At 49.5% G+C, this 141,739-nt stretch overlaps 2 protein-coding genes and 1 non-coding gene across 5 annotated transcripts; 2 read left to right on the top strand and 1 right to left on the bottom strand.

Moving 5' to 3' along the window:
- The first annotated feature begins 34,427 nt into the window (after positions 1 to 34,427).
- On the top strand, positions 34,428 to 115,769 carry ZNF710 (zinc finger protein 710). 2 transcript variants are annotated; one of them, XM_050797649.1, is made up of 5 exons: positions 34,428 to 35,181; positions 101,040 to 102,531; positions 107,315 to 107,506; positions 108,345 to 108,519; positions 113,233 to 115,769. In XM_050797649.1, the coding sequence occupies exons 2-5, from the start codon at positions 101,068 to 101,070 to the stop codon at positions 113,400 to 113,402; spliced, it is 2,001 nt and encodes a 666-aa protein (XP_050653606.1). In that variant the 5' UTR covers positions 34,428 to 35,181; positions 101,040 to 101,067; the 3' UTR covers positions 113,403 to 115,769. The 2 variants fall into 2 exon arrangements, with proteins under 2 accessions (XP_050653606.1, XP_050653608.1); XM_050797651.1 differs by lacking the exon at positions 34,428 to 35,181 and adding an exon at positions 35,996 to 36,254.
- Positions 110,659 to 110,721, top strand: LOC126960239 (U7 small nuclear RNA). Its single transcript, XR_007727808.1, has one exon. It is a non-coding gene; the product is annotated as a U7 small nuclear RNA (small nuclear RNA).
- Positions 115,770 to 117,473: 1,704 nt separating the features above from the next.
- IDH2 (isocitrate dehydrogenase (NADP(+)) 2) lies at positions 117,474 to 134,849 on the bottom strand. Of its 2 annotated transcripts, XM_050797667.1 has the most exons (11): positions 134,571 to 134,849; positions 124,923 to 125,014; positions 123,857 to 124,022; positions 121,994 to 122,154; positions 121,765 to 121,908; positions 120,895 to 121,031; positions 120,566 to 120,717; positions 118,739 to 118,851; positions 118,472 to 118,569; positions 118,286 to 118,378; positions 117,474 to 117,846 (listed from the first exon to the last, which is right to left on the bottom strand). In XM_050797667.1, the coding sequence occupies exons 1-11, from the start codon at positions 134,683 to 134,685 to the stop codon at positions 117,759 to 117,761; spliced, it is 1,359 nt and encodes a 452-aa protein (XP_050653624.1). In that variant the 5' UTR covers positions 134,686 to 134,849; the 3' UTR covers positions 117,474 to 117,758. The 2 variants fall into 2 exon arrangements, with proteins under 2 accessions (XP_050653624.1, XP_050653625.1); XM_050797668.1 differs by lacking the exons at positions 123,857 to 124,022; positions 124,923 to 125,014 and having other exon boundaries at positions 134,571 to 134,707.
- Positions 134,850 to 141,739: the final 6,890 nt, after the last annotated feature.

The following is a 141,739-nucleotide window of genomic DNA, read 5'->3' as shown; positions in this document are numbered from 1 at the left end:
ATTTTGTATTTTTCAGTAGAGACAGGGTTTCTGCACGTTGGTCAGGCTGGTCTTGAACTCCCAACCTCAGGTGATCCGCCCGCCTCGGCCTCCCAAAGTGCTGGGATTACAGGCATGAACCACTGCGCCCGGCCTTAATTTTTGTATTTTTAGTAGAGATGGGGTTTCACCATTATGGTCAGGCTGGTCTCAAACTCCTGACCTCAAGTGATCTGAGAATGACTCGGCCCCTCAAAGTGCTGGGATTGCAGCCATTAGCCACCACACCCAGCTGATGTCAATGTATTATCTTTTAATATATAGCATAATTTTTTAAAGGAAAAAAATAGAACAACCAGATGGAAGATCAATAAGGGAATAATTGATCAACACTGTAGAGCAATTCACCTTAACTGATTTGTAGAAAACTTCACCCAACAATGGCAGAAGGTACCTTCTTCCCAGGTGCACAGAACATTCTCCAGGATATGCCACATGTTAGGCCACAAAACAAGTCTTAATAAATTTTAAAAGATTGAAATCATAGAAAGCATCTGTTTTAATAACAATGGAACGAGGCTGGGCGCGGTGGCTCACGCCTGTAATCCCACACTTTGGGAGGTCGAGGCAGGCAGATCACAAGGTCAGGAATTTGAGACCAGTCTGGCCAATATGGTGGAACCCTGTCTCTACTAAAAATACAAAGAAATTAGCCAGGTGTGGTGGCGTATGCCTGTAATCCCAGCTACTCTGGAGGCTGAGGCAGGAGAATTGCTTGAACCTGGGATGGGGAGGTTGCAGTGAGCCGAGATCAAGCCACTGCACTCTAGCCTGGGCGACAGAGCAAGACTCCGTCTCAAAATAATGGAATGAAACTAGAAATCAAAGGCAGAAGAAAAATTGGAAAAATCCATCAATTAGTGGGAATAAAACAACACACTTTTAAATAACCAAAGGGTCAAATAAGAAATCACAAGGGAAATTAGAAAATATATTGAAACAAATGAAAACAAAACACAACATACCAAAACTTATGGGATAAGGGAAATTTATAGCTGTAAATGCTTACATTAAAAAAGAAGAGGCCAGGCGAGGTGACTCACGCCTGTAATCCCAGCACTTTGGGAGGCTGAGAGAGATGAATCACCTGAGGTCAGGATTTTGAGACCAGCCTGGACAACATGGCGAAACCCCGTCACTACTAAAAATACAAAAATTAGCTGGACATGGTAGCAGGAGCCTATAATCCCAGCTACTCAGGAGGCTGAGACAGAGAGAATTGCTTGAACCCGGGAGGAGGAGGTGGAGGTTACAATGAGCCAAGATCTCACCATTGCACCCCAGCCTGGGCGACAGAGCAAGACTCCATCTCAAAAAGAAGAAGAAGAAGAAGAGGGAGAAGGAGAAGGAGGAGGAGGAGAAGGAGGAGGAGGAGGAGGAGGAGGAGGAGGAGGAGGAGGAGGAAAGGAGAAGGAGAAGAAGAAGGAGAAGGAGAAGGAGAAGAAGAAGAAGAAGAAGAAGAAGAAGAAGAAGAAGAAGAGGAAGAGGAAGAGGAAGAGGAAGAAAGCGTTAGGTGTGGTGGCTCATGCCTGTAATCCTAGCACTTTGGGAAGCCAAGGCGGGTGGATCACTTGAAGCCAGGAGTTCGAGACCAGCCTGGCCAACATGGTAAAACTCCATTTCTACTAAAAATACAAGAATTAGCATGGTGGTGCACATCTGTAATCCCAGTTACTCGGGAGGCTGAGGCACAAAAATCGCCTGAACCCAGGAGGGAGAGGTTGCAATGAGCTGAGAGATTGTGTCATTGCACTCCAGCCTGGGCAATGGAGCGAGACTGTCGCAACAGAAAAAAAAAAGAAGAAGAAGATGATGATGATGATGAAGAAAGAAGAGGGAGAGGAAGAGAGAAGAAGGAGGAGGAGGAGGTAGTGGGGGGGGAGAAGGAGAAGGGAAAGGGGAAGGAGGGGGAGGGGGAGGAGAAGGAGGAGAGGAAGAGGAAGAAAGAAGAAGATGGGGGGAGGAGGAGGAGGGGAAGGTGTAGGAGGAGGAGGAGGAGGAGAAGGAGGAGGAGGAGAGGTCGTTCGAGGTGGCTCACACCTGTAATCCCAGCACTTTGGTAGGCTGAGGTGGGAGGATTGCTTGAGGCCAGGAGTTCAAGACCACCCTGGGCAATCACTCAACATAGTGAGACCTCATCGTCACTAAAAAAAAAAAAAAGGGGGTGGCATGGTGAAGCAGGCCTATAGTTCCAGCTACTTGGGAGGCTGAGGCAGGAGAATGACTTGGGCCTGGGAGGCTGAGGTTGCAGTGAGCCATGATTGCACCACTGCACTCAGACTGGGTGATAGAGTGAGACCCTGTCTTTAAATAAATAAATAATAGAAGAAGAAACAGCCAGGCATGGTGGCTTATGCCTTTAATTCCAGCACTTTGAGAGGACGAGGCAGAAGAATTACCTGAGCCCAGGAGTTTGAGACCAGAGCCTGGACAATATGGTAAAACCCTGTCTCTGTTTAAAAAAAAGAAAATGAAAGACATGTATATAAAAAATGTGTATATATTTTTTAAAAGAAGAAAAAAGATCACAAACCAACAACCTAACTCTACACCTCAAGGAACTAGAAAAAGAACAAAGTAAACACAAAGCTAGCAAAAGGAATGAAATAAAGTTCAGAACAGAGATAAATGGAATCGAGAATAGAAAAACAATAGAAAAAAATCAATGAAACTAAGAGTTGATTTGTTGAAAAGATCAACAAAATTGACAAACCCTTAGCTAGATTAACAAAGAAAAAAGAGAAGATTCAAGCAACTAAAATCAGAAATGGGTTAGGTGCAGTAGTTCACATCTACAATCTCAACAGTTTGGGTGGCGGAGGTGGGAGGATTGCTTGAGCCCAAGAGTTTGAGACCAGTCTGGGCAACATGGTGGGACCCTGTCTCTGTCTAATCTAATAGATAGAGTCTCATCTAATCAGAAGGCTGAGGCAGGAGGATCCCTTGAGCCCAGGAGGTTGAGGCTGCAGTGAGCCATGATTTCTTCATTGCACTCCAGCCTGAGCAACAGAGTGAGACCCTATCTCAAAAAATAAAACAAAATAAAATAAAATCAGAACTGAAGACAATAAATGGTGCTGGGGAAACTATTTTCACATGCAGAAGAACAAAATTGGACCCTTCATACACCATACATAGCAATCAATCGAAATGGATAAAAGACCTAAATGTAAAACTTGAAATCATAAATCTCCTAGATAAGAACACAGGGGAAAAGCTCCTTGACATTGGTCTTGGCAATTACTTTTTAATATAACAAGAGGTCAAGCTATAAAAGCAAAAATAAATAATGGGACTAGATTAAAGAAAAAAACCTTTTGCACAGCAAAGAAGACAAAATGGGAAGCAGTCTATGGACTGAGAAAAATATTTGCAAACCACATACCTGATATGGAATTAGTATCCAAAATGTATAAAGAACTGTTACAACTCGGCCTGGCACAGTGGCTCACTCCTGTAATCCCAGTACTTCAGGAGTTTGAGACCAGCCTGGCCAACAGGGTAAAACTGGGTCTCTACAAAAAATACAAAAATTAGCCAGGTGTGGTGGTGGGCGCCTGTAATCCCTACTTGGAAGGCTGAGGCAGGAGAATCCCTTGAAGCCAGCAGGTGGAGGTTGCAGTGAGCCAAGATCACACCACTGTACTCCAGCCTAGGCAAGAGAGCAAAAACTCCATCTCAAGAAAAAAGAAAAAAAAAGAAAAAAAGATGGCTGGGCACAGTGGCTCACGCCTGTAATCCCAGCACTTTGGGAGGTCGAGACAAGTGGATCGCCTGAGGTCAGGAGTTTGAGACCAGCCTGGCCAAACTTCATGAAACCCCATCTCTGCTAAACCTAGAATAATTATCCGGGTGTGGTGGCAGGCACTTGTAATCCCAGCTACTTGGAGGGCTGAGGCAGGAGAATCATTTGAACCCAGGAGGCAGAGGTTGCAGTGAGCCAAGATTGCACCACTGCACTCTAGGCTGGGTGACAGAGCGAGACTCTCTCAAAACAAAACAAAACAACAATAACAACAACAAACTCTTACAAGTCAGTGACAGAAAAACAAGTAACTCGATTTGCCAAAGCACTTGAACAGACATTTCCTCAAGGAAGACATAAAAATGGCCAACGGGTATATAAAAAAGTGCTTACATCACTAATCATCCAGCAAGTGAAAATCAAAACCACTATGAGAGGCCAGGCGCGGTGGCTCACACCTGTAATCCCAGCACTTTGGGAGGCCAAGGCGAATGTATCACCTGAGGTCAGGAGTTCGAGACCAGCCTGGCCAACATGGTGAAACCCTGTCTCTACTAAAAATACAAAATTAGCCAGGCATGATGGTGGGCACCTGTAATCCCAGCTACTCAGGAGGCTGAGACAGGAGAATTGCTTGAACCTGGGAGGTACAGGTTGCAGTGAGCCGACACCATGCCATTGCACTCCAGCCTGGGCGAGAAGAGCGAAACTCCGTCCGCGAAAAAAAAAAAAAAAAGTTGTTAGGATGGTAAATTTTACGTTAAAAATGGTTATGATGGTAAAAAAATAAAAAAATAAAAAATTGTTACCACCAAAAAAATGTTTAACCATGCAAAAAAAAAAAAAAAAAAAAAGGAAAGAAATGAAAAAGAAAAAAAAAAAAAAAAAACCCAGGTGATTCTGAAGTGCCCCAGGTTTGGAAACACAGTTACATGGTGATCCTGGATGACTTCCAAGAGGAAGAGGAGCTTTGAGTTGAGCTGTAAAGGGCAGAAACGTTTTGGTTGGGGGAAGGGAAGGGGGAAGTTACAAAGGAAGGAATGAGTTCAGTAGCAGCAGCGACATCACAAACATTTCACATACTCTAAGTGCCTATTATATACCAGGTGTGTGGTTCACATGTGTTCTCTTGTTTAAGCCACACGACGGTAACTCTAGGAGGTGGGCACAACTGGTGCCATTTTATGGAATAGAAACTGGGTGGCAGTTTGGGGCAGCCAAAGAGGGAGACCAGCCTGCCTATGTAGAGACTATGCAGATTGGAACAGAGCAGGCAATTTACCAAAGGCCTTGACACCAGTCAGAAAAGTCCACGTGATGCCATGGACATGGGGAGTCGTTACAGGTTCTTGAGCAAAAGAGTGGTGTGATTTGAGAGGTGTGTTCAGCAAGTGAATCTGGCAGCAGTGTGCAGGAAAGTTCTGGCTGAACCCATGTGCCCTGCACAAGAGTGCAAGCCCAATCCACGCAAAACGGGCAACAAACAGATGTGCAAGTTGAGAATCAAAGGAAATCCACTCCTGAAGCAGGTGCCCCATTCTCCCTCTCCCCTACCTGACCCCAACACGCCCAGGTCTCTCCTCTGAGTGGCTCACACCCTGAAGAAGCAGGTCTTCTGGTGCCTGCCCTGCTCTAGCTGAGAAAACCAGATGGGCAAGGGCTGTGTTCTGCAATGTGGAGGCTGGGACTGTGGGGGCATGGTTGACGTGTCCTGTCCCTCTGAGCGCTCTCTGCTGGAGGATCCCGGCCTGGCATGAGTCTGCATGCTCTGGGCACTGGGCCCAGATGGCTTTCATTTTTTATTAATGATGGGGAGTCTTTGAGACTCCTGGTGATATTCATTACAGCCTGTTGTATAACAAGCTATGGTTTCACAGAGGACAGAGCTCACTGTCTCAAAGGCCTCTGGCCCCTGAGTTATTGGACTTCAATATGAATTTCTCAAAAAAATTGACTTCTGGTTTTTTTGAGACAGGGTTTCCCTCTGTTGCCCAGGCTGGAGTGCAGTGGCATGATCTGAGCTCACTGCACCCTCTGTCTCCCGGGTTCAAGCAATTCTCATGCCTCAGGCTCCTGAGAGTACCTGGGATTACAGGCATGTGCCACCACACCTGGCTAAGTTGTGTATTTTTAGTAGAGATGGGGTTTCACCATGTTGGCTAGGCTGGTCTCGAATTCCTGGCCTTCAGTGATCCACCCACCTCGGCCTAAAAATGGATTATCAAGGATGCTGGGCTCCTTCCTTCTTCTGAGGCTCAGCAGGAGCTGTCAGTCCCCCAGCTTCCTCAGGAGGGCCCATGGGGCAGAACCCTGCAGTTCCTGTGGGTTATGCTGGAAGCTGTTCCTTAAGAATGAAGAATTCAGCCAAGTGCGGTGGCTCATGCCTGTAATCCCAACAATTTGGGAGGCTGTGGCAGGAGGAGTGCTTGAGCCCAGGAGTTTGAGACCAGCCTGGACAACATAGGAAGACCTCATTGCTACAAAAAAAAAAAAAAAAAAAGAAAGAAAGAAAGAAAAAAAGAAGTTAAAATTAAAAAAAAAAAAAAAAACATGGAGAATTCTAGAAATCAGGCCTAGAAGCTGGACACAGATGGCCATGACAGGGCAGTAGATTCCTCTTCCGATAAAGAAAGATAGTGATGTCTAATGTTACAGAATTGTTCAAAGAAGGGCCCCAGTCTCATACCAGGAACATCAGAATGGGTTTATGCATTGAGCTGTGGGGCTTACAAACTTCTTTCAGGAGCAAATCCCTGGAACTCTGCTCACTGGGCCTTCCTGGCACTGAGGCAGCTCTGCTGAGCCTAGGATTCCTGCGGCCACACTGCAAGCCCTGCCTAATGTCCTTTCCAACCAAGAGAGCCCGTACTCTGCCATTCTAAGTCAATTAAATATGATTAAATGAAGTAAGATAAGTTTGAAAATCAGACACTCCCTTAGTGGATCAAATGTTCATTTCTGAATGAACCCAGACTGTATTCAGGTATTCCTGAGTTTCGAATTTGTTTCTCCTATTTAATAATTCAGTAAAACTCATGGGGATTGAAAACATGTCCAGGACCATGCTAAGTGCTTTAAACATGTTTCTTTTTAATTCTCACAATAACATACTCATTCTCATTCTCAAGAGTTAAGGGAGGCTGGAGAGTTTCTAAGTGACCTGCCCAAGGTCTCCCAGCTGGAGGCCAGAATTCAGGTTCAGGTCATCTAGGCTGTCTGCCTTTCTGCCACCTCACTTCTGCCCCATTTAACAGCCCCACCCCAACCACCTCCTCCATCAGGGAGCCCAGCTCATGCCAAATTCTGTGTTGCTACCCTCCCTGCCCTGTCCCCACCCTGTCCATCCTTCAGGGCATAAAACAGACACAGGAAAAGTACATTGAAAATATGTCATGTGGCCAGGTGCAGTGGCTCATGCCTGTAATCCCAGCACTTTGGGAGGCTAAGGCGGGAGAATCAGTTGAGTCCAGGAGTTTGAGACCAGCCTGGGTAACACAGTGAGACCCAGTCTTAAATTAAAAATTATTTTAATTTTTGTAAATTTTATTTTTAAAAAGATATAAAATATTTTAAATGTTTAAAAAAGGAAGTATGTCATGTACATTGTAAAGTTGCAGGACCCAAACCATAGATCCTTAAGGCTATCTGGGGCCAGAAGAGGATTCTGGATAGTGTTTTGTTTTTTGTTTTTGTTTTTGTTTTTTTTCTGAGACTGAGTCTTGCTCTTGTTGCCCACGCTGGAGTACAATGGCGCAATCTCAGCTCACTGCAGCCTCTGCCTCCCGGGTTCAAGTGATTCTCCTGTCTCAGTCTCCTGAGTAGCTGGGGTTACAGGTATGCACCACCACATCCGGCTAATTTTTTTTTTTTTTTTGTATTTTTAGTAGAGACGGGGTTTCACCATGTTGGCCAGGCTGGTCTCGAACTCCTGACCTCGAGGTGATCCTCCCACCTCAGTCTCCCAAAGTGTTGGGATTACAGGCGTAAGCCACTGCACATGGCGATTCTAGACAGTTTTTAAAATGTTTCCACATTCCATGTTTCATTTAACCTCCACATCCATCCTGGAAAAATATAAGCGTTAATAGTTCCACTTTACAAATAGGACACAGGTTCAGAGAAACTGTCACAGGTCCGAGGTCACACAGGTAAGGAAAGCAGCTCAGCCAGAACTAAAGGGACATGAGTTTCTGGGTGGCTCAGAGGTACTGATGAGAACCCAGCTCTTCTTTTTACTTTTATTTGTATTTATTTATATATATATTTTGAGACAGAGTTTTGTTCTTGTTGCCAAGGCTGGAGTGCAATGGCACAATCTCGGCCCACTGCAACCTCTGCCTCCTGGGTTCAAACAATTCTCCTGCCTCAGCTTCCCAAGTAGCTGGGATTACAGGCGCTTGCCACCAGGCCTGGCTAATTTTTTGTATTTTTAGTAGAGACAGGGTTTCACCATGTTGGCCAGGCTGGTCTCAAACTCCTAACCCTAGGTAATCCACCTTCCTCAGCTTCCCAAAGTGCTGGGATTACAGGCATCAGCCACCGTGCCTGGCTTATTTTTATTTTTAATTTTTATTGGAGACAGGGTCTTGCTTTGTCACCCAGGCTGAAGTGCAGTGGCATGATCTTGGCTCACTGTAACCTCCACCTCCCAGGGAGAACCCAGCTCTTCTGACGCCACTGCCAATGCCCTGTCCTCATATTGCAAGGCTCCCAGAGTGGCAAACCATCTGTGCATAAAGATCTCAAGACAATGTCACTCCACATAGCTCTTCCTCAGTAGCACATGTTGTTTGCTCATTATTCTTCCTCTTTTTTCTTCCTCTTCCTCTTCTCTCACCATAAATTATATCCCTTGCCTAAGGAATACATTAATTCTGCTTAAATAAAGATAACAGCAGCCTCACCCCTGCACTCAGCTAACTGAGAGCCATCACTTGCACAGCCAGCCATGGACACGCCCAGGGCATACCCACCACTTACTGAGCTTTTTTTTAAATTTTTGAGACAGAGTCTTGCTCTGTCGCCCAGACTGGAGTGCAGTGGTGCAATCTTGGCTCACCGCAACCTCTGCCTCTCGGGTTCAAGTGACTCTCTTGCCTCAGCCTCCCAAGTAGCTGGGATTTCAGAAACCACCCATCACACCTGGCTAATTTTTCAGTAGAGAAAATACTTTCAGTAAAGATGGGGTTTCATCATGTTGGCCAGGCTGATCTTGAACTCCTGACCTCAGGTGATCCTCCCGCCTCAGCTTCCCAAACTGTTGGGATTACAGGGGTGAGCCACCGTGCCCTGCCCACTTACTGAGCTTTTAACAACATAACATTCTCACCACAAGTCTCTGAGGTCAGTTTTCATTTGCCTACTTTACAGATGGAGCAATAATGGCTCAGAAGGTCTCTCATGGCTTGTTCAAGGTCACACAACTTATAACTGACAGCCAGACTTGAACCTAAGTCTACCTGAAGCTAATGCCCATGTTCTTCATGCCATGGTTCCGACTGAGGGGTAACCAAGCCGTAGCTAGCTTTTGCCCTCTCCTTTTTAGGATCCTTCCAGTTAACAAGAAGCTTTACCATGCTTTTAAGTTAGGCCAGGCTTGGAGCTATTGAATGATAATAATATTGTTATTTTTTCTCATATTTTGAGCACTTACTGCAGGCATTGTCACCTCATTATGTCAGTCAGTCCTTGCAAATGCTTTATGAAGTGGATGCTGCTATCCCCATTTTACAGATGAGATAACTGAGGCCCAGGAGGCTCACTAACTTGCCACCAGGACCCAGCTTATGAGTGATGAGATGAGGATTTAGACCCATGTCTGGCTGATGCCTTTGCCCTTGTCTTTAACCAATTCTCTCCCCACCTTGCCTGCCAGGTTTACTGTTCTTTCAAACATGACATGAATTCTCTGTGCCTCTGGAGATCGGCCAGGAGAGGTTTGGTCAGTTTGGCCATCGGGAGACTCGGAACACCCTGAATTCCCTGTCACTTTGGTTCTACCTGGGGCTGGCTGCGTTTCCCCGCAGGAGAACTGCTCTGAGTTTCAGGATGGTGCCAGATGACAGCTAGAGTGTCTGCTAGAACTCTGGGAACATATGTGACTTGCCTATTTGGAGGTACAGAAAAGACTGGAGCTCAGACTGTTTAAAAACAGTTCCTTTTCTTTCAGCAGGACATGTGTGCAGTGCTCATTTTCCAAAGAGGAGGAGAAGAGCAGGGTATTTAGGTCAACAGCAGGGGATCCATGAGTCTGCCATGGGACTCACTAATGCAGGAGTAGAGAGAGAACCAGTGAGAGCTCTTTTGGTTGCAAGTGACGGAAAATCCAACCCAAACTTTTTTGGTTAAAGCAAAAAGTGGACTTATTCGCTCATAAAGCAGACAAGCCTAAGCGTAAAGTCAATCTTCAGGGGCGGCTTCATAAAGAAGCAAGTCTCTGCTTCCCCTTTCTGTTCTACTCCACACTGGTTTCACTTTCCTGTCACTGCAAGATGGTGGCCATAGCTCCAAACCTTACTACACTCTCTCAGGAAAAGGCAAAAGGTAAGTACAATAAGTCTAACAACTAATTGAGTTATACTGCCCCTAGCTGGCCTGACTTGGCTCAAAAGTGACATAAAGAAATGTGATGCATTGATGGGCTGGACCTGGGCCCATGCCACCCTTGTGACTGGATCAACACCACCCAACTGCGTGGACTTTGAGTAGGGAACGGATAGTGCCCTCAAACCAAATTTGGGATGCATTATAAGAAGCGAGATGAGACTGGGCACGGTGGCTCATGCCTGTGATCCCAGCACTTTGGGAGGCCGATCACCTGAGGTCAGGAGTTCGAAACCAGCCTGACCAACATGGTGAAACCCTGTCGCTATTAAAAATACAAAAAAATTAGCCAGGCATGGTGGCGTGCGCCTGTAATCCCAGCTACTCAGGAGGCTAAGGCAGGAGAATCGCTTGAACCTGGGAGGCAGAGGTTGCAGTAAGCCGAGATTGTGCCATTGTACCCCAGCCTGGGCAATAACTCCATCTCAAAAAAAAAAAAAAAAAAAAAAAGAAGAAGAAGAAGGAAGAAGCAAGATGAGCTAGGCGTGGTGGTTCACGCCTGTAATCTCAGCACTTTGGGAGGCCGAGGCAGGCAGATCACATGATGTCGGGAGTTCAAGACCAGCCTGACCAACATGGAGAAACCCCATCTCTACTAAAAATACAAAATTAGCCGAGTGTGGTGGCACATGCCTGTAATCCTAGCTACTCGGGAAGCTGAGGCAGGAAAGAATCGCTTGAACCCAGGAGGTGGAGGTTGCAGTGAGCCGAGATTGCACCATTGCACTCCAGCCTGGTCAACAAGAGTGAAACTCTATCTCAAAAATTAAAAAAAAAAAAAAAGCAAGATGAGCGGATGCTGAGGAAGGGAGGGAGGGAGGAAGAGAGGGAGGGAGGGAGGAAAGAGGAAGGATGGAAGGATGGAAGGAAAGAAAAAGAAAGAGAGGGAAAAACCCCACTTGGGGTAAGCAAATTCACATACAAATACGTGGTTACAGACAGATACGCCAAATAGCTTACAGACAGGTTAAGGTCCAAAAATTCATTTGTAAATCAGTTTAGAACTTAGCACATTTTTTTACCCATGTGGAGGAAAGGGTGGGGGAATTTTCAGTTGTCAAATTCCCAGGCTAATATATTTTTATTTTTATGTGTAATATAGTGGAAATGCTGAATTTTTGAAATGAAAAAAACAGAAAGTAAGACTTATAACCACGGATGATAAATAAGAAAGATTTGGGATCTGAAACCCTGTCATCATTTGTTATGAGTGCTGATGCTAGAGAAAAGCACGTTTAATTAATGAGAATGAACTGGCAGATGGAGGCTCCAGAGGGGATCTGAAAGGGGCTTCTGAGCATGTCCAAGGGCTCAGGGGGGTTGATGGCGGGGCTCTTTGTGATGCTTAATTTTCCTTCATGTGGTACAGTTTTCTTCTTTCATAATATAGGTGTATCCAGGAGAACACACCTCTCATATTTTCTTTTTACAGGTATACAAAGAAAACGTGAATCTTTGCAACCCCACCATGATTCCAGCCATTTTTGTTTTTACTCACAAATGGACTCCACAGGAGGGAGAGGAGAGTAGGAGGTTGTCTCACAGCACCTGGGCAAGAGGTGGCAAAAGGAAGGCAGGAGAGGGGCTGAGAAGGAGACCAGCATGAAGCTAACGTAAGGGGCTGGGTCTGCAGAGGAATGACCTGCACCTGCTGCAAGGTGTCCCCGCCTTCTTTATCACTGTGATGAGATGTATTCAAACTCATGTTTCCCAGCCGGGCGCAATGACTCATGCCTATAATGCCAGCACTTTGGGAGGCAAGGCGGGTGGATCACCTGAAGTCAGGAATTCAAGACCAGCCTGGTCAACATGGTGAAACTCCATTTCTATTAAAAATACAAAAACAAAAAAAACCCAAAAAAACAAAAAGGTCAGCACAGTGGCTCATGCCTGTAATCCCAGCACCTTGGGAGGCTGAGGCTGGTGGATCACCTGAGGTCAGCAGTTCGAGACCAGCCTGGCTAACATGGTGAAATCCCGCCTTTACTAAAAGTACAAAAAATTAGCCAGGCATGGTAGTGGGCACCTGTAATCCCAGCTACTCAGGAGGCTGAGGCAGGAGAATCGCTTGAACCCGGGAGGTGGAGGTTGCAGGGAGCCGAGATTGCGCCATTGCACTCCAGCTGGGCAACAAGAGCAAAACTTTGTCTCAAAATAAATAAATAAATAAATAAACTGGGCGTGGTGGCCCATGCCTGTAATCCTAGCTACTCTGGAGGCTGAGGCAGAAGAATTGCTTGAACCCAGGAGGTAGAGTTTGCTGTGGGCTGGGATCAAGCCACTGCACTCCAGACTGGGCAACAGAGCAAGACTCTGTCTCAAACAAAACAATAAAAAAAAAAAACTCATGCTTCCCAATACTCAGCATTTCCTCTCTCAGACTTTCTGGAAGTATGGGGGCAGCCACCAAGCAATCCCTAGGAATAGCTGTCCCCTCCGCCACATTGGTTGCTAAGGACAATTCTCTGACATACCTGTATGTAGTTTCCACTCCCATGAAGCAAGCAGATTTTTTTTTTTTTTTCTCAGATGGAGTCTCGCTCCGTGGTCCAGGCTGGAGTGGCAATCTCAGCTCATTGAAACCTCTGCCTCCCGGGTTCAAGCGATTCTCCTGCCTCAGCCTCCCAAGTAGCTAGCACCACCATGCCTGGCTAATTTTGGTAGTTTTAGTAGAGACGGGGTTTCAATGTGTTGGCCAGGCTGGTCTCAAACCCCTGACCTCAGGTGATCCACCCGCCTCAGCCTCCCAAATTGCTAGGATTACAGGTGTGAGCCACCGTGCTCAGCTGAAGCAAGCAGATTGTATATCTGCCTCCTTCTCATTTTCCTTGTGCTTCTTCTCCCACCCACAATAAGGCCACATTTCTTTGCCTAAATCACAAATCTTTCCTGTTGTTTTGTTTTGTTTTTTGAGACAGAGTGTCAATCTGTCGCCCAGGCTAGGGTGCGGTGGCATGATCTCAGCTCACTGCAACCTCTGCCTCCCAGGTTCAAGTGATTCTCCTGCCTCAGCCTCCCAAGTAGCTGGGACTATAGGCATGTGCCATCACGCCTGGCTAATTTTTGTATTTTTAGTAGAGACAGAGTTTCACCATGTTCAGGCTGGTCTTGAACTCCTGACCTCAAGTGATCCACCCACCTCAGCCTTCCAAAGTGCTGGGATTACAGGCAAGAGGCAACGCGTCTGGCCTACACTTTCATTTCTCTAGGTTTCTGTTTAGATTTTTCTTCCATCCTTCCCTTTTCCAGCAAATGAAACAGCTTTTCCCAGGAGCTCCATCCATATGGTTATTGCATTAATTTTATGGGTTTTTTTTTTTAATTTTCTTTTGTTTTATTTTTTTGTTTTGTTTTGTTTTGTTTTGAGACGGGATCTTGCTCTGTAGCCCAAGCTGGAGTACAGTGGCTCGATCTCGACTCACTGCAACCTCCGCCTCCCAGACTCAAGCAATTCTCTTGCCTCAGCCTCCTGAGTAGCTGGGATTACAGGTGCCCGCCACCATGTCCAGCTAACTTTTGTATTTTTAGTATAGATGGGTTTTCACCATTTATATGGTTAAACTTTGTGTCCCAACTCAAATCTCATCTTGAATTGTAGTTCCTATAATCCCCATGTGTCATGGGAGGGACCCAGTAAGAGATAATTCCATCATGGGGGCGGTTACCCTCATGCTTTTCTTGTGACAGTGAGTGAACTCTCATGAGATCTAATGGCTTTATAAGGGGCTTTTCTCCCTTTTGCTTGGCACTTCTCCTTGTTGCTGTCATGCGAAGAAGGATGTGTTGCTTCCCCTTCCGCCATAATTGCAATTTTTCTGAGGCCTCCCCAGCCATGCTGAACTGTGAGTCAATTAAACCTCTTTCCTTCATAAATTCCCCAGTCTCGGGTATGTCTTCATTAGCAGCGTGTGAACGGACTAATACAGCCATGTTGGCCAGGCTGGTCTCGAACTCCTGGCCTCAGGTGATTCACCTGCCTCAGCCTCCCAACATGCTGGGATTACAGGTGTGAGCCACCACAACTGGCCTATTGCATTAATTATAATGACAACATTTACCAAGCACTTACTACCTGCCACCGTCAGCTTTCTCCACTTAGGCAGCCTAGCCTTAGAGCGGGCGCAAGACACCAACAATGAATCTGGGGCTTGCTACACTCTGATACTCCCTTCCACTTGGCCCCCACAGCCTCTGTATCAATGAATCCCTGCTTCCTCCACATCTTCTTCCTGGCTTGGATGTCCAATCAAATCCCTGTCCCCACCCCCCACCAGTTCCTTCATTATTAGAAAACAACTTTGCAGTCTCTATTTGACTGGGTGATTGACACCTGCATGTCTGTTCATTCATTCATTTTACAAGTATTGATTGAGCACTGGGACTCGGAGGTTTGAAGGAAGATATGATCCCTATCCTCTTGGAACCACAAACCAGGATGAGAGGGGCAGGACACACAGTATTATAAACAATTAAATAGTTACTAGTGCACAAAATGCTGCCAGGAAGTTTGGGGAGCTACGGTAGGGGCTTACCAGTGAGAAAAAGAAAAATAGCTCAGAGCAGTCATTCTGAGCTATGTGAGGTATGCAAAATTTATCAGATCCAGAGAGACAGACTATGGGACTTTAGTCCTGCATCCATGCCCATGGGATGGGGTCACCCATGCCCAGGGGCAATTATTCAATGACATTTTGTTCTTTCTTTTCTCTCTTGTAATTTCCTGACTAGCCACCTCACCCATTATCTTCATGTTCCTGATATTTGTGATACAAAGAGCAATGTATAGCCAATTAATAGCTAAGTTCTTCTTTTTTCCTTTCTTTTCTTTTCTTTTCTTTTTTTTTTTTTTTTTTGAGACAGAGTCTCACTCTGTCGCCCAGGCTGGAGTACAGTGGCACCATCCTCGGCTCACTGCAACCTCCATCTCCCAGGTTCAAGCAGTTCTCCTGCCTCAGCCTCCGAGTAGCTGGGACCACAGATATCCACAGATATGTGCCACCACACCAGGCTAATTTTTGTATTTTTAGTAGACACAGGGTTTCACTTTGTTGCCAAGGCTGCTCTTGAACTCCTGGCCTCTTGTAATCCACCCTCCTCGGCCTCCCAAGGTGCTTGGGATTACAGGTGTGAGCTACCAGGGCTGCCATTATTTTCATGCAAATTCTTGGTAAACAATTTAGGAACTGTATCTTTATTTTTCATTTAAAAATCCACTCGTTGCTATAACCACTGAGTACTAAAACAAACAAACACACAACAACAACAATAACACCCACTTGTACCTTCTGCTAATCAGAGTGTATATTCAGGGCAACTTGAATCTACGCTCCCAGGTTGCAGTTCCCAAACTAGCCCCAAATAAGTTCTCTACTTGTATTAATTTGCCTCAGTTTCTTTCTGTAGGTTAACGTATCTGGCACAGATCCAGAGGATTCAGAGTGACCGCCACTGACTACCCAGTGTTCCCTCTGAGACTCAGCGCTGGGTGCCAGCCTCACTCTATTGTGTTCCTTTGACTCCAGTGGTTTCAAACCCTCTCTTTCATTTAAGAATCAGGGCTTTGGTCTCTGTCTCTACACAGAAGATTCAGGAAAAGAGCTCTGCTGAGGACTTCTGCCTTCTCCACCTCTGCCTCAGGGCAAAAGGATCCAGTTATGGGCTGTCAGGTGCTAGTGGTTTCACCTCTCTTGGCGGAAAATAATGTAGCATTGCTTTTAAAATTGCAGCTGCCTCCTGTTGATTGTAATTCAGACTTGTCTTTGCATTTTTGACTAACTCCCTTTCCAAACTGATAGGTGCATGAATGTAAGTTGTATTTGTGGGTTTATTTATTTATTTGAGACGGAGTCTCGCTCTGTCGCCCAGCTGGAGTGTGGTGGTGTGATCTCGACTCACTGCAACCTCTGCCTCCCCGGTTCCGGTGATCCTCCTACCTCAGCCTCCCGAGTAGCTGGGATTACAGGCGCCCGCCACCACACCAGCCTAATTTTTGTATTTTTGATAGAGGTGGGGTTTCACCATGTTGGCCAGGCTGGTCTGGAACTCCTGACCTCAGGTGATTGCCCACTTTGGCCTCCCATAGTGCTGGGATTACAGGTGTGAGCCACCACAACTGGCTTTGGCATCCATTTTTAATCTTCTTCTAACACACCCAAACTCCCTGAAAATGTTTAAATTCTCTCTGTGCTTTGAGATGCAAATTTGCTACTCTGTTTTCTCAAAAACTTGATAAGGGCTTGAACAAGCTTTAACTTATTCCATTTACCGAGGCACAATTTAATCCAACTGTCCTTTTAAACTAGTGAGTTTTACCAGTTTTATGGCTAAAATTTTTAAGTAAAAGCATTAACATCATTATTTTTGTGTCTGTGTAGGTTTTTTGTTTGTTTTTTGAGACAAAGTCTCACTGTGTCACCCAGGCTGAAGTGCCTTGACCTTCTGGGCTCAGGCAATCCTCCCACCCTAAGCCTCCCCAGTGGCTGGGATCATAGATGAGCACCACCCACACCCAGCTAATATTTTTAAAAATTATTTTTGTAGGGATGGGATCTCCCTATGTTGCCCAGGCTGGCCTCAAATTTTGGGCTCAAGTGATCCTCCAGCCCCAGCCTCCCAAAGTGCTGTGATTACAAGCATGAGACACCCACCTGGCCTGTCTGTATTTTTTATGTATACAGCATACATGTCTTTGTTTGTATCCTGTCTACGTGGTTTCAAGTTGACTTATAATAAATGAGTTCATAAATTAAATGAGTAAACCCAAATGCCTTTCTTTCTTTCTTTCCTCTTTCCTCTTTCTCTTTCTCTTTTCTCTTTCTTTCTTTCTTTCTTTTTTCTTTTCTTTCTTTCTTTCTTTCTTTCTTTCTTTCTTTCTTTCTTTCTTTCTTTCTTTCTTTCTTTCCTTCCTTCCTTCCTTCCTTCTTTCTTTTTTTTTCTTTCTTTCTTTCTTTCTTTCTTTCTTTCTTTCTTTCTTTCTTTCTTTCTTTCTTTCTTTCTCACTCTCCTTCCTTCCTTCTTTCCTTCTTTCTTTTGTTCTTTCTTTTTTTGACACAGGATCTCACTCTGTCATGCATGCTGGTATGCAGTGATGTGATCATAACTTGCTGCAACTTTGAACTTCTAGGCTCAAGTGATCCCCCTGTTTCAGCCTCCTGAGTAGCTAGGACTACAGGTGCATGCCACCATGCCTGGCTACCAAATGCTTTTTAAGTTCATGTGACTTTAGTCATCTTTTATAAATAAAACTAGTTTTAAAATCATTGGTAATATGAAATTAGAATGTTTTCAGAATTGTCGATATTAAATATAATTAAGACATTTTTACCTGGGTCTATGGGTTGGACAGGTTTTACTGTCTTTGCTAGATATATTTTAAGGTCATAAAGCTGTTGCTTCTGTAATTTTTTTATACTTTCTTGATTTATTTGTGAGCTAAAGCTGTGTGTCTGCTAGGCTTCCCTGAAGCATTGCACACATCTTACTGTGAGCTTATATCTTTGGTTTTGTGCCTTTAGATTCTGGATTCTACACAGGTGGCCATAGTAAGCCCTAAAGACATATGTATGTCTACAGCACCTAAGCCACCAGTAACAGGGCAGGGACAAACCCAGTATGTCCTCCCTGGCCCAGTTGTGTTTCCTACCCACGTGGGAAAGGGTCAGATCCTCCAGGCATTGTCTTCACAGCTCCATCCTAAGCTCTACACCTAGCATGTAAATTCAGGATCGAGATGGGCTCTGCCCTTCATCACCATCCTTGGTGCCACATGGGTACTTGGGACCCAAGATGACTGAGGAAGACAGTGGGGATGGTACTTGTATATTATAAATCATCTTATCTTAAATTAAGGAATACATAAGCATAAAATGTCTAAGTCATTTCTAAGTAAGTTAAAATACTGAAATATTAAACATAACCTTAAGTTTTCTAAGTCATTTCTAAGTAAGTTAAAATACTGAAATATTAAACATAACCTTAAGTTTATATACTGGAGCATCTTATTTCTTTCTTTTCTTTTCCTTTTTTTTAGATAGAGTCTTGCTGTGTCACCCAGGCTGGAGTGCAGTGGCACAATCTCAACTCACTGCATCCTCCACTTCCCTGACTGAAGCGATCCTCCTACCTCAGCCTTGCAAGTGACTGAGACTACAGGCATGCACCACCATGCCCAGCTAATTTTTTAAATTTTTTGTAGAGATGGGATTTCTCTATGTTGCCCAGGCTGGTCTTGAACTCCTGAGTTCAAGTGATCCTCTGCCTCGCCTCTCAAAGTGCTAGGATTACAGGCCTGAACCACCATGCCTGGCCAGCACCTCATTTTCATATGGCATAGAAAAGCTAAAATAGGCCGGGCGCGGTGGCTCAAGCCTGTAATCCTAGCACTTTGGGAGGCCGAGACGGGTGGATCACGAGGTCAGGAGATCGAGACCATCCTGGCTAACATGGTGAAACCCCGTCTCTACTAAAAAATACAAAAAACTAGCCGGGCGTGTTGGCGGGCGCCTGTAGTCCCAGCTACTCGGGAGGCTGAGGCAGGAGAATGGCATAAACCCGGAAGGTGGAGCTTGCAGTGAGCTGAGATCCGGCCACTGCACTCTAGCCTGGGTGACAGAGCGAGACTCCATCTCAAAAAAAAAAAAAAAAAAAAAAAAAAGAAAAGCTAAAATATATTTAGATCTGTTAGTAAACAAAAGAAAATGAAGAAACATCTTCCTAAAAAGTTATGAAATGGTTTTCATCTACAAATACTGATATAAAATAGTTCAAAATCACTTCTAGGTTTTTCACTAGAAACTAAGGTTACTGAGAGTTAAAATTGTAGTTAATATGTGGAACTAAAACTACTAGTTCTAAGATAAGCAATTATTTATACAGAGCATATCAGAAAATAGGATATTTTTTGGCAAAGAAGATTGTAAAGAAGGCATGACAGTGTGGTTTTTGTTCAAAGAAATGTAATTTCGTCTAAATTTTTTTTCTTTTTTTTTTTTTTAGGGACAGGATCTTGCTTTGTTACCCAGGCTGGAGTGCAGTGGCACTATCAATAGCTCACTACAGCCTCAAACTCCTGAGCTCAAATAATCCTTCTGTCTCAGCCTTCTGAGCAGTTACAACTACAGGCATGTGCCACTGCACCCAGCTAATTTTTTTCTTTTTTGTAGAGATAGGGTCTCACTACGTTGCCTAGGCTGGTCTCAAACTCCTGGCCTCAAGCAATCCTCCCATCTCAGCCTCCCAAAATGCTGGAATTAAATGTGGCAGGCACCACACCAACCTTGTCTAGAGGTTTTTAAAGGATGTTTTAAGTAGAAGAGATTTTTTTAAAAAGAACGACAGATAAAACTGATTGGATATAGAAACTTGGGGAAAGAGATAATGGGGGAAACTTGTGACACTATAAAAGGTTTGTGGAGCCGGGCGCGGTGGCTCAAGCCTGTAATCCCAGCACTTTGGGAGGCTGAGACGGGCGGATCACAAGGTCAGGAGATCGAGACCATCCTGGCTAACACGGTGAAACCCCGTCTCTACTAAAAAATACAAAAAACTAGCCAGGCGAGGTGGCGGGCGCCTGTGGTCCCAGCTACTCCGGAGGCTGAGGCAGGAGAATGGCGTAAACCCGGGAGGCGGAGCTTGCAGTGAGCTGAGATCCGGCCACTGCACTCCAGCCTGGGCGACAGAGCCAGACTCAGTCTCAAAAAAAAAAAAAAAAAAAAAAAAAAAAAAAAAAAGGTTTGTGGACATTCTTATCTTGTGTGGACAAAACTGATTAAGATTGGATGGATCAGCATTTCCATTGTGCATACCACCCCCAGTCTATTAGACTGGTGAAACACACATCATAAAAAATCAATTGGCAGGCTGGGCATGGTGGCTCATGCCTGTAATCCCAGCACTGTGGGAGGCAGAGGTAAGACATCACTTGACCCAGGAGTTTGAGACCAGCCTGGGCAACATGGTGAGACCCCATCTCTACCAAAAATTTTAAAAAAATTAACCGGGTATGGTGGTGCATGCCTATAGTCCCAGCTACTTGGGAGGCTGAGGAGGGAGAATCACTTGAGCCCGGAAGTTTGAGGCAGCAGTTAGCAGAGATTGCAGGGTGACAGAGCAAGACACTGTCTCAAAAAAAAAAAAAAAGACCAAAAAAAAAAAACCCACAACAATCCATTGGCAAAGCTTACAGAAACTTTTAACCTTCCCTGGCCTAAGGCTCCTCCATTTGCTTAACTTATATTCTACTCGGGAAAACATCAACTCTCTTCCTTTGAAATAAAAACAGGAAGGCCCATGCATCTGGATGAAGGAGTCTACTGACCAGCTCTCCTTAAAGATGATATTCTTCTTCATTGCCAAGGCCTTATAAGCTTCTCATTAAAAATTTTAAATTAATGAAGGATTCTTGTAACAGCAAGCTCCTGGGAGATGAAGACATCAAACATTACCATCTCCAACCTGGAGATTTTGTTTATTAGAAAACGACTTCGAATAAAGAACTTCCAACCACACTGGAAGGCACCGTATCAGGCAGCTGAACCTGCGTGGACATCTTTATCACTGGAGGTCTTTAATGCCTTGTTCTTCAGACCAGGACAAGAAGTAGATGAAATATTTATTTGGTTACCTTCAGGAATAAGAACATTACTCAAATCTGGATTTCAAATTGTTTTGTTAATAATTGTCCTTAGGCCGGGCGCAGTGGCTCAAGCCTGTAATCCCAGCACTTTGGGAGGCCGAGACGGGTGGATCACGAGGTCAGGAGATCGAGACTATCCTGGCTAACCCGGGGAAACCCCGTCTCTACTAAAAAAATACAAAAAAATTAGCCGGGCGAGGTGGCGGGCGCCTGTAGTCCCAGCTACTCGGGAGGCTGAGGCAGGAGAATGGCGTGAACCCGGGAGGCGGAGCTTGCAGTAAGCCGTCCAGCCTGGGCGACAGAGCGAGACTCCGTCTCAAAAAAAAAAAAAAAAAAAAAAAAAAAATTGTCCTCATTTCATCATATTTTTTACTCTTAAATTGACAATGCTTTGTATTTCTAGATATCTAAAGTCAACAATGGAAACAACTAGTCATGATATCGTGATAGCTAGACACTTAGAAATGATCCAGCTGTGCCACTTGCAGCACATGCCTGCAATCCCAGAACTTTGGAAGGCTGAGGTGGGAGATGGCTTGGGCCCAGGAGTCTGAGACCAGCCTGGGCAATACAGTGGGACCCCCATCTCTACAAAAAATTTAAAAATAAGCCAGGCATGGTGGTATGCCCCTGTAGTGCCAGCTACTTGGGAAGCTGAGACAGGGGGATCACTTGAGCCCAGGTCAAGGTGGCAGTGACCTATGATCTCACTCTGCACTCCAGCCTGGGTGACAGAGCAAGATCTTGTCTCAGGAAAAAAAAAAAAAAAAGAAAGAAAGAAAGAAAAAAGAAAAAAATGATCCAACCAACATGCCTTGGCTCCCTTGTAGGTGGATGGTGACTGGCCTGAGAGCCCATTGCTATGTCCCTTTGTGCTGCTAATCAGTTAGGCCTTGAGAATTCACTAAATTCTTCTTTTCTTTTCTTTTTTTTTTTTTTTGAGACAGAGTTTCGTTCTTGTTGCCCAGGCTGGTGCCATCTCGGCTCACTGCAACTTCCGCCTCCCTGGTTCAAGCGATTCTCCTTCCTCAGCCTCCCAAGTAGCTGGGATTACAGGTATGCACCACCACACCTGGCTAATTTTGTATTTTTAGTAGAGACGGGTTTTCTCCATGTTCGTCAGTCTGGTCTCGAACTCCCGATCTCAGGTGATCCGCCTGCCTCGGCCTCCCAAAGTATGGGGATTATAGGTGTGAGCCACCACGCCTGGAATTCACTAAATTCTTAAGCAATAGTATCTCTCCTTTTTCGCTCCTATGTGGGTCAATATCACCTGGGTGGCTCAAGCCTGTAATCCCAGCACTTTGGGAGGCCGAGGCGGGCGGATCACAAGGTCAGGAGATCGAGACCACAGTGAAACCCCGTCTCTACTAAAAATACAAAAAATTAGCCGGGCGCGGTGGCGGGCGCCTGTAGTCCCAGCTACTCAGGAGGCTGAGGCAGGAGAATGGCGTGAACCCAGGAGGCGGAGCTTGCAGTGAGCCGAGATCACGCCACTGCACTCCAGCCTGGGCAACAGCGTGAGACTCCGTCTCAAAAAAAAAAAAAAAAAAAAAAAAAAAAAAAAAAAAAAAAAAATATCACCTGGGAATGAGCCTTCCCAACGATGTGGGATGAACTTAAACCTACAATGTTGATTCTCAGTGCCTTCGGAAGAGAAAGATATCTGTCAAAAGGGAGAAATGAGAGAAGAAAAACAGCTTAGAGCAGTCTGGCATTTTGTTCTTTCTTTTCTTCTCTGTAGTTTCCTGAGTACCTGCCTTAACCATCATATCTATGTTGCTGGAATTTGTGATAAAAAAAAAAAGTACAGCCAATCAATAATGTTATTTTAATGTAAATTCTTGGTAAACAACTTAGGAACTGTCTCATATTTTCCTTTAAAAATCCACTTGTTGGTTGGGCACAGTGGCTCACGCCTGTAATCCCAGCACTTTGGGAGACTGAGGCGGGTGGATTACCTAAGGTCAGGAGTTCAAGACCAGCTTGGCCAACATGTTGAAACCCCATCTCTACTAAAAATAGAAAAATTAGCTGGGTGTGGTGGGTATGCCTGTAACCCCAGCTACTTGGGAGGCTGAGGCAGGAGAATCGATTGAACCTAGGAAGTGGAGGTTGCAGTGAGCTGAGATCATGCTATTGCACTCCAGCCTGGGTGCAATAACAAAACAAAACAAAACAAAACACTTGCTGGGCTACGTCTGTAATCCCAGCACTTTGGGAAGCCAAGGTGAGAGGCTTACTTGAGCTCAGGAGTTTGAGACCAATCTGGGCAACAGAGCGAGACCTTGTCTCTAAACAATAATTACTTACTTACTTACTTAATTAATTAATTAACTTGTTGGTGGTCCCAGGAAATTGGAAGTGATAGTATCTACCTAATAGGATAGTGAGGTAAAGCAGGTAAAGAGCTCGAGGCTGCAAGTGAGCTCCAATCTCATCACCGTCCTTCAGCCTGAGCCACAGAGCAAGACCTGTCTCTTAAAAAAAAAAAAGAACCAGCTGAAAGACGTATGTGTTAATTCTGTTTTTCCATTTTCTAATTTATTCACATCCTCCTTCCTCATTTTAGGATTTTGTTTTTTAATATTTTTAGATTTAATATTTTAGATTGTTACATCAATGATTATTTTGTTTATTTAACTTTTCTGGGTATAATAATAAAATTATTTTAAAATCTAAATACTTTTTTTTAAAATTGAGATGAAGTCCCACTCTGTTGCTTAGCCTAGAGTGCAGTGGCGCATCTCGGCTCACTGCAGTCTCTGCCTCCGGGGTTCAAGCGATTCTCCTGTCTCAACCTCCCGAGTAGCTGGGACTACAGGCACATGCCACCTCGCCTGGCCAATTTTTGTATTTTTAGTAGAAATGGGGTTTCACCATATTGGTCAGGCTGGTCTTGAACTCCTGGCCTCAAGTGATCCACTTGCCTCGTCCTCCCAAAGTGTTGGGATTACAGGTGTGAGCCACCGCACCCGGCTAAATACATTTTTGAGTAATGCATGTATACTTTTGGTTTTCATGGGTGCAATTCTTTTTTTTTTTTTTTTTTTTTTATCACTCAGGCTGGGGTGCAGTGGCTCAATCTTGGCTCACTGCAAGCTCCGCCTCCCAGGTTCACGCCATTCTCCTGCCTCAGCCTCCCGAGTAGCTGGGACTACAGGCGCCCACCACCATGTCTGGCAAATATTTTGTATTTTTAGTAGAGACGAGGTTTCACCATTTTAGCCAGGATGGTCTCGATCTCCTGACCTGGTGATCCACCTGCCTCGGCCTCCCAAAGTGTTGGGATTACAGGTGTGAGCCACCATGCCTGGCCAGGTGCAATTCTTTTTTTAAAAAATTATTTATTTTTAATTTATTTGAACATTCTTAACTGTATTTATACAATTTGCAACATTCCCAATAATCATTAAATAGGGTCATATTTTACTTTTTCTTGTTTTATTTTTCTGAGACAAAGTCTCACTCTGTTGTGCAGGCTGGAGGGCAATGGCTTAATCTTGGCTCATTGCAACCTGTTCTTGGGTTCAAGCAGTTCTTGTGCCTCGGCCTTCCAAGTAGCTGGGATTACAGGCATGCACCACCTGGCTAATTTTTGAAATTTTAGTAGAGACAGAGTTTTGCCATGTTGCCCAGTCTGTTCTAGAACTCCTGGGCTCAAGTGATCCTCCCGCCTTGACTTCCCAAAGTCTGGAATTACAGGCATGAGTCACTGCACCCAGGCCAGTCCTTCTTTTTATTGTCAACAATATTCCATTCACGGGTACAATTCTTGTTTGTGTTATTTTCTCTTTTTTGTTGTTGTTGAGATGGGGTCTTGCTAGGTTGACCAGGCTGTCTGGAACTCCTGACCTCACACAGTCTTCCCATCTTGGCCTCCCGAAGTGCTGGGATTACAGGCATGAGCCATTGTGCCCAGCCTGTGTTATTTTCTAAATTAACACTTTATTGGCTGGGCGTGGTGGCTCACACCTGTAATCCCAGCACTTTGGGAGGTGGAGGCGGGCGGATCACCAGATCAGGAGATCGAGACCATCCTGGCTAACACGGTGAAACCCCGTCTCTACTAGAAACACACACACACAAAATTAGCCAGGCGTGGTGGCGCCCGTAGTCCCAGCTACCCGGGAGGCTGATACAGGAGAATGGTGTGAACCTGGGAGGCGGAGCTTGCAGTGAGCAGAGATCCTGCCACTGCACTCCAGCCTGGGTGACAGAGCGAGACTCCGTCTCCAAAATAAAAGCAAAACAAAAACAAAAACAACAAAACAAACAAACAAACAAACAAACAAAACCACTTTATTCTTGAGTTCTTACTTTATCCAAAAGCAATTTTGGAGAATTTTTTTTTTTTTTTTTTTTTTTTTGAGACAGGGACTCTATCACCCAGGCTGAAGTGCAGTGGTACAATCTTAGCTCACTGTGCAACCTCTGCCTCCCAGGTTCAAGCCATGCTCCCACCTCAGCCTCCCAAGTAGCTGGGACTACAGGTGTGCACCACCACATCCAGCAAATTTTTATTTTTATTTATTTATTTATTTTTTTAGAGAGATGGGGTCTCACCATGTTGCCCAGGTTGGTCTCAAACTCCTGGACTCAAGCGATCCACTCGCTTTGGCTTCCCAAAATGTTGGGATTACAGGTGTGAGCCACCGTGCCTGGTCTAGAGAATGTTTAATAGCTGATTTCGAAAGTTAATTATTTTTATTTTTAAATTGTTTTCACTGCCACAAATTTCACAGTCACAAATTTCACACAGACTCTAACATTAATTTCTAATTTTAGCATATGTGAACAGGCAATGTGATCTATATGACACCCGTATTTTCAATTTTATTGGGAGTTTCGTTGTGATGGAAAATATGATAGGTGTTTTAAATTATTTTTCAGATCTTGGAAAATCATCTGAGTAACTTTAAGGGCCCAAGCCAACCATCAAGATATCTAGAGGAACTGGGGAAAAGAACAAAATGTGAATGGAAAGTAAACTTCAAAGAGGAACTGATTTTGATACTGAAGGAACAAAGAACTGACTTCTTCAGTATCTACTATCGGCCAGGCCCTGTGCTAGGTACCTTGCATATATTATCTCATTCAGTGGTGAGGTAGGATTCTTCAGAGCAGCAAATGGGGGCTCAGAGAGGTTACATGTTTCCAAAATCCATTCCCCCTGCCCCACATCTTGTCCTTATTGCTTTGCTGAGCAGCCTCCCACTTTTCTTTCAAGACTTGGTTTAAACATCACCTCTTTTTTTATTTTGTTTTGTTTTGAGATGGAGTGATGGAGTCTCACTCTGTCACACCTCGTGACAAGCTGGAGTGCAGCGGCGCAATCTCAGTTCACTGCAACCTCCACCTTCCAGGCTCAAGCAATTCTCCTGCCTCAGCCTCCCGAGTAACCGGGACTACAGGCACCCGCCACTACGCCTGGCTAATTGTTTGTATTTTTAGTGGAGACGGGATTCCACCGTGTTAGCCAGGATGGTCTTGATCTCCTGACCTCATGATCCGCCTGCCTCAGCCTCCCAAAGTGCTGGGATCACAGGTGTGAGCCACATTCATGTATTCTTATGGGTAATAAACATTTACTGAACTGTCATGAATGTAATGCCAGCTACCAGGCTGGCCCTGGACACCAAGACCCATGTGCAGTGTGGGGAGGACAACTTGGAGGGACCTTACAGCAGTCCTGAGGTTCACCCACAGGATAAGTGCTTCCAGGCCTCTCAGGGATCTGCCTGGCCCTGCCCCCTCCTTCCCCATCCTCCTCATTCCCACCCTATACCCTCTTTATCTCCCTTCACAAAAAGCTCTATTCTCTTTTTGCACAATACACTTTCACAACAGATAGTCTATTCAACCCAGAGCCCAGATCATCAGCAACCAAAACGCTGGTTCCTCTTTCCTCCTAGGTTTCAAACATTTCCAAGGGAGGAGAAATAATTGCATTCTGTCCATCACTTCTGTTTCCATGGCTGTTTCTCCTGAAGATTGGAAGCTCCTTGAAGGCCTGGCCTAGGTCTTCTCATCATTGACTATGAAGTGAACCAGAAGCCTAGACCTTGTTTTCTAAATATATATTTTGTTGTTCAAAATTAACGTAATCATTTTTACCACAGAAACAAACAAAACAAACAACAAAGGGGTTCAAGGAAACTTTTGGAGGTGATGGATATACTGACTGTAGTTATTGTCACAGGAATATATACATACGTCCAAACTCACAGATTGTATATATTAATTATGTGTATTTTTTGTATACCAATTATACCTTAATAATCCAGGAGAGGAGAAAAAGAAAAATAAATACAGCTTGCTCAAGGAAGAGAAAAAATATATAATCATTATAGAAATTTGGCAAATAGGGCCAGCGTGATGGCTCATGCCTATAATCCCAGCACTTTGGGAGGCCAAGGCAGGAGGACTGCTGGAGCCCAGGAGTTCAAGGCTGCAGTAAGCCAGAATTGTGTCACTGCACTATAGCCTGGGTGACAGAGCAATACCCTGTCTTTAAAAACAAAAGAAAGGAAGGAAGAAAGGAAGGAAGGAAGGAAAAAAGAAGGAAGGAAGGAAAAGAAACAAAAAAGAAGTTGGGCAAGTACACTAAGGGATAAAGAAGAAAATTAATTAAAATCACCTATAATTTCAACAAACAGAAATAACTTTTTTTTTTTTTTTTTTTTTAGATGGAGTCTCACTCTGTCACCTAGGCTGGAGTGTAATAGCGCGATCTCGGCTCACCGCAACCTCTGCCTCCCAGGTTCAAGTGATTCTCCTGCCTCAGCCTCCTGAGTAGCTGGGATTACAAGCATGCACCACCATACCTGGCTAATTTTTTATATTTTTAGTAGAGATGAGGTTTCACCATGTCGGCCAGGCTGGTTTCGAACTCCTGACCTGAAGTGATCTGCCCACCTTGGCATCCCGAAGTGCTGGGATTATAGGTGTAAGCCACTGCGCCCAACCAGAAATAACTTTTTAACTTGTATATTTTCTTCCAGGCATTTTACATGTATTTTTCTGGATAAGTATATGTGTATATACCAAATTTTAAAAACATATACTTCTGATGCATATGCAATTTTATATTTCACTCAGCATATTACAAACACTTCCCAAGTCATTAGTCTTCAAAAACATGATTTTTAATAGCTAATATAGTATTACATCAAATGTGCATGCCATAACTTCTTGAAACATTTCCATCATTTTTGGATATTTAGATTATTTTCTTCTTTCTTTCCTTCTTTTTTCCTATTTTTAACTTTTGCCAATATAAATAATACTTTCATAAACATGCTTAACACATCTTTGTTCACACTGCTGATTATTTCTCTCAAAAACAGATTTCTAGAATTCGAGTTACTGAATCAAAGGGTAGAAACTTTTAAGCTTCTCTTGATCTTTACTATCCAATTATTTTCCAGGCTTTGTACCAATTTGCCCTCCTGTAGCCATAAGTATCATCAATGTGGCTTTTAAATTTAATTTATTTTTAACTCTTCGGTGAAACTGGCAGTTGTGATGACCCATGTTTCTTTTGGCATATTTTTATTCTTAAATTTATGTGTATAGGATGAATTAACTAATTGGTTCAAGCCATGATGGGAATAAAGCCATGCAATTGTGCACCCTCAATCACAAGGGAAGGTCAGAGGAGCTGGATTATTTCATGCACCCTTTCATTACTCCTGGATTAATAATTTGTAAGTCACATGTTCATCCCATCTATCCACACAAACTTACGCTTTCCTTGGGTTTTCCCTGAAAACTCTGAGTATTCCTAAATTGTTACTATACTTCTGAGGATTTTGTTTTCTATCATTTATTTTTTAATTTTAATTTAAATTTAATTTTTTTGTTTTGTTTTGCTTTTTTGAGACGATCTTGCTTGGTCACCCAGGCTGGAGTGCAGTGGTGTGATCTTGGCTCACTTCAACCTCTGCCTCCCAGGCTCAAGCAATTCTCTTGCCTCAGCCTCCTGAGTAGCTGGGACTACAGGCACGTGCTACCATATCTGGCTAATTTTTATATCTTTAGTAGAGACAGGGTTTCATGTTGGCCCGGCTGGTCTCGAACTCCTGACCTGAAGTTATCCGCCCACCTCGCCCTCCCCAAGTGCTGGGATTACAGGCGTGAACCACTGCACCTGGTCCTTCTGAGGATTTTGAATTGCTACCCAGTACATCTTCTGTGGGCACTTAGAGCTTAGCTCTCAGTGACTCTCTACCAGTTCCCAACCCCCATGACATTTCTGCTAAGACCAGCCTTTTAGGAGCCCTAGGTCCACCTCTGCTTTTGGCAGCGCCTGTCTAGTTGAACCCTGGAGTCCTCGCCTTTCATTGGCTGGATTCCTGTTGGGAGTCTGGATATTAAAAGTCGAATATTAGATATTGCAAAGCCAATAATATCTTTTAAAATGTTTGGTTGGTTCTGGCAATGAAAGAAGCAGATATTAATAATCACCTGCTAATCTCCCAGCGAGTTACTCTAGTGAACACGTCGACTGAAACACTGAAGAGCTGTGTTTCATCCCTTTTCTCAGCTTACAAGATTCCTGGAATTTTCAGAGATGGCTAGAACATCCTGGAAAGGTCTGCAGCAGGAATGTATCCTCCATCAGGGAAATCAGGATTAATAAACCTTATAATTATAAACCTACCTTTGAATTTCAGCTCTAGGGAGGCAGCTTTGGGGCTTCTGAAATGCCCAGGGGAGGCCTCCATTTACTACTTCTGTATCAAAAAGCTGATTTCTTTCTCTCTGGTGTGAATCTGGAGGATTCCTTGCTGGGTTTGGGCAAGTCAGGAGATTTGGCTAAATGGTGATGTCTGCAAGCTTAGGGCCTCACTGGGACCTTCTAACATTCACACGGGCTTTGAAATTTACAAAATACTGTATCATATATTACACATCATTTATTATCAGCTTCCACCCCTCCCAACACTATTTAAGTTAAAAAGGTGTCACAGAAGGAAGTGGGTCACCTGTCCAGACAGGTTCTCACAGGGAGGCAATCTGGAAGAGAGGAAATTGGTGGGGAAAGTGGAGGGGACTCTAAAGAGGGGAAAACAGATGCTGAAAGAGAACTCCCAAAGGGAAACCCTAGCTACACATTCTGGCTCAGACTCTCCAAGGTAGTGACCTTAGGAAGTTTTTAAGCTTTTCTGTACCTCAGCCTCCTCATCTGTAAAATGATAATGACACCTACCTCAAATAAAGTGCTTAGCCCAGCCTAGCACTAAGGTGGCTGTACAGGTATGTTTATTAAAGCAGGTTCATAAAAGCGAAAAACCTGCAAACATCCCATGAGTCTAACAATTTGTTTAAACAAATTAAGATACATATACCATGGAATAATATCATTCACTAAGAATGATAATATAGGCTGGGTGAGGTGGTTCATGCTGGTAATCCCAACACCTTGGGAGGCTGAGGCAGGAGGATTGCTTGAACCTAGGAGTTCGAGACCAGCCTGGGCAACATAGCGAGACCCAGTCTGTATCAAAAAATAAAAGTAAAAGATACAGCCGAGCATGGTGGCACACAATGTAACCCTAGCTACTCGGGAGGCTGAGGTGGGAGGATGGCTTGAGCCCAGAAGCTCGAGGCTGCAATGAGGTATGATCATGCCACTGTAATCCAACCTGGGTGACAGAGCAAGACCCTGTATCCAAAGAATGTGGGTGTTTACAGACCAGGAGATAATTTGTGACATATACTGGGTGAAAGTCGTTGCAATTCAGTAGGTGTAGTGTTATGCCATTTTTGTTAATTTTGTAAAAGTAACATACTTATACATATAGTAATCATTTAATGATATTGACTTTGTACAGTTTTATTATTATGTGCACTTAAATGTAGCTACTGGGATATAAAATGTCCAAGGATATATACTGAAATATGTCTCTAGATAGGGTTCATTCTCATTTTCGCTTAGTTGATTTTCAAATTCTTTCACAATGAACTTGTGTTGTAAAGAAATAACAGAGGGCCGGGCGCGGTGGCTCACGCCTGTAATCCTAGCACTTTGGGAGGGCGAGGCAGGCAGATCCCCTGAGGTCAGGAGTTCAAGACCAGCCTGGTCAACAGGGCGAAACCCCGTCTCTACTAAAAATACAAAAAAAATTAGCTGGGTGTGGTGGCACATGCCTGTAATCCCAGCTACTTGAGAGGCCGAGGCAGGAGAATTGCTTGAACCCAGGAGGCGGAGGTTGCAATGAGCCAAGATCGTGCCACTGCACTCCAGCATGGGTGACAGAGCAAGACTCCCACTCACAAAAGAAATAATAGAAGTTAAATGTTTACAAAGCAGGAACTAGAGCTGTGGTATCTGCCTGGATCCTTGAGGGCATTTAACTGGTTCCAAGTTCATGTGCAGGTCACTTGGAGAACCAATAATCCAACCAAAGGACTAAGAGGTTTTGGGAGCTTTAAATAAGGTTGTGGAGAAGTCAGTAATCACCCCCTACCCCTCCCCTGCTCCTCCAGTGTGAACTTCTGTGATTACTTCTCTCTCCTAGCAAACATAGCCAGGGGCCTGCTCCCAGGGGCCTTCCTGGATTTCATGAGGCCCATCCTCTCCTGATTCCTATTTGTTCCTCAGGCAGGCTACAACTCTGCTGATCAGGCTGGGCCTTGGTAACCAGTCATCAAGCTCTGGTCATGTTCCTGAGAAGCCACCTGTCCATCTTGATCAGATGTGGGTGGTCACCAGTCCCAGCCACCCACTGGGACACTGGTCATCTTTGAAGGAATGCTTCCCCCTCAGCCAGCTCATTGTGTTTCTGGTGTGGTGAGTCACTCTGGTTTCAACCCTGAACATAATCTTATTTCCAGGTCGTCGGGGCACTACCCAGTCACCCTGATTTGTAGTAATAGTAAATAAAAGCTACCAAGGATTGGTGCTTATGTACTGAACACCATGCTAGGTGTGGTGTTTAAGCCTCACAACAAACTGTGAAGCAAGTATTTTTATCCCTATTTTACAGAAAAGTTAGAGAGGTTGACTTGCCCAGGAATATGCAGCAGGTAAGCCCGGGCCCTTAAACTAAGACACTGTCTCTGCAATCTACAGGTCTTCTTACCTGCATTTTCTTTTTTTTTTTTTTTTTTTTTTGAGACGGAGTCTTGCTCTGTCGCCCAGGCTGGAGTGCAGTGGAGCAATCTTGGCTCACTGCAACCTCCGCCTCCTGGGTTCACGCCATTCTCCTGCCTCAGCCTCCCAAGTAGCTGGGACTATAGGCGCTTGCTACTATGCCTGGCTAATTTTTTGTATTCTTTAGTAGAGACGGGGTTTCACTGAGTTAGCCAGAATGGTTTTGATCTCCTGACCTCGTAATCCGCCCGCCTCGGCCTCCTAAAGCGCTGGGATTACAGGTGTGAGCCACCGCACCCGGCCCTTACCTGCATTTTCTGTGTCCCGAAATTAAGTCTAACTTATTCACTGAAGTTATGTTATTCATTGACATTTATGAAGTTAGCAAGTGGGAGGGGCTAAAATCTGAACATTTCCCTGACACCCTCCCCTTTTTCCCACTTGTGCTCTATCCTTACTCTCCCCCCACCCACTTGTATTCTAAGCTGCAGTGAACACTTCAACTCTTGACAGTTCTAAGAACCTGTAATAATGTGCTGTCTTGCCCTGGGGCCTTTGGACAGACTGTTCTCTCCCATGCATTTGGCTAGCACAGCCTAATCTAGACACTACCTCCTCCAGGAAGCCACACCTGACCACCATAGTCTAAGCACCCTCTTAGGAGCTTCCTTGGTTCACTATTGCCTGTATTGCATGGTATTGCGGTTGCCTGTCTTCTTTTCTTGCTCCTTCGCCTGCCAAGCCAAAGGCCAAAGCAAGGACTGCGTCTTGCTGTTAGCAGCCAGCACCTTAGCTGGCACAGGGTAGGTACTCAGTAAGCATTTGTTAAATGAATGCTTGGCTCTAAGAGCTGCATTCTGCTTTTTTGGAGGATACAGCTTGAGTGTACTAAGTGGGAGGATGCAGGTGATGACGGAAATGTGGCTTCCTGCAGGACCTGGGCAAAGGCTCTGGGGTCATTGGGGGCTCAGGGTGCTGCTGTTAAAAAACCATGGTGTCCTTCTTGTTGAACCAAACTCTCAGGCTACTGTTTTCTCACTCCTAGTCAGAGACAAATGTGTTCTGAGTGACTGGAGTCATAGCTCAGAGCACCAGGAGCTGGTTTAGGGTGGGGTGAGGGGCCGTGGCCTTGGGGCTCTCATTTCTAAAAGCCCAGGGCTCAGGGCTGGGGGGAGGGGGGAGGAGTGGCAGGTCCTGTCCCCGGGAGGCTGCAGTCACTGGGGGAGAGACAATGGGGCTCAGCATCTGCTCCTCCCTGGGAGAAGGGACCCTTCAGTGAAAAGCCAGGGAGAGCAGGGAAGTGTGGGAGGAATTGATGAGGAGAAGGGGTGGAGCCAAGGAGATGCAGCCGGGAGGAAGGAAGGGAAGGGAAGGAAGGGAAGAGGGAGGGGAGAGGATCCAGGCTTTCCTTCCTCCCGGTGACCTGGTCCTGAGCCGCAGCTTCCCCTGCATTGTTCCCTGCGTTTGCTCTCGGGGCCCACCAAGACCTCACGTTTCTTCCCCTACTGTAGCCCCAGTCCGAGGGCCCGGCATCCAGCAGGTGCTCAGTACTTACTTGGGAAAATGAGAAATGTGACCAACTTTGCTCTGGGAACTTTCCCCCGTCTTCTCCCCAGTCCTCCGGAGAACCCGAGGACAGAGCAGGTCTTGGGAGCACGCCTGGGCGCCCCATGAATAATTGACCCTTCCTGGCGGCACTGCCCGGCTCTGTCCGAGGGCTCCGGACCCGCCCTGCGTCGGACTCGAGAAATGGCTCGGGGTGGCGGGTATTCCGAAGGTTGGAGGCCTGGTGTCCGGCCTGCGCCGGAGCTGGAGGGAGGCGAGGCTGTACCAAACCCCGCGGCTCCTCAGGGAGCAGAGAGGGACCTGACGGCCGCGCTGCCAGCGGCCACGCCTCGGCGCCCCCCAACACTGCGCCCCGGGACCTAGGCCCAGGCCCTGGGCTTGGGGACCCCGCCAGCCCGCCGATCCGAGCAGCTGCCCTGAGCCCCTTCCCCACCCAGGCCCTGGCGCTCGGAGCCCGCGCCGCTCCCTCGAGTCAGGCCGTCCAGGGCTCTGCTAACAGCTGTTTAAAGGCTTTTGCTGTTCAGTGCTCTGCGGGGATGTTTGTTCCAAGCCCATCTGCCTACTTTAAAAATACATAAGTGAAGCACACACACCCAGCTTGCCACCTCTGGCTGGGGAGGGGGCGGGCTCGGCGGCCCTCGCTCGCACTTCGGAAGGAACCGGCACCCATGAGCCGCACCCGTGCCCCACACCCCCACCGGCTCTCCTCTCCAGAGGACGCCCCTGGCTTCCCTGGGGAGGGGGGCGGGGCGCAGGGCCCCCGGGCCCCCTTTGTACCGGACAGGCCCGGGCCCCCCATTTCCAAGCGAGGTTCTGCCTCTCCCCTCTTCCCCGCTTCAGTTAATCTTTGTTCCCCTTTTCTGCTGAGAGGAGAAAAAAAAAGAGAGAGAAAGAAAGAAAAGAAGGAAAAAAGGCGTGACTTGATTTTCAAACGAAACTCCCACAGCAAACAAAACCCTTTTAGAGAAATAAGGAGGAAGAAGGAAGAAAAGAGGGAAGAAAAAAACAGGAGAAAGAAAACCCTTCAGGCTTTCAATTCGAGTGGGAGAGTTGAACCGAAAGAAAGAGAAAGAAAGGAAGAAAAATCCTCTGCGGTAGAAAGAGAAAAGAAAACTTGGGCTGACAAGAGGGGGGTGTTGGGGGTGGAAGGAAGTGAGAAAACAAAAGAGAGATAAAAGGGCTGCTTTTCTGTTTCTCTCTTCCTCTGCGAGCTGGCTTAGGAGGAGCTGTTTTGCATCCCTTCACGTCAGCCCTGCCTCATTCCCTTCTTCCAGGGAGGGAGAGAGCGCGAGGGAGAGAGCGAGCGAGAGGAGGGGGGAGAGAGAGAGAAAGAGAGGAGCCGGAGGGAGGGCGGCAGGAGCAGGCGGCGGGCGCGCGTGGAGGCGGGCGGCGGGCGCACAGCAGCAGCCCGGGCGGTGGGCAGTCAGGAGCCCCCGGCCCGGCCCGGCCCGGCCCGCCGAGGGCCCCAGCGCAGGAGCCGCGCCCGGACCCAGGGTGAGTGTCCCGCGCGGCCCCCGGCCCCAGCCCCAGCCCCGCAGCCCCGGGCGGCCGGCCGGCCGGCCGGCTGGGGCGCGGGGGGCGCGGGGGTGGGTCGCTGCGGCCGCGGCCGACCCGCCCCCCGCCTCTCCCTGGGGACGGCCGCGCGCAGGCCCGCGCCGCGCTGCAAACATGTCGTCTTTTCCTTTCACTTCCACATTCCCTCATGCCGGAGAGCTGGAGGGAGAGAGGGAGAGCCGGGGAAAGAGGGAGAGATGGCGTCTGGGGGTGGGGGGGGAGGGAGAGGAGGGGGAGGGGGAAGGGAGAGGGAGGGAGCGAGCGAAAGAGGGCGAGAGGGAGGAGAGCGCGCGAATGAGAGAGAGAGAGAGAGAGAGAGAGAGAGAGAGAGAGAGAGAGAGAAAGCAAAAATGAAAGGAAAGCGTCGCGGCGGCGGCGGCGCGGGAGGCCCGGGAGGCGACGGTGGCGGCGGCTCTCGGGCCCGCACGTGGGTGTCCCGGTGCTGGGTGCGCTCCCCCCCACACCCGGCCCGGGACTCAAAGTTTCACCCCCTCGCCGCCCCGCCCCTACGGCTGCCCACAAACTTTATTCTCGGAGCGGGTGGGGTTGCTGCGCGTCCCAGCCGGCCGGGGGTGGGGGAAAGCTGAGCGCGGCGCTGGGGGGGCTGGGGGCGTCCCCGAGGGGCCACCGGCCGCCGCAAGCTGGGCGCCTCGGGACCCCCGCCCGGATGGCGTCGGGGCGCCGCGGGCCGGGGACTCAGGACCAGCGCTCGCTGGCTGGGGGCGTGGGGGTGGGGGTGGCGGGCGGGGTCCCCACCGCCCGTCTTGAGCCTCCAGCGGCTCGGCCCCCCCTTCCTCCTCGTCGCCTTCTCTCGGTCTTCTCGCGGTCATTTTCCTAATTGGATGGAGCTGTGGGGCGTGATCACCGGCGTCAGATCGGGGCCCTCAGGCTACCAGGTGGGCGCGCGGGCTCGGGGACCGACGGGGCAGCCCCAGTCTCCCCACCCTAGGCGCGCAGATCCCGCAGATCCGGCCCTTGGGCCGCCGCCCCCTTCACCGCGGACTTGCTAACTAGTGCGTATCGGGTTTTTTTCCAACTTGCCTTTTAAGATGACTTTTATGGGCGCTGCAACTGCTTCCCTCCAGTCTGAGCTGTAGTTTGGAAACATTTAAGAGGCCAGGGAGGTGCTTGTGTGGATTTTAACTAACCCGAAAGGGTCATTCATGTATATCTAGGCTTTGCGAGACGGTTAGGGCAAGTCGTAGCAGTATCCTGGGTGCCTTTTCTTTTTTCTTTCTTTCTTTCTTTTTTTTTTTGGATACAGAGTCTTGCTCTGTCGCCCAGGCTGGAGTGCAGTGGCGCTGCAACCTCCGCCTCCCGGGTTCAAGCGATTCTCCTGCCTCAACCTCCCCAGTAGCTGGGACTACAGGCGCACGCCACCACGCCCGTTTAATTTTTGTATTTTTAGGAGAGACGGGGTTTCACCATATTGGCCAGGCTGGTCTCAAACTCCTGACCTCGTGATCCGCCCGCTCTGGCCTCCCAAAGTGCTGGGATCACAGGGACACCTCGAGGTGCTCATCCTACCGGGTCTGAGGGGGGGCCTGCTGGGCAATCCAGTGAGGGAGCAACGTCATCGGCCCACCCTTGAGCTGCAGACCGAGTGCCCACCTGCAAAGGGCACCCTGAGCACCTTTCTTGCTGTGCAAAATGGGAACTCCCGGCCGGTATCGACCTGCAGGGTACATAACTAGTCCCTGTGGGTGCCTGGGAAATTCACAAAACTCCCCGACAGGTGTGCGGAGAAGGACTTTGTGCTCTTGGGGGTCACTCAGCCAGCTTTGAAGCTGCCCTCTCAGTCCTGCCTTTGTACACGTGTAAGTAAAACCAAAGTTCATTTTTGCCAAGTAGAGTACTGGGGGTCTGTGTCCCTATTGCATCTTCTCCAGGGGGCCTAGAGAACCAATGGGGCCACATGGGAGAAGGGAAGAAGAAAACTGTTCTTAACTCATTAGATAAGAGAGAATGTATTCCTAATGTGATCAAAGCCGATGGGGCTCTCTGGTTTTGACTTCGGAAACCTAGAGTGGCCATTCCTTTCTCGTTTGTTTTAAACAGAATGTTATTTTTTATACTTTCTCGGTGGTTTTATCAGCTGACCCTCAGCAAGTAACTCCATGCTGGGTACTTGCCAGTCTTGGAGCAGAACCACTGATTGGTCATCTGTAGCTCCAGAGAGGTGCCCACCTGGTGCCCCAGTGATCTTTTGGAGCTGGCTTTCCTGCATGAGAGCCATGGGGATAGAGCTGCTTTCCTTTGGGTAGGGGGAATTGGATGTTTGGGTCACATTTTCTTTCTTCAGCCTGGCCTGGTTGCCTGTGTCTCGGTGGAGGGGGCTGCAGGGAGTTGGGGACCCAGGCTCACTTGCTTGTCTTCTCCTCAGAGCTGATACCTGGGTGAGTCTTCAGCCCACGGTGTGTGGTCAGCGGGCCATTTTTTCAGGGCTTGGGTCATTTCCATTCCAACCAGGCATTTCCTACCAGGGAGACTTATTTTAGGCTCACTGTCTAGAGACAAGGAGACAGACAAGGTCTGGAATGGTTTTTGAGTTGGAGGAAGGGAGACTAATGGGACCACCAGAGATTTTGCACTTCTATTTTAGGTTTGCCTTGTGGCCCAGAGATATTTCTAGCAGAGTTGTGTTTGGAAAGAGGCACAACTTCTTTCTAGAAGGGAGTAAATAAATAAATAAAAGGAGGAGTCCAGTGCATCTTGGAGGAGACAGGTGAAGGCTCCCTGGCCCCACCAGTGCTAATGCTTGGCGCAGGCTCATCATCTGGCTTGCTGACCCATCCCATACCCCCATTCCTCAGGCCTAGCCAGGGCCTAGGCCAGGGCAGGACTCATTGTGTTGAAATAGAGGATCTGCGAATGTGCTGGGTCTGGTGTTAATGGTGGTTGATCCCAGCCCTTTGACTTCAAAGCTGGAAGAAGACCTTAGAGATTGTCTGAAAGCAACTGAGGCAGGAAGAAAGCTCTGTACCCAGGATTACACAGTAAGTGGCAGAGCCAGCACTCAAACCTGAGCTTTCAGAGCCTGTTCCCAGTGCTGTTTCTACAAGGCCACTGTCTCTGCTACTGCTGGGGATCCCGAATCAAGCTCACTTCAAAGAATGTAGCTATGAGAGCATGAAACCGTGGGCTCGTGCTGCACACATGAGACGGGTAAATGGAGCGCCTCATTTTCCAGATATGTTACACAAACTATGCTGGAGGATGTGACTGGCCAGTGAGACAACTAGGGGGAACTGGGTGATTCAGGCTGTTTCAACATTGACTTCTTCAAAGTCCAACAATCAGAGAAGCAGTTTAGTCATTGGGATTTTCTCACATCACACCATTTTTTGATCTGGAATGCTTTCTTTGTACTTTGACTTGTATGTGATTTATTTAGGATTGGTCAGGAGAGAAGAGAAGGAATATAAGGACCCAAGACCTGAACTGATCTCCATCTGTGGGTTAAATGTACTACAACGTTCGTGAGGGTAGACGTCTTTGCTTTGTTCATTGCTGAGTCCCTGTGCCTAGAATAGGGTCTCATCCATAGTGGGCCCTCAGTAGATACTTGCTGAATGAATGTACTGGACATTAGGAAAGGATTTACCTCCCAGAAGGAACCCATGAATGACACAGGCAGGGACAGGGAGGTGATTGATGGGAGCTGCAGAGTTGTGCTGTGAGTCATTGCTTCAAACAAGCTCCAGACAGGTGAGGCAGGAGGGGGCTGGGAAGAGAGGATCCTGAATGGGGTGGAGCCCCTGGGTGGAGACTTGTGCAAAACAATAGGTTTTTTTAGACTTTTTTTTTTTTTTTTTTTTTGGAATGGAGTCTCGCTCTTTCACCAGGCTGGAGTGCAGTGGTGCAATCTCTGCTCACTGCAACCTTCACCTCCCAGGTTCAAGTGATTCTCCTGCCTCAGCCTCCTGAGTAGCTGGGACTACAGGTGTGCACCACTACACCCAGCTAATTTTTGTATTTTTAGTAGAGATGGGGTTTCACCATGTTGGCCAGGATGGTCTCGATCTCTTGACCTCGTGATCCGCCCGCCTCGGCCTCCCAAAGTGCTGGGATTACAGGCGTGAGCCACTGTGCCCAGCCTAAAACAATAGGTTTTGAATTGGACTCAGGATATAGGGAGAATAATAATAATCATGTGTCTTAGGCCAGAATTATGCTACGTGCTTTGTGTATTTGTCTCTGTTAGTCCTTGCAGGTGCTGGCTCTCGCATTCTTATTCTCATTTGGCAGAGGAGTTAAATAACTTGTCCAAGGGCACAGAGCTGGTATCTAAATCCAGGCTGTCTAACTTCAAACTTTGCCTCCCAGGAACAACAATGTGGTCATATATCTCTGCCCATGCCAAAGAGTTGGGCATTCAGCACTCCGGGGTTCCTTGAAAGGACAGCAGCAGAAAAACTAATGATATTGTGGGTCTGCAGCAGAGGGAGGCTGGTCAGGGAGCGTGCCCGAAGAGGGTTCACCCAGTGAGGCCTATAAGGGAATGCTTATTTTAGGGGCCTAACTATTCCTCAAGCAGAGTGGCTATTGTGAGATCAGGGCTATTTTGCACTTGATAAAGATGTAGGAGATCTTTTTATGGGCAAAGATTGCTTTTCAGCTTAAAGTTTAGTTGGCATACATTTGAAACTAGTGGGAATTTTAAAGCTAAGAAATGTCCTTGTTGGCCTTGATACCATCAGAGGCTGTTTCCCACATGTGTAAATGTTACCTGCCTACTCCAGGATGCTGGCCCAGCCTGTTCCAGACCACAGCAGCTCCTCGTTCATTGGCAGTCTGTGATGTGCTAGACACTGTGCAGGTCCTGTCCTCGTGAAGCTTGCAGTCTCCCTGGGAGGCAGGCATTAAACTAATAATTACACAAATACTCTTTAATTACAGTTGTTATAAATGCTTCAAAGGAAAAAGTATGGAGGCATAGAAGCCAGTAATCATGGAGAGGGGGAAGGGAAGCTTTCCTGAAGAAGGGGCATTTAAGTAGCCACCTGCAGTGTGGATGAAGAGGCTTTAACCAGGGTGGTACAGTTCATTAACCTTGATGTGAACCCTGCAACTCCATATGTGGTCCATGGACCAGCATCAGCATTACCTGGTAGTGAGTTAGAAATGCAGAGCCCCGGGCTTCTCAGCAAACCTACTGGATCTGCATTTTAATTCACATGCATGGTAATGTCTGTAAAGCACTGATGGACTCGAAAGTACTGAAATGCTCTCAATGAGTTCTCAGCTTCACTGGGAGCTCATTGGATGACCCAGGGAAAGTCACCCAGGGTGACTTCTTTGATCTTTGGCTTTTTCCAGTTTGTGCTGTCTCCCTGCTTGTTGAGAGTGACCCACCCCTGTGTTGCTGTTGGTGGAGACCCTGCAGACACTAGTCCATGCTCTGGTCTGACTTCTGTAAGCACTGAAGATGGGCTGAACCATCAGAGCTTTTGATAAGGATCAGAATAATTCCCTAAAAGTGTGTGGAGCTGCACACAGAGATTGTCTTAAGGTGACCCTGGGAGGATTTGGCCTGAAGCAAGAGAAAAACTGGCAAGGGTCAAAAGGGCTTTGGGGAAGAAAGGTATAATGTTTCTGCCAAAAGTGGAACCTAAAACAGGGAGAGAGAGGCACCTGCTCAATAGTTCCATGCATGGGAACATAATACTTTTAAGAATTGCCTCAGAGTTTTATCCCTGAGACCTTCACATTACTGTAGAGAAGACCAGAGGGTTGAAATCGGGGGTCCTGGACTCTTGCAGTGTGTGGGTGGGCTTCGAGGGTCAGGGATACTTGAAACTGTGCAGAAGGTTACATGTGTGCACTTTTCTGGGAAGAGGACCCATAGCTTTCACTGACCAGCTCTAAGAATTAGTCAAATGTCTTACTTGACTAACCTCACCCAGCTCTTTTGTTATACAGCACATACTATATGCCAGGCATAATTGTAAGCACTCTACACATACTGTTAGCTCATTTAGATTGAATACCTTTCTGGAGGTCACAGATCTAGTAAGCCTCAGAGCCAGGGTTAGAACCCAGGCTCTGGGGTCCCAGAGTCGCTGGTTGCAAAGCCTACCCTAGTAACAGGGCAAGCAGGACTAGGGGTGAGCTCTTTTTGGTAGCACAGATGAAGAGGCTTACCCCCACCCCCACTTTACAAGTAAGCATCTCCCCAGTTGTTCATGTAAAACATAGAAAGGATTTTCCCAAGGAAGCACGTTGTGAATAGCTCCAGGTTGCCAGGCTAGCCCAAGAAAGCTTGTATCACTATTGAGCCCAACTCATGCTTGTTTGCAAAGAAAGTAATTAGAAAATAAAACTGCTGTTGCACTAAAGGCTAAATTAAAAATTCTAGAATTGGAAAGAAGGCACTTGAAGAATTGCACCCTTAAATCAGGGAGGTAAGGTGGCAACAGGAAACGGGTTGATTCTGAAAGGGAAGGATTAAAGGATGTTACAGCCAAAGCACAGCCAAATATATGTCGAATCAGCAGCTTCAAAAGGTAAAATAACTGTTTTTTATTACCTGCTAATTAATGTGTATAGTTCACAGACCTGACCCTTCCCCCATCCCTAGTGCCTACCCCAAGTGCACAGGCCTTTTGTCTTTTCTCTCATTCATTTTGTATTATTTGAATTTTTATCCAGTATGTATTATCTTTATTTTATATATAATATATATGTGTGTATATATATATATATGTAAGTGAAGTAAAAGAACTATTAGAAGTGGGTTGGAGGCCAGACACAGTGGCTCATGCTTATAATCACAGGACTTTGGGAGGCCCAGGCTGGAGGATTGCTTGAGCCCAGGAGTTTGAGAACAGCCTGGGCAATATAGTGAGACCCTGTCTCTACAAAAAAATTTTAAAAATCAGCCGGTGGCACGTGTAGCTGTAGTCCCAGCTACTTGGGAGACTAAGGTGGGAGGATCGCTTGAGCCCAGTAGGTTGAGGCTGCAGTGAACTGTGATGGCGTCAGTGTACTCCAGCCTGAAAACCCTGTCTCAAAAAAAAAAAAAAAAAAAAAGTGGGTTGGTCTCTTTTGCAATCACCATTATAAAGGATTTTCTGATATTAAATACATATGCTCTATTGTGTGTTTATTTCTGGGAGAACTAAGAAAACTGTTGGAAATGTGAGGATTTTTAGTGTAGTGGGAAGCTGAGAATAAGTGATCACATTGTGACCCAACTATTTTCCCTTTCTTCTTTCCCTGCCCCCAGCATGTTATATATATGGAATTGAAATGAAGTTAGAGTGGTCACTACAGAAAGCAGGAATGTCTACCCTCCACATTTAAAAGGGAAACTATAACTTTTGTGATAACTCTTGGTTATGTGTGGTTTTGTCTTCTGGATGGTACCTGGAATGACATCCTGGGCCCCATCCCATTCTGGGTGGGACAGCAAGGATACGGGCTTCCAGACTGGGAAGGCTGTCCTGCATGTGTTTGGTAAAAGACAATGGCTAAACTTGGGTCACATCAGAATGTCCTCACAAGGACCAAGTCCAAGCTGGCCCCTTGAGAAGCATCAGGTACCCTTTGGAAACTGGTAGTGCTGGTCAGTTTAATCTCACTCTGTGATGTCTGATCCTCGGGCCCTGGGCTCACAAGCCATCGCTTCCCATCATGGCTCCATTCTCTAGCTGCAAATCACAAGATCGTTTGTAGACTTGCCAGTACCCAGAAGCAGGTCACCTCTGAAATTCAGAACTCTTCCTGTCTTCCCACTACACAGCACTCCTTGAAGCAGCCCTGACCATCCCTGCCCCAACCTGGGAAATCTTTGCCCACTTCCCTGGTCCATTCCCCATGTGCCCACCGTCAACCCCACTGCTTGTTCCTCTGTGTCCTGCCCTGGCTTCCTCCCTAGGTCTGGGCACTCCACATCCTCCTATGCCTTAATTCTCCACCTACAGCTACAGTCACACCTCTCTCCCGGTCCCCAACCCCAACCTGTGTCACTTCTCTTTACCCTAGGATTTCACGAAGAGTCCACTCCATCCCCACTTCCTCTCTCCCCCTCTCCTCCTTGCCAGCTCAACAACAGTGGAGCATTTCACCCCAGCCCACTCTCACTCCAGCTGGCTCTCCTAGAGGTCCCTGGCCACCTAATCATGCCCGGTGGCCCATCTTGTGAATTCCTTTTACGTGACTGCCTGGTGGCCCATCTTGTGACTTCCTCTTACCTGACTTCTCCATAGCAGTTACTATCATGAACAGTCTTTTCCACCTTGGGTCTGGCTCATCACTCTGGGTCCTTTTCCTACCTCTCATCTGCTTTTTGTGCCATTCTTTCCTCTTGCTATGCTTTGATGCCTTGGTCATGGTTCATTGCTACTTACTTACCTACCATGACTGTGGTTTCAGCCTGTATAGGCCTCTTGGCCTATGATCCCTGTCCTCATGTCTCCTGTAGACAGCCTAGGGCTGGATTTCCTTTTGTTTTTAATCTAGTCTGATATCTATGCTCTTTAACCAGAGAGTTCAAGCCATTTGCATTTGTTATGGTTTTGGAAATAGATGGATTTCTTTTTTTCTTCTTCTTCTTCTTCTTTTTTTTTTTTTTTTTTGAGACAGGGTCTCACTCTTGTCACCCAGGCTGAAGTGCAGTGGCAGATCTCAGCTCACTGCAACCTCCGCCTCCCACGCTCAAGTGATCCACCTCAGCTTCTCAAGTAACTGGGATCACAGGCATGCACCACCACAGCTGGCTAATTTTTATGGGTTTTTGTTTGTTTGTTTTTTGTAGAGATGGGGTTTTTCCATGTTGCCCAGGCTGGTCTTGAACCCTGAGCTCAGGCTATCCACCTGCCTCAGCCTACCAAAGTGCTGGGATTACAGTGTGAGCCACCGCACCTGGCCAAAACAGGATGCAGATTTCTTTCTACCATTGTGTTTGGTGTTTTCTGTGTGTGCTTTTTCTGATTCTTCTGTTCATTCTTTCAAATTGATTGAAAGTTTTTTTTTCTTTCCTTCACTCCATTTTTTCTCTACTGCTTTGAAACTTATATACTATTTTTTAAAATTTTTTATTTTCAGAGGCAGGATTTTGCTCTGTCATCCAGATGGGAGTGTAGTGGTAGGATCATAGCTGACTGTAACCTTGATTTACTGGGCTCAAATAATTCTCCCGCCTCAGCCTCCTAAGTAGTTGGTCTTGAATTTGAACTTATGTTCTTGAACTTCTGTTTTTTATTGTTTTTTGTTTTGTTTTGTTTTGTTTTGAGATGGAGTCTTACTCTGTTGCCCAGGCTGGAGTGCAGTGGTATAATCTCGGCTCACTGCAACCTGTGCCTCCTGGGTTCAAGTGATTCTCCTGCCTCGGCCTCCTGAATAGCTGCAATTACAGGCGTGTGCCACCATGCCTGGATAATCTTTGTATTTTAGTAGAGACAGGGTTTCACCATGTTGCCCAGGCTGGTCTTGAACTCCTGACCTCACGTGATCCACCTGCCTCGGCTGCCCAAAGTGCTGGGATTACAGGTGTGAGCCACTGCGCCCGGCCTAGCCTCCTGAGTAGTTAGGACTACGGCACGGAATCACCACTCCTGGCTGTTTTATTTTTTAGAGGCAGGGTCTGGCCATGTTGCCCAGGCTGGTCTTGAACTCCTGGCTTCAAGCCATGCTCCTGCCTTGGCCTCCCAAAGTGTTGGGATTACAGGTGTGAGCCACCGTGCCCGGCCTGAAACACAGACTGCGTGATGTTCAGTTGGTGTCTATGTATTTTTTTCAAACAATGTAAAGACCTTAGAATGCTTTATGTAAAGTCACCACAGTCCCTCCCCACATTCCATTGTCATACAGTAGTTTATGTTTCTGTCTTTAATCCCACAAATTGGACTCTAATTTTAATGTTGTATACACTTAATCCTTTGTTTTTATTTTTCACATATTTACCTTTTACTCACATTTTTCCTTTCATCTCAGGTCTTCTTTCTGGGATCAGAACATCATGTGGCAAAGGTCTTTTAGACATAAGCTTTCAGTTTCTGTTTGGCTGAAATATTATTTCATCCTTATTCTTTTTGTTTTTTTTCTTCTTCATCTTTTTTTAGCCTAGAATATATATAATAATGGCTTTATCCTTACTCTTAAAAGATAGTTTTGCTGGGTATAAAACATTAGACTGACCATTATTTTCTCAGTATTTACGGGCATCATTCCACTGTCTTCAGACTTTCATTGTTGATATTAAGGAGCTGGGGGCCGGGCGTGGTGGCTCATGCCTGTGACCGTAGCACTTTGGGAGGCCAAGTCAGGCGGATTACGAGGTCAAGAGATCGACACCATCCTGGCCAACATGGTGAAACCCTGTTTCTACTAAAAATACAAAAATTAGCTGATTGTGGTGGCGTGTGCCTGTAGTCCCAGCTACTCAGGAGGCTAAGGCAGGAGAATCGCTTGAACCTGGGAGGTGGAGGTTACAGTGAGCCGAGATGGCGCCACTGCACCCCAGCCTGGCAACAGAGGGAGACTCCGTCTCAAAGAAAAAAAAAAAAAGGAAAGTTGGTAGCCCAGTTATTGTTCCCGTAGGTAAATTCTTCTCTGAGGTTGTGTGTGTATTTGTATGCTTAGGTTTTGTACTGTGCAATTCACTGTAATGTACTGAGGAGTGGATTTTATTTTATTTGGCTAAAGATTCACTGGGCTTCCTGAAAGCAAGGATTGGTGGCTATCATCTGTTCTTTTGTTTGTTTGTTTGAGACAAAGTCTTGCTCCGTCACCCACGCTAGAGTGCAGTTACACAATCTCGGCTCACTGCAACCTCTGCCTCCCAGGTTCAAGCGATTCTCCTGGCTCAGCCTCCCGAGGAACTGGGATTACAGGTGTCTACCACCATGCCTGGCTAAGTTTTGTATTTTTAGTAGAGACAGGGTTTCACCATGTTGGCCGGCTGGTCTTGGACTTCTCACCTCACATGATCTGCCCACCTTGGCCTCTCAAAGTGCTGGGATTACAGGTGTAACCACTGTGCCTGGCCAGGTGTGTGATTTTTGATTGCAAGCTTATGTTTGTTAGGATTCTATCTGTGAGAATTCTTTGAGGTATAGGATGAGAGTACCTTCTTCCAGGGAGGATGTGTGTTTCCTTCTGCTAGGTACCTGAAGTCCCTACAGATGGATTCATTTCTCTATAATTCTTAGCTTGCAGGTTTGACAACCAGAACCTAAACCCACATAAGAGCCTGCCAATGACCACAGATTCTCAGAGGAACCTTTTTTTTTTAAACTCCACCCACAGCTAACACTAAGATTACTTCCTTCCTGAATATATATCACCAGACGCTCTCCTTTGTCCCATTGTCACTTTATTGCCAAATGCTTTCTCTCAATTTTTGGTCAAAGTCCTAATCATTTCAGGCCCAATTAAAAACCCAGTATCTCCTGAGCCTTCCCCACACCATATGTTGCAAAATTATCTTTCCACATTCACAGGCCACTGTTGCATTACCTATTAGTCTGTGAGTATATGCATTCGGACCCCATGCTGGATTCTGAGCTTTTTGAAAGCACAGAGCTATATCATTTATTTCTGGAGCCCCAGTCCCTGGCTCACTGTTGCACAGCGTAGTTGTTCCATAGATATTTATTGATCAAATCGAATTTATGGCAAAACCAGTACTTCTCTTCTTTTTGAATAGTAATAAAAAAAAAATCACAAGCACTAACCTGCCCCCTGGTCTTAGACAAAGCCAGTTCACCTCTTTGGATCTCAGTATCCTTAGCTATAAAATGAAAGGATGCTCTGAGGTCTCTACTTTTTCTAAGACACTGAGATCCAGTGCAGCTGTGTGGCTGTCAGTCACAATACCATGGATCAACTCTTGACTCACAAATTGAATGAAGGGATGGGAGGGCTGTGGTGAGAAAGGGTGTAATTCTGAGGTAACTGGGCATGAGTTGGAAGAGAGGAAGAAGAAGGGACTTCAAGATGGGTTAATATTAAAATAAAGATGGCAGAACCAGGCATGATGGTGTGTCCCTGTAATCCCAGCTACACTACAGGCTGAGGTGGGAGGATCAGTTGTACCCTCAAGTTTGAATCCAGTCTGGGAAACATAGTGAGATCCTATCTCTTTAAAAAAAAAAAAATGGCATTTAAGAAATTATGACTTGATTTAACTAGGTGGCTATCTAAAAAATTAACACAAAATAAATTTCAGTTGGGTTATAGATGCTAAATATTTTTTAAAATGAACTTGGAGAAAGTACTTTCTAAGAATGACTTAAAACCCAGAAGTCATAAGAGAAAAAATTAATATATTTGACCCTATGCGTGTAGAGAATTTCTTCATGGCAGAATCCATCATAAAATCAAAGGAGTCTCCCAGTTCTCAAAATTGGGAAAACATTTTTGCAACATATATCATAGAGCTCATTTCCTTAATATCTAAAGAGTTCCTACAAATCAGTAAGAAAAAGACCATCAACCGAATTTTTAAAGCAGGCTAAAAACACGGATAGTTCACAGAAAAGGTTCTGAACCATATGAGAATGTGTTGAGCCCACCAGCAATAAGAGAAACACAAGTTTTCTGTGGAGATGTGACGGTGGGGAACAGATACTCTCATAGTTGTTGATAATAAGTGTAAATCAGTACAACTTTTATGGAGGGAATTCTGGCAATATTTATTAAAATTAAAAGTGCATGAGCAATTCCACTTTTGGAAATTTCTCTTTACAGATAAATTGTACACGTGTGAAATGATGCATTTTTTCAAGATAGCTAATTGCATCATTGCTTGTAAAAGGAAAAGAGAAAGGAAACAACCAGAATGTCCATCACTAGATAACTGGTAAATAAGTTATCCTGCCACCATACAATGCAATTCTTTATTATTATTATTATTATTATTTATTTTTTTGTTTTGAGACAGGGTCTTGCTCTGTCATCCAGGCTGGAGTGCAGTGGCGCAGTCACAGCCGGCTGCAGCCTCAACCTCCCAGGCTTAAGCGATCCTGCCACCTCAGCTTCCCAAGTAGCTGGGAACACAGGTGCATGCCACCACACCCAGCTAATTTTTAAATTTTTTGTAGAGACGAGGTCTCACTGTATTGCCCAGGGTGGTCTCAAACTCCTGGACTCAAACAGTCCTCCCCCTTCAGCCTCCCAAAGTGTTCGGATTACAGGCGTGAGTCACTGGGCCCAATGCCATACGATGCAATTCTGTGCAGTTGTAAGAATGGACATGCCCTGTGTACCAATGTACACTATGTACCAACTAAGACATTTTAAGTGAGAAAGTGAGGGATAGAATGCCTGGTTATGCAGTAGCTCTGCAAAGATACCTAGGAGGCTGGTAACAGTGGTTTCCCACAGTGGGTGCAAACTTTTTACTGTGTATCTTTTTCTGTATTTTGAATCTTGTACCTTGTGCACATACTACCTAATAATTTTTTTTTAAAGAAGGAAAAAAGGATGGGTAGAAAGAAAGGAGGGTAGGCGGAGGGGGAGAAGAAGGCTTTCACCTTTGCTCTGCGTTTTCACATAGACGGTTTCAGTTTATACTCTCCAGAAACTGGTGCAAGGTTATGGTTTTTAGACCAAGAAACTGAAGCTCAGAAGTCTGAAATGACTTGCCCAAGTTCATGGAGAGAGTTAGCTTTGGAACCTGGCATAGAATTCAGTCCTGACTCCAGAACCATTGGGCTCATCTCTGTCAGTTTTCTTTTCTTGCTCTCTTCTTATATTTATTTTACTTTTTTGAGACAGAGTCTTACTCTGTCACCCACGCTAGAGTGCAGTGGTACGATCATAGCTCACTGCAGCCTCAAACTCCTGGGCTCAAGTGATCATCCTGCCTTGGCCTCCCAAGTAGCTGGGACTACAGGCATGTACCACTATGCCTGGCTCATTTTTTTTTTTTTTTTTTTTTTTTTTTTTTTTTTTTTGAGACGGAGTCTCACGCTGTTGCCCAGGCTGGAGTGCAGTGGCGCGATCTCGGCTCACTGCAAGCTCCGCCTCCCGGGTTCCCGCCATTCTCCTGCCTCAGCCTCCTGAGTAGCTGGGACTACAGGCGCCCGCCACCGCGCCCGGCTAATTTTTTGTATTTTTTAGTAGAGACGGGGTTTCACTGTGGTCTCGATCTCCTGACCTTGTGATCCGCCCGCCTCAGCCTCCCAAAGTGCTGGGATTACAGGCTTGAGCCACCGCGCCCGGCGCCTGGCTCATTTTTAAATTTGTTGTAGAGGTGGGGTCTGTGCTGGTCTCAAACTAATGACCTCAGTGATTCTTCCATGTTGGCTTCCCAAAGTGCTGGGATTATAGGCGTGAGCCACTGTGCCTGGCCTCTTCTTTTTTTTAACCAACATTTCATTGGTCAAGGACAAATGGCCATACACCATGGCCTAGACCCATCTCTGCAAAGGGAGTGACTGTAAAGAAACTCACTCCCGCCTCTGCAGCTGGCTTGTGCCTACGAGGCAAAAGCTCAGGCAGTAGATGGTGAAGGCAAGCCCAGAGCCCAGCCAGCCACATCAGACACATCGAGGAGGATTAGGGATGGGCACTGCAGTCCTGCCTTTGAAGTTCCCAGCTTTTATCAGAATGTCTGAACCTTAGTGTTATTTCAAGGGAGCTTTTATTTCTGTCTATAAACTGGCCTCAGGTAGGTGCCAGCTGTTGCCAGGTGCCAAGGGAGCATTTCCTGGCTCCCTAAGCTGGTGTCTTTACTTTGTTTTATGGCAGGAAACTTTTTAGGGGTAAAGGCATTGGTACTTGGAAGATTCTGGGAGAATAACTTTTTAAAAATATGTTTCTATTCAGAAGTGCCATTGGATGGCATCTCTTTAATTAAAGGGACGGAGAGGTGCATTTTTATTATTTGTTTCCCAGAACTACCTGTGCTGTTTTTCAAAGTAGGGTGTTGACTGCTTCCTCCTTGCTGATGAGAAATGCTGTATGGAGAACAAAGCTGAAAGTGTTGGCCATATATAATACGAGGCTGTAATTTATAGGCTATAGCTTCACCAGGGGAAGAATTTGATGTCTCTAAGAGATACAAAATCATCCAGCTCCAGCTGTCCTTGTGTGTGGTGCCACATTTATTTTCTAACTTGGAGTCATCATTCTTTTAAGAAAGACGCAGGGTCCTTTTGGGCTGAGGAATGCTCTCGGGAGTAGGAAGTTTTCGGGATCTGTGGGCCTGAGCTGGCATGTCCAACATCCTGTCACTATACTGCTTGGCATCTTACAAGGGATGCGTCCTAATGACCCACCCTGTCCACTTTTGTTTGGTTGCTTGGTGAAGGTGGGAGTGTCTTGAACAGCATGGTGCTGTTCCCCTGTAAAGTTTATACCCATCAGTGCCCAGTTGTTTGCAGAATTCGAGAATGGATGGGAAGCACCCAGGAAACGGTTCCCAAATGGATGCATTTTGATATCTGAAATAGACTTTAAAGCTTTTGGCTTTTGGTCATAAAGGGACCGGAAACATTGAGACACCTTCCCACTCCTCCTCAGGTTTTCCTGGTGCTTGAATAATTAAGGCCATGCCCTGTGGAATCTCCTTCCTTGGGCTCCAGGGCATCTGTCTTAGCAAAGGCTAGCTTCTCACTCACAGTACGCTGTGAGTGCTCTGGACGTCCTCCCCAGCATTCTGTTCCATCATCACCTTGTGTTCTGTCTCACTGTCCAGAAAAACTTCTGTGTAACATCAGCTATGTTCTTTTGCTTCAATTACAGAGCTTGTTGCAATTTCTCTTCCAAATCCCTGTTTTGGGCTTTTTTTTTTTTTTTTTTTTTTTTTGAAATGGAGTCTTGCTCTGTCGCCCAGATTGGAGGATAGTGGCGTGATCGCAACTCACTGCAACCTCCGCCTCCCGGGTTCAAGCGGTTCTCCTGCCTCAGCCTCCTGAATAGCTGGGATCGCAGGTGTGTGCCACCACACCCAGCTCCTTTTTGTATTTTTAGTAGAACCGGGGTTTCACCATGTTGGCAGGCTGGTCTTGAACTCCTGACCTCAGGAGTGCTGAGATTACAGGTGTGAGCCACCGCACCCAGCTGGGGTTTTTCTACCTTGGTTGTAAAAATTAATTTCCTGTCGCCACCTAGATGAACAAATCTCAGGTTAGGAACTGGCCTTTTTCCCCCTTCTCTTTGAATTCACTGTCTAAAGAAACAGCCACTGCCCTTTCCCTAAACCAGGACGGAGGTCATGTCTGCTTTGCCTTTTTGCACCTTGGCCCCTGCCTGCCCCTTACCTCCCCGCTCCAGCTCCAGTGACTGGAAGGGCCCGCACAGGAAAGCTGGGCCCTGGATATTCATGGACGTTGCTGGAGGATGTGTCTGCCTGCTAGTGGCTCTCACTCTTCCTGTGCTCGGTAGGGCCTTATGGAAGATTCTAATTCCCCTGTCCTGGAAACCACCTTGAAAATATTCTTAAATATTCTTAGGTGGATTTAAGATGTCTCTGTCTAGTGTTTTTTTGTTTGTTTGTTTTCAAATCCAGCTAAGATTTGAAAGCCCAAGGAATGAACAGTCTCTTGGATGTTGTATCTCTTCCTTTTGTTTTTTAGAAAATAGCTTTCATTGATTTTTTTTCTTGCTACAAAGAGGTTGATGATTATTGCAGAAAATTTAGGGACTCAAAGTAGGCAAAGAGAAGATAAAAACCACCTATAATTATTAATATTTTAGTATATTGTATGGCCCCCCCCCAAGAATATTTTTCAGTTTAAAAAGATGAGATCATACTGTTTGTACCATCTTATTACATTTTTCTTTTTCTTTTTTTTTTTTTGCTTTTACTTTACAGTATGTGATTAAAATTTCCATCAGGTTAAGCAGCCTCCGTCAAGTCACTTTAAAGGGTTGTATGGTTCTTTTGAACAGATGGACTATCATTTATTTAAGCAATCTCCTACATGTAGCTTGTTTCCTCTGTTTCTGTCTTGTAAAGAATGCTGTGGTGAACATCCTTGGGTATATTTGCCCAGACACTTGATTATTTCCTTGGGATACATCTCCAGAAGAGAATCACTGGGCCAAGGACACATTCTAAAGGCTGTTGATCTAGATGGGTAAATTGCCCCCTGCACACATTGTATCATATTTGGATTCTGTTTAACCAAATACTAACTCCTATTCTTTTAAACATGGTTGTGAGTCTTTCAGACCTCTGTTTCCTAATGTTTCTCACAGGTCATACAGGTTGGCTGAGAGTAAATGGCAAGGAAGGGCCTGAGAGACTCTGGGCATAGCTGACCTAGGAAAGGGAGTCTATCATCCTGGCCCCTCGCTTTACCATGGGAGTGCAAGGGCTGGGCCCAGAGACCCTGTCTTGCCTCCCGTGACCCCAGGAAGCTGCAGGCCTGTGGTTCCCCAGGGAAACCTTCTCTGGTGCCAGCCGTTAGGGTACCCAGGGCAGAGAGCTGGCTTTGAGAATTCTAGAGTCTGTCAGAGAACTTAGGCTGATCTTTCTTCCAAGACAATGCTCCTAAACAAACATCCTGCCCTAATCCAGAGACTAGGTTGGTGCTTATTGGGGGGGCGGTAACTGAGGGAGCTGAGGATTTCCTGTGCAGGCCTCAGACTCTGGCCCAGGAGTCCAGGCCAAGGAAGTGCCTCTGCCCAGACTTTCAGCCCCTTGAAGCCCAGTTCTTCGTCATCACTTGGTGGGGGGAACAGAGGGAAGTTTGATGGAATTACTGAGGAAGTAGCATTTACGTGGTCTAAATCGGACCTTCCTGTTCCCACTCCTGACCAGCTCTTCCTCCTTTTCCGCTCTCTTCCTCCTGCGTGACAGCGCATTTTTCATGGCGCCTCTGGGGCCCTTCCTGTCTGCTGAGCTGCTTTCTTCCCTTTTCTCTCCTGCTGGGACCTAGACTGGTGTCTACCTTCAGGACTGGGCACATCCAGGCACCTCACTGCCCCTTCCCTCCTCCAGCTCTGCTCCCAACCCCCCTGCACCCTTCCATCCAGGCAGGGCTGTCCCAGCTGAGGCCCAAGCCCAGCCCACCCTTTTTTCTCAGTTCTGCCAAGAAGGCCATGGGGGCTGGTGGAGGCCCGAGCTGCCTCCCCGCCGGGAGACACAGCATGCCAGCTGCTGCCCGGATGGGTTACAAAAAACAAAAACACAAACTCCAGCCCCTTGAGATGAGGGACGTTTCGGTTTCTGTGAACCTGACGACTCATGTGTGTTGGAAATGAGAGGCACAGGTTGAGAGAGGGAGGCTGCATGTTTCCCCTGGGGTGGGCTTTGTTTAAATTTTAATATGCTCTTCCTTTTTCTCAAAGTGCCAGCAACGGCTCCCAGCTCCTTTGTCATTTTAGCCCCGTTATCTGTCTAGTGGATGAGATCTCTTATCTGCCCGGTCCTCCCCTCCTCCCTGAATGGTGGGTCCCCCACCGCCTCCCCGCAACTTGTGACAGTGTTACAGATCCCGTTCTGCAACCTTAGATTCAGATGAAACTTGTCACTTTGCTTCTTTAGTCGACTAAGATTTGGGGAAAATAGGGGTCCATTTGTGATAGTGTTGGACCCACCAAGGGCACGAATAGTGGGCAACTTTGGTGTCCTGTGAGAGAGGGTGTGGCACCCCACCCTTAGCAGCCTGGGGGGCATCAGCTCCAAGGGTGAGGGTTTCAGCCCTGGGTTCCTTGCGATGGAGTCAAATGTTTGCTCCAGTGTGTGTTCAGACTTCTGACCTGGCCCCGCCTCAGCCTTGGGGAGCTCTCTCAACTGTGTTCTTTGTTGGATGGAAACTGCATTAGATGCAGAAACACAGAGCTGCTCTTTTCCCCACAAGTAGGTGCAGATCTGAAAGATCCCTGCAGATGCGGCTTAGAGGCAAGGGGAGGACCTCATCCTTAAGTCACGGGGCTCAGGATTAGAGGACCCATGGCTTTCAGCCTCGGCTCGCCATCTCCTAGCCCTGATGACCCACAGCCTCTCCGAGCCTTGGTTTCACAGCCTGTGAAGTGGGTTCATGAGCCTACTTTTCATAGCTATGCCATGTATTTGTATATAACCCATGGTTATCACTATTACCTGCAGACCGTGGGGCTATGAAGTCAGGAGAAAGGCCCGTACCATCCTGAATCCTCTGTTCTCTGAAAAGTCTCCCTTTGTCATCTCTTACTTCATTCAATCAGCCAACATTTACCAACTGCCCACCCCTGTGCTAAACTCTGTCATATTAAGGTGAATGGCATGGTCTCTCTCCCCAGTGAGCCCCCAATCCAGAAGGGGTACTAGATATTGGATATAGACACAAAAGCACAGGAAGTTAGCTCTTCAAATGTGCTGGGGGGAGGGGGCTGTAGGGAAGACTGCTTGGTGGAGGTGGTGTCTAGCTGCATCCTAGCAGACAAAGGAGGGATGGGGGACCAGGTGTGGTGGCTCACACCTGTAATCCCAGCACTTTGGGAGGCCTAGGCGGGCGGATCACCTGAGGTCAGAAGTTCAAGACTAGCCTGGTGAACATGGCAAAACCCCGTCTCTACTAAAACTACAAAAATTAGCCGGCCATTGTAGTGCATGCCTGTAAGTCCCAGCTACTTGGGAGGCTGAGGCAGGAGAATCGCTTGAACCAGGGAGGCAGAGGTTGCAGTGAGCCGAGATGGAGCCACTGTACTCCAGGCTGGGTGACACAGTGAGACTCTGTCTCAAAAAGCAAAACAAGGCCGGGCACAGTGGCTCATGCCTGTAATCCCAGTACTTTGGGAGGCCGAGGCGGGCGAATCACCAGGTCAGGAGTTCAAGACCAGCCTGACCAATATGGTGAAACCCCTTCTCTACTAAAAATAGAAAAATTAGCTGGGCGTGGTGGTGCGTGCCTGTAATCACATCTACTCGGGAGGCTGAGGCAGGAGAATCACTTGAACCCGGGAGGCAGAGGTTGCAGTGAGCCGAGATTGCACCACTGCACTCCAGCCTGGGGGCAGAGTGAGACTCCGTCTCAAAAAAGACAAAACAAAACAAAAAGGAGGCATGGGGGACTCAAACATGCAAAGGCAGCAGGGGACACGTTTGAGGAGTCAGAGGAGGATTGTGGATGAGATGGCAGAAGATGAGGCTGCAGGTATAGATGGGGACCAACTGAGAATGTGTCAAAAGGCTCGGGCTTCATCCCGAGGCCTGGGAGGCCACCAGTGGGCTCTGAGCAAAGAAACAATATGGCGGATCACTCTGGCATAAGCTGGGAGACTTGAGGCTTGTGTTGTTAAATCCCTATGGGGAAATCCATTTGGAAATGTTGACCTGAGAGATGAGAAACCCCTTGGAATACATATGGCACTTTTGCTTGAATTCCTTTTCATTTCGCCTAGAATTTCTGCTTTGCACCAGCTGTTTACAGATAATTTACAAAAGTACATTAATAGGCTTGATTGTGTTTCTTAAAACTCACTGAGAAGTAACCCCAAGTAAAATTTTTCCACTGGGGCATGTTCTTAATACATATTTATAGTTACTGAATCCATTTGAGAATGTAGAAAGCTCTTTTGAAATGTTGCAGGAGTACATGACATCATGAGGTTGGGTTTTCCCCAGTACTGGCAAGGGGAAGAGAAGGAGAATTAATGTCTGTCAAGAAGCTGCTATAGGCCAGACACTGATCTAGATTCTTTGAATTCAGTGACCCACTGAGAAATAGCATTCCTCTCCCCATTTTACAGACAGGGAAACTGAGGCTTATGAAGGTGGCTGCTTTCCCAAGGCCTCACACCTATAAGGGGTGGTAGTGGGATTTGAACCCAGAGCGATGAGTCCAAAGCTCACACTCCATCCATTGAACGACTCTGCCACCCAGCTCCTAAGACCTGCCAGAAAAGTAAAGCAGGAGCTACAGAGGTGGTTGAGCTACTGGAGAGCCTGGTGGCGTCTAGATAAAAATCAGAGCTAAAATACTGGCTCATTTCCATTCTCCCTGCACAAGTTCTTCTGCTGACTGACAAACTGGAAGCCAGCCGTTCTCTGGGTAGCACTCTTCCAAAGAGTGATGACTGCAAGCTCTTGGCTACATTCTGAGTTGGAGGTTCAGCCCACTGCATGGAGCAGCAGGTAGGAAGTTGGTACCTGTAGGTGGCATCAAATTGAACATAAACACACTTGCAGGAGAACCAGGCATGGTGGCTCATGCTTGTAATCCCTATGACTCAGGTGGCTGAGACAGGAAGATCCCCTGAGCCCAAGAGTTCAAGGCTGCAGTGAACCATGATCACACCACTGCACACCAGCCTGGGTGACAGAGTGAGACCCCAACTCTATTAAAAGCAAAATAAAACAAAACTATGCTTGGCTGGGCATGGTGGCTCACGCCTGTAATCCCAGCACTTTGGGAGGCCAAGGCAGGTGGATCATCTGAGCTCAGGAGTTCGAGACCAGCCTAGGCAACATGGCAAAACCCGGTCTCTACCAAAAATACAAAAAATTGCTCAGCATGGTGGCACAGACCTGTAGTTCCAGCTACTCGGGAGGCTGAGATGGGCGGATCACTTGAGCCTGGGAAGTGGAGGTTGCAGTGAGCCAAGATTGTGCCACTGCACTGCAGCCTGGGTGACAGAGTGAGACCTTCAAAAAACAAAAGGCATGCTTGAAGGTGACAACCCAGAACACCCAGCCATGGAGTAGGGAGTGGGTAAGGGCCAGGTTTATAGAGAAAGGATGTCTGTGGCTCTTTTCCCTGGCCACATGATGCAACCCTCCTTCCCACCCCTTACCTAAGTCATGCCCAAGCAGCGAGCGTTCCCAGAAAACAAGATGCTTCACTGGGGCACTGGGCATCCCAGCATCTCTGCCCATCACTGCAGTTCTTTTGGCCTGTGCCATATTTCACTGGCCATCTTAACACATTCCCCTCAGAAAAGGGCACCTCGGTCAGGATGCTCTTCCCCTGACTTTCTAGGAGTGTCTTCCTCCCTCTGACTCCTATGGACCCAGACCCCACCAGACTGTGTTGGGGGTGGGAGGGTCATTGGATGCCAGCTGAGACAGCTGATGGCCCCCCACCTGTGCTCCTTCTTCCCGTCTGGTCCAGCGGATTCAAATCCATGAGGATGGGCGGCAGAGAAACAGAGGAGGAAGACCCCATTGCAAGACGACTCCCAGTAATGGCAGTAGATGTGTGGGGAAGGGAGCGCAGGTGGCTGCAAGGCCGTGGCGCCTGGGCAGTGCATTTGCCCATTGCCTGCTTGTGAAATGATGGGTTCCCAGGAACTACTCTGTCTGTGGCTTCCTTGCCACGCCCCCTCTTCCTCTCATACTTTATCATCTCTGTTGCCTCTCCCTCCACCTCCATCCTTGCTTTCTTCTGAGGGTGGGCAGGTAGATCTCCCTGCTAGATCAGGCTGCTACATCTCCCTGGAGTTTTTGGCCACCTCCTCTCCAGAGCTGCCGGTGTTGGGGTGGGTGGCAGGAACCGATAGAACATCCAAGGTGAACATCGGCCACCCTTTCCATTAGCAAGGGCCTGCACTGGGGATTTGGCCATAGTTCCTCTGAATTCACTTAGTCTCTGGCAGTTGACCTTGGGTTGAAAATGCAGTTTTTTGAGTGGGCTTTAGAGATCATGTTGAGGAAGAAAGAAAATAGTCTGCATGAATATGTTGCTGTGGTTGGATTTCACTGGCTATTTTTCATATACCTGTCTTTTCCCTGTGAGAGAAAACTCAGCCATGACAGTAAGCGGGGGAAGCTCATTTGAGAGTGGGGGACGTGGAGGGATGAGGGCAGTTCTCCAGGGTGCCCCTGAGAATGAATTTCCTCCTCCAGAGCCAGGGTGACCAAGTCCCTCACAGGGCCACCGTCTTCAGGCATCAACACTCTTTTGGGTCTAAATCCAATTATTCCTCAAGTTCTTCTTGGTGGCTTCCTTCACTCTCTGGCCAGGGGAAGCTTTGCAGAAATACTGTCCCAACAGCAGAGCATGTCTGTGACGAGACCTTGAGCAAATACATATTTAAAGAAATCTTATTATTAAAATAGTCAACCTTATGGCTTATGTAGAAAATTTGATAAATACAGACAACGGTAAAGACAGTACAAATTGTGCCATAATCTCACAAGCTGGAAATTACCAACACCATTTAGTACTTTTGTGTATTTCCTCACAGCCTTTTTCATTGCATATATGTAAATACACTGTATTTTAAACATGGTTACAAGCACGTTGAACTTTATATCCTTTTTCTTTTTCATTTGACATAACATTATGGCAAACAAAAACTTTAAAAAAGCACATGGGCTTTACAAGTGAGCATATGCTTTGCAAACATTTCTGTCAGCTACCAGTAACCAACTGCAAAAACTCACATTCTACCCAAAACAGAAATTGTGCCAGTTGGGGAGTCCTTTGATCACCATGCAGTAAACCTCGCCAAAATATTGTAAATTTAAACAAACTAAAACTAAAACCCAACCACTTGAAAAAATTTAAAGCACTTAAATTGCTGTTGGTTCAAGGAAGAAATAAAGAATGTACTGACAAATATTTAGAAAGCATTGAGAACTAGAATGCCACATACCCAAACCTATGGGAGACAGCTGGCACTATTCTCATAACCTTAAATGCTTTTATTATTAAAAAGGGAGAGAGAAAAAGCAAATAAACTAAGCATTCAGCCTGAGTGCTTAGGAAAAAAAAGAATAAAAACAGCCCCTAAGGAAAACGGGAGGGAAAAAAAATAGTAAAGATAAAGGCAGAAATAAATGAATTAGGAAACAGTAACACAGTGAAATTAGCAAACATATCCAAGAGCTGATTCTGTTTTTAAACAAACAGTAAAGTAGACTAACCCCTGGCAATTCTATTTGAGAAATAAAAGGGAGAAATGAAAAAAAGACAAACAAACAAAAACAAGGGAATGAGAAAGGGGACATTGCAATAGATACAGAGGAGATTTTAAAATAATAGAAATTTATGCAAATCATAGGCATAATTTCAAAATCTCAATTAAATGCATGCTTTTCTGAAAATTTATATGTTGCTAATTGAGAAAAATTTTCAATCCTTATCAAAGCACTGCCCCTCTACCCACCAAAGACACTGGGCCCAAGTGTTTTTGCTAGTTAATTATTTCAAATTTGATAATACTGATAACGCTAAGCTGTTCCATAGCTTAGCAAAAGATGGAGAGCTCTCCAATTCATTCTACAAAGCAAAATAAGCCTGATATTAAACATGGCAAGGAGACTATTTTGAAGCATAAAAATGCTGGGTAGGAAATAGAATTCAATAATACATTAAACAAGTCATCCACCATAACCCAGTGGGGCAGGAGGAAAGAATAGTCAATATTAGGAAAGCTTAATATAGTGACTACGTCATGCTAATGCATTAAAAAAGTAAAACCATATTGTTTCCAATTATGTGCTGGGGAAAAATGATTAAATTGAAAAACCATGTCTACCTAATCAATACAGCAAAAAAGGAACAGAAGTGTGCATTCTTAGCATAATCAAAAATATCTATTTCAAACCAATAACCAATTCTATAATTAACTTAAACACTAGAGGCATTCTTGTGGAAACCAGTAACAAAATAAGGAGGCCTGCCATCACCATCACTATTTAACATTGCTTTTTAACACTCTAGTCAACATCATAATACTGAAACAGAAACATGTAAATATTATAAAGGAGTAAAAGTATTAAATAACAATAAGTACAATTTACCCTCTACCAAATCGTAGGCTAGAGGTTGATTTCCAAAGTTTAGAACCAATAGCAGAAATCATCAAAAAATTCAACAGATTTGACTACCTTAAAAAATTGTAACTTCTTTTTCTTCTTCTTCTTTTTTTTTTTTTTTTTTTTGGAGACAGAGTCTTGCTCTGTCACCCAGGCTGGAGTGCAGTGGCGAGATCTCAGCTCACTGCAACCTCCACCTCCCGGGTTCAAGCAATTCTCCTGCCTCAGCCTCCCAAGTAGTTGGGATTACAGACATGCACCACCAACCTGGCTAATTATTGTATTTCATATTGGTCAGGCTTGTGTCAATCTCCTAACCTTAAATGATCCACCTGCCTCTGCCTCCCATAGTGCTGGGATTATAGATATGAGCCATGTGCCCAGCCATTGATATTTTAATTCTACCAAGATCCTATATAGATTAGTTTTTAAAAATCAAGATTTAAACTTGAAGGCCTTGCTCATGCCTGTAATACTAGCACTTTGGGAGGCCAAGCAGGCTGATCATTTGAGGCCAGGAGTTCAAAACCAGCCTGGCCAACATGACAAAACCCTGTCTCTACTAAAAATACAAAAATTAGCTGGACATGGTGGTGCATGCCTGTAGTCCCAGCTGCTCAGGAGGCTGAGGCATGAGAATCACTTGAACCTGGGAGTCAGAGGTTGCAGTGAGCCGAGATTGTGCCACTGTACTCTAGCCTTGGTGACCGAGTGAGACACTGTCTCGAAAAAAAAAAAAAAAAAGATTTAAACTTGAAGACAATATGCACAGACAATATAATTAGCAAACAAATGCCTGACCTAAAGAAAATGCCGAATGGTAAGCTCCATGAGGCTAGGAACCAGGTCAGTTCTGCATAACAGATACTATATTGAGTTAATATTTGTTGATTCTATTGAATTGATATTTCTTTTTTTTTTTTTTTTTGAGACGGAGTCTTGCTCTGTCGCCCAGGCTGGAGTGCAGTGGCCGGATCTCAGCTCACTACAAGCTCCGCCTCCCGGGTTTACGCCATTCTCCCGCCTCAGCCTCCCGAGTAGCTGGGACTACAGGCGCCCGCCACCTCGCCCGGCTAGTTTTTTGCATTTTTTTAGTAGAGACGGGGTTTCACTGTGTTAGCCAGGATGGTCTCGATCTCCTGACCTCGTGATCCGCCCGTCTCGGCCTCCCAAAGTGCTGGGATTACAGGCTTGAGCCACCGCGCCTGGCCCTGAATTAATATTTCTTGAAGAAATTAATGAATTCAGTACAAGTTTTGAAAGTATACCATTTTTAACTTTTTAAATTAGAAGAGTTTTTGGAAGATTTTATTATGAAAGAATTTCAACTATTGAGAAAAACTGAAAGAATATTACAGTAAATACCCTTACACCAATGGCTGAGATGTAATAGATGTTAATGTTTGCCATATTTGCTTCATCTGCACAGGTATATATTTTTTTTCCTGAACCATTTTGGAGAAAGTTACAGAGCACACATAATTTCTCCCTTCAATACTTCAGCGTACAAATCCTCAATCACCCAGAACTTAGCAATCTGAATGCAGGGTATGGGAAGCTGCTGCACTGTGCTCCAAGGGTGTCTCTGCAGATTGTCCCAGTCCTTGAGAGGGTATTTAGGAGTCATAGACATGACCTTCTGATGTGTAAGAGAAAAGAAAACATGCATTTATTGTGTATCATGCCCTGTGCTGGGAGTTTACCAATGGTCTCCTATTTAAATCCTTTTTACAATTCTACCCATATTATGGGAAATTGAGGTTCAGAGAGGTTAAGTAACTTGCCCCAGTTGACACAGTGTCATTATTCATCGAGTCCCTTCTGACACCATCAAATTATATGATATTTGCCTCTTCCCTTTATCTTCTCTGTGCATGAATGCATGGAGGTGATTTGTTGGGCAGTGTGGACAGACTGGGAGCAATCTGAATGTCCTCCAGTGCAAGAATTGGCAGGCAGATGGGGATCTGTGTGAATGGTCTATGAACATGGGTGATCGATTACAAACATGCAAGATGGAAAATCGCTTGTGGCATCCAGGTAAGGGAAAACAAGTGGGACACCAGATTGTATACACTGATTAAAACCATGTGAAAAACACATGCATGAAGAGGACCAGGAAGAAATACACAAGAAGTGGTTGCATTAGGGTGAGAAGGAGTATTCATGTTTTTCTCTTCCATCTTTCTTTCTCAAACCTTTTGTAACGGGTGGTTTTATTAATTTTATAATGGAAAATGTTAATTTAAAAGCAATTTAGTTCCAGTTTAGTAAGCTCATGGCAGGGAAAGGCTGTGCTCTGTTTATTCCTGTTACTTTTTCCTAACACCTACTCCCATGCCTGGCAATTATGGAGATAGTAAATGTGGGTGTGGAACAAGTGCCCACTGGGAAACCTCTCAGAGGACTTTGACCCAGGAACATATTTGCACAGGGTTTCCCTCAGCAGGGGAAGGTTTCCCCGGGAGAGCACCAGCCAGGTGTCTGTCATGGGGTATATTTACAGGGTGGTGAACTCTCTTGGTCCAATCAAAAAGGCCCCAGCAAGGAGTAGGGGCCATTCTGGCCATTTGGCATCACCAGGGCAGTTAATGCTGATACGAACCACAGAGAATGAACAACCTCCAAATCAGAATGGATTTTATGTCATTCTGGGATTTTCAAATTTGATAATAGACCAAGCATAGTGGCTCACACATGTAATCCTAGCACTTTGGGAGGCCAAGGTGGGAGGATCGCTTGCAGCCAGGAGATTGAGACCAGCCTGGGCAAGGTAGCAAGACCCAGTCTCTACAAAAAAATTTTTTGTTTTGTTTTTGAGACAGAGTCTCAACTCTGTCATCCAGGCTGGAGTGCAGTGGTGTGATCTTGGCTCACTGCAACCTCCACCTCCTGGGTTCCAGTGATTCTCCTCCCTTAGCCTCCCAAGTAGCTGGGATTACAGGCACACGCCACCATGCCTGGCTAATTTTTCTGTTTTTAGTAGAGATGGAGTTTCACCATGTTGGCCAGTCTGGTCTCGAACTCCTGACCCTAGGTGATCCGCCCACCTTGGCCTCCCAAAGTGCTGGGATTACGGGTGTGAGCCACCGTGCCTGGCCAAAAAATTTTTTAGTAATTAAAAAGATCAAACTTGACAATCAAGATCATATGAGCAGTTATTAAGTGCCAGTGTAAGTGCATTTACAGACATTCCTCATTTAATTTTCACAACAACCATTAGAATTAGCTATCGGCCAGGCACAGTGGCTCACACCTGTAATCCCAGCACTTTGGGAGGCTGAGGTGGATGGATTGCCTGGGGTCAGGAGTTCAAGACCAGCCTGGCCAACAGGTAAAACCCCATCGCTACTAAAAATACAAAATTAGCCAAATGTGGTGGCACATGCCTGTGATCCCAGCTATTTGGGAGGCTGAGGCAGGAAAATCACTGGAACCTGGGAGGCAGAGGTTGCAGTGAGCCGATATCACGCCATTGCACTCCAGCCTGGGCAACAAGAGCGAAACTCCATCTCAAAAAAAGAAAGAAAGAAAGAATTAGCTATTAGCTCCATTTTATAGATGAGGAAACTGAGGCACAGAGGAAGGAGGGATGGGTTTCAGGGCCAGTCTTGGTTTTGCCAAGAACTGGACTTTCAGCAAATCATAAGCCTTCTGGGCTTTCATTTCCTTGTCTCTGAGCGAAACAGCTGGCAGGAGTTGAGTGCTTATCATGTGCCAGGCCCTGGCCGAACACTCTGAACACGTGTGCACAGAGTGTGTGTTAACCAGTGGGGGAGGGGGCACCAAGCAGGCCCAGCTGGGTGGGAATATGAGACCACCTTCCCAATGGGGCAGTCACACATGCCCAGCAGGAAAGGGCCGTATCTGTGCTGCAAAGAGGGTCATTTCAGATTTAAAAAAAAAAAAAAAATTGGGCGCAGTGGCTCACGCCTGTAATCCCAGCACTTTGGGAGGCTGAAGCGGGCGGATCATGAGGTCAGGAGATTGAGACCATCCTGGCTAACATGGTGAAACCCTGTCTCTACTAAAAAAAAAACCAAAAAAATAGCCGGGCGTGGTGGCGGGCACCTGTAGTCCCAGCTACTCAGGAGGCTGAGGCAGGAGAATGGCGTGAACCTGGGAGGCAGAGCTTGCAGTAAGCGGAGATTGCATCACTGCATTCCAGCCTGAGTGACAGAGCAAGACACTGTCTCAAAAAAAAAAAAAATTGCTTAATGGATTGTTTGGTAACAAACGGATACCAACAAACACGAAATCTACTTTTCTTTTTCTTTCTTTAAATAAACATTTGAATTGGAAGCTTAGGCTCATCTCAAGAGGTTGTGGACCCGACAGTTGGTGGTAATGGGTTTTGTTCATAAATGAGAATGATGGTCGTGAGTTTAATCCAACACATTGAAGTGAATGAAAATGAACACATAAGCTGCGTGAATATAGTGAGTAATCATAGACTCTAGGGATTGAAATGTACCCTGGGGGGATCCAGGATGCAGCATCACCGGGGAGCTTATTATTAATAGAAATGAAGTCTCTCTCACAGCACCCTAGACCTGCTGAACCAGAATCTGCATTTTAGCAAGATCCCCGGGTGATTCTTCAGCACATTTGAGAAGCAGTGCTCTCATTTGTCCTGTCTCCTTTGAGGAAATCGGAAGACTAGAGAGGTTAAGTGAGGACACACGGGAAGTTCTAAAATACTGTAACTCTGGTCTTTCGATGCCAGGTCTTTGCACAGCACTTGCCCCATGGGAGAAACCCAGTTGGTTTTGTTTTTGCTTGTTTTGCATTCCGAAGACCAATTCTTGTGAGCCACTGGTCATAGCCCATCTCTCTTGTTTTCATGCAGTGGGGTCATTTTCAGTGGCCACGTCATCTCTTACTCTCTGCTGGGGAGCTTGTTAAATGTAGTTGCCTGGGTCCAGCCCCAAATGCACTGGATCTGGGTAGATGGGAACCAAGTGCCTGCATCTTAAAATACCGTCAGATATTCCTAGGTGCTAGTGTTGTTACGGCCAGCTTGGGCCAACTATGAACTGTTACAGTGGCCTTTTATTCTGAAATTAAACCTGCAGATGCTTGGGCTAGTAAAAACTAAAGCCCATTTTCATCTGAAGGAAGCCATCCAGTTACGAACATTATATTGTGTACTGAGTATTGACTGTGAATTTCTTTCTTTTTTTTTTGAGACGGAGTCTCGCTCTGTCGCCCAGGCTGGAGTGCAGTGGCACGATCTCAGCTCACTGCAACCTTCAACTCCCAGGTTCAAGCAATTCTCTTGCCCTCGGCCTCCCGAGTGGCTGGGATTACGGGCGCCTGCCACCACGCCCAGCTAGTTTTTATATTTTTAGTATAGACAGAGTTTTGCCATATTGGCCAGGCTGGTCTCAAACTCCCAACCTCAGGTGATCCTCACGCCTCGGCCTCCCAAAGTGCTGGGATTATAGGCGTGAGCCACTGTGTCCAGCCACTGTGAATTTCTCATTAACAGAACGTTCTCTTTAAACCTCAGCTCCGTGGAACTCAGCAGATCACATGTGGTTGATTGTAAATTCCAGGATGCTTAAATGTATTATTTTCTATTTTTAAGAGAGAGGAGAGGCAGACTGGATGAACTTGGAAAATTAAATGGCCTCCAAAAAGTAACAAGAATGTGTGTTTGGGGCCAGGCATGGTGGCTCACGCCTGCAATCCCAGCACTTTGGGAGGTCTAGGCAGGAGGATCGCTTGAGGTCAGGAGTTCAAGACCAGCCTGGCCAACATGACGAAACCCCATCTCTACTAAAAATACAAAAATTAGCCGGACATGGTGGTGGGCACCTGTAATCCCAGGTACTTGGGAGGCTGAGGCAGGAGAATTGCTTGAACCCAGGAGGCAGAGGTTGCAGTGAGCTGAGATTGTGCTACTGTGCTTCAGCCTGGGCAACAGAGTAAGATTCCATCTCAAAAAAAAAAAAAAAAAAAAAGGAATGTGTGTTTGGCCTGTATAGTCTTAGCTACTCGGGAGGCTAAAGCAAGAGGGTTCCTTGAGTCCAGGAGTTCAAGGCCAGCGTGGACAACATAGCAAGAACTTGTGTCTAAAAAAAAGAAACAAAAAAGTATGTGTTTGAAATTTGAGGCTCTGTGACTAGAATTTTCATTTAAGAGGAAATATATATCTGCATTTAAACTTCTTTAATTTACAAACATTCTTGTGTATTCTTAGGCTAGTGCCCCACAAAAGTACGGGCCATGCACCAGTGCTGTTCTGCACAATGTTAACCAACCAAGAGGAGGAGCTAAACACAGAAAATGGGATTAGTGTTTAGAAATTTCTGTAGTTTGACATTGGCAGGATGACATCCAAATGGGCGATTGGTGGCTTCATCTCGAACAGGGTGTGGGCAAGGGTGGGCACCGTTGACCCCACGTGGCAGGACTCAGGACTAAACTGCTTGCCGATGTTAGATCTGAGAGGGATTAAGGATTAAGATGAATCAAACTGACCTTTCACTATAGAGTTTGAGAAGCACTGGGGATGTTAAAGTTTGGGAAAGTTTGCAGCAGGAGGTGTGCCTTTAAGCTTAGGAAGTGGAAAGTGGGAGAAGGGTTGGACAGGCAAAAGACTTCTCACTCCCACTTCACCCTCGAGATCCCAGCAGACCAGTTAAGGCAGAAAGGAGTTGGCTCCTAGACTAGCCGGCTACTCCATGTTGAGCCTTATCCCATAGGTTCCTTTTTCCTGTTTTTTAGAGACAGGTTCTCGCTCTTGTTGCCCAGGCTGGAGTGCAGTGTTTGTTCACAGGCATGACCACAGCTGACTGCAGCCTTGACTTCCTGGGCCTGAGCGATCCTCCCAGCTCAGCCTCCCAAGTAGCTGGGACTTTAGGCATTTGTTACCATGCCCAGCTTGTCCCATAGACTGGAACAGGCTCTCTGGTCACAGAGCCTGGGGAGAAATTCCTTGATTCAAGGCAGAGCAAAGTGGTTTAAGAGATGGCCTTCTGAGTCCTGCCTGGCCTGGGTATGGAAACGTGGGCACTACTAGCTGTGCAAGCTTGGCCCACTGTCTTTCTTTGCCCCTCAGAGTTTAGAAAACGGAAATGGCTGGACACGGTGACTCAAACCTGTAATCCCAGCACTTTGGGAGACCGAGGCAGGCAGATCACTTGAGGTCAGGAGTTCAAGACCAGCCTGGCCAACATGGTGAAACCCTGTCTTTACTAAAAGTACAAAAATTAGCTGGGCGTGGTAGCACCTGTAGTCCTAGCTACTTGGGAGGCTGAGGTGAGAGAATCGCTTGAACCGAGGAGGCAGAGGTTGCAGTGAGCCGAGATTGCACCATTGTACTCCAACCTGGGTGACAGAGTGAGACTGTCTCAAAAAAAAAAAAAGAAAAGAAAAAGAAAACAGGTGAATGACAGTCATTCCTGGAGGGGTTCTTCTGCCAGATATAAACAAGATATCACATACAAGAGGCTCCACACACAGTCTGCACTCAGGAAAGGGAGGAATTCTTTGTGTTGTTTTGTCTGTGTTATTTGAAAAAGTGGATTGCATTGTGGGTCCTCAGGAAGTTGCCAGCTGTCCTTCCTGTTTCCAAATTCCTGTGTGTGTGTGTGTGTGTGTGTGCGTGTGCGTGTTCTGTGCCTGTGGTGGTGGTGGCCATGGTGTCAGCAGCAGCAGGGTTGTCAGGAAACAACCATCGGTTTCCTGCTGATTAACTCAGTTCCTGGAGGGCCCTCCCTGGCAGCAGGGGAAGCCTGCCAGCTTGGCTGGGCCTCCTCCGGCCTCTGCCTCACCCGCCTGCTCTTCTCGCCCCTTCCAAGAGGCCCGCCTGCCCTCCTGCTACCCTAGGGCCCAGGACACCCTTGCAGGCCTTCTGAGCCTTCTTTGTTCTGGCCATGGGTGGGGCACCCGGCCCCACCTGCCTCAGGTTTTGCCTGCAGGTGCATTTCCTTTGCACACCTGGCACCTGTCCGGGACTTAGACCTCTTCCACATCGCCCCCAGGTCGGGCTTAAGAGATTTGGATCTTTTCAGTTGCAAGCCCTTAGAAACGATGCTGTGATGCTGTTACAGCCCTCTGTTCACTCAGAGAAGGAGGCTTGATGGCAGGGGCCCCAGGGCTTCCCTGCTGGTAGAAGGGGTATCTGGAGGGCCTCTGCCTTCAGTCATCAGAAGGAGGTTCTGGCAAGGGAAAGAGGCCTGTACAGTACTGGAATTTTGGATCCCTTGAGTGAAGGACCAGGCAGAGAAGGGGAGCACTGCTGGGGGATGTGGGGGGCTGGGCCAGGCTGGGCACAGGCCCGTGGCCATGGTGATTGGCCACATCTGCCTCACTTCACGTGGGGACTTGGCAACCACACAGTGGCCCTGGGGCACGGTGTGGGGGCTGAGACATGAGGCAGTGGTCTTGGTCTCAAACACCCCCACTTCCGGCTGCCGGGTGCCAGTTACTTGCTGTGGCTTCCTGCCCTGGCTCAGCATTGGCTGTCCGGCTCCTGCAGCAGTGACATCTCCACTCTGGACCCATGAGCCCATCAGCTCCTGGTTGTGGACAGGTTTGCACAGTTGCCCCTGCTGCCTCAGTAATGAGCTGGCTGCAGACGGCAGGACTCCCAGGGCTGGGAGGGTGTTAGCAGGCTGGCTTTCAGGCCTCAGCACCATCGTGCTTCTTATGTTCTGGGACAGGGTCAGGACCATGTTGTGCCTAGCATCCGGCAGACCCTGGTAGCTTCTTAAATGATAACGCTTTCTAGCACTCACATATCTCATCTGAGTTAGACTGGGCTCTCTAGCTGGGGTGGGAAGCCCTGCACTTCCTAATACCTGGTGGCTGAGTCAACAACACGGGGACGTGTATTTGGATAGCAAACAGCGATCAGCAGCGGAGCCAGCCCACTGCCTTCCTGCACCCGCCTTCTAGCAAAAATGTCCTCTGGAAAGGTCAGCCAGGACTGGCTACATAATTTTCAGGGCCAGGTGCAAAATGAAAATGCAGGCCCCATGTTTAAAAATTAGTAAAATTTAAAGAACAGCAGAGCACGAAACCAAGTGCGGGCACTTCTACACGTGGGGCCCTGGGCAAGGGCCCCGGGCAGTGGCACCGTTGCACATCCCCAAAGCAGCCTGGAGTCAGCATTTCCCAGCCTTGTGAAGTCCTGATGCTTCCGAGGGTGGAGGGATTGGGTCCTCTTTGGTAGGAGAGCCGCTTGGTAGAAGATCCTGAGACGCACTCGCCTCACCCGGCCCCACAAGCAGCTTTCTCAAGGGCTGGAGTGACTTCCACTTCGAAGCGCAAGCACTTCACCTTCTCCTTTTTGTTCTTCTCTACCCTGTTTCCTTCTTTCTTTGTGAACTCAGAAAGCTTTGAGACTCCCCTCCCGTTCCTCCTTTCTTCCCCTTCACTCTTGCCGCCCGCCCCCCACCCCCATCCGCCTCTGTTTCTCTCTTCCTCTTTCCCTTGCTTTTATCTGGGGGAACCCCTTCACAGGTTTGCTGTATAACATTTCTCTTCCTTTCACTTGGCGCCGTTCAATTTTAATGTTCCTTTGAATGACACCAGGCGAGTGCTCCTTGGGTTTCCAAAGCCTCTCTCTGAAGTGGCTGGAGCCAGCGTCTTCCCCACCGAGGGACGTCCCTTCAGTGGCCTCTGGCTCTGTCCAGATGGTCTCTCTCCATTGGGAGCCTGGAATGAATTCTCATTGTGAGCATTCATCACTAACCACCTCCTCCCCACATTCAGCTGTCAGTCCTACTGGCCGCAGTGGAAAGAAAGCCAGCTCCATTATTTCTAGTGACAGACCTGGCCATCATTCCCAAGGTCTGTGGCTCCCATGCAGGCCTCGAGCTGGGGGTGGGGCAGGGCATGGGAAAGGGTTAAATAGATAAGCTCAAGACACAGCCCTGGCCCCCCTCGTCCTCTTCACACAGGAACCAGAAGGGTCTTCAGCAACGTGCATGGGATCATGTTACTTCCTGGCTTCCCATGCCTGAGAATGGCATCCAGACATGGCCTTCAAGGCTCTGTCTGCCCCATCTCCAGCCACTGTTCCCAGTTCCACGTCAGGAAATTCTCCTGCCCTCCTGGAGAGGCAGCCCAGGTTGCTAAAGAGGCACTTCAAGCACATTTCAAAGAATGCAATAATTCTGGAGAGGTGAGGAGGAGGAGAGCAGCACAAGCAAGGGCCGCCTCCAGGGTCAGGCTAGAGATGGGAGGTCAGGCATGGTGGGGAGGAGGGAAAGTGGGACTGGGTTCGAAGCCTGGCTCAGCTTGGAGGACCTGGCAGGGGCTCGGGGTGGGGGTGGAGCATCTCAATCCTGGTGCCCAATGGAGTCATTCGAAGGGCTTTTAAAAATTATCAGAGTTGTTCCAGGTTCATTCCCTGGGTGGGCCACACACTGTTTTTTGTTTTTTTTTTTTTTTTTTGAGACGGAGTCTCGCTGTGTCTCCCAGGCTGGAGTGCAGTGGCGTGATCTCGGCTCACTGCAAGCTCCGCCTCCCGGGTTCACGCCATTCTCCCGCCTCAGCCTCCCAAGTAGCTGAGACTACAGGCGCCCGCCACCACGCCCGGCTAGTTTTTTGTATTTTTAGTAGAGACGGGGTTTCACCATGTTAGCCAGGATAGTCTCGATCTCCTGACCTCGTGATCCACCCGCCTCGGCCTCCCAAAGTGCTGGGATTACAGGCTTGAGCCAACCCGCCCGGCCCACACTGTTTTTAAGTTTAGCTCTCCAACCCTTCTTCCTGGTCCTCCCCTCCCCTTGGAAGAAAGTCCCTGGGGCTAGGTCCAGCCTGGGTGTTGGCATTGGCATTTGCCCTCCCAGGGCCACCGGGACTGGGAATCCCCAGGAGGGCTTTAGAAAGTGTCAGGAACTGCTCTGTGCACTGGGGCTTTTCTCCAGTGATGGGAAGGCTGCCTTGCTCAGTCAGCCCCAGGCCCCTGGACAGAAGGAACTAGGGGAGCACTAAGCACAGATGTCCCTAGAGAGTCTGCTGGAAGGGACCTAGTTCAGAAGAGGAAAGTGAGTCTCAGTCACCAGCGAGTACCACCACCAGGTAGCAGAGCTTGGGCTTTTCAGCCTTGGACACCACTGGCTAGGATGGAGTGAGGGCTGAGCTGGAACACTTCTGAGGAAATGATCTCCGGCCTGAGCACGCCACGATTATGAGAGCATCTTCAGCACTCATAAGCATCGCAGGCTGGATCCCTTTCTCTGACCTTCGGATGTGGCGTGCCAGAATCTGTGCTTAAAGATGAGGAAGGCCAGGTTTCTGGCCTCGAAGAACTCTGGATCTCGAGGGGGCAGTGGGCCTAAGCATAGAATATTCTAATACGGTCCCTAGGCTTCCAGAGCTATAAGAGACAGGCTTGAGCAGGGAGAGATGAATTCCCCAAGGGAAACCTTGATGAGGAGGTGAAGAGACAAGTGAGAGTCTGGTGTCTACTCCCTTTTAACCACAGGCCTGGCCTTCCAGCCAGGGTGCTGTACCAAAGTGAATCCTGGGGCCGCTGAGTAGTACCCAGGCACTGATTTCCTCTTGACCCTCAGTCAGCTGAGCTAGGTGGGTCTGTGGATGGTTTGGACCAGCCTTGCCCAATTACCCCAGGGTATGGTCCAAATATGATTTTCTAGGTGTGCCATGCAGATCAGGAGCACTGTCGCAGGCCCCTTTCTCTATCACCAGTGCATCACTTTCATTGTGGAGCAGGTTGGGGAACAAGCCAAAAGCTGGCCCCACAGACGCAAAGAATAAGTCACAACTCACCCACGTGGTGTGTTTCCTCCTAACTCCTTAGTTGGAATTTTCAGACTTGACAGAAACGTTAAGAACCTTCGTCCAGATTCACTCATTGTTGCCATTTTGCCACCTTTTCTTTATCACACTCTCTTTCACGTGGTTTTGCTGAGTCATTTGAAAGTGAGTTGCAGACAGCCCACCGTTGAGTACGTCAGTAGGTATATTTCAGGAGTGTGGACTTCCCCGTTTGCAACCACGGTGCCATCATCCCACCTAAGAAATTACCACTGTCCAATAATATCCAATCTACATCCCATTCATATTTCCCCAGTTGAACTCCAAAAATGTGTTTTATATGGCTGTTTTCCTGATCCAGAAAGCTTCATGCATTACATTTGGGTGTTGTGTTTCTTTGCCTTCTTTTAATCTAGAACAGCCTCCCTGCTCTGTGTGTGTGTGTGTGTGTGTGTGTGTGTGTGTGTGTGTGTGAGAGAGAGAGAGAGAGAGAGAGAGAGAGAGAGAGAGACATTGACATTGGCTTTGAAGAGTCCAGGAAGGCCAGCTGTGTTACACAATAGATTCGTGTAATCGAATATGTTCAGGTTAAGTTTGCATAGTTTCAAAACTTGCCTGATAGTTGCTTCATTGTGTCCAGGAAAATCCTAACGCAGAGAGGCTCTTTGGCTCTCTGTCCCTATGTGAGTCGTGGGGTATCCTGTCCAGCCACCTAGAAAAAGCGATGGCTTTGGTAACACGACATGTTATGTATAAAATGCTTCCTGCCAGGTGAGGTGGCTCACGCCTATAATCCCAGCACTTTGGGAGGCCAAGGCGGTTGGATCACTTGAGGCCAGGAGTTCGAGACCAGCCTGGCCAACATAGTGAAACCCCATCTCTATTAAAAATACAAAAATTAGCCAGGTGTGGTGGTGGGCGCCTGTAACTCCAACTACTGGGGAGATTGAGGCAGAAGAATCGCTTGAACCCAGGAGATGGAGGTTGCAGTGAGCTGAGATCGTGCCACTGCACTCCTGCCTGGGTGGCAGAGTGAGACTGTCTCAAAAAAAAAAAAAAAAAAAAAAGTGCTTCTGATGTGTAAAGATTTCGCTGGCAGGGCAGATATTCTCTTCATTTAGTAGGTGGGATTCTGAGAGGTTGAGGCTATGCCCAGGTCCACTATCTTAGGCAAAAGTGGACTAGAGCCCTGCCTTGTGACCCAGCGTGGGGCTCTCTGCAGTGACAGCTGGGAGTCTTGCCCCACGACTGTATGACAGGTGGTCTCACCTCATTTCACTCCTGGATCCAACACGTGCTTGGCTGAGTGCTCAGCCGAGTATTGAATGTAATCTAATACAGTCCAATCCATCTTGATGACTGCAAGTCATGAGTAGGAGCCCTTGGTGCTGAGCTGAGGTATGGAGGTGTCCGAGCTGCTTACCCCATCCCTAATGGCCCCAAACTGTCACTGGGTCATTTTCAGCCTGCATCCTGGCCAGCCACCATTGTAGCCTCCAGCAGCGAGTGGCACCCCTTTCACCTTCTTGGGTTCCCTCTGCATCTGCCATGGTCTGGGAAGCTGGATAACCATGCTTGTTAGAACTGAGTCCAAAGCCTCCAAGCAAGGGGCACTGTCTCATAAAGAGAAAAGTGCCTGGGACACCAAAGGCCCCTCTTCAAGTCACCCACATCTGTTTCATTCTGGACTCTCAGCTTTTTGATATGCTCTGCAATTCTCTAGTCTTTTGGGGGAAATTTGAGGTGGCCAGAGAAGAGATCTCTGGACAAGTGTAATCTTGCTGTCACATATTAGGAAAGATTATAATGTACAGCAGAGGTGCCTGATAAGGAAACAGTCAGCTCGCGGTGAGAGCCAGAGCCTGGGGGCACTTTGTGGTAGCCATGCTGCTGGATGACCATGCCAGCTTGGGCTGTGGCTTGGTGAGGACACCCAGGCCTCAGGCCTGTGCACTGTGGCCACTGCCTCCTATGCATGTAGATCATGCCGCCTTAGTTGAGGAAGTCGTATCTGAGGATCTGGTCCCCAGCTGTAGGCAACAGCAGGAACCCTGGTACCCAGATCCCCCAGTCTCCAGGGAGGTGTCCTTAGTGCTACGGATGCGGTTGTTAAAGCCACATGTGAACACTCTGCAGATTTTCCCTGCGAGGTACAAGCCCTCCAGCCTCTTCCACCCAATGTGTCACCATGGGCAGCACCTCTCTGAATTCTGTTCTTTCTTGAAGGAATTTCTGTTCCCATCAATTCGTAAGCACAGTGCCCCTTCTATTTCTTGGCTGAATGCTCTGGGGAGTTCACAGTGATCTCAATTTGACTTAACAGTGACTCCTTTACCAAGCCTTTTTTGCTTGTTTGCTTGCTTTTAATTTTGTTTTTTATCAGAGTAATATATGCATCTTTTTTTACATCAAACCATTCTGATGGGCTTCTAGTGCTAACACAGTAGGCCCCGCCCCACCTCACTCCCGACTCCAGCCCTCCAGCTAGTTAACCATTTGCAAACTGCTTACTTCCTCCTTCCTGTTGTTTACCTCCATGTTCTGAAATAATATGTTACTCCGATGACTTCTTGATTTATCAATTTTGGACATTATCTTTTGCCTCCATATTCTTGTAAGTGAGGACTCATCTCTCCACCACCCTATCATTCCTCCTCCTCCTCCTCTCTTAGTATTATCATTAGGTCGCAATTTTGGGTTAAGCCCATAGTGTAAATACTATTCACTGCTAAACATGGCACTGAACTACTATTACTTCTTTAAAAAAAAGAGTTCATTATTGTTTCTGTTGTTCTCACTGCATTACTTTTCTCTGTGCTTCTGATTCCTCCTAATATACCAACAGATGAGGAAAACATCATTGGATATTTATCTGTTGGTTCACTGATCAATTCTTTTTTTTTTTCTAGACACCTAGGTATCTTGCCAGTGAAATTCTTTTCTTTTCTTTTTGTTTGTTTGTTTCTTTGTTTGGTTTTTAGAGATAGGGTCTCACTCTGTCACCCAAGCTGGAATGCAGCAGTGTGATCACAGCTCCAACATCTGGGCTCAAGTGATCTTCCCACCTCAGCCTCCAGAGTAGCTAAGACTACCAGCATGCACCATCATGCCTGGCTAATTTTTTTATTTTTTGTAGAGGTTGGGTCTCACTATATTGCTTATGCTGGTCTCAAACTCCCAGGCTTAAGCGATCCTCCTGCCTTGGGCTCTCAAAAGTGCTGGGATTGTAGGTGTGAGCCACTGGGCCTGGCCACCAGTGAAATTCTTTAAATCTTTTTCAAAACAAATGAAAATTTTGTTCACTTTAATATATTAAAATAACTCCATGCCACCTCCTCTGAAAGAGCTTCCCTGACCCCCCAGCCTCTCTAAGGCTGCCCCTCCTCTGTTCTTACACACCAAATTAAAATTGCCTGTTGCTCTCACAACACCGTAAGTTCTTAAGGGCAGGACTGAGTCTTGTGCACTGCTATCTCCCTAGGAACGCACAGGAGCTGGCTGGCACATGGTCGGTGCTCAAAAAGTATTTGTGGGATTTGCCTTTGTCAAATGGAAGCGCAAGGGTGATTTTATAGGCTGCTGGTGGCTAGGTTAAATATCTGCCCCATGCCTCTTTGTTTTTTATTTTTTTATTTTTATTTTTTTTTGAGACGGAGTTTTGCTCTGTTGCCCAGGCTTGAGTGCAGTGGCATGATCTCAGCTCACTGCAACCGCTGCATCCCAGGTTCAAGTGATTATCTTGCCTCAGCCTCCCAGGTAGCTAGGATTACAGGCGCCCACTACTACGTCTGTCTTATTTTTGTATTTTTAGTAGAGACAGGGTTTCACCATGTTGGCCAGGCTGGCTTGAACTCCCGACCTCAGGTGATCCACCCGCCTCAGCCTTCCAAAGTGCTGGGATTACAGGCGTGAGCCACCGCGCCCGGCCCCTATGCCTCTTTGTATTTTCCATGCCCCCCTTCTCTCCAGCCTGCTTGTTGGGTTCTGAGGCCCTCCTGGGGCCTGTTCCAAGAAATAACAGCCTTTTCCAGATAAAGATAGCAAAGGAAGCTTTTTCTTTCCCTGATCCATGTGTCTCCCCGCATCCCCTCCAGGTAGCATTAGGTTGGCCCCAAGCACCTCAGGGCTCTGGACTGGTCCTCCTCGCTTTATAATCCCAGCCCACACCACTGAGCTCGGCGCAGACTGAGTGCTCAATAGATGAGTAAGGTTGAGACTCGCTCAATCAATCAGTCAATAAACCAATCAGTCTTCCTCCACTCAGCCTCTCTGCTCCCAGGCATTTCTCATTATCTAGCGTTTGGATGATCAGAAGGAAAAAGGAGCCTTTGCGTAAAGGTGACCCCATTTCAGGTTTCCTCATGACTCGATAGGTACTGAGAGACAGCAGGAGAAGGGAAGACAAAGAAGGGGGACGGGGAACACTCACCTGTGAGCGCAGAGGGACATTTTGGGAGACACTCGGTCACTAGACTGAGGGCTGTGTGTGGCCATTTGCTGGCACTATCTGGTGTATAACTGAGGCCCAACCAGGAAGGACAGGAAATCTAAATCCAGGTCAGGGCATGTATATTGCACGTAGTCTTTGGGTCTTGGCTAACTCAGGAAGGTGCTGGTCTGTAGTGACCCGTGATGTGAGAACACGCCTCAACGTCCACAGAGGCCCTCCCTTGTGAGTGACATAGACCCAACAGCTGGTGGCCTGTAAAAAGAGCCAACCCACCCGCTCACCCTCCTGGAGTGAGGGCCCAGCCTGAGCAGGCGGCAGGCTTCCTTGGAGCAGTCCCTCGAGGGGACAGGCCATCCCAGGGCTGACTCAGAATGTCCTTCACCCCACATATCCACCGGGGACCGAGCACCTCCTGTGTGCAGGCAGCCAGAGAACCAGGTGGACATGGCCCAGGCAGGGTGAGTTGCCATGGCTTTCGCCTCCAGCCAGAGGAGCTGTCTCACTGAGACCCCTCTCATCTGCCCCCCGCTACCTGGTTAAGGGCCCAAGGGCTCTGAGAGAGGAGACCTGCGGGCACCCAGAGGTCCGAGCTGCCTTTGGAGACCGAGCCTTGTGCACAGCATCACAGGCTATCTCCCCTGGCACACCCAGGACCCTATGGGAGGAGGCCACAGCCGGGCGGCCAGGGCAGGGAGCAGCCGACCCTGTAATAAAGCTGATGGGCACTGGCCTGTGGCGCCCCTGGAGAGGGAGCACTCCCCTTGGGGGTGTAGCCTGTTTGGGGGAAGCCTTTACAGCAGCTCTTTGATGTTTCTCCAGTGGAACTGAATTTATTTTTTGTACTTTTAGGAATTAACTTGCAGTGCTCAGCCTCTCCCTCCCCGGAAAGGAGAGAAGGAGAAAAGAAGAAAGGGTTTGCATTGTCACCGTGATTGGCACCGCCTGTGAATGAGGGGTCACTGCTTCAGGCTGCTCCTTTTCAAGCACGCCTTTCTCCCCTGCACGCTGCATTCACGCTAGAACATTCTTTCTTTCAAAGCTTCTGTCTTTCTCTCCCCCGCCTTTTGTGTCTCTGCCTTCCTTCCCTTCACTTTTGCCTTTCATTCCTAGCCCTCACCACCTCCCTCGGGGTTCACTCTCTTCTCCCTCTCTTTTTTCCCCTTTTTCTTCTTCTTCTATTCAGTTCCTTTTTTTCCCTCTTGCCTCTCTCTCTCTTTTAAATTTCTTTTTTCTTTTTCCTTTTGAATAGTGCTTCTGTTTTCAAGGGAAGAGACCAGTAGAGAAGTGGGTTTATTTGAGGAAGGGAGAATAGTTTTTTTCTCCATTGTTCTAAATGTGTAAAACAACAACAACAACAAAAAAAAAACCTGTTGAAGGCACTGTTTTCTTTTAGGCTCCTGCTTTAAAGAGGGAAGAGTGTTTGGGGGTCTCCACCAGCTGGAGGGGCCTGTTTGTCACACAGGAGGAGTCCTGAGTGGGTCAGCAGGGATAGGTGACTAAAGGCCTGGGGTGAGACTGGCAGGATCTAGACATGGCCTTGGGATCCCTCCCTTCTGCCTGGCCCAATATGGGGCTCGAGGTGAGGGTGAAGGCAGAGGTGGATGTGGTCCCATGGGCCTCCCCACTCTGGCAGAGCCTGGTGTCACCATTCCCTGCCGAGGAGGGCTAAGTGGTGTCCGTGTGAACATGACGCAGGGGCTGAATGTGAGGAAGGGGGCCAGTCCACACTACACAAGCTGGACCGATGGCTGAGCTGGATAGCCCTCACCAAATAAGGGGCCCGCCACCTTGGGTTTGGCAGCCTGTGTTGACACATCCTTTGTGGCAGGGACGCATGTGTCCCACGCATCAGAGGGATTTTAAAATGTCACTTGGGAGCTATAGAGAATATTCACTCAGGTTTTCCTAAATTAGCCAAACAGAACAGTTTGATTCTTTCCCTGTAGGCCTCTTTATTTTTCTTTAAACCTGTGGAAACGAACCTCTTCTGAGAGCCGACATATGCTTGTCAATCAGGCGTGTGCGTATGCCTGGTTAGCACATTTACTTTACCTGCTAAGCAGTGGCTCCTCTCCTGTGTGTGTGGGTGAGTGGATAGGACCGCAGCAAGGCCTCCACTTTCTACATCCCCAGGGGCCACCAGTCGCTGTGGTCTGAGGAGTAAAGGTGGCCCTGCCTACTCTTGAGGTGTGTTTATACCTGTGTAGGCCAAACCCCTGCACTGTGTCACACTTCCACATTACAATCACTGCTCCCTCCCCCGGAGTGCCTTTCTTTTGTTAATCCGCCTGCTGAACTCCTACACAACCTACAAAACCTTGCTCAGGTGCCACCTCCCCCTTTGACTCCCCCACATAGACTTAATCACATCTCCCTTTATCCACCTTCTGGGAGTTGTATGTCATAGCTATCAACTCACAAAGGTGATCATCCATTTACTGTGGCTGCTGGAGGGCGGAGACTGTTGTCTTCATCTCTCTAGCTCCTAGGAGAATGGCGTGCTGTCCGTGTTTGCCAGGCAGAAAAGCCTTGCAAAACCTCAGTCACTCTACAGTGACCTCAGAGCTTGAGCCTGGTCAACTGGAACAGCAGAAAAAAGGAAGCTGGAAATGGCAGATGGCTTCAAGGACACGAGCCATGGAGAGGTTAGACAGTGACGGCTGACAGGTTTGCCGTCTAGGAACCGTTGCGGACCTGGGTAAGGGTGCAGCTCTAGTGAGGTCAACACTGAGGTGAGCGCTGAAGCCATGAGAGATGGTTTCTCTGAGGGAGCCCACTCAGGCCAAGGCCTGAGCCCAGGGGCCGCTGGGATGCAGGAGGCCAAGGAGTGGGCCGAGGTAGAGGGTGGTAGTGCGTGGCCTGGGAGCCCAGAGAGGGTTGTGTGGCTGCTGCCAGATGAGGAGGAGGCCCAGCTCAAAGCTCCTGTGTTTGGCAAAGGGCTGCCACGTTCCAGAGGACAGTTGAACTCTGGTGGAGGGGACAGATATCATACAGTAGAGCTTGAGGAGGTGTGATGGAGGACATCGATCTGGCCCCAGTTCAGGGGGTGGAGAGAAAACAAGATATTGGACATTGCCAGGGTTGCAGCGGGCTGTAGTGCAGGCAGGGAGACTAAGTGTGCATGAAAGCTTTGAGCTGAAGGCCGGAGAGGGAAGAGACACGAGGGAGCAGGGGCCAGGTCTCTTCGGGAGGACCTACCTGCATATCTGGGCACATTTCTGCCCTGCAGAAGGGGCACGTCAGGCAGTGGGCCTGGAAGACCCTGGCTACCTCCTCAGAGCACAGAAGAAGGGACCTGGGGCCGGGCGCGGTGGCTCAAGCCTGTAATCCCAGCACTTTGGGAGGCCGAGACGGGCGGATCACGAGGCCAGGAGATCGAGAGACGATCCCGGCTAACACGGTGAAACCCCGTCTCTACTAAAAAATACAAAAAAACTAGCCGGGCGAGGTGGCGGGCGCCTGTAGTCCCAGCTACTCGGGAGGCTGAGGCAGGAGAACGGCGTAAACCCGGGAGGCGGAGCTTGCAGTGAGCTGAGATCCGGCCACTGCACTCCAGCCTGGGTGACAGAGCAAGACTCTGTCTCAAAAAAAAAAAAAAAAAAAAAAAAAAAAAAGAAGAAGGGACCTGGTCACACTCTGGGTCCCCCAGGGCCACAGAGAAAGCTTGTGGGGCTCCCGTCCAGCCAGGGTTCCCAGGGTCCCCAGGAAAAACCATGGTCTCTGGGGGGGCACAGGGCTCTCTGCAGGAGGAAGCTCCCTCTGGGAGGGAGCCCTGAGATGTGAGTGGCCTGGGCTATGTGAGATGAGGGCTCCAGGCCCAGGTGTGCTGGCACAAGCCATCAGGCCTGGAGGTGTGGCCGGCAGGACCCTCCCAAGGCAGAACCCTGTGTGCCCTTCCTCCTGCGCACCCAGCTCAGTGCCTGGCCCATAGTAGGTGCTTCATGAATGTTTGCTGAAGTGTGAATTGCATGTGTCATTAACAGATGTAGAGTGGAAACAGTACAGCTCACAGCCAAGTGCTGTGTAAATTGTAAAGCCTCATGCAAGTGGGAGTCCTATCGCTTCCCCACCCCCCGCAGAGCACAGGGCCTCAGGGAAGGGGCCATATCCTCCCCAGGGAAGACTGGAGGAGGGCAGAGGGATAAGTCAGTGCCAGGTACGTAGGGCGGCAGGAGAAGGAAGGGCTAGTGACCAAGCCAGACACCTAGACGGGTGGGGACAACGAGCCCACTCATCAGTCGTGACCAGACCCAGGTAGAGGAAGAATGTCAGTCGGATGTGGAAATGAGGGAGGTGGATCTGAAGTCCCAGATGGTGCTGAGTCCCTACTATGTGCAAGTTGGGTGCTAACACCCACTTCCCAGGAGGAGGGTCTGGGGCTCCAAAAGGGTTGGGGAAAAAGCTGTCCTCCCTTTGGGTCTGGGTGACCAAGACAAGATGAACTGTGGGTAAAGGTAGCAGGGAGTCTGCTTATCTAGGGACATTTGGGATTTATGCTCCAAGAGAGGGATCAGAATGGCTTTGGGGCAGGCACCATAGAGATTTGAGCCTGGGCCCAGGGGAGGAGGCCACCACTGCTCTTCCTGGCCCCACCTGCTTCTCAGGATACTACTAGCAACCCGGAAGCTGCCAGGGCGGGCCTGCCTGACCATCAGGTTTTTCCGGTTTGGGCAAGAACATCTCCTTACACCCATTAAGACGCCCACCCACAGCCAAGCTGGCCTAGAGATGGAAGGGGGGTTGGAGGTGGGTGGGGACAGGACGAGGGTCTGAGTTTGTGAACAGGCTTTAGTAGCAGGCATGTTTCTGGGGCCCCAGTTTCCCAGGTGGCAGGGGACCTAGCAGTCAATTCCCCACTGAGAACTGGCATCAAGGAGTCCAGCTCCTCCAGTAGCTACTGTGTGGCCCCAAGCGAGCTGCCGAATGCTAATAATAGCAGTAAACACCATAGGCGTGCCAGGTTCTGCTTTCAGCGCTTTACATATTTTAACTGGTAAGGCAGGTGCTCTTGGTACCACCCCACTTTAGTAAGGAGAAAGAGTCATGCCGTTGGGAAGTAGCAGAGGATGCAAACTCAGGCCTTCAACTCTAGAGTCTGGATCTAAACCGGTGCTTCGAAACCTGGTAGTTTTTTTTTTAAAGTCCATTTCTAAGCCTCACAGACTAATACTTTATCAACCTGGCTCAGATGTCACAGCGTTGTCACATTGCTATACAAGTTTCTTTTCTCTTTCTTTCCCTCCTTCCCTCCCTCCCTCCCTCCCTCCCTCCCCCTTCCTTCCTTCCTTCTGTCCTTTTTTGACAGAGTCTTGCTCTGTCACCCAGCTGGGGTGTAGTGGCGCAATCTCAGCTCACTGCAACCTCCATCTCCCGGGTTCAAATGATTCTCCTGCCTCAGCCTCTGAGTAGCTGGGAGTACAGGGGTGCACCACCGCACCCGGCTAATTTTTGTTTTTTCTAGTAGAGGCGGCGTTTCACCATGTTGGCCAGGCTGGTCTTGAACCCCTGACTTCAAATGATCCACCCATTTCGGCCTCCCAAAATGCTGGGATTACAGGCGTGAGCCGCCGCGCCCAGCCAAGTTTCTAAGGCTTCCCTTATCTATTTGGAAGCAGTGCCAGAGCTCGAGGGCCATGCTGCGAGGAGCAATGTTCTAAAGCTAGTAACCTTTCTGTGCCTCAGTTTCCATATTTGTAAAACAGGGTGATGGCACCAGTACCAACCATAGACTGCAGTCAGGATTCAATGACACACTGTACTGAAAGTTGGCCAGGCTGGCACTGTCACTCTCAGGGCAGCCAGCCAGTCTGTGAACGTCAGGTTTTGCCATCAGGAATAAGAGCCCACGCAGGTGCTGCCCATTCAGATGCCAGTGCAGAACCTGGCAGGGAGTGTCCCATGACCTCATGCCTGGGAAGGGCTTTGTAAACTGTAGAGGGCTGTGGCTGTGTGAGCAGGCCTGCTCATTCTCTTGCCAAGCCTGTCTTTCGGAGTCCCAGAAGATCTTGTGTTTCCTTCTTCACTTTGGCACCCAGAGCTGGGGGCATTTGAAGGAGGGAACCCACCAAGGCTCCCAGGGGCAGGCCCTGAGTACTTCAGAGCCAGGACACAGCCCAGCCTGTCCTTGTGTCAGCACAGGGAGGAGGGTGACTCTTGTCTCCTGGCTGTACACACACGAGTGTGTGTGGGCTTCACACAAGAAGCTTCTGGGCGTTTTGGTTTCAGGGGTTGGGGCTAGCACGGGGCGGGGTGGGGGTCCCATTCTTGGACCTGGCCCTTCCTCTGTGACCCATCTGAGCTGCGTTTGTTTGCTGAGGAGTGGGTCATTCCAGCTGGCAGGAGTGTGATCCCAGAAAGAGGTTATCTACACTCTGATGAGGAGAGTTGGATCTTGTACTTCATTTAGGAATGCGGTCTTCTGAGCTACCTGGATGAGTTGTAAAATTTCAGAAAAGAGGTAGCATCTGTGATGAGACTTCTAGAGGCCCACAGAAGATGCCTTCCCACCTCTCCAGCGTCCTCCTCAGGTGGAGCCCAAGGGACCCTCACAGCCCCACAGGCACTGGGGTTGAGACTGCCCATTTCCTGGCAATCCAGGGGCTCCCATGTGGACAATGGACTTGAGCTAGAACCTTCCGTGGGACCGGGTCCATTCCCAGCATCTCTGTCCTTCCTCACACCTGATTTCATTACTTTTTCCAAGTGTTCATCCTTTCCCAACTCCTTCATGGGGTTTAGATATTTTTAGTGATAGTGAGAACACGCCACATATTGAGGGGCCCTGGGTGACTCATATTGTATGTGTACATATATTGTGGTGTAAAAGCTAAAACTGACCATTTATCAGAAGCCAGCCCCCAGCTCTAGGTGTATCCCCTTGCATTATCTTATTGAATCTTCTTCCCCATCCTGTGGGGAAGGCAGCTGTTACTCCCATTTTACAGTTGAGAAAACAGAGGCCCTGAGAGATGAAGCAACTTGCCCAACACAGTACAGCAAAGAGGTGGCCATGCCAATTCTAGAGCTTCCCATTGCTGAGGGGCCCCACCCTGCCTCCATGGCCTGCCCCAAGGGGCCTCAACCCCACAGGCAGTCGCACCCCAGGCAGAGGGGACGGAAACCCTCACACTACTAGTCACGGCCAGGCATTTGCTAGTTTTATTATCATCCCCTCTGCTAAAGTCACTTTCGCCCTTGGGTCACACATGCATTTGAATTCCAGCATCTGGGACACATGGCCCAGAGCCCACCACCCTGCAGATAGGGCTTCCAAGCTCCTACAGGTCATCCTCTGTGATCCAGATTGGAGAGGAAACTAGTTCCTGCTCTGGGCTGAGCCGACCACGTTGGGTACCCTCCCCACTGACATCCATGGTCCTGCCCTCGAGACCCTCTTCTGTCTCTCCTTCCCAGGCCCCACTGTCCTCTGGTTCTCCTCCCGCCTCTCCTCTACCCTGCAGCCAACAGGCTGCCTTGGCCGCCTCCTCTGTGAGCTCCTGGTAATGTGCAGACCCAGGAGCTCCTGGCTGGGATGCCCATCATGTGGCTCCTGCCTTCTCTGAACCTCTTATCTGAGGCGTGCATCTCCCTCCAGCTCGACTGCAGGGTCAAGTGTGGGTACCCGAGCTTCCACCCCTTGCATAGGTCCTACCCCTCGGCTCACTGCATGAAAGTATCGTTGTCAGGTGACTGAGGAAGGCATGGCTTTGTGCGCCACTCCTGCCTGCCTCTGGTGAGAGCCTGTGTGGACGGCCGCATGTGTCTGATGTCTGCGTGTGTACACTATCAGCTGATATGCTGCACCAGCCGTCCCTCCCCTCAGGAGATACACGAAGGCATTACGTGAATGAGAGAGGCATTCTTTACTCCTCCTGGCATAAATCCGTACTCGAGCTGGGTGTGTGGGTGACTGCAAAATAAATGTTGATTACAGTAGTGGCTTCGGGAGGCAGCCACTGCCAGGGGCTCTGCTGGCATGGAGGCCCAGGGAGGAGTCATAACGCTGCTGTGAGAATGGAGAGGGCTTGTGCCCAGGCCATACTCTTCGCCTGCCCTCAGACCTCAGCACCTTCCCTACCTCCTGCGCTTCTGTCCGCTTTCCCTTCCTTTCTCCATCCAGTGCTTCCAGCCTGGGCAGGCCCTCCTCTCTGGCTGGGTCTACGGGGGAAGGGGTCTTCCTAACCAGCTTCTCCCTTCTCTAGACCTCCCCGTACCCCTCCACCCAACCTTTCGGTAATAAACACCACAGATCATACTCATTTGTCTAATGGGCTCAGTTAAACCCCCTAACAACTCCAGGAAGTGAGAACCATTATCTCTTGCCACAGAAGAGGAGACTGAGGCACACACAGACCAAGGTGTGAGTGATGGGGCCAAACTGTATTCTGACTCTGTGGCCCATGCCCTGAGTTTATCGCCTCCTAACGTGCCCATTTATATGGAAGAACATTCCTGATCCCTTAAATTTGTTTGTTTTTTTTTTTTTTAAAGCACATTTATTTACTGCTATTTCCTATCTGATACTTTCCACTACTACTTTGTGGTTCTTAATCTTGTCTCTAGCCAAATTGTGAGGTCCTGAGACTGGGGATCTTTGTGCCTCACCAGCACCCAGCACCAGCCTGGCTGGATGATCGGAACAATAATAATAGCAGTCGCACAGGCCAGGGCACCGTGGCTCATGCCTGTAATCCCAGCACTTTGGAAGGCCGAGGTGGGGAGATCACTTGAGGTCAGGAGTTGGAGACCAACCTGGCCAACATGGTGAAACCCCATCTCTACTAAAAATACAAAAATTAGCCGGGTGTGGTGATACACACCTGTAGTCCCAGCTACTTGGGAGGCTGAAGCAGGAGAATCTCTTGAACCTCGGAGGCAGAGGTTGCAGTGAGCCAAGATGGCACCACTGCACTCCAGCCTGGGCGACTCAGCCAGACTCCGTCTCAAAAAAAAAAAAAATTAGCAGTCACTCCCAGTAACTGGGTCCTTACTATACACCAGCCCTTATGAAACACGTCATTTCCTTTATGCCCTTTATCTTAAAAGCACAGGCAGACTAGGAGTGGTGGTTCACACCTGTAATCCCAGCACTTTGAGAGGCTGAGGTGGGCGGATCACCTGAGGTCAGGAGTTCAAGACCAGCCTGGCCAACATGGCAAAACCCCGCCTCTACTAAAAATACAAAAATTAGCTGGGTGTGGTGACGCGTGCCTGTAATCCCAATTATTTGGGAGGCTGAGGCAGGAGAATCGCTTGAACCAGGGAGGCAGAGGTTGCAGTGAGCTGAGATGGCACCACTGCACTCCAGCCTTGGCAACAGAGTGAGACTTTGTCTCAAAATAATAATAATAATAATAATAAATTAATTAATTAATAAAAGCAGAGGCATTTAAGTTAGACCCAACTCCACTTATTTTCTGGTGACCGTGGGTGAATCGCTCAACTCCTGTGCCCTGGTTTCCTCCTCTGTAAATAGGTTTTGTTGTCAATATTACGTGCTGTATAAAAATGATCTCAATAGGCACAACTCCAGGCTGAAAGGAAGGGCACAGTGATTAGACCCTTCTCCTGTCACTATACAGACAAAGAAACCAAATCCCAGGGAGGAGGTTGAGACACTTGCCTGAGGGTGTACAGCTCCTAAGTGGCAGAGCTGGGGGTGGAGGACAGGTCTGCTGGGCTGAGAACCATGTACCCCTCCCTCCTACCATCTGCAGAGGAAGGGGCCGTCCTTCCCCGTTTCCTCCTCACCTCTGCTGCTTCTCATCTCCCCCTCCTCAGACCCTGCTCTTGGGGTCCAGGAGGTGCTGAGCCAGCCTTTTAGTGGAGGACTACCAATACCATACCCTCCTCCCTGGCCTGATCCCTGGCGCAGCAATACTTCTCACCTGCAGCCAGACACTCACACAGCTCGAGGGCTCCTGAAGACCTAGGGCCCCTTTCTTTATCCCCATGTGACATTTTTTTCTCGCAGGGGATCTCTTCTCTTGGTCATTTTGAGATGCTGGGGCCACAACCATAATCGGTTTGCCTCATTTTCTGCAGTCAGTCTCCATTCCCGGATCTTTGTTTCTCCTGTCATTTCTGATCACTCGAGATTAAACACAGCAATAGAGAAGCCAGGAGGAGGCTGAGCTAAGGAGGACTTGGAGTGATATGACCTCACTCCTCCCAAGAACACAGGAAGAAGAGGAGTAAATGGGGAAGAATGTGATTATAATCGGCTCCAATCCTACTTTTATCTTTTACTGGCTCTGTGACTTAGACAAATCATAGCTTCTCTAAGCCTCAGTTTGCTCATCTGTAAAATGAAAATTAAAATGTCTATCTTGGGCTGGGTTCGGTGACTCACGCCTGTAATCCCAGCACTTTGGGAGGCTGAGGTGGGCTTATCATCTGAGGTCAGGAGTTCGAGACCAGCCTGGCCAACATAGTGAAACCTCATCTCTACTAAAAATACAAAAAAACTAGCCAAGTGTGGTGGCGCATGCCTGTAATTCTAGCTACTCAGGAGGCTGAGGCAGGGGAATCGCTTGAACCAGGGAGGCGGAGGTTGCAGTGAGCTGAGATCGTGCCACTGCACTCCAGCCTGGGCAACAGAGAGAGACTCTGCCTCTAAAGATAATAATCATAAAAATAAAATAAAATAAAATGTCCATCTCCCTGGGACAGCCTGTCTCTTGTGCCTGGTCCGTAATATGAGCTCAGTAAATGATCCCTGAAAAGAAATTAGAAAGAGCTGGCAACCATTCATTCTGCCTTAAACTTGGGGCACAGAGACATGGGTGGGAAAGCCCATGAATTTTGCTTCCTTTACTCAGAGGCAATTTAGGAACATAGAAGAGTGAATTGTGGAGAATTGGTGAACCTCACCATCCTGTTTGGAGTGAGGGAGCTGCGCACCCTGAGCATTTGTTGGGTGCCTCACCCTGGGGCCAGGCCCTGTGTCTCACTCACACAATGCAAGGTAGGGCCTGAAGAGGCAGCATGGGGCGGTGAATGGTTGGGTTTCCCTGGACAGCAGTGAACTCCTTTTTTTTTTTGAGACATGGTCTAACTCTGTCACCCGGGCTGGAGTGCAGTGGTGTGATCATGGCTCACTGCAACCTTGACCTCCCAGACTCAAGCCATCCTCCCAGTCAGCCCCCCGAGTAGCTGTTACTACAAGCACGTGCCATATGGCCTGTTAATATTTTGTAGAGATGGGGTTTCACAATGTTGCCCAGGGTGGTCTCGAACTCCTGAGCTCAAGTGATCCTCCCGCCTTGGCCTCCCAAAGTGCTGGGATTATAGTTGTGAGCCACTGCGCCAGTCAGCAGTGAATTCCTGCCTGGGGCTGGTCATGGGGGATTTCTGCACCTGGCCACCCCCTGTTCTAGATCCTGCCCTTGCTTCATCCTGAGGGGGTGCTGGCTTCTCCCCTATCCTGAACTCAGGGAAGCAGGGCCAGACTCTCTGGGATGCCTCTTCCCAGGGAGCTCCCCCAACACATACTTCCCACCCGTGTGTTTTCTTCCTCCCCTCCCTAGGTGAGGTGAATAGAGAAGCTTCCCTGTGGCAGGCAGGGGTCCATTCTGGGGTTTGTCTCCCCTCTCCTGGCCCCCATGGGGAGTCTGACCCTTAGAGATGACCGAGAGAGAGAAGGCCAGGACTGATCTGGAGAAGCCCTGGCTGGTGGAATGGGGTTTCTTTTTCCCTCCTTTCTTCCTTCTTTTCTTTTTTATTTTTAAGCAAGAGATAAATAAATGTCACCCTGAGATGACAAGAGAACATTGAAGGAGATAAAAGGAGAGTAAAAGGGAGCGAGAGAGCAGAGGCAGAGGACAGAGGGGGATTTGGACTGTACACTGCGATGAGGGGAGAGATGAAAGAGGGAAGAAAGAGATGAGATGGGAAGGCAGGACCGAGTGGCGGAGCGGAGGATGGGGTTGCCACGGAAACCGAAGGAGGGGAGGAATGGAGGGAGAGGAAGATGGGATGGAGAAGGCGGAGGGTTTGGTGCAGGAGGGGTCTGAGGCAAGGCTTGGTGAGGAGGAAGGGAAGCCATGAGGGGCTCCCAGGTGTGAATTAGGCCCCGGTGTGGGAAAACAGGTTGGCAGGGGAGGAAGACAAGACCCAGAAAGCCCATCCCTGACAGCTGAGGTAGAGAGGGCTGGGTCTCGGCCCTGGGCCTGCTCTATCCTGCCTGCGGGGGACTGCCTCAGTTTCCACGTCTGTATAGTGGAAATGGTACGCCCCATCCCAGAGGACTGCCCCAAAGGCTAGAAATGGTGTGCTTTCATCCCAGGCCCTGATGAAGTTCAAGCCCAGTGAATGGTCCTATTGTTACTTCCTTTGATCCTTATCTTTGTCCCCTTGAACTTGTGAGCTGAAGTTGTGTCTGTTTTTCCCGTTACATAAAGCTGGTGGTCTCTGGGTCCAGGATAGTGTACTTGTTTGGGGAACAGATGTGCTTCTTTGCTTCCGGACTTGGAGGAAAGATGTGGAGCCCTCTGGAAACATGAGGCCTGCTGTCCCTCCCCCTCGGAACAGGAACTGGCCCTAAAGCTCAGGGAAAAGAGGTGGGCAGGGTCTATCTGGCTGCTGTCCAAAGCTGGGCTTAGCAAGGGGCCTCTTTTTTCTTTGCCCTTGAATATGGGTGTTCTCAAAAGGGCAACAATTTATTCTATCTGTGTACTCTGCTAGGGATGCAGTAGTGCGCAAACAGGCAAGGTCTCTGCCCTTGGAGAGTGTAATCTAACTGGGATGTCAGAATCTAACTGGGATGGTAGCTGTTAGGCAAGTAATTCTATAAATAAATAAATCATTAACAAATGATTAAAAGTTACAATAAGGTCCAGGAAGGAAAAGTATGAAACTTGAGACTGCTCAGGACCTGGGGTCTAGACCTGGTCAGGGTGGGGCACGGGGTCAGGGCAAGCTTCCTGAGGAAGTGATACCTGGGCTGAAAGCTGAAGGGAGACGAATGAGGAAGAGCATTCCAGGTAGGGGACAGCATGTGTGAAGAGGTCGTGTGCAGGCGAGGTCTATTAAAGAACATGGATGAAGTCCGTGTGGCTTCACATGGAGGGAGGGGACAGCACGCTGTGGACTTGTCATGGAGGCAGGGACCAACCAGGCAAGTTCTGGAGGCCTTTGGTGAGATGTTTGGCTTGATTGCAAGAGCAATGGGAGGTGACTGGGATGTAGAGCAGGTGGGATGTCGTGACTGATTGGTACAAGCACAGGGCTTGCTTCAGTCTTCTCTCTTTTGACTGACTATTAGCATCCTAGGGCAAGAGACAGCTACGTGGCAGAACTCTTGAGAGCTCAAAACATTTCCTTCAGGTGGGTTGAATGGTGGAAATTCCTTGCCCCATACAATCTCCTGTGCACACCTTCACGGCCTCCAGACAGTAGAAGGGAAACACCCTGGTGGGAGAGCCTGAGTTGGGGGGTGACCCTCATGTTTGACATGGATGGAAGGAAACACAAGGAGTCAAGAGCTCCAGACGCATGGTGGCTCATGCCTGTAATCCCAGCACTTTGGGAGGCCGAGGCGGGCAGATCACCGGAGGTCAGAAGTTCAAGACCAGCCTGAGAAACACGGTGAAACCCCATCTCTACTAAAAAAATACAAAAATTAGCCAGACATGGTGGTGCACACCTGTAATCTTAGCTACGTGGGAGGCTGAGGCAGGAGAATCGCTCTGCTACTGGAGGTTGCAGTGGGCCAAGATCACACCACTACATTCCAGCCTGGGCAACAGAGCAAGGCTCCGTCTAAAAAAAAAAAAAAAAAAAAACGGCCAGGCACAGTGGCTCACGCCTATAATCCCAGCAGTTTGGGAGGCCGAGGTGGGTGGATCTCCGGAGGTCAGGAGTTTGAGACCAGCCTGACCAACATGGAGAAACCCTGTCTCTACGAAAAATACAAAAAAAATTAGCTGGCCGTGGTGGCTCATGCCTGTAATCCCAGCTACTCTGGAGGCTGAGGCAGGAGAATCGATTGAATCCGGAAGGCAGAGGTTGTGGTGAGCCGAGATCACACCATTGCACTCCAGCCCAGGCAACGAGAGCAAAACTCAGTCTCAAAAAAAAAAAAAAAAAAAATCTAGAGCTCCAGATTAGTCCTCACTGAGGGGTAGGGGCCTTGGGGTCTTTGTTTCCATATCTGTAAAATGATGGCATTGGACAGGAGAGTCCCCAAAGTTCCTTTCAGCCCTGCCGGTGAAGATTCTAAGACCCACAGCCAAAGTGGCTGAAGCAAAGGGTCTTCAGCAAGGCCACCATCCTGCCCTGGGAGAGCCAAGCGTCCCTCCCTTGCTGTAAAGAAACACGCATGCATTTACTGGGCATGTGAGCTTCGAGGTGGGAGGATCAGGCCCATGACTTCTGGGATCCTGGTGTCTTCAGATCACAGGCGGCGCATTACTCCTGTACTTAGCATCAAAGAAAAGCTACCATGGGCTTTTTATGCAGCTCTGCAGGCAGCTCAGCATTTGCCCACAGTAATTTGTGCAGCAGACGCCCTGTTAGTTTAGGCAGGCTCATTTCTATAAGAACCAGAGGCCCACCCAACTCACCTCAGGGCTAACGGGGGTTGATTTCCAGCGAGGGTCCCCCAGGCTAGGAGCAGGGGCCGGGCACCATCTGGAATCCAGGTGCCTTCTGGGATCAGCGTTCCCTTGGGCTCTCCTCAGACACCCACTCCGCCACCACCACTTGCCCAGGCTCTCTGCCCCTTCGCGTTTTGGCCTCACTCTACCCCATGGCGCTCCTTTGTGTGTTCTTTGCCCATCTGCTCCTGTGGCTGATGGACGACTGAGGCTTAATGCAGAGCCATGTTTCCAAGAGAGGAAAGTTTGGCTCAAGTTCTTTCAGGGGATGGTGAGGGCCAGGCCATAGGTCTGGGCCCAACTTCTGTATGAACTGCCCTAGATGATGGGGGTATGCTATGCTTGGAGGTATGCTATGCTATGCCAGGGGTGGAAGTGGGGCAGCTGCCATCAGGGGAAGGTGAGGAAGAAGGCACCTGGTGTGGGGAGGGGCCTCCCGCTTGATTCACCAGGCAAGGCCAGGTCACTGAGAGTATGCGTCAACTCTTGCTAATTAATTTCAAGAGGCCGGGCACGGTGGCTCACGCCTGTAATCCCAGCACTTTGGGAGGCCAAGCTGGGTGGATCACTTGAGCCCAGGAGTTTGAGACCAGCCTGGGTAACATGCCGAAACACCGTCTCTACTAAAAAATCCAAAAATTAGCCAGGCGTGGTGGCGCACTCCTGTAGTCCCAGCTACTCGGGAGGCTGAGGCACGAGAATCACTTGAACCCAGAAGGTGGAGGTTGCGGTGAGCTGAGATCATGCCACTGCACTCCAGCCTGGGTGACAGAGCAAGACTAAATAATAATAATAATGATTTGGAGAATCAGAATCACTTGAGAAGCCTCTAGAAAATCCTGTGTCCAGGCCCTGAACCCAGAGATTCTGGTTTAACTGGTCTAGAGTGAGACCCCGGTATTGGCGTTCTAATCAAACAATACCAGTTCTGGAACTCTGTGGACCCAGGGTCTCTGTCTTCACAAGAGTTTGTGTCTGAGAAGTCACATCAAAATAGTTCAGGCCTTGCCGTGGGGGCCCCACTCCTCATTTCCTTGGGTTTTAGGGTCACTGTGACCTCTTAGAGGAGGGAGATCCTCACACAGGGGCCACCCTGTGGCAGTCAGGCCCACCTCAGCCCTCAGCTTATAGAAGCAGAGGCGTAGCTCCCAGGTCAGGTGTAGGTGCACCTGGGCCTGGGGGATGGATCAAGAGAGCTACCATTGTCAGAGCAGGCCCTGTAGGAGGGGCTCTCTCTCCTGGGAGGGCGTCAGGTGAGAAAGCACTCAGAGCTCCTGGGCCTGAGCTCCTGGAGACTCTGCCATTAGGGGAAGGCAAGGAAGAAGGTACCTGGGGTGGGGAGGGCCTTCTGGCTTGATTCACCAGACAAGGTCAGGTCACTGAGAGTGTGTCTGTTCTTGCTAATTAATTTGGAGAGGCCCTTCCCTATGCTGCCTGGAGACTACCCCAATGAGGAGGCAGGACTGTCCTGGGAGTGAGGTGCACAGAGAAGAGCAAAGCCTTGGTAGAACTCTCAGGCAAGGATTTCCCTCTCCATTTCACTTACGGCATTCAATCCTGGTCCCTTGGTGACTGTCAGCTTCCTTCTCTTCCCTTTTCTGTACCCTGGTGTCTTTCTCTAGAGACACTCCCCCGCTGGGCCCCCTCTGTTCCTCTGCAGTCACTGTCCTATAGGGGTGGCCTGGCTGTGGGGGGAGATGATCCACAGTGTGATCGTATCAGTCAGGGTTCTAGAGAGAAATAGGACCAGTAGGAGATACTATATATGTGTGTGTGTATATGTATATATACACACACACACACACACATATACACACACACACACACACACACACACATATATATATATACACAGAGAGGTCTCTTTTAAGGAATTGGCTCCTGTGATTGTGGGGGCTGGCAAGTCCAAAATCTGCAGGGCATACCCAGGGGCTGGAAACTCAGGCAAGATTCATATGTCAAGGCAGAATTCTTTCTCTGGGAAACCTCAGTGTTTGCCCTTAAGGCCTTCAACTGATTGTTTGATGCCCACCCACATTATGGAGGGTCACCTGCTTTTCTTAAAGTCAACCAATCGTAAATGTGGGTCACATCTACAAGATACCTTCATAGCAACATCTAGCTTAGCCAAGCACACAGCCGGGCACCATAGCTTAGCCAAGATGACGCATAAGATTTACCATCACAGTGATGATCTCAGGCTGGGAGAAGGGTCCTCATCCTGCCCTCGTGTACTTCAAGGGAGGCAGTGCCTGCACTAAATCCTCAAAGATGATGGGAAATTCACCCAGTTCAAGGGAAGGGCAGTCCTGGCAGGGCAATCAGCCTGTGCAGGGGCCCCGAGGTAGGGAACATCGGTGAGTTGGGGGCAGAGGGGCCATGGAGCCTGCCTGGGAGCCATCTTGGGCAGCAAATGAAGGCATGGGCAGTGCATCCCACCTACCAAAAGGCTGTGGGGGATGCAGGGCTGGAGACCTGCATTCTAGTCCTTGCTCCCTCACTGTCTCACTGTGTGACCTTGGACCATTCCCTTCCCCTCCCTGGGTCTCAGTTTCCTTATCTGTTAACAGGGCTGGGCACGGTGCGCATCACGGTGGTTTGTGGGTTGGTGGCCCTGTGTCAGGGTCCCAGCCACCAGAGGCGGGACTCAGTGAATCTGTCCATAGAGAAAGGGGAAGCAAGGCAGAGACAGGATCCCAGGAGGAAGAGACTCTGGAGCTTCCTCTGCCCCTCCCCCGTGCGGGCAGCAGCTCCCTGGGCCCCTGGCTCCTGAGGCCTGTGGGCTGGGCAGAAGTGAGACTGTGGCAAGGGGCCCCGAGGTGTGCACAGGCCTCCCAGCTCTCGCTTCCTCTTCCCTTCTGCGCATGCGAGCAGAGTTTCCCTTGAAGCCTCCTGCGAGGAGGACAACAGGGGAAACCAAGAGGCTGGTTTCCTTAGGCGGTGAAATCCCATGCATGTTTTTCACAGCTGTGTACAGGCCTGGAACTTCCTCTTCTCCTCCCACCTGGTTACCTGTCCCACCCACTCCAGCTTCAGCCTCTTCAGCCCCAGGGCCCTGGACTCCGAGGGGCAAAAAGCCCAGAGTCACATCCTGGAGGACTTGAATGCCAGACCCAGGGTCAGGAGTCCCCTCCCTGCTCTTGCTCTGTTGGGTCCTGAACTGCCTCCATGGGACCCAGCCCTCAGTCCTGTCCCCACTCCAACCCCATACTGCAGCCCCCACCTCCCAGAGATCCTGGTGCTTCATGTGGACTGATCTCATACAAGTCAACTCCCCAAGGGTGAGAACTTTAATTTGCCCCTTCTATGTACCCACAAGCAAGCACCTAATAGGTGCTTAGTAAATGTGCATTAAATCAGTGGCTCAAGCCTGGCACAGTGGCTTATGCCTGTCATCCCAGCACTTTGGGAGGCCAAGGTGAGAAGATCACTTGACCCCAGAAGTTCAAGACCAGCCTGGGCAACTTAGCAAGACTCCACCTCTACAAAAACAATGTAAAATTAGACAGGTGTGGTGTCATATGCCTTTAGTCCCACCTACTTGGGAGGCTGAGGCGGGAGGATCGCCTGATCCCAGAAGTTTGAGGCTGCAGTGAGCTATGATGGCACCACTGCACTCCAGCCTGGACAACAGAGGAAGACCCATCTCTTAAAAAAATAAAAAGTCAGGCCGGGCGTGGTAGCTCACGCCTGTAATCCCAGCACTTTGGGAGGCCGAGGCGGGTGGATCACCTGAGGTCAGGAGTTCGAGACCAGCCTGGCCAACATGGCAAAACCTTGTCTCTATTAAAAATATAAAAAAATTAGCCGGGCATGGTCGTGGGCACCTGTAATCCCAGCTACTTTAGAGGCTGAGGCAGGAGAATTGCTTGAACCCAGGAGGCAGAGGTTGCAGCGATCCAATATCACGCCACTGCACTCCAGCGTGGGCAACAGAGTGAGACTCTGTCTCAAATAAATAAATAAATAAATAAATAAATAAATAAAAAAAGTCAGAGGTTCAGCTGCAGGGCTGGAGACTGCAGACTCTGAGCAACCTGGATCACGCCACTGCACTCCAGCCTGGGCAACAGAGTGAGACTCTGTCTCAAATAAATAAATAAATAAATAAATAAATAAATAAATAAATAAAAAGTCAGAGGTTCAGCTGCAGGGCTGGAGACTGCAGACTCTGAGCAACCTGGTAATTCAAGGCCAAGATGAGGGAGCCAACAGGCAAACCTATCCTTCCAGCATAAGTTCGAGGCACTGCTGAGGCTGTGTCAGGGAGTATGGGCTCACTGATGACTATTCCAAATTACATTGATCAGGGGTGCTTGGTGATGTCCCAAGCCTGGCCTGGCAGAAGCCCCAGACCTCTGTCTGTTGGTTGTTTTGTTTGTTTGTTTGTTTTTTATTTCTATACTTTGTTTTGTTTTGTTTTTTGAGACAGGGTTTCACTCCAGTCACCCAGGCTGGAGTGCAGTGGCACGATCTCAGCCCACTGCAACCTCCGCCTCCCGGGCTCAAGCGATTCTCCTGCCTCAGCCTCCTGAATATCTAGGGCTACAGGCATGCCACCATGCTTAGCTAATTTTTGCTTTTTTTTTTTTTTTGTAGAGACGAGAGCTCATCATGTTACCCAGGCTGGTCACAAACTCCTGAGCTCAAGTGGTCCGCCTGCCTTGGCCTCCCAAAGTGCTGGGATTACAGGTGTGAGCCGCTGCACCCACCCTTCAGTTGGTGTTTGAGATCTCCCTAGTGGTGGGAATTAGCCAGAGTATCCAGGTGGCCACAAGGTCCTGTTGGTTCTTCCTTCAAAATGGCTCCTGTCGTGCCAGACCAGGTTTTGGGTGTCTTCACCTACTCTCTGCCCTGAGATCTGTGTCCTAAGGGACACCAGCCACCCTGATCCCACCCGATCCTCCCCTGCTCCTAGAGCAGGGGTGTGATGGGGTCCCCATGAGAGGAAAGGAGCACTGTTGTAAGCAGTGTGGGATGAGATGAGGTGCTGTCACAGCTTGGGGAAGGGACCCTGGCAACCGGCAAGTAGGTCAGTAGTTTGCCCGCCTCCGCGTTCCAAGTAGGCTCTTCTGCCCATTCTACAGATCAGGAAACAGACACGTGGAGGAGCCAGGTGACTTGCCCAGCCTTTACACGACCCATGGGGCAAAGCCATAGAAGTCACAGTGAGAGATTCCAGAGCTCTGAGGAGCCTGCGTCCCTGCTTGGGTGGGGAAGGTCCCCTGCTGGCCCCCAGACGATGAGTGTTTGTTCCCTCCCCAGGGGCTGGCCTGGCCCTCAGGCCTGGGAGGTGGAGGTGCCCAGCCCTGGGAAATAGGGCAGTCCTGGGCTTCCGGTGTCACTGCACGCCCCTCCCCCTCCCGCCTTTGTTTCTTGGCCTCCACAGCCTCATTCTCTCTCCCTCCCCCTCACTCAGGCTCCTCCTCTGCTCCCCCTTCCCTGTCTCTTCATTTCTTCTCTCCCTCTCCCTTTCTCTCTCTCTCTCTGATATGGCCTCCCTTCCCCCACTCCCAGCACAACTACAATCAGGCAGCTCATCTGCGTCTCTATTTCCCCGCCTTTCACATTGACTTTCTCCCCACCCTGGGGACCAAGGCCATCCTGGTGGGAGGCCACGCCACATCCCAGCCAGTGGACGCCCCTCATCTCGCCAGCCTGGGGCAGTCTGAACTCCCCTTTCTCCTGGACCTGGGGGGAGCTTTTGTTCTGAGTCCTCCGCACAAGTGGTGGAAGAGGCCCTGCTCTAAGAAGGGAGGGGCCACAGTAGGGCCCCAGGCAGATGACAGAGGGGCCTTGGGGTGGGTGGGGAGGCAGCCCTGGCACACAGGTGACACACACCTGGCAGGCTCTCTTCCTGCCGTGGATGGCCCCGTGCCAGGACATAAACAGAAGGGTTTAGCCCGGGAGATGGAACCAGAGCGGGTGAGGAGACACGAGCCACAATGCTGGCCCAGGAGGAGGAAGAACAGAGCGATACCGGGGCTCCCCACTCCTCATTTCCGTGTGTGATAGGCAGGCAGAACACACATGCGAAACACAGGTAAATTAGATTCCCTCCTCAGCAGAGCCCCTTCTGCATACACGCACGCACGCACGCACACAGAGCCTGCCCGGCGTCCCCAGTGAACAAGACAACATGGACAGGGCCTGCCCCCATAAGCCCCACAAAGTGAGCATTACAGGGTGGTGGGTGTTCTACTCAACCAAGTGTCCAGGCCAGTGTAAAAGAAAGCATGGGGCCAACTGCCCAGGTGGGCGGTGGCTCAATGAAGACTTCTAGTAGAAGGAGAGACCCCAGTTCCCCCAACCGGCTGAGGCCCTGGACCAGCCAGCCAGGAAGGAGCCCGAGGCTTCATGATGCAGTTTGCCCAGGTCTTGCCTATGTGCCCCTGCTGGCCTGTAGTGACCCAGGACAGCTCCTGAGAACTGAGGAGCTGGGCTCAGATGTGACCTCCGCAGGTGCATAGCTGCAGGAGCACAGATGGGACCCGCTGTGGGGCTAGACGGGCCTGGCTGCAGACCCAGCTCTCCCTTCATTGATGAGGCACTCGGGAGTATGTTACTCAAGCCTGGGTTTCCTGGGGCATGAGGTGGGGAGCGCACTACCCTACCCCTGCCCCCCGGGTTGTTTCTAGTATTAAATGACTCACTGGGGACCTGGTGAGTCTCTGTAATGAGAAGCTGTAGCTCTTCCGTGGTGTTCGTCGTCAGTTGTTGGCAGCTCTCTGTGCCGCTCTCCTGCCCCCACTTAGGCACAAACCCTCAAGAGCAAGGACTCCGGGTTAGTCCCTTTCTACAGCCAAGCACAGGCTCCTGAGACAGACGCACCTTCTCAAGTCCAAACTACCTGTTCATATGGGAAGGGGTTTGCTTCTGGTGTCCTGGTGTGACTATAAGGAATGGCTCCTTGTAGAAGGCATCCCAGTGTGGATGGTCAGTTCCATGGTTACCCTTGCTGTAGGGAACCACACTTCAGCTCCCATGGGCAGTTCATTGGCTGACGTTTTTGCCCTCTCCTCGCCTCTAAAGCAGTGTTAACTGTTTCCTTGTGCCCGCACCCTTGAGGTTGGCAGGAGGGGGCTGATGCCTGGTATTAGGCTGCAGGGGAAAGGAGAGGAAAGGGAACTAACGACACTGCCATTCTCATCTCACTGTCCCATGAGTCAGGAGCCTTTTCCCCCCCATAGAGATGAGAATCACCTGATGTCACATGGCTAGTAGACAGCAGGGCCTAGATTGAACTCAGCATCCAGGGCCAAGGGGGAAGCACTGGCTTGGCCATTGATGCTCAGTTCCTCCTTGCTGGTCCTGCCTTTGGGGAAGTTTACAAAAACTGCTGAACACATCATTTGCCCAAACCCCACAACAGACAGGAGGGTTGCCGCTGGGTGCTGTGTCAGACCGCAGTGACAGGAGGCAGCCACATTCCTCAGCGTGCTCTACAAACCTGACAGTGGCTAGAGGGCACTGGGGGTGGCTGTGGTGGGCCCCGAGGGGCAGGACCCTACCTCATTCACCTTGCTGTCTCCAAGCACAAGCCCTAACCCATAGCAGGGATTTAGCAGCTATTTATTGTATAAATGAATGAATGAGTTCTCAGTCTCTAGCGGTTGTCCTCAGAATCACTTAAGCTTTGCTGAATTTGGGGCCCAAGAATGGAAACATCTCTTGGCTCTGTGACTTTTTTCAGAAAAGGCTTCTCCCAGAGATCTGGGCAGATAATAATGGGTTTTTTTTGTTTGTTTGTTTTTTTCCTTTGAGACAGAGTCTTGCTGTGACGCCCAGGCTGGAATGCAATGGCGTGATCTCTGCTCGCTCCAACCTCCGCCTCCTGGGTTCAAGTGATTCTCCTGCCTCAGACTCCCAAGCAGCTGGGATTATAGGCACTTGCCACCATGCCTGGCTAATTTTTGTATTTTTAGTAGAGATGGGGTTTCACCATATTGGCCAGGCTGGTCTCGAACTCCTGACCTCAAGTGATCCGTCCACCTCAGTCTCCCAAAGTGCTGGGATTACAGGTGTGAGCCACCATGCTCCGGCCAATAGTGATCCTTTACAGTTGGTTAGGGCTTTATAATGAACCAAGCTGCTTCACTTGTGTTAGGACCCTGGGCTCTCACAACCTTTCCATGGGTGAGTGTTTTCATCCCTGTTTTTCAGATGGGGAAACTGAGCCACTGCTGTGACTTTGCTTAGTCACTTTCAAGTGACTGAGCTGGGACTCCAGGTCCTCGCTGACTGCATTTCCCAGCAGCTGGACATTGGGGTGGGGTGTGGTGGTTTGGAAGCAGGGTTAGCCCCTCCAGCCTATTTCAGATGCACCCTGACCCCTAGGCCAAGGTTTCCTTCTATCTGATCCCTTCCACGAGAGCCTCACTCTAAGCTTGATAGTTTAATCTTTGGTGTCCGTTTCAAGAAGGCTAAATTCCTGTCTGGGGTATTTTTAGCCGTCCTCAGGAAAGGGAAGCTCCACTGGGCGCTGGGGGGAGGGGGACGCCTTGCCCGGAGCCGGTTTCCTAAGGAAGGGCTGCTGACCGTGTGCCTGACCGTTAGGCCTGGGAGAAGCTGGTAGTTGGTCGGTTGGGAGCCCTGAGAGCAGAGCAGGCGACAGTCACCCCAGTAATGCCATCCCCCCTCCTCTGATGTGCCAGGTGTTGAACCAGGGCAAGGGGTATAGACCCAGGAGGAGGCCGCCACCCCCTGTGGGCACACTGCCTGGCGTGCTGCAGTCCTTGGAAGCCTGGAGAGGGCACGAGGGCAGGCCGGGAGAGCCAGGAAGGCCCCAGGAGCAGGTGGACCTCGAGCCATGCCTCGGAGGCTGGTGGGAGGAGCAGGGGTCAATGGGGTTGGGAAAAGGCTGCCCCAGGTGGGAAGACCCATGGGTGCAAAGACCGGGCTCCACAGAGGGCTCACGGAGCAGGTGCCTCCATATGTGGCTGGAGCCCCCAGCGAGGGAAGAGGCTGCTGTGCTGGGGGTTTGTACCTGGGCAGGTGGGCACATTGGCACTATTCAAAAGATCATGTTAGGGGCAGGTACAGTGGCTCATGTCTGTAATCCTAGCATTTCGAGGGGCTGAGGCAGGAGGATCATTTCAGTGCTGGAGGTTGAGGCTGCAGTGAGCCATGATTGTGTCACAGTAGCCTGGGCAACAGAGCAAGACCCTATCTCTAATCAAAAAGAAAAAAAAAAACCTGTTAGATGAGAGACTATGAATGTGAACCTGGGAGCCTGTTTGAGCATTCAATTCAGATAGTGGTCTCAAACATGTTAGCTGTCAAGGAGCCCTTCTTTCAAATCAGATCTGACATGAAACTCCAATGTATAAATCAGATAAAAGTGATATTTTGATCAGTATAAATTTAGATATTTAAATGTATAACATTTAGTTAATGAAGAAAAACAACAACCAGTTGTGATAGATGCATATGTTTAGCATCGGGGCTGACAAGTGATAGCCAGTGTTTGAGATCAGCCTCAGCACCTAATTTATTTTTTTATGTTGTGTCTTTTTGTCATACATTCTCATTCATACAGCCGAGTCATTACAAATAATGACAGTTAACACCTCACCGCACAGTCCCAAGGTCTGTGCAAATTAATTACTTTGGCAACAAAGCCAGTGGGGCTACTGAATGTGTTAGAATGTAGCGCATACTACATTTGAGTAGGTGGGCCTTTTAAAATCAGTTTTTAAATAGTAGAATCTTTATTTTTTGCATTTTTGAATACAATTTTTAAGGATTTTTTTTTTCTTTTGAGACAAAGAGTCTTACTTTCCTGCCCAGGTTGGAGTGCAGTGGCGCAATCTCGGCTGACTTGCAACCTCCACCTCCCAGGTTCACACGATTCTCCTGCCTCAGCCTCCTATAGCTGGGATTACAGGCGCCCGCCACCACGCCCAGCTAATTTTGTACTTTTAGTAGAGACGGGATTTCACCATGTTGGCCAGGCTGGTCTCGAACTCCTGACCTCAGGTGATCCGCCCACCTCAGCCTCCCAAAGTGCTGAGACTACAGATGTGAGCCACCATGCCGGGCCTTTTTAAGGAATTCTTGAAGGACCTGTAGAACACAATTTGAGAACCACTGAGGAAATCCCACCTCCCTGTTGTACAGATGGGAAGACTGAGGCCAGCAAGGGGGCAGAGCTTACCCAGGATCCCCCAGGGAGCTGGAGGAGATGGTCAGATACACAGCGGGAATCATTGCTCCCTGAAATTACAAGTGTGCACTGTTCCCAAGGCAGGAGTAGAAAAGACATCAGGGTCAGACACACCCAAAATCAGCCAAGCTCTAGTCCGTGCTATGTCTGTTGTCTGTCCATGCAGCAGTGAGCCAGCAATATTAACTTTCCCTTCTCCACCCACAGCGATGCCCTCCTAGCTAGCCGTCGCGGGATGGAGGGCTTCATGGACTCAGGGACACAGACGGACGCTGTGGTGGTGCTGTCCTTGGCTCAGGCTGCCGTGCTTGGCCTGGTCTCCGAAAATGAGCTCTTTGGAGCTACCATAAGCGCTGAGGCCTTCTACCCGGACCTGGGGCCCGAGCTTTCTGGAGCAGCCATGGGAGAGCCCGGGCCACCAGGCCCCGAGGTCTACCAGCTGGCCTGCAACGGGAGGGCCTTGGAGGAGCCGGCAGAGGAGGAGGTGCTGGAGGTGGAGGCAGCCTTCGAGAAGCACACCCGGCGGAAGACGCGGCCACCTGTGCGGCTGGTGCCCAAGGTCAAGTTTGAGAAGGTGGAGGAGGAGGAGCAAGAGGTCTATGAGGTTTCTGTGCCGGGTGACGACAAGGAAGCAGGGCCAGCAGAAGCCCCCGCCGAGGCAGCCAGTGGCGGCTGCGAGGCCCTGGTGCAAAGCAGCGCCGTCAAGATGATTGACCTCAGCGCCTTCAGCCGCAAGCCCCGGACGCTCCGGCATCTGCCCCGAACCCCGAGACCGGAGCTGGACGTGGCCTCGTATGACCCTCACTTCCCGGCCCCGGCCCCGGCCCGGGATGGCTTCCCCGAGCCCAGCATGGCGCTGCCTGGGCCAGAGGCCTTGCCCACAGAGTGTGGGTTCGAGCCACCCCACCTGGCCCCGCTGAGTGACCCCGAGGCCCCCAGCATGGAGTCCCCGGAGCCTGTCAAGCCGGAACAGGGCTTCGTGTGGCAGGAGGCCGGCGAGTTCGAGGCTGAGGTGGCGGGTTCGACCGTGGAACGCCACAAGAAGGCCCAGCTGGATCGGCTGGACATCAACGTGCAGATCGACGACTCCTACCTGGTGGAGGCGGGCGACCGCCAGAAGCGCTGGCAGTGCCGCATGTGCGAGAAGTCCTACACGTCCAAGTACAACCTGGTGACGCACATCCTGGGCCACAACGGCATCAAGCCACACTCGTGCCCACACTGCAGCAAGCTCTTCAAGCAGCCCAGCCACCTGCAGACGCACCTGCTGACGCACCAGGGCACCCGGCCCCACAAGTGCCAGGTATGCCACAAGGCCTTCACGCAGACCAGCCACCTCAAGCGCCACATGCTGCTGCACTCGGAGGTCAAGCCCTACAGCTGCCACTTCTGTGGCCGCGGTTTCGCCTACCCCAGCGAGCTCAAGGCCCACGAAGTGAAGCACGAGAGTGGCCGCTGCCACGTCTGCGTCGAGTGCGGCCTGGACTTCTCCACCCTGACCCAGCTCAAGCGCCACCTGGCCTCTCATCAGGGCCCCACCCTCTACCAGTGCCTCGAGTGTGACAAGTCCTTCCACTACCGCAGCCAGTTGCAGAACCACATGCTCAAGCACCAGAACGTGCGGCCCTTCGTGTGCACTGAATGCGGCATGGAGTTCAGCCAGATCCACCACCTCAAGCAGCACTCCCTCACCCACAAGGTAAGGCCATCCCCAGGGCCTGGGGATCTGCCTGCCCCTCCTGCCAATTTTTCATCCAGTACTTTCCGGAGTCCCAGATGGGACCATTTAGGTGGTCTCCTAGTTTTATCATTACATACTTATTTTGATGAGTATTAGAAAGAAATGCTATATAATTGAAATTAATTTTTTAAGTAGTAAAGCTTTACGCATTCAAAAACGTATTTGGCCGGGCACAGTGGCTCACGCCTGTAATCCCAGCACTTTGGAGGCCGAGGCAGGCAGATTGCTTAGTCTTGGAGTTTGAGATCAGCCTGGGCAAAATAATGAGACCCCATTGCTACAAAAAAATTTAAACAAGGCCGGGCATGATGGCTCATGCCTATAATCCCAGCACTTTGGGAGGCCAAGGTGGGCAGATCACCTGAGGTCAGAAGTTCAAGACCAGCCTGGCCGATGTGGTGAAACCCTATCTCTACTAAAAATACAAAAATTAGCTGGGTGTGGTGGCGGATGCCTGTAATCCCAGCTACTTGGGAGGCTGAGGCAGGAGAATCACTTGAACCCAGGAGGCAGAGGTTGCAGTCAGCCGAGATTGCACCATTGCACTCCAGCCTGGGCAACAGGAGTGAAACTCCATCTCAAAAAAAAAAAAAAAAAAAAAAAAAAAAAAATTTAAACGTTATGTGCCACTACCTGTAGTCCCAGCGACTTGGGAGGCTAAGGTGGGAGGATCACCTGAGCCTGAGAGGCTGAGGTTGCAGTGAGCTGAAATCACAACACTGCACTTCAGCCTGGGCAACCAGATTGAGACCTTGTCTCAAAAAAAAAAAAAAAAAAAAAGTTTTTAAATGAAATGTTTATGGAACCCCTGCAAGACCCAAGGAACACAGTTTGAAAATCACTGAAATAGCCTACCCTCCCTATCTTCTAGATGGGAGGACAGAGACCAGAGAAAGGCCAGGATGCAACAGGGAGGCGTCCTAGCTCAGTGGTCAGAAGTACAGAGGGTGTCCTTTGTTCCTTGTCATTACAAAAGCGAATCAAAACCTGTGACTTCCCTTTAGGAACAGGCTAAATATATTTAATTTTCAAAGCAGAGAAGATGTAAGGAAAAATATTTGTTACGGAAAAGTACAAGTCGTTCTAGAATATGGCTAAACTATAAACAGTGGCTCGGGAGGGCAGAAAATTGAGCAGCACTTTCTAATCTACCATGTCCCTAAACCCAGCCTTAACCCATACTCCCCTGCTCTCCATTCCCTGCCTTCAGCCACTAGTCTCCCCACTTTTCAGCCAACATCACCTCCTCTGAGAGGCCCTCATATCCAGGTAGGTGGAATGAGGCCCCTCGGGTCCCACAATCCCACTCTGGTACTTGGCTGCCCCATGGTTTCCACCAAAATCCCACCAACTTTACCCTTCAAAGCTGAATGTACATGGAGCTTCCTCTCCCCATAACAGTGGCCTATGAGTGATACTCCAGGTCAAATATGTGACCCTGTCTCTCACAGTAGACACTACAGGGAGTCGGGGAGCTGTTAACACCCGGCCAGGCCTAGAAACCAGCAATTTGTAGATTTCATTGCAGAGGCTCCTCCAGTCAACTGGTAGTAGCTGCCTAAAATGTGATGTCAAGAAGGAGTCTAGCCAGGCATGGTGCTGCACACCTGTAGTCCCAGCTACTCAGGAGGCTGGGGTGGGAGGTTTGCTCAAACCTGGGAGTTTGAGGCTATGATTGCTCCTATTAATAGCCACTACTCTCTAGCCTGGACAACATAGCAAGACTTTAAAAGAAAAAAAAAGAAGGATTCTGGGCCGAATGCAATGGCTCATACCTGTAATCCCAACACTTTGGGAGGCTGAGGCAGGAGAATCACTTGAGCCCGGTAGTTTGAGACCAGCCTGGCCAACATAGTGAAACCCTGGCTCTACTAAAAATATTTTTTAAAAAATAGCTGGGTGTGGTGGTGTGCACCTGTAGTCCCAGCTACTAGGGAGGCTGAGGCACAATAATTGCTTGAACCCAGGAGGCAGAGATTCCAGTGAGTTGAGATGGTACCCCTGTGCTCCAGCCCAGGTGACACAGTGAGACTCTATTCAAAAAAAAAATAGTAATAATAAATAAATAAATTAGCCAGGCATGGTGGCGCACACCTGTGGTCCAGCTATACATGAGACTGAAGCAGGAGGATCGCTTGAGTCCAGGAGGTCAAGGCTGCAGTGAGCTGTGATTGTACCACTGCACTCCAGCCTGGGCAACAGCAAGGCTGTCTCCAAAAAGAGAAAAGGACTCTGAAACTGAATCTAGGCCTGGCAATAAAACCTTATGATTGATTGTTAATGTCTACAAGGAGTGATTGTGCAGGGTGACAGCACATGTGCTATACATTTGCCATCTTTCTCCTCTACTAGGGGACTTAAAAATCCCAAGTCTAGGGCCTGGCGCAGTGGCTCACGCCTTTAATCTCAGCACTTTAGGAGGCCGAGGTGGGCAGATCACAAAGTCGGGAGTTGGAGGCCAGCCTGGCCAACATGGCAAAACCCCATCTCTACTAAAAATACAAAAATTAGCCAGGCGTGGTGGTGGGCGCTTGTAGTCCCAGCTACACGGGAGGCTGAGGCAGGACAATTGCTTGAACCAGGGGGCAGAGGTTGCAGGGAGCCAAGATCATGCCACTTGCACTCTAGCCTGGGCAACAAAAGCAAGACTGTCTCAAAAAAAAAAAAAAAAAAAAAATCCCAAGTCCATAGAGTGTTAATACTGTGAAGAAAAGCTGAAAGCAAAATCCAAAGGCTAATAAAACTGAAAATGTCCCTATTATCAGCCTAAATTTGTACAATGTGCACATCATGTGTTTTATAAAATAAACTCCTGAATGGCAGGGCCCCCTGGTGGTCATACACATCTGCAGTGTGTCAAGAGGGTATACAACACAAGTCCCTGCTGCTAAGAGACATAGACACGGGAACTGTTAAGTTATAATACAAAGTTTTAGACCAAACAAGCAGTTAAGACAGCAGCTGTGCCGGGCGCGGTGGCTCACGCCTGTAATCCCAGCACTTTGGGAGGCCGAGGCGGGCGGATCACAAGGTCAGGAGATCGAGACCACGGTGAAACCCCGTCTCTACTAAAAATACAAAAAATTAGCCGGGCGCAGTTGTGGGCGCCTGTAGTCCCAGCTACTCGGGAGGCTGAGGCAGGAGAATGGCGTGAACCCGGGAGGCGGAGCTTGCAGTGAGCCGAGATCGCGCCACTGCACTCCAGCCTGGGCGACAGAGCGAGACTCCGTCTCAAAAAAAAAAAAAGACAGCAGCTGTGACCACAGACACATGTCCCATTGGGTTCCTACTAAATTACTTACTCATCAAAAAGAAAAACACTCCCATAAATTTTTATTTATTTATTTTTACTTTTTTTTTTTTTTTTGAGACAGTCTTACTCTGTCACCCAAGCTGGAGTGCAGTGGCGTGGTCTCAGCTCACTGCAACCTCTGCCTCCTGGGTTTAAGCAATTCTTCTGTCTCAGCCTCCTGAGACGCTGGGATTACAGGTGTATACTACACTCGGCTAATTTTTGTATTTTTAGTAGAGATGGGGTTTTACCATGTTGGCCAGCCTGGTCTCGAACTCCTGACCTTGTGATCTGCCCGCCTCAGCCTCCCAAAGTGCTAGGATTACAGGCATGAGTCACCATACTTGGCCTTTTTCAAATTTTAGAGATAGGGTCTTGCCGTGTTATCCACACTGGTCTTGAATTCCTGGCCTCAGGTGATCCTCTTGCCTCAGCCTCCCAAAATGCTGGGATTATAGGTGTGAGCTACCGTGCCCAGCCCAGCTCCCAGCTTTTATCCTAACTTTCCTTCATGGATAATAAATTGGGCCCCTTTGCACACAACACCCTGTCCTGCTCTGGGAGTGACCTCCAAACCATAGAAAAGCATGTTCACAGTCCAAACCAGTGGGTTTTCCCCTGGAATCCATGTCTGCTGGGGGTGAATAACCCAAAGTCCATCAATGATAAGAATCATGTGGGGGCCCTGTTGAGAATAAAAATTCCTGGGCCCATCCCAGGCCCCACAAATTAGACCCTCCAGGGAGCGGCCTGTAAGGCTGTATGTTGGACAGAACTACAGGTGGCTGTTATCACCATGGAAGTTAGGAAAACACTTTCAAGAGGTCAGTGGATAGGCTCTAGGAGTTTAAGACCCTTTGAAATTCTACACAGACCTAAGTGCCATTTTTGGGGGGTGTCCATAGCTTCAATCATTATCAAAAGGGTCTGTGAACCAAAAAGGCCACCAAGAGACAGCATGGAAGATAAAAACACATACACATGTCCTTGATCTGATGAAACAGTCCACAGACAGCAGGCAGACCCCGTGTCTTCTTGACCACAGGCCCCTGCCACCTAGTGTGGTACTGGCTTGGGGCAGGTGCCCGGTAAATGGTTGTTGAATGAATGAATGAATGAGCACGCATTTGCCTTAGTGCACTAGTACAGACCTTATGTACATATCCACCCTGGGGGCAGGAGACAGCAGGTATCTGAATCGTTACAGTAAGGCACAGCCTGTTTCTGTCTATTACTGAAAGGCTTCCTGGAGTAAGTGGCCCTGCCCCAACATTCTTTGGTGGTTTTAAACAAGTGTTACCTATTTTGGAATACCCTCAAAAAGAGACATTTCCCAGAAACTGTGCCTTTGTGATGCTATGGCCCTGCACCTACCCGGCTCCCCACCGAGGGTCACTGCCAGAGGGTGTGGCCATTGGGTGGCCCTGACCATCACCCCCCACCCCACAGGGCGTGAAGGAGTTCAAGTGCGAGGTGTGTGGCCGGGAGTTCACCCTACAGGCAAACATGAAGCGGCACATGCTGATCCACACCAGCGTCCGGCCCTACCAGTGCCACATCTGCTTCAAGACCTTTGTGCAGAAGCAGACCCTCAAGACCCACATGATTGTACACTCGCCCGTGAAGCCATTCAAATGCAAGGTACCAGGCCGTCAGGCCCCAGGGCTGGGACCTCCCCAAGGGTGGCCTGGAATCAGCATGCCTGCAGCAGCTGTGGCCCACCAAGCGCTGGCCTGGCCAGTGTGGGCAAGAGGAGCCCCGGCTGGGTGAAACTTAGCCTGGGCTTTGGGGGTTGGGAGGGCAGGTGAGGATTCAGATCCTGAAAGCTGCTGAAGTTGGGTTTTTATGAGAGCTGGGGAGGGGGTGAAGGTCATGGCGCAGCCACAGAGAAAGGACCCCATCCTGGGGGCTTAGTGCTGCTAGAGATCCAAGCCCTGGGTTTCTGATAACTCCAGCTCAGAGAAAGTGGGGCAGACCCACAGGAGCAGTGACCCGCAATGGATGGCTTGTGTCCCTGTCTCTCGGGTGTCTGGGGTCACATGGAAAAGCATAAAGAGAGAACTGTCCATAAAGAACAGGATTCTGGGCCGGGCATGGTGGCGCATGCCTGTAATCTCAGCATTTTGGGAGGCTGAGGTGGGTGGATCATTCGAGGTACGGAGTTCGAGACCAGCCTGGCCAACGTAGTGAATCCCCTTCTCTACTAAAAATACAAAAAATTAGCTGGGCATGGTGGCACATGCCTGTAAAACCAGCTACTCAGGAGGCTAAGGCAGGAGAATCACTTGAACCCAGGAGGCAGAAGTTGCAGTGAGCCAAGATCACGCCACTGCAACAGTGAGAGTCTGTCTCAAAAAAAAAAAAAAAAAAAAAAAAAAAAAGAATAGGATTCCGGCCTGGCCATAGAGGTGGGAGTGGGCTGGGGTCCAGGGAAAGCAGGTTCCCCACAGGCTCAGGACACCGGGTTGATGTGTTCTAGGTGTGCGGGAAGTCCTTCAACCGCATGTACAACCTGCTGGGTCACATGCACCTGCACGCGGGCAGCAAGCCCTTCAAGTGCCCCTACTGCTCCAGCAAGTTTAATCTCAAGGGCAACCTGAGCCGGCACATGAAGGTCAAGCATGGCGTCATGGACATCGGCCTGGACAGCCAAGGTGGGTGGGCCGAGCGCAATGGACAGAGCAGGAATGATACCAACATGGCACACTCAGGAGCCTCCTGCCCAGTTAGAGGAGTGGGGAGGCTGGCCAAGGCTGAGACTTCATTGGGATGGGCTCAGGTCTGGAGAGGGGGGGACCCTGGAGGGCCATGATGACAATAACGATGGGATATTTATGTCTTCTTCAAAGGACTTAAATGAGCTCACGTAAACAATATAATAAAAATCATAACTAACATTTATTGAGTGCTAACTGTGTGCCAGGCCTTTATTAACTCGTGATCCTCAGAGCGAGGTTGGCTCTGTTGTTATCGTCATTTTACAGATGCAGAAACTGAAGAACAGTAAAGTTAGGTAGCTCATGCAAGATGACAACACAGCAGGAGGTGACAGACACTTTATTTCGTTACCGCAAGATAATATTTCAAATAAGTGGATGGGAAAGAAAGTTAAAAAGGGGAAAAAATGGCAGCTGGAAAGATAAGGGAGAGCCAGGTGAGGTCCCAACTCCCAAGTACACCATGGGAGGTCCTAGGGAAGGGACATGCAGAGGGGAGATCTGAGCTTCCCAGCAACCAAGGCAAAAAAGTGTCAATCAGTCACACTCTTCACAAGTGCCTGCCACAAACGATAAGCCACGTACTCATGAAAGGGCCAGACGGGCCTGACGTTAAGATCTGGGAGAAATTTTGGGAGAGGACCCTACACCTCAGCAGTTCATAGAAGTTTCAGAGGCTGTCAGAAAACATGCCAAGTATTAGCGGTAGCCTTTCCCTCCAGCAGTGGTCAGTACTAAAGGCATTTCTGTTGGGTGACAGCAAAGCTATTAGCCTCTCTGGCCTCATGGTGGGGAGGGACTGCTGTGGAGACTCCACAGGAAGGAGGGAGCCGACAGTACCACAGGGAGGCTCCTTCTACAGTTTGGAGCTATTTCTGGTGCTCTGGCTGGGCATGATGGCTCACACCTATAATCCTGGCACTTTAGGAGGCCGAGGCAGCAGGATCACTTAAGGCCAGGAGTTTGATACCAAACCCGGCAACATAATGAGACCTGGTCTCTACAAAACTATTTTAAAATTAGCTGGGTGTGGTGGCGTGTGCCTATAGTCTCAGCTACTTGGGAGTCTAAGGCAGGAAGATCACTTGAGCCCGGGAGTTCAAGGCTGCAGTGAACTGTGATCGGACCACGGCACTCCAGCCTGGGTGACAAAGCAAGACCCTATCGCCAAAAAATAATAATAATAAATTCTGGTGTGCCTCTGAGTCACACCAGCTGGGAACATGCCTTGGCAGTAACCAGGTGAGCTGATTTGACACGTGGGATTATTTACTGGAACGCAGTCAGGCACGCAGGGGACAGCTGCAGTAGCCTTAACTCTGGTTTTGGAGCAGCTAACCAGTGAATGACCTGGGTTTTCTGGCAGAAACAGGTATCTCAGTTATTTTGTTTTGTTTTTCAGTTGTCTATTAAGGTTGCTTCTAGTAGATGAGAATGAAACCCCGTCGGCTGCTCTTGGTAGCTCCTTGCTACTCAAAATGTGGTAGGAGGATGAGCAGCGTCGGCCCCACCTGGAATCTTGCTGGCCTCTCAGCTCCACCCACACCTGCTGAATCAGACTCTGCACTTCAAAAAGATCTCTGGGCCATATGTTGCACAGTCAAGCTTGAGACACACTGGACCAGACTAGTGCCTCAGAGTCTCCTGGAGGGCTTGTTGAAACAAAGTGCTGGCCCCACCCCTAGAGTTTCTGATTCAGTAGGTCTGGGGTGGGGTGTGAGACACTGCCTTTCCCACAAGTTCCCAGTTCTTAGCAAAAGGGCCGCTGGTTCAGGGACCTCACATTGAGAACCTTTGATCCAGACTCCAGAGGGCTGGCTGGCAAATCAGCTGCATGTTGGGAGTCACCTGAGGAATGTTTTAAATGCTGATGCCTGACTTTGGACCTGAGGTTCAAATGTAAGTGATCTGGAATGTGGCCTGGGATCAGGATTTTTGTAAAGCACTTTGGGTGATTCCATGTGCAGTAGATTTTGACAGCTGCGTTCCCGTGGGTCTGTCCTGTTGCGAACCCACCAGAAGGAAGCAGAGCAGACCGTGCCCTTTTGGAAATAACTGGGACCATGAAGAGACTGTCAGTGTTACAGCTCTTTTAGAATTTGTTAGGCTGGGTGTACTGGCTCACGCCTGTAATCCCAACACTTTGGGAGGCCAAGGTGGGCAGATCACCTGAGGTTGGGAGTTCGAGACCAGCCTGGCTAACATGATGAAACCCCGTCTCTACTAAAAATACAAAAATTAGCTGGGTATGTTGGCGCATGCCTGTAATCCCAGCTACTCAGGAGGCTGAGGTAGGAGAATTGCTTGAACCTGGGAGGCGGAGGTTGCAGTGAGCTGAGATTGTGCCACTGCACTCCAGCCTAGATGACAGAGCAAGACTTTGACTCAAAAAAAAAAAAAAAAAGAATTTGTTTAGCAGGTTTTCCAGTTTTTACCAAAAACCCCGCCCCCTGTAAACAAGATTTTTTAAAAAGACAATCCCTGTACACCTTGTTCCTAGGGGTGGTGAAGGTACAACCTCTTTCTATATGAGCTCAGTCACCAGGGATGCTTAGAATTGCTCTATTCCCTGGCTGTACCAGATGACAGAATGAAGCGATTGGCCCTGGAACGACTGGCCTCCAGGTCCCCACCTCCCACATACAGCCTTGGTCTGGGAAGCCCAGGCTTGATGCGTATGCAGAAGGCAGGCAGCATACATTCTAGACAGAACAATCTCGTAACTATGGGGCTGTCATTTCGGGAGGTGGATCAATGTCCTTATAAAAAATGCTACAGACTATTCTCTGGGGCCCACAGGACAGGACCAATAGACTTGATAAACAAAATAGGGATGGCGTACAGAGACCCACAGGTAGAAATTTTCCCGAGGTGCTTTATTTAGCTTGTTTTTAAAACCAGCTATGTAACATGAGGGTGTGGCACTAGGACCGAGGGAAGAAACAGCCCAAATCTATAAGATATGGGACAGGTGACCTTGTTTTGTAAAGTCTGGCAGACTCACAGTGCGTTAGATGCTACAGGCACACATAACAGATGCCCAGTCAGACTGGCCTAAACAATAAGGAAATTAAGAAATGGCTCAAGGCCAGGTGTGGTAGCACACACCTATCATCCCAGCTACTTGGAAGGCTGAGTTGGGAGGATTGCTTTGAGGTGAGGCTGCAGTGAGCTGTGATTGCACCACCGCACTCCAGCCTTGGCAAAAGAGCAAGACCTTGTCAAAAGTAGAAAGAAAAGAAATGTCTCAAAGTCTAGGCCCTCTTCAGAGCTGGCTGATTCAGTTCGCCAACAGTGACAGCAGGGTGAGGCTTCCTCTGTCCACAGCATTAGCTGCAAATATCCTCATGGTCACAAGATGGCTGCCAGTGGCCGTCAGGGTGTGTGCTTCCTTGTTCACATCCAGTGGAAGAGTAACAGCCTGCTCCCCTTAGCTCTCTGACATCAATGAGAAGGTGCTAAGAACTTACTAGCAGGCCTTTCCTCATGACCTACTCAACAGGATTGGGTCACATGCCTATTCCTGAACCACTAATTGGCAAGGGATGGGATTACCCTTAGACCAGTGGTTCTCAACTGAGCATGAGTATGTCTTCCAGGTGACATTTGGCCGTGTTTGGAGACATTTATGGTTGTCACAACTGGGGTGATGCTACTGGCATCTCATGGGTAGAGGCCAGGGATGCTGTTAAACATCCTATAATGCATAGGACAGCCCCACAACAAAAGAATTATGGCCCTAAGTGCCAAGGCTGACAAAGCCTGCCTTAGACCTGCTAGGGCTGCCCCCAGCCTGGGGTCTGTTTCCCCCACACACACATCTCAGCAGACAGGGCCAGATGTACTTTGGGGGCCAGCCACAGCCCCTGCCAGCCTCCCAGTTCCCCCAGATCGTACCCTGGGCTTCCCCTGTAAGAGCTTTATAATTACAAAATTCCACGGGGCCTCTTCAGAGTTTTTGCCTGACATATCTTTATGAACCTACTCTGAGTGTTTGTCCCTTGGAGAGCCAGGCCCAAGGATACCAATGGCTAGAACCGATAGAAAAGCACAGATGCTGGCAGGAGGCCAAAGGAGGAACAGCACCCTCCAGCATTTTGAGGCAGAGCAGCACAGTGGCTCAGAACAACAGCATGTGCTGGGTGACCTTTGGCAAGTTGATTCACCTCTCTAAACCTCAGCCTGTTGAGCTGCTAAATGGGGTTGTTGTGACTGTTGGATGAGGCGAGGCCTGTGAAGTGGCTGGCATGCAGCAGGTGCTAATAAGTGTTGCAAAGGTGGTGTGCAGGCAGCTTCCCATGGCCAACGAGAAACATTGCAGAGAAGGAATAAGTAGGGCTTAGTGACTGACGGGTCAATAGAGGAATGACCCGAAGAAGACTTCAAGGCCAGGCCTGCAGTTCTCACAAGGGCCCTCACCGATAGCACCCACTCCCCCACACTCAGCTTTACGGCCTAGGTCTGGTGACCCAGCTAGAAGCCACAGGACCCTGAGGCGTCCGAGGGTGGGAAGGCTGAGAGGCAGCTGAGGCTCCTGGAGGCTGTGACTGGGAAACCCTCTCTTTAGAAAGGCCATCAGCTTCCTGCATGGGGGTGACTGGCTCCTCCCATGAGACAGTAGCCAGGTCTGACTGTGCCTCTCTCTTACAGACCCCATGATGGAGCTGACAGGCACTGACCCTTCTGAGCTCGATGGCCAGCAGGAGATGGAAGACTTTGAGGAGAACGCCTACAGCTATGCGAGCGTGGACAGCAGCGCCGAGGCCAGTGTCCTCACTGAACAGGCCATGAAAGAGATGGCCTACTACAATGTGCTATAGCACAAGCTGGGCCACCCCCAACGGGGACCAGGGGGGCCAGGGAATGGGGGTGAGACCCATGGGCTGCAGGCTGCACCTCCTGCAGCCAAGAAACAAGCTACTGCCCCACTGTTCTGAGCCCTCCCTCCCCAAGTCATTTGCACCACTAGGGACCTTTAGACCAAATGGAGACTGTACTACTGGCCCCGGCTGTGAGCCAGCACAGGCCCAGGCATCCCAGCAAGGGAAGGAGAACACGAGGCCCAGATCTGAGTCTCCCTGGCCTGCTTCCATGGGGGGTGGGAGAAGTGGGGCCACTGGGGACAGGTCACAAGGGCACAGGCCCTCGGGGTCTCTCCAGGCCCAGCAGAGCTCTTCAGGGGTCCTGACACTGGAAGAAGAGACCACTTGAGCCATGTCTTTTTCACGGCCAACTCCTGCCTCTAAAGATGTCTGAGCTCCCTTCTGGCCAGTACTGCCCACCCCTCCCTTGTCCAGGCCCCCTTTCCTGCCCTGTCGACGGACTGCCAGGCAGGGCACTCTGCCTTCTACCTCCCGGGGTCTCCCACGTGCTCTTCAAGCCAGGCATGCACGTGGCCCTGGCCCTGGCCTGCAGGACAGCTGGGGGGAGCCCAGCCCCCAGAAGACCCCTGTCCTATATCCCTTCCTGGAAGCGGGTGTCCCTAAAGTGGATTGCAACACGTCATCCACTTCGGCCCTAGCTGGAACGCCTCACCAGGGGGCCCCCACCAGGAACAAAGCCGGGACAGGCCCTGCGTCGGGCACACACTAACAAAAACCAGAAGCATGGGGCAGAGCAGGGCGGAATGAGGGCACCATGGGGGACCAAGAAGGGTTGTCCTTGGGGAAGGCCCAGGACCACCTGCGGGGGAGGGGGACCGCAGTCATTTCTTATTCCTCAGTGTCCACCTTGCGACGGGGATAACAAGTCAGCAGCTCCCCGGAAAGAGCAACGTATTTAAAAAAGGAAAGTGAAGCCCACAGAGGGAAATCAAGGGTTTTTTTGAGCAAAGGGGGTCTTCTGAAGGTAACTTATTTTTTTCTTTCCAACTGTGTGTCACCTATGACCTTTTCTGATGGAGATGCATTTTCTTTTTCCAAGCATAAGCTTCCTCGTGTGCTGTGCGTGCTTCCTTCCTACCCACCCACCCCGAGCAGCCTGGCCGGGCAGGACCGGGGCTCCATGGGGACTGTCACACTGGCCCTGGAGGTGCAGCCGCTGGCAGCAGCCTCAGCAGGCTGGGGTGGGAGGCAGGAGAAAGCAGAGCTGGAAAGCCCTCCACCCCTGCCTGGCTCCTGCAGTTGCTGATTTGCTCCATCCCATGTCCCATCCTCGGCTGTCAGGGCTGCTGACTCTGCTCAGCCAAGAGCTAGCTCTCTCGCTCGCCTGCTGTCTTCCCCTCTGTTCCCACGCCAGCTCCTGCCCCTGGAACCAGAGACGACAGGCCCAGGGCAGTGAAATATCACATTCAGGAACTCTAGGGCACCCGGACCCCCACCCACTTGCCTCCTGAGGCCTCAGTGGGGAGTGGCAAGCAGGAGTCGTCCTCAAAGGCACAGATGAAGCCACTAACTTCAGCCTAGAAACCCGGAGAGGGGAACAGCCTCGGGTGGGAGGAACCAATCTGCAGCGCAGTCACCCCCAAGGCTGGATCCTTAAGTGAAGGACCAAGCCAGGCCTCAGGGTGACTGTGATCAGGACTGAGGATGGACAAGGTGGCGCAAGTGTGGCTCCCAGACCCCAAGGCCCCACAACCTCCCAGGTGCCCGCCATGATGACCCTCAGGTGGCAGTGACCCCGTCACTGCACAAGACATTTTCTCCTGCTGAGCAGAAGGCATCATCCCCTGCAACTACCTCTTCCTACAACGTATTTCTCCCCTGGTACCAAAAAGAACCCTGTACCTCCTCCTCCTCCTCCCACCTGCCAGTGCAGTGGCCTTGGTCTTGGAAACTGAAGGGAGAGGGTCTGGCCCCCGGGGTGGGGCTCTCCTTTCCCTCCCCCAGCCCCACTGTCAGCACTGGCCCTCTGTGAGGTTCGATACTTGAACGCCCCCTGCCCTGTGCCTTGGACCTGGGCAAAGCTAGGAGGAGGAAACAGCACAACTCACAGTTTGAGCTGGGGGGTGGTCTCGGCAAGGCTCCTGTCTGCACCCCTCCCTACACTTCTCAAAAGAGGTGCACAGCCTCTCGGGTGACTTGGAAACTCCTGGACGAATTCCATTCTAACTTATTTTGACATGTATACAAACCAACTGTTTAGAGATTCCACTTGTGCAAAGCCCTACTGTGTTTTTATGTTCCTGTTTAAAAGAGAAGTTTACTTAGCAATAATTATAAATAAATGAATATTCTTTAGTGAGGTGACTGCAAATGCTTCTTTCCCCAGCTCTTGGGGACCTGGCCCTCACCCCTAGTAGGAACTCTCAGCAAAACTTCCCAGCCCCACACAGCAGGGCTGCACTCTCCAGGGGCGGCCCAGGGGAGGCTGAGACCATCCTCTGCACTGGAATGGCCACCTGCAGGGCCAGGCGCCTGAGTCAAAAGAGTCAAGCCGGCCAAGGCCCCTGCATTCCCAGCACTTGCAGAGAAAAGCTGCTTCCCCTCCCTACCCACCCACATGGCTTCAGGAAAGAAGCCAGCTCCCGATGCCAGGCTGGGCTTCAGAGGCTGCATTCAGCAGAGCTGCCAGCCCTGTGCTGATGACAGGCAAGAAGACGCAGGAAACCTTGAGCTTCTTCCCAGGGGCTGGGCCTGCTGGAGCCAGCAGTCCACATTTCTTCTTACAGCCCTGAGAGTTTCAGGGCATTACTCAGGAAGAGGAAGCGGGGGGTCACCAGTGTGGGTGGAGGGCTAGAGCCCTTCCAAGGCCACTCAGTCTACAGCAATGGTCAGGTTTCAGGAGCCATAGGAGTCCCCCTAGTATTTAGGAAAGGGACTTTGTAAGATGGGATTTTGAGAGATGGGGTCTCACTCTACTCAGGTGCAATCATAGCTCACTACAGCCTCAAACTCCCGGCCTCCCAAAGTGCTGGGACTGTAGGCATGAGCCACCACACCCGGCCAGGACTTTATAAAGATTATACAACTCTTCTCCAGGACACTTTAACACCAAAAAGTAGAAGCTTTGCAGAACTTACTATGCAGCAGACAATCCTTTTGATTATATGTAGCTTTAGAGCAACTTTTATTTTTCCTTTTTACATGGGGCTAAAGAACTTGCATAGAGCAATTTTTGTTTGTTTTTGAGACAGTCTTGCTCTGTCACCCAGGCTGGAGTGCACTGGTGCAATCTCGACTCACTGCAACTTCTGCCTCCCAGGTTCAAGCCATTTTCCTGCCTCAGCCTCCCGAGTAGCTGGGACTACAGGTGCGCATCACCATGCCCAGCTAATTTTTGTATTTTGAGTAGAGATGGGGTTTCACCATGTTGGCCAGGCTGGTCTCGAACTCCTGGCCTCAAGTGATCCACTCACCTCAGTCTCCCAAAGTACTGGGATTATAGGCGTGCACCACTATGCCTGGCTGAGAGCAATTTTTCACAAGCTTACTTTTCTAGTTTTGCCAATGCATGGTGAAGTGAACCCAAGCCTGGGAACCGCTGGCCTAGACAATGCGGGGCCCTCGTTCACCCACACCCAAGCCCCGCCAAACTCAGTCAGCCTTGGAAAGGAGAAGTGTGAGGCAGGTGTGGGTAGGACCTGTTTTTAGTACCTAGAGAAAGGCTAAGAAAGTGGTCTGGAGATGTTTAGAAGGTTAAAACCAGTGAAGAAAACAATCAATGACAACCTATCAGGGACTGATTGACTCTCAGAATGCAGAACTGGACACAGAAACTGGATCATGCTAGAAATTTCCAGGGAACCCACAGGCCTGTGCCCTGAGTGTCCGAGAGCTCCGCAGGGGGCCCCTGTGGAATGCGGGATCCCAGGGCTGCCTGGTCCCCTCCCCGCGGTGGCAGCCCCTTCCTGAGGTGCTCTGGTCTGCCCCAGGGGAACCTGCCAGCTCTAGCAGGGCCTCTGCCTCAGGGTCCCACTACCTCCTCCCCTCAGGGACAAACACAGCAGACAGTTTTGTGAAGAGCTTTTTAGTAGCTAAATATGGCACCATGTGTTCCAAGGGCAATATAAATTACAGTATGCAAAACATACTGACTGGCTGAGGTAAAACACACTGCTCCTGCCTCACGTCACCAGGAGGGGAAACACACATATGCTTTTAAAAACATCTCACTTACAAAAAATCCCCCAGAAAGGCCTCCAGAGAGGGGCTGTGAGGCTCACCCTCTGCCGTGCTCAGGAGGACCCGCCGGCTCGGCCCTGGCCCATCCACTGCAGCCATGGGTGGCGCCTCCCTCTACTGCCTGCCCAGGGCTCTGTCCAGGTTGCTCTTGATGGTGTCGAGGAAGTCCGTGGTGTTCAGGAAGTGCTCGTTCAGCTTTACACTGCAGAGAGAGCACCACTCACATCAGGGGCGGCTCCAGGCCCTTCCAGGGAACAGCCTGAGCTTGGGCATCAGAACAGCCATCTCCTGCCATCCAGGCTATAGGCCAGAGGCCAGCTATAGGCCACTGCCATGAGGCCACAGCGATTTGGCAGGCACCAGTAGGGTCTGTCTTTCCAGGTAACTGCTCTCCTGAGAGAAGCTGGGAGAGGGGCGTGGGCAGGGTCAGAAGGAGCTCTGAGCAGCCAGCCTCAGGGATGGGGAGGAACTCACTAGGCCTGGTCTGCAGAGGCTGGCCTGAGCAATCTCTTGGGGCTATGGATATGTCCTGCCCCAGGCCCCCTGGCAGCTAAGCTGACTCATGAGGGGAACTTTAGGAAGGGTTCCCTGGCTTCCTCCCACCTGGCCCCAGGGTCTGCCCACCACCCCAGGCCACGCACTTGCTGAGGCCATGAATGCAGCCCGCCAGGTCCTTGGTCATGGCTCCGCTCTCCACCGTCTCCACGCACACCTTCTCCAGTGTCTGGGCAAACCTACGGGGGATGGGGCAGAATGAGACCCCATCTGTGCAAGGGCAGGACCCAGAGCCTGTCCTGAGCAGCTCCGGCCTTTCCCTCCATGCTCACCTGATGAGGTCCTGGTTCCCATCCAGTTTCCCTCGGTGCTCCAGGCCACGTGTCCAGGCAAAGATGCTGGCGATGGGGTTGGTGCTGGTGGGCCGGCCCTGGGGACGGGGGTCACAGGAGGATCAAGAGCCGAGCCAGCTAGCGAGGAGGCTGCTCAGATACAGCTGCCCACCCCTGGGGACTGGCGGGTCACGCTGGTCCTTCCAGCTGTTAGCCCAGTGGGCTAGAGGTAGAGGGGCATTGTGAGGCCCCATGCCCTGCACTCACCTTCTGGTGCTCCCGATAGTGGCGGGTGACGGTCCCATGAGCAGCCTCAGCCTCAATCGTCTTCCCATCAGGGCAGACCAGAACAGACGTCATCAGGCCAAGAGAGCCAAAGCCTGGAGGGTAGAAAGCCTTTCTCTCAGGGCCTCGCCTCTCCTGGGGCCACCCAGCTGAGCCCTGCTGCCCTCTATAACCCAATATTGTAGCTGTCACAGTTTGTGGCTCTACTCAGCCTCCCCCAACTGCAACTGGGAGGACAGGGACTGTTCCAGGCCTCTCTACCCTGCTGTGGGTCTCCAGAGCCCAGCACAGGGCTGGAGGGCACTAGAGGGTGGCTATCAGCAGCACATTAACATCCATCTGTGTCACCAGCTCCAGGCACCCCACAGCCTGTGGCCCATAGGGCCCAAGACCCCACAGAGTCCTGTGGTCCCCCACAGCCTGCCATCCAGCCTGGCTCGTGACCTGGAGGCACATTCAAGCAAAACAATAAAGCTGTGGTCAGCTATTTCCCGACAATCACTTTTGCAGCTGCTCTCTTAGGCCACTTTCAAGCTTTTTGATTAATTTCCGAATGTTCCCAAATCCACATGTCAACTCCAGCAAACTTTTCTATTGTCAAGGGCTCCAGGGCTTCAAAGGCACCCCCATGACACCAAAATAAGGATTGAAGAAAGAAAACATGGACAACATCTACAGGAAAATGCTTTGTCTATGAATTCTAAGAATTTTGGCTGTGAGCAATCCCTTCTCCATTTTACCTGCACCTTCACACCATTCCTTAGACACTTAAGGTTAATTTTCACGCCTCTGCCTCATCTGCCACGGCGTTTCATCCTTCTATCCTACATGGGAATTGTTCTGGTGAGAGGATCCCCACTGAACTTTCCAAAGTAAAGCCAAAGGTTTACACAAAGTAACTAGACTCTGCTTTTCATCAGAACCGGTCCCGGGCTTCCCTTTTCCCCTTACCAGGAGCTGCCCTGGCAAACTTAGGTTTCTCTTTCACTCTCTATGTCCTGCCTGTTTCCCATGCCTACCACCTTTCCTGCTCTTGTTCCCAACACAATTGGCCCATTTCTCGCTGTTCTTCTCTAACGGTCTCACCTATTTTTTTTTTTTTTTTTTTGAAGACGGAGTTTCACCCTTGTTGCCCAGGCTGGAGTGCAATGGCGCAATCTCGGTTTACTGCAACCTCTGCCTCTGGGGTTCAAGAGATTCTCCTGCCTCAGCCTCTCAAGTAGCTGGGATTACAGGTGCCTGCCACCACGCCCGCCTCCACGCCCGGCTGACTTTTTTGCATTTTTAGCAGAGACGGGGTTTCGCCATGTTGGCCACGCTGGTCTCAAACTCCTGACCTCATCACCTATACTTTTTACTGCAATCTGATTTGTCTTTTAGGACACCCTAGGGCTTGGGGGTTTGCAGGCTTCCCCGACATTCTCTTCCATCCATTAGGTTCACTATGCAAAAAGCATTCGCTGTAGTTTAAAGAACCTCCAGTCCTGCTTGATCCCATTTTCCTACTGGAATCAGAGTCATGAGGCTCCATCATGGACTGGAGCAACCTAGGGCTGACGACCTAGCCCTGGAATTCCTGTGCCCTCCTTTCTCTCTAAGAGCAGCCTCAGTAATACACCAGTCCAAACCTAATTTGTGATCCTCTCTCCCTCAGATGCCAGGGAGCTCTTGCCCCCTGCTGTCCACAGAGGACCCTGCAATGAGTCCTGCTGCTCCACTAGAGTTTTCTACCAAAAGGGTCTGAAAATCCCTCCAGCCAGAGAAGACCAATAGTCCACCCCCACAGGGAGCAGCATCCTCCCAGCATACCCTGGGCCAGGATGTCTGACTGCACATCTCCGTCATAGTTCTTGCAGGCCCACACAAAGCCGCCCGAAGACTTGAGGACCTGAGCCACCATGTCATCAATGAGCCGGTGCTCATACCAGATCTTATTCTTGTCGAAGTCGGTCTTATAGTGCCTGGGAGTAAAAAGGTCTGTTATGGGGAGAGGGTAGAAGGCTGACAGGCTGGGGATCCCTCCCTGAGCCTCGGAGCTGAGCCAAATGCATTCTAATAGTGACCTCCCCAGGGTATAGGATGGGAACAGCATGGGGGGAAGGGAAGAAAGGCCACGGAGTACATGGATGAGACTTTACTTGTCAAAGATCTCCTGGAAGATGTCCTTGAAACGCCCATCGTAGGCTTTCAGTATGGTGTTCTTGGTGCTCATGTACAGCGGCCATTTCTTCTGGATGGCATACTGGAAGCAGCTGTGCGCGAAACCCGAGATGGACTGCAGCGGGAGAGACAGGGCCCTGGCATGGTGCCCTAGCCTGGAGATTGCCAGCAACCTCCCACCTCCCAGGAACGGTGCCCCGCGGCCCACACGACTGTTTAACACCAGCCTCCGTGCAGTGAACAGGATGTTTCTGCTGGCCCAGCCTCTCCCTCTCAACTTCCCAGGAGCAAGAGGCCCCTCAACTTTGCTTTGGAAAGCACCGCCTTTTCCCCAGTTCTTAGACTAGTGGCTGGGCAGGGCTAATTCCCAGGCCTAGCGCTGGGGTTGACAGTGTGTCCCTGGCTTATCCAATCAGAAGCCCTTCTCCCCCAGGCCTCTATGATTGGCTCAGAGGTGGTCATGTGACTCAACCTGGCATTTGAGCTGGAACTGAGGGTAAAGAGGCATTCTCTTCTGATAGGGTAGCCAAGCAGGCAGGAGTACGCCTGGAGCTGTTTGTGGCCACTTCTTTTCTTTTCTTTCTTCTTCTTTTTTTTTTTTTTCCAAGAGATGGGGTCTCACTGTTGCCCAGGCTGGTCTCAAGCTTCCGGCCTCAAGCAATCCTCCTGCCTCGGCCTCCCAAAGTGCTGGGATTACAAGTGTCAGCCACCATGCCCAGCCCTGGTGGCCATTTCTGCCTCTTTGTGGCCTAAGAATGAGGCCATCACAGAAGAAAGGAAAACCACGAGACAGAGATGAAGAGACAAGCTGGGAGAGGAGGGGCCCAGGATGCCGGAGCCAGCCTCACCTCATCGGTGTTGTACATGCCCATGCCCACACCGCCTGCGGGGAAGTTGTACACTTCCCACTCCTTCACACCGCTGCCATCTTTCGGGGTGAAGACCATTTTGAACGTGCCAGCCCGGTCTGCCACAAAGTCTGTGGCCTTGTACTGCAGAGACAAGAGAATGGCTAGGCCAGGAGCTCCAGTCGGGGGGTACCCAGGTCAGTGGATCCCCTCTCCCACCCTGGCCTACCTGGTCGCCATGGGCGTGCCTGCCAATGGTGATGGGCTTGGTCCAGCCAGGGACGAGGCGTGGGATGTTTTTGCAGATGATGGGCTCCCGGAAGACAGTCCCCCCCAGGATGTTCCGGATAGTTCCATTGGGACTTTTCCACATCTTCTTCAGCTTGAACTCTGTGAGGACAGAGATAAAGTGGTCCCACTGCAGCCGCCACCTTTCAACCAGAATTTGAACCCCAAGCAACAACACAGTCAGACGGCGGTCCTAAAATTCTTCACGAGGGAGGCAGTGGAGTCTAGAGTGCAAATGTGTGGGCTCTGGAGTCTGCCAATTTTTTTTTTTTGAGACGGAGTTTTGCTCTTATTGCCCACGCTGGAGCGCAATGGCGCGATCTCGGCTCACCACAACCTTCGCCTCCCGGGTTCAAGCAGTTCTCCTGCCTCAGCCTCCCGAGTAGCTGGGATTATAGGCATGTGCCACCACACCCAACTAATTTTGTATTTTTAGTGGAGACGGGGTTTCTCCATGTTGGTCAGGCTGGTCTCGACCTCCCAACCTCAGGTGATCTGCCTGCCTCAGCCTCCCAAAGTGCTGGGATTACAGGCGTGAGCCAAGTCTGCCAATTTTAATGGTGAGGCTTACAAAAGTGACTCAACTGAAGCTGTAAAAGAAAATTACTGGAAAAATACCTAGCCTAAGTGTTGTCATAAGGACTAAATGAGCTCGTGTGTAAAGGGCCTAGAACGGTGCCCGGTCCATGCTAAGTGCTCTGTTGGCCATTATGATTCCCACGTCACACATGGAGGGAGTACAGTCCGGGAGAAGGGCTTGTCTGACGAAGCCTGACAACACACTGCCCACTCCGCATGCTCCGGTCCTGGCCCCAACGCCGCCCCAGTTCCTAAGGCTGTGACCCTCTCCTGCCTTGTCCATAAATGGGGATACATAACTCCCAGGGTTCAGGTGAAATGAAGAGCTCAGCACTCAAATGATCCCAGTGCTGTGGGTCAGGCATGACCTGCAGGACAGGGGCAGGCCTGGGGAGTTTGCAGATGTATCTTGAGTGCTTCCCGCCCGCTCCCTCCGACTGTGGAAAGTAGGAAGAGAGAGCTCAGAAAACTCCTCAACCATCCTTTCTCAAATTATCCAAACCTGGCCTCTCTGCTCACACACTGCTGTCACTTCATGGAACCCTCGAGAGCGGCCCCAACAGCCAAGGACCAGAAGCCAGTCCAGGCCTGGGGGGGGGGGGCACTTCTCAGTGATCCTGCATGACCATGGGGACAGGGGCAGACCTGCAAGGCCAAGCCAGCAGCAGGAGGGCAATAGCGATGTTCCCCAGAGGCTGCTGAGGCTCTGAAGGACACAGGCCTTACACACAGCACTCCTCTGCACAATCTCTCTGCAAATCTGCCTGCAAGATTGTCCACGCCAGAATGGACTGCTGCCCAAAGAAGCCATCATTACTGTGACCACATCAGCATTACCTTCCTCCTCCTCAGCCCTGTCACCAATGACACCTACCACTGTCAGAGCCATAGAGTGCAGCAGAAACACCACTGTCCTGGGAGATGGAAGACGTGGATTCTGTCCTCAGCTCTGCTGTGCCCTAACCGTGGAACCTGAGGCCAGCCCCTTTCCCATGCCTGCCCCAGCCTCATCAACAGTGACCTCTGAGGCCCCACTGTCCACCAGGCACACACAGGGAGACTAGCCTCAGGTGCAGTTGGCCTCAGGAAAGCCCCAGCTCCGGAGCCTCCCAACCTCCCAGTCTTGAGGTGAGTGACATGGCCAACTGCCCCACCCCAAGTCTGGAGAGGCAGGTGGGAGAAGCCTGTGACCCTCCCTGGCCCGCCCACCTCCACACCCTCGCACCTTCCACACGGGCCTCATCAGGGGTGATGGTGGCACACTTGACAGCCACACTGTACTTCTGGGTGGCCAATGCAGAGTCAATGGTGACCTGGTCATCGGTCTGGTCACGGTTTGGGAGCCCGAGGTCAAAATACTTTAGCTGGATGTCCACGTGGGGCAGGATGAGCTGGGGACAGAGGGCCAGAGCGAGGCGTCACCCCAGCGATTCAGGGACATGACAACAAAGGGCAGCATAGGAAGTCTGCAGGCCACAGCAGGAGACAGTCAGAACGGGGATGAGTGGAGGGGCGCAGCGGAAAGCTGGAGCCAGCCATTTCTCAGTGGGGCCTGGCCAGAGCTGGCAGAGGCTGGGGCTCTGGAGAGAGGTTGGCAGGCCAGGCCGCAGCCTTTTGGAGGGCTCTTCCCCCATTGTGCCTATCTGCCCGCCCGCCTCACACAGCCCGCCGACTCAGCCAAACCCCAACCCCACGTACATCTAGATTTCTCCATACAACTGGTCTCCTCCTCTCCTCAAGTGCTTTGAGATCTGACAATCGGAAGTGGCAGTTCTCAACCTGTGTCCCATGAACGCACACACAGTGTGGCGCCTTCACAAGGACTGCATGCTCTCCTGGACATACACAGACCACGGCAACTTTGGAGACGCCAAGTAGCCACACTGGGACCCCTTTGCCAGGGCAGCTCACCACAGCTGCAGGCCGGGGCACTGCCCTGCACACCAGCCCTGTTCCCCTTTCACTCCTTTTCAAGAAGTGAGGTAAAATGCAGGGGATCAAGACGGAAATGATACAGGATTAACCTTGAAGCTGCTCAAAGTTGACACAACGTGTGGGATTTGGCACCAGCACAACACAGACCGCTGGGGACAGGCCCCCGCCTGACGACTTCCAAACGATTAGCGGACCAGATGTGAAAGAAGGGTAGACAGACGGGGAGAAACTGCTGCTGCTGCCCAACCAGGACAACGGGGGAGTCCTAGGGACCTGCAGTCCAGAAGACCCTGTGGGACAGAACACTCCCTGGCCAGCCCACCTGGAGAGCCACCCACTTCGGGACGGGGCACTACCTTCTCCTTGATGAACTGCCAGATAATACGGGTCATCTCATCACCATCCATCTCCACCACAGGCTTTGCCACCTTGATCCTTTTGTCAGCATCTAGAAGCGGGGACACATAGTACATCATGCCCCTGGGGAGGCTGGAGTGGGGTGCCCTCTCCTCCCGGCCAGGCCCGCCCTTCACCAGGAGACGGTGGCAGAAAGCCAGGGCTCCAATTGCCCAGCGTCCACTCCCCCGTCTGCAAATCAGCTCCCTGACTGCTTAGAGCAGGGGCCCCCAACTCCCAGGCCATGGACTAGTACCGTGGGCTCTGGAGAGAGGTCAGCAGACCAGGCCACAGCCTTTAATGCAGGTACATGGACTGTTAGGAACTGGGCCACACAGCAGGAGAGCAGCAGGCGAGTGAGCACTACCACCTGAGCTCATGCCTGGGAACTGCGCATGCAAGGGATCTAGGTTGCGTGCTCCTTATGAGAATCTAATGTGTGATGATGTCACTGTCTCCCAGCACCTCCAGATGGGACTGTCTAGTTGCAGGAAAACAAGCTCAGGGCTCCCCCCGATTGTACATTATGGTGAGCTGTATAATTTTTTCATTATATATTACAATGTAATAATAATAGAAATAAAGTGCACAATAAACGTAATGCACCTGAATCATCCCAAAACCATCCCCGCTGCCCACCACCCTGCCACCCATGGAAAAATTGTCTTCCATGAAACTGGCCCCTGGTGCCAAAAAGTTTGGTAACTGCTGGTTTAGAGCACCTGGATCCATCCTCACTTCCTTTCCTTTCTTTCCTTCCTTCCTTTTCTTTCCTTCCTTCCTTCCTGTCCTTCAGTCCTCCCTTTCTCTCTCTCTCTCTCTCTCTCTCTCTCTCTTTTTCTTGGCAGGGTCCTGTTCTGTTGATCAGGCTGGAATGCACTGATGCCATCATAGCTTACTGCAGCAGCGACCTCCTGGCCTCAAGTGATGCTCCGACCACAGCCTCCCACGTAGCTGGGACTACAGGCGCATGCCACCACACCCAGCTATTTTTTGCACCTCAGCCTCCCTAGTAGCTGGGGCTACACGCCCATGCCTAGATATTTCTTTTGTCCAAGACTTAGTTCTTTACAGTTTTCCCTGCAATTCTATGAGCTACCCTGTGTAGCTCATAATAAAATCCTCTCCAAGTTAACCAGTCACTTTGTCTGTTGCTTGTAACCCAAGAGCCCTTAACTAACTTGTAGTGATAAAGGAAATGGTATATAGATAGGTATTGAGTGCCTACTATGTGCTTTACAGGGTACCAATGCTATATAATGTGATTCCATTTAATCCCAAAAATAACCCCAAGGAGGTATCATTACCTCCATTTTATTTATTTATTTATTTTTATTTTTATTTTTTGTGACAGAGTCTTTGCTCTGTCGCCCAGGCTGGAATGCAATGGCGTGATCTTGGCTCACTGCAACCTCCGCCCGCCTCCCACGTTTAAGCCATTCTCCTGTCTCAGCTTCCCGAGTAGCTGGGATTACAGGCACATGCCAACAAGTCTGGCTAATTTTTGTATTTTTAGTAGAGACGGGGTTTTGCAATGTTGGCCAGGCTGGTCTGGAACTCCTAACCTCAGGTGATCCTCCTGGCTTGGCCTCCCAAAGTGCTGGGATTACAGGCATGAGCCACCACACCTGGCCGTTATCTCCATTTTAAATGTGGGAAACTGAGGCTCAGAGAGGTTAACAGCTTACTGCCCAAGGTTACAGAGCTTGAAAACAGCAGAGCCACGAGGACTCTGATCTTATTCAACAGGAAGGACAGGCTTACAGCACCTGCGAATGGAACTCTGAACCCTTGATCCCAGTCGACGCAGGTCGGTCAGTCCTACCAGAGAAGCATCAAAGGACTCAATGAGGGGCTGATCAGAGGTCCAAGGAGACAATGGAGGGTAGGGAGCAGGAGACGCTACTGAAGGAGAGTCTGACTTGCAGGAAAACCCAACAGTATGGTAAGTGCATTTCAAAGAAAGCTCAGGAACTGGCCACCTAACAATGAATCAGTACAGCTGCCTTGGACAAGGTTTGTTGAACCTCAGCCTGCAGCAGACAGGGGCACCGGAGCACCAGCCTGCTCCTCTGCCCACAGCCTGGGAAGAAGCAGCAACTGCAGAGCAGGGAACAAGATCTACTAAAACTTCAGTCACAGGGAAATCTCACCAGCTCGGAACAGGATGGCTGAGAGCTGTGCCCTTCCCCCAAAGCAGCACACCTCAGCCTCACTTACAACCTGCTTACTCTTGTGTTACACACAGTCCTTAGAAACGTAGTGATGTGTCTTCCAGCTCCACTCTAGATTAGACACAGCAAATCAGATGAAGGGAAGAGAATGCTTATCTGAAAACACTGGGTTGGGGCTGGGTGCAGTGGCTCACGCCTGTAATCCCTAGCACTTTGGGAGGCTGAGACAGGTGGATCACTGAAGGTAAGGAGTTCAAGACCAGCCTGGCCAACATGGTGAAACTCCATCTGTACTAAAAATACAAAAATTAGTCGGGCGTGGTGGCATGTGCCTGTAATCCCAGCTACCGGGGAGGCTGAGGCAGGAGAATCACTTGAACCCGGGAGGCGGAGGTTGCAGTGAGCCGAGATCACGCCACTACACTCCAGCCTGGGCAACAGAGCGAGATTCCATCAAAAAGAAAAGAAAAAAGAAGAGGAGGGGGAGGGGAGGGGAGGGGAGGGGAGGGGAGGGGAGAGGGGAGGAGAAGGGAAAGGAAAGGAAAGGAAAGAAGTTGGAAGAACTGACAACTGCTAAGTTGACAAGGGACAGAATACCTATGAAAAGCAGGCCTAGAAACCACCATGGCACATTTAAAACAAAAGTGACTAAAGCCTAACAGACCTCAAACAACTCATTTTCCAAAGACATGCAAAGAGGTGTTTTTTTTTTTTTAATCTAAAAATAATCTTAGAGATCATTTAGGGGGAATAATGAGACTCAGACAGTGTGGTCTGCATCAGAGGCAAGATAGAACCCAGGTCCCTGACCCAAATGCAGTCTCTGGAAGACCTGTGGGTCAGATGTAGGGAAGCAGAACACAAACACAGCCTTGAACTGTTTCACTCCCTAGAGAACAAAAGGTGGCTGGCTGCTGCTGGCTCTGCCACCTTTCCCAAGATGCGATGGGGATTTTGAACCCAATCTACAATATTCTTTCACTTTTCTCTAAAGCTTGAGTGGAAAGAGCTGCAGAACCTGCAGAAAGTCTGCTGAGCTGTTGTAGAGCTAGTTTAGTTCTGGGGAGCATCTCCTATGAGTTCATTTGAGGACAGCTAATCAAATTTGTTTTAAAACAAAAAAAATGAACTATCATAATCTGGAGCCCTAAGAAGAGACTCACTTGGGGCCAGTTTTACAGGTTTCAGCCTCAGCCTGGGCTCCACGGTTGGCCTTCAGGCAGGCATGGCTAGGAGAGTTCAAGGTCAAGATCAAAGACCTGGTGTGTCAACCCTCAGGGACCATGGGACCTGCTTATTTACTCACCGGCAAGTGCTAACTAAGCACTTATCCAGTACCCCACTGGGATACTGAAATGCCTAAAACACATGAGCCGAGGCCAGCAGAGACTTGTTCTGCTTGTTCCAGGTAGTGGTTTTTTAAAAAAAAAATCTTACCTGGTGGCCAAGTTTTAAAAATCAGTAAATCTCAACAATAAAACAAATAACTCCTTGTTAACATGGACGAAAGACTGGCTGGGCACCGTGGCTCACTCCTGTAATCCCAACACTTTGGGAGGCCGAGGTGGGCAGATCACTTGAGGTCAGGAGTTCAAGACCAGCCTGGCCACAATGGTGCAACTCTGTCTCTACTAAAAATAGAAAAAAAATTAACCTGGTGTGGTGACACACACCTGTAGTCCCAGCTATTTGGGAGGCTGAGGCAGGAGAACTGCTTGAACCCAGGAGGTGGAGGTTGCAGTGAACAGAGATCACGCCACTGCACTCCAGCCTGGGTAACAGGAAATAAATAAATATAATGGACAAAAGACTTAAGTGGACATTTCAAGTCCAAAGATGATATACAAATGGCCAACAAGCACATGAAAAGATGCTCAACATCACTAATCATTAGGGAAATGCAAATCAAAACCATAATGAGATACCACCCCACTATCCCCTCACAACCACTAAAATAGCTACTATTGGGGGGGAAAAAAACAAAAAAAAAAAAAAAAAAAAAAAAAAAAACAGAAAATAAAGTGCTGGCAAGGATGTGGAGAAATTGGAACTATTGTGACCTGTTGGTGGGAATGTGAAATGGTGCAGCTGCTGTGGAAAACAGTATGGGTGTTCCTCAGCTAAAAGAAAAAGAATTACTATTATGATCCAGCAATTCTGCTTCTGGATATACATTCAAAAAAAATTGAAAGCGGGGTCTGAAAGAGATACATGTATGCCCACATTCATAGCAGCAGTGTTCACAATGGCAAAAGGGAGAAGCAACCCACGTGTCCATCACAGATGAATGGATAAAGACAATGTGATACAGTCCCCCCTTATCCAAGGTTTTATTTCCATGACATCAGTTACCTGTGGTGTCAGTTACCCACAGTCAACCATAGTCCAAAAATAGGTGAGTACAGTACAATAAGATATTTTAAGAGAGACTACATTCATGTAACTTTCATTATACTATATTGTTATAATTGTTCTATTTTATTACTAGTATTATTGCTAATCTCTTACTGTCCCTAATTCATAAATTAAACTTTATCATAGATCTGTATGCATAGGAAAAAACACAGTATCTACAGGCTCTGCAGTTTCAGGTATCCACTGGGGGTCTTGAAATGCATCCTCCAAGGATAAGGGGGACTACTGTATCTACAATGGAATATGATTCAGCCTTGAAAAGGTGGGAAATTCTGACACCTGCTACAAAGTGGATGAACCTGGGGGGCATTATGCTACGTAAAATAAACCAGTCACAAAAGACAAATACCATATGATTCTACTTACATGAGGTACCTAGAATAGTCAAATTCATAGAAACAGAAAGTAAAATGGTGGTTGCCAGGGACTGGGGACCGGAAATGGGGAGGTGTTGTTTAATGGGTAGAGAGTTTCAGTTTTGCAAGGTGACAAAGTTCTGGTGATGGATGGTGGTAATGGTTGCACAACAGTGTGAATGTACTCAACAATACTGTACACTGAAAAATGATTAACATGGTAAGTTTTATACTTTTTTTCCAAAATAATAAAAATTTAAACCAGTCAAAATAAAATCAGGAGATTTTATATAAAAATCTAGATATGCAGCAGGCACTCACTCATGGCAAGGATGGGCTGGGCTGAGGGGGGCCTCTCCCTTCATTCCATGACAGCTAAGTGCCCTCCAGTGTGGCCCAGGGCACTGGAGTTTGAGACCCCTGTCTGCTCTTCAGCCTGTATGGTGGAGATACAGCCATGGTCTGCCCTTCTCTGGGAGACACGTGGTGACAAGCTATCTGAAATGCATGGAGCAGCAGCTAAGCCTCCCTGAAAACCTCCAAAGTGACAGCCACCATGAATCTTCAGCTGATGCATTGCACAAACACTGGTCTCTTGGCGAGAGGGCAGGATGGAATTACACCACTCACCAGAGGCCCATTAGGCCGAGTCTGGGGCTCCTAGCACCCAATACCAAGTAAGGATTTCAAAACCCATCCCTGGCTTTCTGCTGCTCCCAGCAGGAGGCTAGAGGTCCAGTCACAGGCAGCCAGCCCCAGGCATAACTGCTCCCTCCACATTCCGACCCATGCTCTCAATAGAGAGGCTGTTCAGTCAGCACGTCCCAGCAAAGGATCAGAGAGTGGGGAAAGGTTCCAATTCCTGGGGGCTCAAGAAGGCTGTGTCCAGCCAAAATTTATTTATACAAAATAAATTTTGTATAATTTATTTTATGTATGTATGTATGTATGTATTGAGATGGAGTCTCACTCATCGCCCACGCTGGAGGGCAGTGGCATGATCTTGGCTCACTGCAACCTCCACCTCCCAGGTTCAAGCAATTCTCCTGCCTCAGCCTCCAGAGTAGCTGGGATTACAGGCACCCGCCACCACACCCAGCTAATTTCTGTATTTTTAGTAGAGACGAGGTTTCACCATGGTGGCCAAGAAGGTCTCGAACTGCTGGCCCCAAGTGATCCGCCCACCTCAGCCTCCCAAAGTCCTGGGAGCCACCCCGCTGGGCCAGAACAGCCATTTTGGAACAAACTCTAGTAGTTTCCTTGGTGTCATCCTTCATTCCTTCCCTTCTCTCATACCCATATCCAAACCACCAAAACCAGAAGCCACCCTCAGACAAGCCCATCCTTGCCATGAGTGAGTGCCTGCTGGTTATCTAGATTGTTATGTAAAATCTCCTGAACTGGAACCTTTCCCCACTACTGGCACTTCCTTTAAAATATACCCAGAATCCAACCACTTCTTCACCATCCCCAGTGCCACCATCCAGATCCAAGCCATCATCCTCTCTTGCCAGGTCCTGAAGCTAGAATGCTCCTGATAAGACGGAAACCAGATCACGGCACTTCTCTCAAAACCCTGCAAAGTAAAAGCCAACGTTCTCAAAAACGGCCTGTGAGCCCTCTACAGACCCCACTGCCAAACCTCATCCCATCACTCAACCTGGTGCCTGCTGAGCCAGCCTTCACACCATCCTCTCTGCTCCTCCATCATGCCCTTGACACCTGCAAGTCCCTCTTCCCCTGCTTCCAGAAAATGGCCTGCTTCCTCCCCTCCTCAGTGATTCCTTCAGTGAGGACTTTTCTGGCTGCCCTATCCAAACTTTTGTGCACACCTTTCTTGTCTTTTTCTCCTTAGCTCTTCTCTTTTTTGCGGGGAGCGGAGGCAGGGTCTTGCTTTGTCACCCAGGCTAGAGTGCAGTGGCACAATCATACCTCACTGCAGCCTTGACCTCCTGGGCTCAAGTGATCCTCCTGAGTAGCTAAGACTACAGACATGCACCATTGTGCCCGGCTAATTTTATTTTTTATTTTTGTAGAGACGGGGTCTCACTATATTGCCCAGGCTGGTCTGGAGTTCCCAGCCTCAAGCAATCCTCCCACCTCAGCCTCCCAAAGTGCTGGGATTACAGGTGTGAGCCACAGTGCCTGGCCTTCCTTAGCTCTTGTACCCATATATCACGCTAGTCAACGTCTATCTTGTTTACTGTCTGCCCCCTCCCACATCAGAATTCGAGCTCCTAAGGGTTTTGAAAGAGTCTCTGCTGGTTTCATTTCCAGCTCTATCCCCAGCACCCGGCATGGTGTCTGGCACAAAGTAGGAGTACACTACTTTTGCCAAAGACATAAATAAAGGTCAAGTTGAAGTCAACGCCATCTGTGGTCAGGGCTGCCCTGCCCTCATCTTCTGTTTCACTGAATGTGCTTCCTCCCCTCTCACTCATCTGGTATGCATTGCCACACAGGGGCCAGTGAGTTCTTACCAGCAGCCTGCACCAGATGTACACAGGTGGCATCTCTCACCAGCACTGGGCCCCATGCCCTGCAGAAGCTTACAACCTACAGTGTACTAATATTTGTAATCTGCTGGTATTTTTAACATGAGTTTACAGAGTATAAACCCCAGAGAAGGCCACTGACTACAGCTTCCAGTAATCCAAGAGCAGTTTCCAGCACCTCATACCCTGAATGGAACCAGCCCAAGAGCCCTCAACTTCACACACAAGATCTGGGAGCAGGCCTCAGCCATTCCAAAGAGGCTTTTCCTCAGTACCTACTAGGCCTAAACACAACCACCCAAATCAGCTCTGGCAGGGCAGCTAGGGCCTTATCTGACATGGCAGAAAGATCTGCACACTTAAGGGGCAAGAATTAAGAAATTTCTGGGTTAGGAGTGGAGTAAAGGAAGGTTAGATAAGTAATTCTCCCACCGGGCGGTTCACAGAACTGGCCCCCACTGCCCCAAGCTCTAACTTACCAGAAACATCACCAGCAGTCGCTAAGCCTATGGCGTTGCAAAATAGGAAAAGATGCGTGCAGGAATTACCAGGCAGCAAAGACACGGGGCTCTTTTAGCCCAAAAATATTCTTTCCTTGTCATCAAGGGGAATGCCAAGTATTCTGTCTCCAGCTGCGTTGCCAGGTAACAAGTTGGCAGAGTCGCAACTGTATGTAGTCTGATGTCCAACTCAAAAACCAAGCAATTTCCCCATTCATAACCAACCCACATGGGGACTTCTAGAAGGACCCGCAACTGACTACTTTTTCTGCATCCAAATTCAGGACCCTTAAAAGGGGCTTTGTGTTCCAGTTTTGTGTTTTTTGTGTTGTTTCGTTTCTTTTTTTACCATCAAGGCAGAAAAGAAGGGAGAATTAAAGATTGTAGCTCACTTCCACCGTATTTTTGCTGAAGGTGGTGTGCTCTATGGGAATCTTAGGGGCCTGGGGCACTTGGAAACTGGGAGTTGCTGGGCTGATCCCTGAGACAGATTCCCAGAGGTACAAAAGCAGACATGCCCCTTTCTCCTTGGGAGGGGAGGCAGGACTGGGGCCCAAGCCTCCCTACCCCCCAGCTCTAGTCAGCTGCTCCCACAATCCGGTTAACCATTACCTCCTCTGGCCAGGCCAGGGCCGGCGGGCCCCACCCCCTCTTCCGCACTCTCCTGGCTCACTGCAAGGGGCTCCTGGCCAGATTAGGATAGGAGTTTCCATGACAACAGGCATCAGACAGGGCCAAGGGACCTACATTGTTCCCTGCCTTTTGTAGCTGTGTTGGGTAGCCAGGGTGAGGGGGCAGGCCGATGCCCACACGCCAGGCAAGGCAGCCTGCGTTGGTAACGGAGGCTCGGGTTAAGTCTTGCTTATTACGACCCGACTACTGTCTTCTCTCCTAAGCAGGGAGCTAAGGGTACCCAGAAGCCGTGGGAACAATTCCGCAAAGTGACATTTTGCGCGGGCTGCCAGATCTCTGCGGCGAGTGAGCCAGGCAGGGAGGGCATGTGCCTGCCAAGGCAGGTCAAGTCAAGGAGAGGCCCCAGGATGGAGCCTCAAGTGCAGCGATGAAGGCGAAGGGGTGCGGGTGGGGGCGGCCAAACAAAAGGGGAAAATTAAAAAGGACGCTCCTCCAGCTGTGTGTAAAAGGCTCCAAAAATAGCTGACGTGGGCCTGGTATCAGCGTGCGCCTGGCTGAAAAGGAAGGGGAAGTGCATGCCTCCCGCCTCCCAGCCTTTGTCTGAGCAGGGGCCGCGCCACGACCCTCCCTCTCGCCAGGGGAGCGCGCGGGGTGCTCCAGCCCCCAGCGAGTGCTAGTCTCGTTCCAGGGGCGCAGGGCGGGCAGGCCACCCTTCGGGTCCCGGACACTCTCAGGACCCCCTCCCGAAATACCTAGGGGCGCGCGGCAGCCCCGAGCCCCCGCCCGCGCAGAACTGGCCGTCGCCCGGGCCACCAGTTGCCACCGTCCCTCAAGTCCCCACCCCACCGCCTGGCCCGGCCGGGAAGCTCCGGGCGGGGGAGCACGGAGCGAAGCTGCCCCCCGGCCCTTTGTGCGCCCGGCCCCGCCGTCCCCTGGCTGCGGGCTGGCTGGACGCGCTCCCCCGCCCCAGCCTGGGAAGCTGCCACGTCGCAGCTGGGGGCGCGCGCCCGCCTGGACCCTCCGCGCGGCACTCACAGTGGCGCCGCGTCTGCTCTTGCGAGGTGGGGGCTGTCAGGGCCGCCGGCGCCCAGGCCGGCCGCGAGCCTGAGGCTCTGCAGAGCGAGCGCACGACCCGCAGGTAGCCGGCCATCCCAAGCAGGAGAGTGAAAGAGCAGGGCGGGAGAGGTCAGAGCGCGCGCCGCTCCTCCCAGCTGCCTTGCCGCGGGCTAACGCTGGGCCTGGCGGGCGCGGGCCGAGCGGACACCACCGGGGCGGGGCTGCCGGGCCCGCCGCCCCATTGGGCCTTGCCGGGGAGGAGGCGGGGCCAGGGCCTCCGACGCCTCCAGTGTCCCGCGAAGCCGGGACCCAGAGGCCGGGCCCGGCCGGTGCTTCTGTGGGCGCTGCTGAAAGCCCAGCTCTGCAGGAGCTACAGGCGTGAGACCTACCGGGACCCGCTAGCGGAATCGGGGCTGGGTGATTAGCAGAGCCGCTTGCGAGGCTGACCCTCTCCAGGATGCCCCATGTAAACCTGTATGTCAGTTACTGGCGCTTTAGCTTAAACCCAAAGGTCAATCTGAGCGAACCCTTGCTTCCCTCGCCTGCAGGGCGGAACCCCAAGGCGCATTAGCCCAGCGCAGCTGCTGCATTCTTGAGCCAAGACCACCGGCGCCTGCGCCTCCTCGAGTCCGCTGTCGCGTCCAGCTGGTGTAGAGAGTTGAAATCCCACTTTGGGCCGGGCGCGGTGGCTCACGGCTGTAATCCTAGAACTTTTGGGAGGTCGAGGCAGGCGGATCACTTGAGGTCGGGAGTTGGAGACCAGCCTGGCTAACATAATGAAAACCCCGTCTCTACTAAAAATACAAAAATTAGCCGGGCATGGTGGTGCGCCTGCAATCCCAGCTACTCTGGAGGCTGAGGCAGGAGAATCACTTGAACCTGGGAGGCAGAGGTTGCAGTTAGCTGAGATCATGCCACTGCACTCCAGCCTGGACAACAGAGCGAGACTCAGTCTCAAAAAAAAAAAACAAAACAAAAACAAAAACAAAAAAACCGAAGAAAGAAATATGATTGGACCAGAAGGCCAATAACCTGAGTGGGGAAACCTAGCAAGGCCTGTCCATGTAGATTCTTCTTGGCCTCTCTCTGCAGCAGTCCTTCCTTCTGAGGATGGGGCAGGACTCTCTCTGGGATGGAGGGGTCTTAGGACCTGCAAGCAAACAAGGTAGGTCAGATAATTTATTTATGGCCAGTTTTTACCCAGAAACGTGTGGGAGAAGGTTAGAGTAATATTTTTGGGTTCGATGTCTGGCTTTGGGGGAGAAGGGCTCTGGTTTCTATGACCTGCATTGAGGAAGAAGGATTCTAGTTTCTATGGCTGGCCTCCGAGGAGAGTGAGGGGCCGAAGACAGGAGGGAGGGAGAGGGTCAGAGAGAGCTGCTCCTGAGGCCTGCGTTTTGGGGTATTGTTTTCTGAGACCCTGGAGTAATCAAGCAGCCACAGTAGAAAACAGTTCCATTTTTTCCTGTTTGCATAGAAAAGATTTTTTTTTAATTAAAAATAGAGATGGGAGGGTCTCACTATGTTGCCCAGGCTGGTCTCCAGCTGTTAAGCTCAAATGATCCTCCCGCCTAGGCCTCCCAAAGCACTGGGATTACTGGTGTGAGCCATTGCATCTGGCCACAAAAGACGGTTATAATTAGTTCTGCCACAAAGTTTCTGTCTTCATCTGTTTTCTTAAACTAAGACACTAGCTGAGGGCTGGGTTTTCTTTGGAAAAACCTGACCTCTTTCCCTTCTCTGCTTTCCCAGTCACACTAATTCACTCCAAATAGGAGCAACCTATGTGCTGTGTTCTCAGCCCTCCCCTCCACTGCCTCACAGTCAACAGTGCCAGGTGGAGCTGGGCCAGGAAGGTGACCTTCGACTAGTGACTTCAAAGCTCCCCTCACCGAGTCCTAGCCGGCAGAGCTACTGCTCTGGCCCTAGGATCCAGAAGGCTGAGCCCAAGGGAGGGCTGCTTTTGGGCCCCCCAGAGTCTGAGACCTCTGTCAAAGGCCTGGTCTTGGGCCAGCTTGTGCCAGAAAAGACCCCTTATCCCTTTGACTCTGTTCAGAATTCTGTTGCTCCAAACACAAGTAGAGATCATGGAAACCTCTGGCATTCGACCTTCCTGCCAACCTGGTATTATCAGGTGCCTGGATCTCAATGTCCACACCTGTAAACTGGAAGACTGGACCCCTGAAGATCCTTCTGGTTCAAACAATGAGACTTATGTATGTCAACCACCCACACTACCACCTCTGAAATGGTGGTAATGAAATTGCTGCCCCCCTCCCCCTACCAAGGACTCGCCCCTTCCTCTGCATGGTGGACTGGTATCTCAGAGGCCTGGCCAGAGGCAGCACTGTAGGTGTGTTCCAGAGTCTGGCCTTTGCCTGCTGAGGGATCAGAGAGGGAGCAGTTGTGTTCCTTGTAAGCACAGCAGCAGCTGGAGGCAATTGAAGCAAAATCTTTAAACTGCCTCTAACTGCCTGCCTCCCAAGCCCCAGCTCCATGCCAGCCTTTCCCATACAATCCCTATTTGATGAGGCAGCTGATGCCAGCTCCATTGGCTCGTAGAGGTTTCCACACTTGCTCAATGGCGCACTGCTGGGAAGTAGTAAAACTCCAGTTCAAATCAACTCCAATCCTGTTGTTGTTGTTGTTCTTTCCAAGACAGGGTCTTACTCTGTTGCCCGGGCAGGAGTGCAATGGCATGATCACGGCTCCCTGCAGCCTCAACCTCCCAGGTTCAAGTGATCCTCCTACCTTCGCCTCCTGAGTAGCTTGGACTACAAGAACATGCCACCATGCCTGGCTAATTTTTTTTCTATTACTTTTTTAAGGAGAAAGAGGGAGAAACCACAGCCCCTATTTATTGTGCTGGTCTGGAATTCCTGGTGATGGTAACTATTGGCTCTGAAAGCTGCTGCAGAGAAAGATGGTGTTTAAAGGAAAGGGGCTCAGATCCTCCCGTTTGGGGTCAGTGGAATTGAAAATTTCCACCCCTCCACATTTTCAATCAAACCCTAATTTGTCGTTGAATTTAGGTCACGTGCAAGTTCCCTGTGGAGGCACAAAAATTTGTATTACTCCGTCCCTACCCTCTGGGAGCCAGACACACATGTATACAATCACCATAAACGCAGGCACAAGAGGAAAGTGTCTGCTGGGTGTGGTGGTTCACACCTGTAATCCCAGCACTTTGGGAGGCCAAGGCAGGAGGATCCCTTGAGCTCAGGAGTTTGAGACCAGCTTGGGCAGCAGAGTGAGACCTTAATCTCTATTAAAAAAAGAGAGAGAGAGAGAGAGAGAGAGAGAGAAAGAAGGTGTCCCAAGAGGAGTGTAGATGACACTTGAAGCATCTGGCAAGGAGAAAAGCACCTTGGATGCAGGAGACCCTGGAGAGCCTGGGGAAGGAGCATCCATCTAGCTGCCTCTTCAAAGAGCTCTAAAGTCTCGGGGGAGGCTGGACAGGACAGCTAGGAGTGGTCAGGGACTCACATTTCTTTTTCTTTTTTCTTTGGAGACAGAGTCTTGCTCTGTTGCCCAGGCTGGCGTGCAGTGGCGGGATCTCGGCTCATTGCAAACTCTGCCTCCCAGGTTCAAGCAATTCTCCTGTCTCAGCCTCTCAAGTAGCTAGGATTACAGGTATGCGCCACCACGCCCAGCTAATTTTTGTATTTTGAGTAGAGACAGGGGTTTCACCATGTTGGCCAGGCTGGTCTTGAACTCCTGACTTCAGGTGATCAGCCCGCTTCAACCTCCCAAAGTGCTGGGATTACAAGCATGAGCCACCGTGCCCAGCCTCCTTTTTTTTTTTTTTTTTTTTTTTTTTTGAGATAGGCTGGAGTGCAGCAGTGTGATCTCAGCTTATTGCAACCTCCGCCTCCCAGGTTCAAGTGATTCTCTTGCTTCAGTCTCCCAAGTAGCTGGAATTACAGGCACAAGCCACTGCACCAGCCTTTTTCTTTTTTTTCTTTCTTTTTTTTTTTTTTTTTTTTTTTTTGAGACAGGTCTCACTCTGTTGCCCAGGCTGGAGTGCAATGGTGCAGTGGTGCAATCTCAGCTCACTGCAGCCTCGACCTCCTGGGCTCAAGTGATTCTCCCACCTCAATTTCGTGAGTAGCTGGGACTACAGGTGCATGCCTGGCTAATTTTTGTATTGTATGTAGAGATAGGGTTTCAGCATGTTTCCCAGGCTGTTCTGGAACTCCTAGGCTCACGTGATCCTCCCACCTTGGCCTCCCAAAGTGCTGGCATTACAGGAATGAATCCCGCAGGTGCTCACATTTCATCCAGCCAACACTCCAGGGCATTCATTTTGGGGTGTGCAATAGGCAGACGGTAACATCTGGCAACAGTGGTGAGAGGGTATTGGGATCGAGCCTGGGGAAGGGAGACAAGAGTTCCTGAGCCAGGGACAGGCCTGACACAGGGTGCTGGCAGAATCCCAAAGAGGGGCAGGACTCCAGAGGTGGCGTAGAAGAGATAGAATCAGCAGGAATTGTAGCTGGTTGGACATTGGGCATGGCGGGGGGAGGAGTCAGAGTGACTCAGACTTCCATCCCTGGGACTGGAAGAATGGCACAGCCATTATTAGAAATCGGAGAATAGGAGGAGGAGAGAGTTGTGGGAGAGGCGTTGACAGCAGAGCTATTTATGGTCATCTCCAAACTTATTTCCCTGCCAGCTGTCTGTGTCCCCTCCCCCACCCAATCTGCCCTACCTGCTGCTTCCAGCACTGTCCTCCTAAAGCCCAATCCTGAGCAGCTACTCCACAGCTCAGATACCCACAGGAGCTTCCCACGCCATACACAATCAACTCTGAACAGCTTCTAACAGTCCATGGCCTCCACCTCCCTCTCCTCTCTTCTGCTATTTCCCCCTCCCAAGGATCCCTAAATGTAGCATTCTCCTGAATTGTCACTGCCTCTGTGCCCTTGCGTTGTCCTCTCCCTCCACCAAACAGGTTCTCTACTGCCCACAGCCAGACCCAACCCACACTTGGTGGCTGCTATGGACTGAAGTGGTTTTTTCTCTTTTTTTTTTTTTTTTTTTTAGATGGAGTCTGTGTCACGCAGTCTGGAGTGCAGTGACATGATCTCAGCTCACTGTGACCTCCACCTCCCAGGTTCAAGCAATTCTCCTGCCTCAGCCTCCTGAGTATCTGAGATTACAGGTGTGCACCACCATGCCCAGGTAGTTTTTGTTTTTTTTTTTTTTTTGAGATGGAGTCTTGCTCTGTCACCAGGTTGGAGTGCAGTGGCATGATCTCAACTCACTGCAACCTCCACCTCCCAGCTTCAAGCGATTCTCCTGCCTCAGCCTCCTGAGTAGCTGGGACTACAGGCACCTGCCACCACACCCAGCTAATTTTTGTATTTTTAGTAGAGATGGGGTTTCACCATGTTGATCAGGCTGGTTTCGAACTCCTGATCTCAGATGATCTGGCCACCTCTACCTCCCAAAGTGCTGAGATTACAGGCGTGAGCCACCGTGCCCAGCCAATTCTGTTTTTTAAACCACCCAATCTGTGATATTTTCGTTATAGCATCCTGAACTAAGACAATGGCCAAGTGCAAGCCCACCTTCACAAGCCTGCACTGAGGGTAGGGTGCTGCAGGGACAACAGCATTCATTTACCTGAGTCATCATGTAGGGTATCCAACGCCCCAGACCCCTCCAATAAAAGAGCACAAAATCTATTCTGATTTTAGCTTTGGAAAGTGGACATCAATGGGGTTGAGAAGCAAATTTGAAAGATTTTAAAATACTATTTAATTTCTTGAAATTTTCTCTCATCACTTAAGTTAATCCTAAAAAATACTAATATTCTTAAAAATTCCTAATATTAATAAAACTAGGGAGCCATGAGCCATTTGCGGTGGCATGCACCTGTAATCCCAGCTACTGGGGAGGCTGAGGCAGGAGGATTGCTTGAGCCCAGGAGTTTGAGGCCAGCCTAAGCAACATAGCTTAATCGAGTTAAAAACCAGAGAGCCAGAGTTGGGGCCACAGGAAATGATTAAAAGCCATTAAAAAGAACCAGGTGCTGGCCAGGAGTGGTGGCTCATGCCTGTAATCCCAGCACTTTAGGAGGCCGAGACAGGTGGATCACGAGGTCAAGAGATCAAGACCATCCTGGCCAACATGGTAAAACCCTATCTGTACTTAAAAAAAAAAAAAAAAAAAATTAGCCAGGTGTGGTGGTGAGTGCCTATAGTCCCAGCTACTTGGGAGGCTAAGGCAGGAGAATCACTTGAACCTGGGAGGCGGAGGTTGCAGTGAGCTGAGGTTGCTCCACTGCACTCCATCCAGCCTGTCGACGGAGCAAGACTCCATCTCAAAAAAAAAAAAAAAAAAAAAAGAACCAGTTGCAACATTATCATATTGCAGCAGATTCCTAGAGTATACAGATTTCATCCAATTTGCAGAGATAATTTGTATGATTCAAGGTCTCATTGCCTGGGCAAGTCAGTAGTTAACCTCTCTGAGCCTCAGTTGCCTCATCTGCAAAATGTGGATAATAACAGCACCTACTCCTAGGGTAATTCTGAGAATTAAATGAACTCACGCAGAAAAAATGCTTAGAATGGTACCTGCCACACATTGAGGGGATCTGCTGCTAGTGATGTCAATATTATCAGATCATTCATATCTATAATGCACCAGTTTTTGTTTTGCTTTGAGACAGAGTCTTGCTCTGTCACCCAGGCTGGAGTGCAATGGCGTGCTCTCGGCTCACTGCAACCTCTACCTCCCAGGTTCAACCAATTCTCCTGTCTCAGCCTCCTGAGTAGCTGGGATTACAGGCATGCGCCACTATGCCTGGCTAATTTTTTGTGATTTTTTTTTTTATGGGATTTAGCCATGTTGGCCAGGCTGGTCTTGAACTCCTGACCTCAAATGATCCACCCGCCTTGGCCTCCCAAAGTGCTGAGATTACAGGTGTGAGCCACTGCACCTGGCCTACATGGTACCAGTTTACTGAGCCCCTGTGACATGCCAGTCCTAACCCAGGGATGGACAAGAGGGCATGTTCCTTTCCTGAGAAGACCTCAGTCCACTGAGAAGCATGGGAAATGAATGCATCAACAGATATTTCAAAACAGTGGATTGGCCAGGCATGATGGTTCATGCCTGTAATCCCAGCATTAAAGGAG

This window comes from Macaca thibetana, chromosome 7, assembly GCF_024542745.1.
Source record: "Macaca thibetana thibetana isolate TM-01 chromosome 7, ASM2454274v1, whole genome shotgun sequence".
In the NCBI taxonomy this organism is placed as follows: Eukaryota; Metazoa; Chordata; class Mammalia; order Primates; family Cercopithecidae; genus Macaca; species Macaca thibetana.
This window is presented reverse-complemented; position numbering and strand designations above follow the sequence as displayed.

What these genes read in the sequence shown, in the direction of transcription:
- ZNF710 (XM_050797649.1), top strand. Translation starts at nt 101,068, where the DNA reads ATGGAGGGCTTCATGGACTCAGGGACACAGACGGACGCTGTGGTGGTG. An exon ending in AGCACTCCCTCACCCACAAG is followed by an intron (nt 102,532 to 107,314) that starts GTAAGGCCATCC and finishes CCCACCCCACAG; the next exon opens with GGCGTGAAGGAGTTCAAGTG. An exon ending in CATCGGCCTGGACAGCCAAG is followed by an intron (nt 108,520 to 113,232) that starts GTGGGTGGGCCG and finishes TCTCTCTTACAG; the next exon opens with ACCCCATGATGGAGCTGACA.
- IDH2 (XM_050797667.1), bottom strand. Translation starts at nt 134,685, where the DNA reads ATGGCCGGCTACCTGCGGGTCGTGCGCTCGCTCTGCAGAGCCTCAGGC. An exon ending in GTCAGACATCCTGGCCCAGG is followed by an intron (nt 118,852 to 120,565) that starts GTATGCTGGGAG and finishes TCTACCCTCCAG; the next exon opens with GCTTTGGCTCTCTTGGCCTG. An exon ending in GGGAACCAGGACCTCATCAG is followed by an intron (nt 118,379 to 118,471) that starts GTGAGCATGGAG and finishes CATCCCCCGTAG; the next exon opens with GTTTGCCCAGACACTGGAGA.